The sequence below is a fragment of the Strigops habroptila genome, chromosome 4, assembly GCF_004027225.2.
Source record: "Strigops habroptila isolate Jane chromosome 4, bStrHab1.2.pri, whole genome shotgun sequence".
NCBI lineage: Eukaryota > Metazoa > Chordata > Aves > Psittaciformes > Psittacidae > Strigops > Strigops habroptila.
In genome coordinates this window covers 71,338,731-71,482,909 of record NC_046358.1, presented here as the reverse complement: position 1 = coordinate 71,482,909, position 144,179 = coordinate 71,338,731, and the positions used below count along the sequence as shown (strand labels likewise).

Below are 144,179 nucleotides of genomic sequence, written 5' to 3'. Positions count from 1 at the left end.
GCCCTCTGTGCCAGTAATGAATGCCCTGTAAGGTCTAAGATTTCTCGCATTGCAGCCTTCTTTTTCTTTTTTTTACTGAATATAAACTTACAGGAATCATTTGGCATAACTGTCAAATTATAAGAACAGTATTTGTTGTAAATGCCAACCTGGCACCTTTGTAATTAATGTCCATAGAGAGGAAAACTATAGCAAACTTAAAGTGAACAACAGGTTGACGATATGCTCTATTATCACAGCACAGCCAGTCACTAGCTTTTTCTGTGCAGCAACAGTAATAAGAAAATTGAAGTACTGAACTGTAGTTTCAGTTTGTTTTAAAGAGAAAGCAACTGCTATGTAATACTTGTAAAGCTTTCATGGCTCACTTAATTTTACCTTGTATAGCTGGCCTTGTTGGGAACCAGGGAGAAACTTGGGGGAGGGTTCACACAATGTCTTTTAGGCGCCTCATTTACAGAGCTAATTGCCCCCTGGCAATTAGGTATATCTCTCTGAAAGCTTTTGATTTGCACCTAACTCAGCTGTTTAAAGTAGCTGGTGTGAACTGGTATGAGCAAATGGGAGTGTAAGGGGGACAGAAAACCTAAAATAATCTCTGAAGCATTTGTCAAAACTATTTCTGAACAGATTGTGTATGTAGAATACATGCCAGAAGAGTCAAGCAAAAAGGTTCACCGATTTTTAGTCTGGGGAGAACTAAGAAAGTAGTTAGTAGCCTTACTCCTTGTGAAGCATATACATCTCCCAAATTCATAACAATGTTAGCAATTATACATATCCTACTTTGGTATCATGAATCCATTGGATATACCAAATCCATCTCCAGATCTCTCTAGATTGCCTGAGCAGTGATGGTATATGGGTGAGTCAAAAAGTAACCAAACAAGGCTATTTCACTGAGTGTTCCAATATCTGTAAGCTTTAGTCAAGCCTGTGTGGTAACATTTTTGGTAGCATATTTTATGTTCACTTCTGTTTCCAGTGCTCTGTCTGTGAACCAGAAGTTGTTCAAATCCCAGAGAGGATACCTAAAATCTCAGCCTGAAAGTTCAATCTGACTCAAATTCTTGTCATAATTAGTTTCTGCTGTCGGAAGTGGATTTTGGGGAAAGCTTGCTCAGGCTGAAAATGTAACATATGTATCAGTTGCAGTTTGAAAGGCACAGGGCAGGCTTGCAAATACTCTATAAAGCTAGAAAGAATGGGGGCAGTAAACTGCAAACAATCTTATCTAGAAGATACTTTCAGTATCACAACTGAACAGCATAAGTAAGGTTACACATCACTCTCAACCTGTGAGCTAGCTGGGGCTCAAACAAGTTAAAAATTGTTGTGATGCAACCATACTTCTTAGATTCAATTAAAATAAACACTTACTGTTATTTAATAATATTATCTATAGAAAAGTTGATCTTTCCTGGAAATTGATTTCACTGGAGCTAAGATTTCACTCCAGGTGTTTGTTTGTTCTGATATGATAAACCTGCAATTGAATATGGTTAATATTTTTACTTTTCCCACAACGTGTGTAAATATTGTGACTAGAGCAGATTTACCAAGAGAAAAAATGGGCCCACAGTATTCTCTGTATCTCTTCGCATTCACACTGTGCCTTGCAGTGCCCTTCAGTTCAGCATCCATGGGAACAGTACAGTGCTGGGAACTCCTCCACACCCCTGGGACTTCATGCAGCAGCTGTCCTGTCTAATGCTACCTCAAGCATGCCTGTTAGACCAATACAGTGAAGCACCTTCATTTCAGTTTAAACTTTATGAAAGATGGAAGGGATTGATGAAAGTAGCTAAGATCTTCAGTCTAAGACAAAGGTAACTGAATTCAGAGGCTTCCTTTACAGTGGCAATGTATTCATCTGCCAGTACACTGGTAACTTTTCACTCTATCCTGACTTAACCTGGGAGCATTGTAACCAAATTAAAGGTTGACTTTATCGCTACATGGAAAGTACAGACTTTGAGATTTGATCCCACTTGTGCCTCTGTTCTCGAGCTTTCTCCCTATCCCGACACCACCACTGAATGTCCCAGTGTGCATCACAGTGAAGCCACCCTTTACCACTATCGCCTCTGAAAATTTGCTGATTATTTTTCCTGTCTTTTCTTGGTTGCTACTAAGTTCATTCTTCTCCTTTCTCATCATTAACATGCTCACCCATGTACCTATTATGTGTCTTGACTATTGAAACCACTGATCTCTTTCCTGCTTCTCAAAGTCTGCAGTAGAGCATCAGGAGCCCAGTTAGTGGTACAATAAAAAAGGGCCAAATAGTTGTTTCTTTTTTAACAGAGCCAGGATGTCCACTTATACTATGAAAAGCAACTAAAACAGAGCATAGAAATTCCAAGAGATTTGACAGCCTCTAAATAAAGGCCTAAACTACTTATCCTACTTCCTTATCCAGCTGGGTGCATCTTTCCAGGTCTTTTGTTTGTGTGGCCTCCACATCTTATTTTAGTACAGTAGTTACAGTTTCTTCACTATCTGCATTTCAGCAGCCTGAGAGAGGGGGGAGCTTGATTTATAGCAACTTCAGATTCCTCTCTTTTCCCAATGTGTTGGACTTAGACTGATGGTCAAGACTTTCATCTTTCTGCCCTTGTTACCAAGCTCAGTAAGTCCAGGGTGGCAAATAGCTCACGTTACATAGATGAAGGCAGCCTTATGCCCAGTACTATTCGGTCAGGTAAAGAGAAAAAATGTCCTGCCATCTACTTTAGGGCTTTATTCCATCTCCACCTGCATTCATGCCATGGCACTATTGGAATCTGAAATGGAAAGAGAACTGCGACTGGTTGGACATGTTGATGGTTCGAAAATACAAGTTGCATTGTAATGCAGCCAGTGTGTTAAGTGATAGAACACATGGAAGAACACAGTAAATTCTTTAGTGCTTGACGTCCTTCAGTTGAGATTGGATGTCTAACTAAAACCTCTACTAAGTTTAATTGCACGTAACTGGCTTTGATAATGTTCACTGACACAGCAGTTATAACTATGCACTTTGCAGGAATAACTCTGCATTGCAGAAAATTCCTGATAAAACTTCTGAGGCAGAAGTCAAACAGGAAGTCAAGCTAGATGAAGGTACTGGTAAAATAGAAGTAAAGAGGCTTTGTGGAACTAACATCCACTGATGATCGCTAGATCTGATCCACAAGTTGCATTAAGCTAACAACACTGTATGTACATCCTGAGCATGTGCAATACTGTGAGTGCAGAAATGTCCAGGTCAGAGTGTCCTCTCAGGATTCCCAGCACCATTCTGGATCTGCCCATGGAATATCTCACTGTAAACCTGAACTACAGGCTGTAGAATTCAGAATCATGTGTAAACAAGGCACTGTTAAGATTAAACTAAATAACTCTTTCCTGTAACAAAAACAGAACTAAAAAGGAATTAATTATGCTGGGAAGAAAGAGGCATTTAATGAGTATTTCTATGGAAGAAGCAATAAGTTTTTGGCAATAGATAAGTAAGTGTGTAAGAAGCCTCTGATTAAAAACACACTAATCGTGTAAAGAAAGTTCCCCTTTTTTACCACTCAGCTCTTTACTTCCATAGCCATGTCTAGGGGAATTATGCACACCTACAAGCACAACACAGTGGCCGGTAGATCTTATGTAGTAAAAAATGTGTAAATCTTCACAGTTGCTTTCTTTCAGTTAGCAGTAGAGAACAAAAAAGCCCCAAACTCTGTTAGTGAAGATGAACCTTTGTGCTCACGAGCAGAAGCAGGTCATAATGTAATGATTCACAGAAGGAGACAGAACTCTGAAAGAGTGATGGCTATATTTACCATTCTTCTACATGGCTGGGAGCTACAAAAAGTAGAACTGAGATTAAAATGACAACAGAAAGGTGATCCTACTTTGTCTTGCTAATAGTATCAAGAGGAGTAGAATGAAGGATGCCGAGGAAATGTGGCTTGTGGCACGGCTGGTTATTTTTTTTATTCTGTTTGACTGCTATTGCATCCTCACGATATCTGCTCTTCTCCTAGCTGAAGATTCTAGGGTAATTGCTTTGCTATGCAAAAGCATCATCTCTGTCATTCTTGTCTTCAAAAACCACATCCAAAGCATGTCACTGAGGTCCAGACAGAGGGGAAATGTTTCTGGCATGTGGCTGACTCACCCATCTGTCAGTCAGGAGTTTATAGCCTGACTCTGGCCTTTGCTGCTTTGCCATGCTTGAACAGTGGTTACATGCTGGGATACGTGGGAGAATTTGGGCTTTTCTTTATGCTCCCTGCTGGCCTGTAGTTCTGTTATTCCATGGTGACACAAAGAGCAAATTGGACCCACGTACAGCAAAATTGCTATGTTGGGAAACAGCTATGGAGGAAAAAGTCAGATACACTGACAGGATCTGAGTACTGTGCAGCAAGCAGTATGACAACAGGCAAGTGAGTGGCGATGAAAGGTCCTGAACAGCACTTCTTGGCAATTGGGAGAAACATCCTGGGAACCTACTGCACATGCAGTTGTTAGCTTACATTTTGCACAGCAAACAATGCAGAGTCTGAATTAAGTTCCTGTTACACAGCCTTTTTCTCAAAGCTGGAATTAATGAATAAATGCATTGCTTCACATGCTGTTAGCACCATGAATGGAGGGGTGGAAGGAGATCCAGGGACTGAATGACAGCCCAGCACAATGGAAAAGCTGACACTGGATCTGAAGGAGAAGGTTCAGGAGGTGGATACACTGTTCAATAGAGGATTAAGTACAAGCTGGGTGAAAAGTATTGATAGCTAGATACGGTCAGTGTGTTGCCCTAGGGGACACTTTTTTCTTGACTGTTGAAAATAGCATCAGTGCTGACTGCAGCTGAAGCATCACTTCTTGTAAATGACTTCAATCATAACAGAATTAGTGTGACCACAGCTTCACAGTGGGTAAGGTTATGTGTGTCATTCAGGAGGCTCCTCCTGAGCATTCAGTAACTCTTCATGCTTAAATTAACCAGGTTCTCTAAACATCTACAGTTCTATTAATCAGCTCTATTCATTAGCAAGTGTTTTACAGCTGCAGCAGGGTATATAAATTAACCTACTCTGAAAGTGACTGTGTGTTTCAGCCTTCAAGAAGAGAGGAAGCCTCAGTCGTGCTGCCTGTGGTCACAGGAGTGTTGCACTAGAACAGGGCTGGCTGGTGTCCCAGCAGGACCCTGCCGCACAGTTCCCACCCTGCTGTTCTCTGTGGGACAGAGACCCCCAGGGTCCTGTGGGTGACACAGCCATGCTGCAAATGGTATCATTTTAAAGCTGTCCCTTCCTGCTAACTACAAATACTGCAGTCTCTTCAGAAAAGAGACTTAGCTCTGCTCCTGAGCATGGCTCAAATACTTCTGTAGTCCTTTACCAGATTGACTATTTACTTCACTTTCCAGCCACAGCCAGGAGTGAAAAGGTCAGAGGAAAGAGCTGAGAAGGGGGGGAGGGACGGGAAAAACCACTCTTTGCATACTGTTTAGCAGGGAGGATTAAAATCACTGCACTGTTATGTGTTTCCATTGCTTTAGGTGCAGAATCCCACAAATTCCCTATTTGACCTTGCTGGTACTTTATTAAATAGAGGATGAGAGATTTGGCAGCTAGAATTACTGCAGAAATCTTCAGGAGACTTCTACTATGCCCCTTACATGTGACAAAGTCCTTAAGTCAGTGCATACAGGTAAGCAAACATTTTAGAGAGTCCTCCATTAGCTCGTACAGAGAGCAAGTCAGAGTGACACTGTGAACACACATACTGGGGATAGGATTTCTTAACTGCTTTGGACCAAGCTACATACACATGCTAGAGAGAGGATCTGCCTGGCCACTGCATTACTGTATGCTGGCGAGAGAGAGAGAAGGCAAGAAGGAAAGGAAGGAAGGGGAAGAATATGGCAGGTGAAAAGATACATAGCTTAAAATACAAGACTGTTCTGTCTCCTCCTTCCTTAAGAGACCCTTTATACAATTGTGATGTTCTTGTCCTTATTTACAGTTTTGATTATATATTTTTCTGAGGTAGGCCACGTTTACATTTCATATGAAAGACAAAATGAAGGCATTTAGGAGGGAGAATGTGGATTATTTCTGCTAAACTTAACTTATTCTAAAGCAACAAAAGGGAAAAAGAAAGTAGGTTTGTTTCTGCCAGGAAGAAAATGAAATGGGCTCAATCCTTACACCTTTCATTTCCTGCCTCTCAGGTGGAAGCCCCTTACTGCATATTTAGGTCTAGTTTTGTTTATTTTCACCAGGGGTAGTGGAGAACCTTCTAAGCTACATTGTGCTAGTTCTGCTACTAATGTGGTCGTGTGGACACTCATTTACACAGCAAGGCAAGAGTCTTTAGTTTGGGGCCTGAAGGGTTGAAAGATACTACAGTGTGGGTTTGGGAAAAGAGGACAGGAAAAGGGATAACAATCTGCTGACAGCAAAGCAGTTCGGCAGCCTTCAACCTACAAAGACTGTTTTTTTTTCGCCAGTTTAACTTCTTAAAGCTATTCACATTCATGTAGTTTTGCTCTTTTGCTCCTCTCTCTTACCTGCTGCTTAACACAGCATTCACTACTTCCCCAGTTTATATCCTTGCAGCAGCTATGGGAAAATGCATCATTCAGCAACTAATTCCAGCTTTAGAATGAAGCAGAAATGTTGTCCGCTAATCTCAGCCAGGGACGGCTGACAAGGGAATGGAGCCTGCTAGGCAAGACTGATCCAAGAAACATTTTTAGGGAAGCGTCACAGTAAACAGTCAAATGATACTGTCTGTACATTCTTTCTTTTTCCCTTTCTCGCAGTGTGCAATGCACTGTGAGTGATCCTTCGTCATGTTTGAGGAGGTAGCCTATTTATTCCAAAGAAACATCAACAACGTAAGAGCTGATTCTGTAGAGTAAATGACATTAAACAAATTATTCAGGGAGGAGCACTATATAACACGCACTCGGTGTTTTGTAAAAGTAGATTTAGCTTTAAAAGGAATGTGAATTACAGCCAAGGGAGAGACCTTTTGTCTTCTAAACTCTAAAGATGACTTCATTTACTGCTTACAGTTACTGTAAGCACCGTAGATCTGTGCTGATAGAGTACATTTCTGTGAAAGACTCTGTGCCTTCTTTTAAGTGACTTGGTTCAGCTGGTTTTCCAACTCAGCTTTTCATGGATTTCAGGAAATGCTGGGGGTAGGGGAGAACCACTTTATCATAATATGGGTGACATTTTGCAACATTAGGCATCTCAGTCATTTACAGTTACAGCTCTATGGGGCACAGATTTTGCCTTTTGTGAGCAGGTAGAAACCCAGTGGTGCCTTCACTGATTTTCTACAAATGGTGGTACAAAACAGTCTGACACATTTTAACTTTGTTTGAATGCAGTTTAGCCACAAAGCTATAGGCTTATGCTTTCTTGATATTGTCACGGAGTTAAGTCACAGATTCTTTCAAAAGATCAAGTCTGTGCTCTGTAGATCATCGGCAATTTGGGGCATCTTTCTGAAGTCTAAAGTTGTCTGCACCTTTGCCATTTTGTGAATGCCAATTTAAAAAGAGAATTAAGCTACTTTCCCCGAGTGCATCATAGTGACACAGTGTTCACAGACCTTTCAGGTATGTGAATGACATTTCTGGACAGTTTTATTTTTCCCTGCTGACATTCAGGTGGTTTGTTATGTCAGACAGCAGCCTCTTCTTGCTTACAGCCTTGTAGCTTTTAATAGAAATAAGGCAAGAAGAGTTGGTGCAATTAGCTCAGCTAAGGGGTCAATTCTCTTTCAAATATGATGCACAGCTCTAGTCTCAACACACTGTTCCTGCTCTCATGGATTTAGAAGAAGAGAGCTAGATTCCTGGGCAGATTCATACTGAGAACATTTTCTACTCACTTGCATCTTTCTGTTTTAGGCTTTTTGGGCAGATATCCTCTCTCTGTTTGGACTAGCACTAAACCAGGCTAGTTTGGTAGGGCAAAAAGCAGGACCACATGGAGATGTGTCTGCAGCTACACACTCAATCAGCAGTTCAAGTTTGTCAGCAGGATAGGTACCCAGAACCTTTAAAACTAAAACCAGAGATGCTATTTTTTTTTAAAATTTTCACAATAAATTTTATTATGTTAATATCAATAAAAATATTATATAATAATAAAATATTCTGCTTGGCAGAAAAATTATGCCAGGGTTTTAAAGCCCCAGGTTTGTGCAAACAGTTTTTGTAAACATAAGAAGTCAAGTGTTCAAGTTCCATCCCAAAATACAGTAAATTGCTACAAAAATAAGTTTGCTCACTGTCAAACATGGTTAAAAACCCAGGGAGCTGGATTTCTTCACACATCCCTATACAGTTAATGCTGTACTTATATCTGAAATGGGAAGGATTTCAGGTAGTCCTTTAAAACAGGATTGAGGGGGATCTGGTTTAAGTTCTCTCTTCCAAAAGTCCTCACAATGCTTTTCCGGCAGAGTTCCTGCAGGGGCTGCACGCGGACTTTGCGCAGGGGGGTAACTAGTACCTTCCTCGGGGAGCTTAGGTAATGTTCCAGCAGCTTAAAAAGACAGTCAAAAGTCTCTTTGCTGCCATCCAGGCTGAAATGCCCAGTCTGAAAGTTTATCCGGATGCTGGTGGGCCCAGTCGCAGTCTTAACACTGATGGCAAAGAAGCAATTCTTCTGTGTGCTGTCCCTAATGAGGAAGGTGCCCTCAGGCTCAGATTTCAGCTTCTCATGGGCAGCATTGACAGTTAGAGGTCCCCAGTAGAAGCCACAGGCATCCAGCAGGCTGCTGGCTCGAGTGATGCTACTGAAGTCCGCTTGCGACCGAAAGGTTCGGAAGTGTGTGTTGCTCTGTGCCTGCACAGTGCTGGGCCGGCCTGGGCCCTGGTAGCCTCGAGCCTGTGAACGATCCCGTGCCGGAGGGTCAAGTAGACACCTTGGGTCTGCTGCAACTGCATTATCTGCTGACACCTTGCTGTGCGCTACCATCCTACAGCCTAGACCAGTGGATGCGGTCTTCCATAGCGTCAGTGGCTACGGCAGGGCAGCTTTCCAGCAGCCAGTCTGAAATACCAAAAGAGACACAGCATGAGATCCCCAGAGTAAAGTGGCTGCAATCTCTGAATGACCAAGTCTTCCATTCATGTGCCTCCCACTCATTATAAAATAATGAAATATTCATTTGCCAATTCACACTGGGCAAACAACTGCTCGATTTCTGACAGGATTAGCAGAGATGGCAAAGTCCAAAGCTCCAAAAATATTTAGCAAGAATCATTAACAGCTACAGGAGACAACACAGTTTCCTTGCTATGAGCCCATGAAAGCATATTGGGACCTAGAACAAGTCAAACAACATCAGTGAGCAGTTATCTTGTGTACACTCTATCAGGTTCAAGTTTTTAAGAGAACAAAGCAAGAAGGTTTTACAACTGAGTTACCAATTTCTCAGCACCTCTCTCTTTCCCTTTCCCAAGCCCAACTCGATGTCACAACTCAGACAACGTTGTTTGGTGCATTGTGTGAAAAAGAGAAAGCAGGTGAGGGAAATGTAAATTCTGCAGCTGGGGCTGGCTCTAGATAATTGGGGAACAGGGTAAGGTGAATAGGTGCCATTGTGCGGCTGGAGTGTAACTTGGAAGGGCAGCCTGTAACACTGCCAGTTTACACAGTAATCCTAAAACTACTTTTCTCTCTCCTGTTAACCTGAGGCTCAGCCATAAAAGGCAATTTCCCATTCCCTCAACTTTCCCTTGGGACGGCAATGCTACAACCTCACTAGCTTACACAAATCAACCTCTATGAACCCTTAAAGCATTACTCTTCAGTCTCTCTCTCTTTTTTGTATTACATGCACTTTAAGTGGCCCAATCTAAATTGCTTCCTATTGATATATCTTTCAGCATGAGGGACTAAATTCATCCCTCGTGTTACTTCAAAGGAATTAGCAGTGCTGCACCAGGAATGAGTTTGGCCTGAAATGTCTACCTCTGACAGTGTGGTTCAATACATCTCCGCTGGCTGCCTTGACCTTACTGGCAAGCATAGATTTTAGGATTTATCCCTACAGTCAGATATAGATCTGCAGCAGCAGCTTGTTGAGAAACCTTGAAGTATTCTCAGAAATGAATCCCTCAGCCATCTTACGTTTCAGGGTAACATGCTAATGAGGATTTCAAAGAAAGCACACAGCTGGATTCCTGTCTGTGCTAATTTAACAGCTTGATGTTTGGTTTCATTTAGGTCATTTTACCTCCTGAAACAGCAAAGAGGGTTGTAAAATCCTTGTGCTGGCAAATAACTTAGCAGGCTGAAAGTAGCACTGGGCTTTCTTTACACAGCCGAAGGAAACTGATGTCAGTTTTTCCAATTACTGGGCCAGGATTATTAGTCACTATTTAAAGTTAACAAAAATTAAATTTCAGGATACGCTGGTGAGAAATAACCACAAAACCCGCGATCTCGAACTTGCGGGGTTTCCTAGCTGGAGCCGTCGGTAGCCAAGAGGGAGTTTGCGGTGCCTTTCCTAAGGGCACAGAGCAAACTCCGGGCACGTCAGTCTTCAGAGTCTGACAGCCAGCGCCGGTGCGCGGTACTGGGGTGCTTTTCTCCTCCAGGGCAGAACCCGGCACGGTGGCAGCGCGCTCGCTCGCTCCGGGCCGGGGCTGCGCGGGGCCCTGCCGGGGAGGGTGCGGGTCCTTGGAGCAAAACGGTGCCGTGCAAAGCTCGCTGCGTGCTCGCTTTAGTGTTGTTCTCGCTGTTTTATACCGGGCACGACAGCTCCGTCTTGAACGAGAACATTGAGCCAAAAAGGGGGGGGGGAGGGGGGGAATAGAACAACAACAACAACAAAAAGAAAAAAAAGGCACCCCCCCTCCAAAGCCACCAGGCACCGGCATAGCGGGCTGGGCTCCCTGGCCGTGCCTCCGGAGTCCCACCTCTGTAACCGCGGCGCAGGAGCGCTGGGTTCGCGAGAACCCCGCGGGGACGAGCCCTCCCTCCCTTACCTTCGCCCGGCGGCTACTCCTGGCCCCGGCGGCCGGCTGAGCATCCTCGGCGCGGGGGCAGTGCCTGGCGCCGCATGAGCCGAGGCTCCCGCGGGCGGGCGGCACCTCCAGCACTCTGGGCCCGCTCATCGCCGCCGCTTTCTATTTAACGCGGCGGCGCTTTTCTGCGCGGCGGCTCCTCCCCTGCCTTCTCCGAAAACACGTGTCCGCCGCTTCACTTTCACTTTCCGAATGAGTCACCGCTGAACCGAGCCGAGCCGAGCCGAGCTCAGCTCAGCTCAGCTCAGCTCAGCTCAGCACTGTCCGCGGCGCCCAGCACCCGCGGAGCGCGCCCGGGGCTGCGGAACGCCGGCAGTGAGGCTGCTGCGCCCCGGCCCGGTCCGCTCCGCCCCGCCCTGCCCCTCGTGTCCCCGTCCCCGGGTGACTCCGTGTCTTCTGTCCGACTAAATCCGTGGTTGCTCTTTCTTTTCTTTTCCCCGGACAGCGCCAGCAAAGCGCTGGTGCGCAAGGCGCCCGTGGATAGCGGCAGGCAGCGGGTGCAGGGTCAGGCTGGTTCGGCTTCCTGGGAAGCCCAAGCACTGGAGTGCTCCGAGGCCAAAGGGAGGCGAGGGGACCCTAGAGGTAGGTGATGGACAAGGCTCTGACCTGGCAGCTAGCTCAAAACGCGCGGGAAAAAAACGGCAAGAAAAGCGAGCAAGTAACCAACGTGGGAAGTGTTAACGTGAAGATAGCTGCTGTCCTCAAAGCTAACAGGTCAGCATGGACAGAACAGGTGAGAGAACCTAATATGTAACTGAAATGTCTGAGAAGGGGAGTAAATTTAGACAAATAATAATTTTAAAGCGAGAAAAACATTCAGAGAAATCTGTGGTACTTCCACAGAGAGGACTGTGGAGACACTACCCTGGGATTTGATTTCTCAAAACAGAATTTCCCTGGGGTTTTCTACAGAGTAATCAGATTTAAAAGTAACTGTTCAAATCCCCAGCTGTATTTATAACCTTGTCAGAAGCCAGTGAAGGAGGCTTGGGATGCTGTTGTGCTCGCCCAGAGGGAGATTTGAAACATTAAGTACCAAACTAGTGTCTTATGTGCTCCCTTAAGTGGGTGGTTCCTAAAGTAGTAACGAACATCTGTCTAAAACACCAAGAAGTCTTTCTTCCGATTATTCCTTATCTCTTTGGAAGCCAACTGGCCTAATCTATGCCTTGCACAATAATTCGTCTGCGCAGGCATGTGCAGAAATACAGAAACTGTGAAGAATTCCACTGGCTCTTGAATCTGGAATCAGCACACTTATGTATTGCTTCCAGACATGTGTGGTCAGGGGCATGCAGTATGACATGTGGGCTCTGCAGCCAGAATGCTTCCTTATATTAGGAGCAGGGAGAGGATGTTTTTCCCTTTGCAGTCAACACGATGTTTGTGATAAGCAAATGTTTCTGTCAAATTCTGAAGGGGACAAGGGCTGGGAAACACTTGTGAGTAGTCCTTTGAGATGAAGTTGAGGGAACGTATTTCCTCCTTTGAGACTGAATATTCTTTTCAAAATCCAGTGTGGTCATAGACTGACAACCTGATGGCAATACAGCACCTTAGTGATGTGCAGCCAGTGGACAACAGGTCAACTTGGAAATTTCTGATAATGCTTTCTACCAAAATTTACTGCTTATGTTCTGTCATGTGAGAGTATAGTTGTCATGAATTTGGAGGAACAGAGCTTGTCATTGATTTTAAGACCTGGCACAGAAATTCACTTTGTGCTCAGAATCATCTTTCAAACAATTTCTGAGCAACTGAGCTTAAGCCAAGGTTTGGCATAAGCAGCTGCGGGAGGGAAGCTCACCTGCTTTTCTGTGTGAAACAAAAGCATGGAGGAATGGTGGAACTGAAACTTGCTTTAGAATTTGAACCTGCAACAGTGGAGAAATGTTTTACCAGTATTTGCTTTGGTGTAGTGCGCTCCATGCAGCAAGGAGATTCAGTGGCTGTTTTTTATAAGGCACTGTTCATGTTCAGGCAAGTAGTACAACCAGGCCTTGCCCTTAACAGCTTAGACTCTACTTAGTCAAGACAAAGTCCCCTTCCTTGCCACCCCTCCAAAGAAAAGAGATATAAAGTGCTTAACTGTGTCACAATAAGGTAAATCAGAGCCAAAAGTGCAGCTCAAACTCCTCACCTAGACGCCAAGGGCCCAGCTGAGCTACCTTCTGCTACTGCTGGCTCCTGCCATCACTGTGGCTTTAAGTAGTGGAGCAGCGTGACTGTAATGCATCACAGTGGTAGGAATGTTTCTCAGATGAGATGGAGGTTGGCTGCAGCTTGCTGTAGGCGTGCCAGGAGAGCTGTTCCACTCTCACATAATTTTTAATTTTGTAAGCTCACAGGGGAAACAAAGACCCTTCAGGTGCACGTGCAGCCTGTCAGCCATGTACCGAGCAGCGCAGCTGACAAAGAGCCTGTCCAAAAGTCTTCTTCATTGAGCAGGAATGTGGTAATAACACTTAGTTGCAAGGCATCAGAGCTTGGCAGGGCTCAGATGGGTAGGTGAGCTCCCAGCATTGCAGTGAGCCTGCCAGCTCAGGCACCAGCAGCCAAGTGCTGCTGCCTGCAGAGCTTGATACCGTCTCTATATGAGTCACTGGGAGAGTGGTCCAGGGTGGCTATAAGGTGCTTAAAAAGGCTTGCCCAGAAGAAGTGGTCATCAGACATGATATGTGAAGGACACTTGTACAGTAAAGTACAAGTAAAGATTTTGTGATAGTTAGAGCTGGGGTTTTAGACTTGAGGGTCCCACAAGTTGAGCTTTCTTGGGATATCTTCAATTTTACCCACTGATGTTTCCTTTTGCAACCCCCCATTCCCATCCTTCTCTTTCCTTTCTTACCTCCTCTCCCTCTACTTAAAATCCCCTTAGCCTGCACCTTGGAAAGAGCTCCATGCCCCCGGGGTTGGATGACACGAGGTGACCCTACCCATTAGAGGGCAAAGCATAAAGCTGGAGCTGATGTGGAGCTGCTGGGTGGAGCACCCATTGAAGGGGGGCTCTAGGAACGACTGGAGGTGAAAGCTCTGCTGCCCATTCAGGTGATTCTGTCACTCAGCTTAATGAGCACTTACTTATTGCAAGGTGAGTTAGAGTCTGTTTGGTAAGTAAAGCCTTCCTGTGAAATGCCTTTTTTTCTCCTCTTTGCAAAGTACCATTTCCCGCGGAAAAACAAATTGTGTTGCCTTTCTTCCCTGCTGGTGGTCTCAGAAAAGAAAGGCAAGGTCTAGGGAGAAAGAAAACAGTTGGTAGACATTATACGATACCCCCTTCTCCCTTGTAAATGCTTTTGATCTGAAGGGTTGTATCAGTAAGTCTCCAAAGCCTAGGATAAAGAACAAACTCAGCTTTTGTTAAAAATAACCTTATTTTGTAAACATTGGCTTGGAAAATGATGGAAAATTCAGAGGAATCACTAGGCATTTGTGCAGCAGGAGCACAGCTTACTGGATAGAAAGAGGGCAAAGGCTAGAGGGAATCTGTTTAGAAAGCACTGGGAATATGGATGCCAAGAAAGGTCTGCCAGAAGGCGGCGAAGGAAAAAACATGGTTCTGAAGATAGGAGAGTGCTGTATCTGTTGGGGATACAGGAGGCATTTGCCTGTTGGTTAGTTTGTTTTTCAAAAACCACACTCTTGGCGCTACTAGCAGCAGTGTAATGCAGGCAGAGCTTCCCTTCTGCTCCAAGCCTCTCCTCACCCAGTGAAACCACCAAGAGGGAGGAGGTTGTGATACCATGTATGGTATTCCCCAGTATAAATTCCCTTATGGGGCATTCCACACCCTGCTGAATTCATCCTGCTTGCAGGGACAATCATCTGGAAACAAATAAATCAAAAAACTTGAAAGGTTTGACAGTCAGCAGGCACTCCCCGTTTAGCTTTTGCCTAATTTTTGAGAACAGAAGCAGACTGATTCTGTTATGAACCTTGATTAATTGGCAGGGCAATGTGCCTGTGGAATAGAACACTGTTTAGAATTTGGTATAGTAAGTGGGTGATCAGTGTGGGAATTAATAGCGAATTGCTATTTTCTTGCGAGAACAGTTCAGTAAATAAGGTCACGTATTTTACTACTAGTGCTTTGAGTTAGAGCCTCTCTTGTGCTGATACTGTAAATGGTAGCTCTTACGTGAAAGCGCTCATTATCTAAAATGACCAAATCAGCAACACCATCTACAGAAAAGGGGAACTGAAGCACTGAGAGATTCAGTGATTTGCTTAAGTCAGAGAGCGATATAGTCTGCAGAAGGGCTAGGAATGTAACATAATTCAGGTCTTCAGAGCCCCATACTAGAAACTTAACCACAACACCATCCTTCCTGTTTTAGTGGGTTTTGTTTTCTTCTCCAGAATCTGAATTTTCATATAAACAAAACCCCTGAAATCGGAATTATTTGATTTTGCAAGTAAATGAGATACCACACTGCTTCTGAGTCTGCTTTCAGATGCACTGAAACCAGCAGCACTGAGAGGTATGAACCTCCATCACCCACTTTAACTAGGTATTAAGGTCAAAGTCTGACGTATTTAAATAGGACACGCCCCAAAGATGTAACTATCGTGACTTGACATTTCCTTATACATCTCCTTGTATGTACTATCCACACTATCATTTTATAAGTTAAGAGATAATAAAAGTAGACCTGATGAACACAGCTCATCCTCTTATTCTTTTAGTCATTTACTTCCAGGTAAAATGGCTATAAAATGACCCACTTTACATTGATACTAATTACCACTGGAGAACAATGCATGTACGGCACAGTTGTCACAGCACACACAAGTCATGATGCCAAGAACAAAATCCATTGTGAGACATCACCAATTTTTCATCAAGCCTTGATAAACGTTATGCCTATACCTAGACAAGGGCTAGTCAGTCAGTACAGAATTAGTAATTTCTGTCTGAACTGGAATTTGTGCTGTTCTGCAGATAATGTGCGAGTCAGATCCCATCCAGCAAGGATGGATGATAGAAATTAATTATTTTGTCTTCTAAAAAGGATGTCTGTGAGTATTAGTAGTGAGAAAGTGCATGTCTACTAGCTAGGATGAAAAGCTGTGGGTTTTGGAAGTGAATTAAGCTTATCTGTGTACTAAAACTGTGTAAAAGTTGAGTCTCTCCCTCCCCTGAAATGCCTTTCATCAATCCACATTGTCTGAAATGTATCTCTCTAAGAGATACAAACTCTTATACTTTGAATAAGTAATAAAATAACTGTCTGAGACTATGAGGTAAGTTTCTTTCTAAACTGGCTATTCTGGAATTGTTTATTTTAAATTATGTTACTTCCTTCTTCTGTGACTGTTAATTCTGGTTTCCTTGAGCCTGGACTAAATGGACCCTGCCTGATGTTCAGTGGAAGTTCTTTTGTTGATATTACTTAAGTCAAATTAAGATTCATATTAGTCTCATTAATTCAAATGCTGAACAGTTAAGCATACAAAAATGTGGTTTTGGTTTTCTACATTTCAGTAGTTTAGACATCCTTCTTGGTAATTATTTGAGTGAAAAGAAACAAAAAAGGAAGCCTCAAATTGTTGGTAAAAGCATTGTGAAAGAGCAGCCTGCTTTCATACGAATGAGAAATCTGTGTTGCTTGGGTAGGTGGATGAGTATGTGTGTGTGCATACTCCACAACTGATGGATGAACTTTGGATCCCTAAAAATAGTGTTGGTGTGAATTACAGAGGTAGCTGGCTGCCGTTCATACAGGGGAACTGCTGCTGTAAATACTGAACTGGATATTTTAAAACAGAACTATATGAAGGTAGTTTGGCTTCCAGATACGCTTACTAGACTACAGAGGTTTCAGTGCTGGCTGGATGAACATAGACCTTGAATTTCAGAACCAGCTGCTAATTTTACTTCAGTTTGGCTACCGCAATACCATAGTGATCCTTTCCAAACTAAGCCAGGACAGATCTCTGGTCCCTTTCCATTGCCTTCCTCACTGCCCCACAGCTGTTTCCCTTGGTGTTGAAGCCACATTCTCTGTTTCTCCAGTTCCCTGTTCTCATGTCTCCAAGCCCATGAAGGAGAGTGGTAACACGGCATAGGAAAATCAGCCAAGGCAGTGAACCACTGTAGGTTTTGGAGTTGTGCTTACTGCTTGTACATGCAGCTAAAGTCCTGAGGCAGTTATATATCCATGTAATATGGGAAGCAGATGCTGGCTATAAAGAGAGAACAGGAGATTTTGTAAGCTTTGGGGAGCAAAACATAAATTCATAATCCCAAAAGACCTCCAGTGCATCTTTATTACTATTTTAATGGTATCTTTACCCTCTGCTCTTATGGTTTCCCATTCTTACAGGCATTTTTTACCACTTCTCTTTGTTTTCAATGCCTGTTTAGATTGTGTCCTGCATGGTTTACATGACTACAAATATGCATTTACTGCTGCAGGTGTTGATACCCGTTCTGGTGCTCCCACAGTTCCATCTATTCAAACCACATGCAAATGCTGAACTTCTGCTGAAGTAATTCAAAGATTGTGAAACCAGTTTCTGATGCATTTCATTCATGGGCATAATCGGCACATGAAGAGATTATTATGGTTGGGGTGAGATGGAGCAAATTACTCAAATATTCCCTTGCCTTTGGGGTTTCAGTCCACAGAAATGGATTAAAATTAGTTCTTAATATGGTCAAACGGACCCAAATCTCAGTTCTGTTTCCTTGAATGTAGAAAGACTCTATGGTCCAAGTTAAAGCTTCTCATCCAGATAGACAATAGTATTTCTTTCGCACTGAAACACTGTCAGATGACTTGGTTGGATTTTTAATACTTGAACTTATGGAGCCTGGACCTGAGTAAAATACTATTAGTACTCAGCCACATCTTTTGTGGGCACTCCGACTGCATGATATGCTGACCTCCATATTCCTACTGTGATTGTAATCTGTCTTAATTGACAGATCTTTCTTACAGCTGCTGTCAAATCTCAAAATCATAAACCACTCAAACTCTTATGATGATGGAATATATTAGGGTCTTGCAATATCTAATAACTCCTATAACCAACAAATAGAAACTAGTGAATGTGCATATCTTGTTCCACTGTACGGATAGATTCTGTACAGATTTCATTATTCTCTTATGACCTTGGCTAGTTATGTAAAATTCGTCTGCAAAGATCTAGGCAAGAAATGGCTAACATGAAAGTTAATTTCTCCGTTTTCTAAGTATTGAGAAATTAGCCAGACTTCTGTTCCTCCCCTGTCCCTGGAGGGAAGATAGGTCCTGATAGGTGGCCCAACAGTCTACTTCTGAATGCAAATATTAATTCCCCTTTTGCCAAGAAAAGGAAAGCAAAAAAAACCCCAACCAACCCACCATAATTGCTTTTGTGGAAAAAGAATTGGATTTTTTCCTTCAGACATTCTTCCTCTCCAGATTTATTGCCAACCTCAGCCAATTTTACATGTGAACACAACAAGCTGTGCTCAGAATAGATTAGCTTCACCATATACCAGCTCCAGCAGAATTTCTAGGAATCAGGAGAATAAACTCGCAATTTCTGACACAAGATAGAAATCCTTTAGATGTAGAATTTTTGGCATTTGTTGTTAAAGTGGTAAATTACAAACATCATCCAATGATATTAATGAAGCATTCTCTAATTTTAGAAAGATCTATATTAGTTAGATAAAGACCTCACCACACACGCTTTGGCTTAATTAAGAAGAAATATTACATTGTGTAAAATTAGTGCACCTTAGCATGCAGGCCTTGATATCCCTTATCAGTAAATTAGGTAATTGAGAATATGAAAGTGGGAAGAGTGCCCAGCCTGAAGGATTTCCTCCTGGAGTTCTGGAGACATCTGACTGAATTGCTCTTGTTGGGAGGTTTGATGCCTGTGGCGACTCACTTTTTAAGGGTAGCTTTGTCTGCTGACACTGTGAGAAGTCCTGTTATGAGTTGTCTTAAATTGAAAAGAAGTGCCATGCTGTATTTCAATTGCAGATCTATTTCAGTTCATAATAATGTCAAAGTACTGTCAAAGTGTCTGATAATGAGTCTAGTGGAAGCATTAGACTTAGTCACATACACTAATTGAATTGAGCCTGCCAAGGTGACCTTCAAAACCCTCTTGAATTCAACATGCAATGACCTCAAACCGCAAGTCATTCTAATGCAATTCTCACAAAAAAACCCCTTTTGGTAAGGTGGCTGGAGCTGCTTGTATATGCACACAATTTAAATTTGTAAATCTCTTTAGTTCTTTGCTGTCTCATTTGGCTCTGTCTTATTCATGATTTGGAGCATGGCTTGAGTAACTCAGGTTCTGCAGCAGCACCAGAACTGTCCATGACTGTCTGGGTTTACTTCTAAACAGAAAGATGTGTATAGTCCTGATATTACAGCCCATCCAACATAAATCAATGCAGCCTTGAGGTGATTGCTATTTTAGTATGTATCTAAACTGAAGTTCCATAATCTGATTTCTCTAATCACCAGTTTAAAAATTCAGATTAGTTGGGTGATAACTTGTCAAGAAAAAGTAGCTATAATGCTTCAAATGTGAAGTGTTGAGGCTTTTTCCCTCAAGAACTTTTACAGGCATACAGATGGAATTAAGCACCTACTACGGTACTACCAAGAAATACCGATAAACTGCTGACTCTGAATTTAAATACTGTGCTTTCATGATTTCCAATATAAATAGGTTTACATCCTCTCTCCCTGAGTCTATAGGGATGAGTTAAAATACTAACAGGGAGTATGGATTTCCAGTTAGTCCCTTTCTAATGCTCCTATGGTGCTGTGACTTCACACATGGCAAAGTGCAGCACTTACAGGCAAAGTCCTGCACATCCTGAAAGGTTTGTCTGGCTTCAGAGGTCTGCCAGAGACTCATAATTTATGGGTACATTAAAAATGCTCCATGCTTCTCAAGTCCATGCTTACAGTATATGCTTTGGAAAGGAGGAAATCTTTTGTGAGTTTAGATTTTTTTTGCTAAAAGTTTGGCAAAAGCTTTGTCAGAGCCCTTTAGAAGTTTTCCAGTTATAGTAGTATATAAACACAGTAACAATAGTAGTATGTCTCTGATCTTAGGAGATTTCTCAGGAATTTTGTTCTTTGTTGAGCAAAGTGAACATTTTGTTCTGTAGTATGTGCTGGTTCTTTAATGTGATGCATGTGATACAAGAAATATGGGGGGGGGGGTGCTTTTTACAAGGGCATGTAGTAATAGGACCAGGGGGGATGGTTTTAAACTGACAGAGAGTAAATTTAGGTTGGATATAAGTTCTTTCCTGTGAGGTTGGTGAGGTGCTGACACAGGTTGCCCAGAGAAGCTGTGGCTGCCCCATCTCTGGCAGTGCTCAAGGCCAGCTTGGACAGGGCTTGGAGTAACCTGGTCTAGCGGAAGGTGTCCCAGCCCATGGCAGGGGTTTGGAACTGGGTGAACTTTAAGGTCCCTTCCAACCCAAACCATTCTATGATTCTATGACATGCCGTGGCTATGGAAGGATGAAAATGGGGCTTCATGTTAGACTTGACTTCTGCATCCAAAATGCTGCTAGTGGCAGTTGGGCAAAGATCTCCAAGAGGATGTTTTATCAAAATGGAAAAGCAGACTTACACCCAGCATAGAGCAGTGAGGTTCAGACTTCAGCTTTGCTGCTAAAACCAGCTTATTTTTGAAGAAATTAAAACCAAAGACATTTGAAGCTTACTTCTAGACACGTTTGTGTAACACATTTTGAATTAGTTGAAAGGATACTCTTTTAAGTCCCTGCATCTTCCTCCCTTCATTCTGGCTTTTTATTCCTGTTATATTTTATTCCTACTTTCCTAGTATCCCATTTTTCCCAGCACAGTCATTGATCACTGGGCCACAGATAGGGCAGGCTGTGCACTGTGCCCATGGAGCAATGCCGAGGATCCCTGCACTGGAGCATTCCAGGTAAAACAGCTTGACTGCTTCAAGCACTGGAGAAACCCCCATGTCCTCACTTCTTGCTTGCTCATGGGCCATAGTAAAAATAGCTCACCACTGAGAAGTCTGCAGTGTGGTATTCCAGCAGTAAGGTTTGTAGTGTTCTACACTCTTCTTCCTATGTTTCTGTATGAAACTAAAGGAAAAGCTTAATCCAACACACACACGCAAGAGAAAACATTTACTCTCAGTGGCTACATTTACCATCAAAGTTGGTAGTGTTTCCTGAAATTGGTTTCTGATCCCCCTGAAAGACTGTGGGTTTTTCTTTTCTTTTTTTTTCTTTTCTTTAAAAAGGTTAATTTCAGGGAAACTGAACAACATACATGGAAACTAAAATATCAACTGTTCAAATTAAATGTGGTATCAAAAGTTGAATGCATGTGATCTGCCTCCAGTTCCCTGAATTCCAGTGAATTCCCGGTTTCCACTAGCGGGTGGCAAGCAGATCTGAGTGGGGTTATTTTCTGTTCATTTTGTGCCAACATGTGGTTGTGGTGGTGGTAGAAGGGGTGTGATTTGGGGGGCAGAAGGAAACACTAGACTTGAGACTGGGGAGGTAAACCCATTGTTTTTTATGGTGCTGTGCTCATCGAGTTGTTTCAGATCACATATGAATCCTTTCCATGTGACAGACTCACTGCATGAAATACCAAGAATGGTACAGCCTGCAAAGCTGTGGTAAACAGATCATCTCTTGTGATTCATTCAGCATCCTTTCTATGCTCTGCATCTAATGATCTCTCAAACGTGTACTTGAAAGGCAGGACTAAAGCTGAATCTGGTTTAAAAACTGATCCACAAGCAGAGTTTTGTGCAGCAAAAAAACCAAAAAGTGATCCTGACTGTTCAAAGCTGCCAACATGGATTGCCAAAGCAGTTGCTGCTGGATGGAACCGGATGTATTTACTGGCTATTTAGAAACAGCTTTAAGAGACTTCCCTCTATTTCATTCACACCTTACCTTTGAGACACCGAGAATGTCACTGGCAACTTCCCAGAAGTCCTGTGGCTGATTCTAATTTGCATAAACTTTTCTGTATACTGGTATACTCAGAGATAAATGGGTCCAACTGAAGTGTCTTCTTGTCTTTATGTCTCTTCCCTTGTCTCCTCCCAGCCTCCTTTTCCAGGGCTGGGGAAATATGATGGCACGCTTGTGCAGGAAGAAACAGGTTGAGAGGGTCTGTGTTGTGGCATTGTACTTGGCTGGGTTTACTATGCCCAGGAGCACTCCATGAATGGAACAAGTCTCATCACTGGGGATGCAGCAGCCATTCCCCTCTGCCAGTGGGATTTTGGTGAAGTCATGGGGCTGTGCAGAGACCCCATCACTGTTCCAGAGAATCATTACCCCATTTCCTCTTCTGTTCTCCTAAGTAGCAGTTTGCACTTCAGTATAGCCCATACCACAGCCTTCTTCCCGCCTTGCACACTGCCACGCATGCTGCACTGGTGTTATGTGGTTTACAAAGCCCAGAACTGGAAAATTGAGCAATATCAGATTAACATTTGCACATGCAACCTGAAATCTGCCCACTTCCACATTTGTGCAGTGGGTGACACAGGAGTGCTGGTGCATGGTCTTAACTCTTGCACAAAACTAGGGCAGAATTTGCAGGAAAAGACAAGAAAGGTCCTGTCTGAATTTTAAGGGCTGGAATTTGCAATTACAATTTTTAACATAGTTTTCTGTAGATAATTCTGTATTTTACAAAGGAGGAAGGTATAAAAAGAAACCTTGTTATCATTACAGAATGGGGGGTTTTATACAAACTTATTGTTGTTTTAATTAAGTTAATTGCCAGAAAGATAATGTGCTGTATGTGGGAGAGCAGGACTCTGCAGGACACCACATCCAGGTGCTGAATGTAGAGCTCACTGAGTTGAGGCAGGATAGGCTGACAGAACTGTGGTTCTCCACACCTTTTCTGCATCTTTGAGCTCCTGCCTTACTTAAGACTAATGACGAGACACCAGAATTGCCCAAATTTTGATGATAAGTGGTTTTGTGCTACCGTAGGTGTATATATGTATATATATTTTGTTTGTAAGGTGTACAGTGACAGCATGCTAGTTTCTAAACAGATACAGTTCAGCAACGTAAAGCATGCATGCAGGTCCAGGTATGACACAAATCAGAGTGGAGGGAGAAAAGGTACGTTTGTACTGGAGGTAGAAGGGTAGATGGAGCAGTATTTCTTCCACATAAAGAGAATATATAGACACCTTGTGAAAAACCATTGCTAAACATATGTGGCCTTTTGGAAAGTATCTTTGTGCAAACGCATCCACAACATCTAGAGTGATAAAAATCATCTACTGAGCTGAGTTGAGTGGCATAGTTGAAATGGAGCTGTAAATAAAGACGTAGGTGGTTTCCTGCTAAAACTCCCCTGCACGTCCAAGAACCCTCTGTGACTCAGTCATTGCAGCCACTGGGAACTCAGCTCAGACACCCTTTGCTACTTGGGTATTTTTATGTCTATTTTTGCACCATATCAAGAGAGCTCCATTCATCTCTGGGGGAACCAAATTGACCATATGACCCATTAATTTTTGTTGTCTTAAGGTAATGATCTTACTGTAGACCAACAAGATTGGATTTCTTGTTAAGCTGTCTGATTATCACTGACCCATGCCTGCTAAACAGTCTGCTTGGATCTTTCTTAGACCTTCATGTGAAAGTTTTTGTGACTTACATTAACATACTTTAACTGGGCTCTTACCTGCATCTCTCGATGGCCTAAAAATTGACTTGTCCTTGTTTTCGTTTCATGTGCAAGAAGACTCAGGAGTGACTGGGGCGTTTATTTTACAGAGTATGTGTGTGAATATGCAATTATATATTTGCTTATAATACATTTTCTAGGGTACTACTGTTCCTTCAAAGAATTAGCATCCTTGCAAAGATGAACTGAGCTTGAAGAAGCTATGGTTTTGTTAAAATAACAGCAATAGCAATCATAGAATCAATCACAGAATGGTTTGGGTTGGAAGGGACCTTAAAGCTCATCCAGTTGCAACCCTCTGCCATGGGCAGGAACACCTTCTACTAGATAAACCAGGTTGCTCCAAGCCCTGTCCAACCTGGCCTTGAACACTGCCAGGGATGGGGCAGCCACAGCTTCCCTGGGCAACCTGTGCCAGCGCCTCAGCACCCTCATATAAAGAAATTTTAGTATGTTTAGTAGCTTTTAGGTCAGCAGCATCTGGAGTCTCACTTGCCCTAGAGTATTTTATGTTTAAAGCTATCAGATGTCATATTACTCCTCTGGGCTCCTAGTTTTGGTACCTTATTATTGTTATTAAGATAATGCTTTCCCTACTCCATTTTGAACCTGCCTTTCCACGTGAAAAGTTCTGTGCCCACACAGCCTTGAACTTGGCATTGTTAGTTAATAAAGCAGATTTGGGAGATTTGCAGTTTCTCATGAGCTGAGTTAGAATGGGCTGTTGTGGTTTTCCCTCCCTCTTTATCCTATGTGGTATTTATTCTGTTGCTCCTTTCTTTCCTCTTTCCTCATCTAGTGTATCTCATCTCCTCCAATTCACAGTCCTTTTGCTAATTTTTTTCAACTGATTGTGCTCCCTCTGTGCTAGTCCTCGCTAACTCCTTATTGGCTTGTTCCATTACACTGCTGGAGTTTGTCTCCCTCTGACCTTTCTCTGTGTGAAGAAATCCCAATGTCCCAGGTTTAAAATTTACTCCACTCTTTGCTTTTTTTCTGCTTTCCAGCCTGATATTTTCTAATCGCTTCCTGTAATTTCTGTTGAATACCTCTTTTAGTTTCAAGATGCTCTGTCTTTTGCTTTCTTTCTCTCTCTGATATTAAGTATCGTTTGTACAGATTTTATTCTGAGAATTAAAGTCTATCTTCTCCTCCAGAGTTTTCAGTTTAGCATCTGAAAGTTATCTGTGGTTCCTTGTTAGTGAACTTCCTTTCTGGGAAGTTCAGCCTCCTTGTATTTTGACTCAGGTCATAACACCAAAGTAGATGCGCCTTTTTTTTCTTGCAAATTCCCATAACTGCCCACCTTTCTTCTCTTTTCTCTTCCTCAATCCTCTCCAGTACTACACAGGGCAGTGCTGTGTGGTGCATCAGCTTTATGAAAGCTGACACCCAGTTGCTTTCCTTTATACCAGTCCTCTTTTGCTTCTCTTACAGCTGTGAATGCTGGAGGATTTGCTAGGTTTTGAAATCCTCCATTTGAAAAGCAGGAGGCAGAGTTTTCACAGGTGCACCCGAGGAGGGGATACCCAAGGAGCTGGTGCCAGGAAGGAGTTCAGTTTATTGCAGAAGCCAAAGGAACCCAGTGGCTGGCACTGGGGGACCTGGCGCTGGGGGGTGAGCTAAAAGGCAGGGACAGTGCAGGGGATGCCTGAGTGTTATGAGACAGCAGCTCTGGTGTGATTCCAGGCAGGCAGAAAGGAAAGGTCTAGACAGGATATGTAACCCAGGGTTGTTGGGTCATGGAGGGGATGCTCTGGTGTGGAAGGCTGGATATTTTTATTTTGTGAACAGAAAGGTAGAGAAGGGCGACGTTTTGAAATGGGTTTGGAGAAGTGGGGTAAAGGACGTGGAGGACTCTGGGCCCCACGAGTGGGTGAACTGAGAGCAATGGGTGGAAGTGTTGGAGATGTGCTATGGATGAGGGGAATCAAAGGTAGGAGGTGCCTGGGGATCACTATCTAGCAGAGCTGGTGCTCTGGTATCCTGGTTTGGGGGCTGAGGACACACAGTGACCTGCCACATCCCTCTCCTCCCAATGGACTGCTGTAACCCTCCCAGCCCATCTTTTCTGTCAGAAATACGGTGGTATATAGTACGTCAGTACGGTTCCAGAGAGAAGGTTTAATAGACAATGTGGTATCCAAACTAAATGATAGTTTTATTACACCAGATGACCAGAATTCTCCTCCTTCTCCTCACCCACATACTCTTTTCAGAAGCATATTAGTACTTAAGGAAAATGCCTGGGCTACGTGGAAGGCGACTCCTGTACCCCACAGACAGGGAGCGGCTGCTGAGATCCCACCTTGTGAGAAGAGCTCACCAGAATGACAAGCGAGGCGGGTGAAGAGGCAGGGTCCAGGCTGCTGCAGGGCTGCACCTACCAGCATCCCTGCGAGGGGTCACTGCTGCATGTGTAACAGGACAACCCTGCTCAGGTCAGCCAGGGAAAGTGTTACATCCTTATTGGTCATGGTGAGTCATTTGCACCTTCTGCTTCATCTGGCATGAACTTCATTTTAAGTTACTCTAGTGCATTATTATTTTCAATATCTCTTTCACCAGAAGCTGGAGCCACAGAGGTGAAAATACTTACATTTACCAGAAACGGTCATTAAAATTGGCAGCTAGTTAGTTCTCACTAGAAATAAAAAATCAGATTTTGAACAGGACTGAAAAGTGCCATTCAAGAACTCACACTAGTAAAACACTATTTATCAAAACTAAAAAATCGAATATAATTCCCAGGTATTCAAATGCACCTGCCTGCATTTTTCTTCTATGTGAAGGAAACAGTAAGGAAAGCAAGGAAACAGTATCTGGGGGACAAATCCAACTAACCATGTAAAACAGGAATTTACCAGAAGACTAGCCAGCCTGTTTTAATTTCACGAGAAATTTGTGTCATTATTTGTCTTAACATAACACAGTGTGCAACTTAAAGCTGAGCATTAGCTTTAAATGTGCTTCTGTATACCACGACCTTGGATTACATCCATGGTTTTGGTCTCACCCATATTGTGAGGTTGCCAGTGGCTCTTGCGGCCATCCAGATTGAATAATTAAATTTAATAATTAGATAACTGCTGTAAACTCCTGGATGAGACATGTCCTGCCTTCAAATACACAGCTTTGGGGTGGCTTGGAAAACTTTCCACCAGGAGTTTACCTCAATGTCTTCCCTGTTTTTTCTTGTACATGTATTGAAGTAGTTTACGGGGACAGGTTTAATAGGAACTTGGACTCAGCTATTCAAAGGAATTAGGAGCAAAAAATTCTTTACTTGCACACTGTGCTTGTCAGGTATAACTGCAAGGGCTTTCTGCCAAAATAGAAAAGCCACACTGAGAAGTAAGGGAAACAAAGATAGCCAGAACAACACTCAATTTGAATTGTGTCTATTTATATTTTCATCTCTTGTTTGGAGGAAATTCTGTTTTTATCTATAATACTATGCAAGTTCTTATAAAAATCAGTTTAATTTTAATATTATTCAATATCCAAAGAAATCACTTGTGTTTGTGTTTAGAAAACTTACTGCCAAGCCCCCTCTGCTGGACGGCAAAATCATGGTTTCATCCCTGCATGCTGAAGACTTCTAGTAAAAGCATTCCAGCATATTACTGCTTAATTACAGGCTCAGAGTTCACAACATCATTACTATCTTTTTGTTATTATTTATCGTTATCTGTCATGAATTGATCTTTAGAAAAGAGTCAGCATGATCGCTGCAAATGTGTTCCCACCCTTCCATTTGAATGAGTATTCAGTCAATCTATTGAAAATTCATCCTGTCATCCGATTATTTTATCATCCAAGTTATTTTCAGTAGTGTCTATTCTAGCTTGAGCAATAAATTAGGATGTGGATTTAATCCCTGCTGTGAAACAGACTGTTTGATGACCTAATTAGTTAGGCTAAAAGCCAAAAGTATGCCACAACATTGAGCATTGCCCTACAGAATTTTGATGTTTCTAAGATAAGGTGTTGGGCCCATTTATGGTTCTCCGTGGTATGCACTGAGAGCTGAGTTTCTCTGAAAGGAGATCCAAAGCAGCCAGTATGCCATGTAAGGAGCCAGTAAGGAACTGTTGCCTACAGACGTGTGTCTGAAGCTTTTCCCCATCATGAGCTGTTAAAAAATTGGTCTTTGAAGAATGGCAGTCCTTTAAAAATGGAGCAAGCCAAGAGCGTTGCTGGGGCAGCTGATAGTGCTTAGAAGACCTCTTCAGTATGTGGACAAGTGAGCTTTGTGTCCCTGCTCAGCAAGAGGGCAGGCAAACTTTGGTTCCTCGTGTTCTGGAAGGTGTCTTGACTACCAAGTAGAGGTCTTTCCTTGTTGAAAGGGAAAGAGGAGTATTTGTTAGCCAAGAGGGACTTGGAGCTTAACAGCTAGAGCACTCACCTGTGAGTGGGAAACACTGGATTCTGGTGCCTCCTCTGAGTGCAGTTACGTATTGTACATTAAGCAATTATTAGATAAAGTACATAAGTGGTATGTGAAGCTGAGCCAGAATTCTGTGGTTTACCTCTCAAATCAACGCCCCAATCTGCAGGCTTAAAGGCAAGTCCTGTTCTTTCTGTAGGTGAATGGCTCTTGAATGCCTCTCTGTGAACTGAAGCAAGTTCATGGGAAGACCAGAGAATGTTTCCCTCTATAGGCTTGTGGTGAGGTCATCATTTCAAAATGAGCTTGACAAGCATGTCTTTGAGTCCCTCTATGCCAGGAGGGAAACTGAGCCTGAATTTCCCTCATTTAAACCTGAAATGCTCACATTCCCACAAATGCTCTCACTGCTAAACTGTTGGATAAAACTGATGAGCTTGAAAAGGTGATAGTACCCCTTTAAAGAAAATGTCTCTAATGAATTCTCTGAAGGGCTGAGAACTGTTTCAAAGCCCTGTTATTTCATTAAGTTTGAAAGAATAGTGACAGTTTTCCCATAAAACTCAAACTGTTGCAAAACTGAGAAAAGGAAAAACATACTGAATTGATGTTTTCTGTTAAAAAAATGCTTTTTAATGTAACTGTATTTCAGATGAAAATATGAACTAATTAAAGTTTCCTAGAGTATACTGTAATAGAGCATGTATCCTGATGAGGTTAAATGAGTATTCCCCATGTTTGGAATTGATGCCCAACCTCTTCACTCACAAGGCAGAGAGCAGTCTCAGTTTTTGTGCATGTAATGTTTTGTGACTACGCAACATTTCCTGTCTGCTTTGCAGAAATGCATCTGCATTGCCTTCCAGGTTTAAGTCATCTGTTGCTTTAGAATTGCAGCACAATAAAGAGTTCCCTTTCCTTCTGAATGAGAAGGTTTTAATGCAGGGTCTGCGCACACTGAAGGAAGAAGAGAGAAAGAAAAAGGGAGCAGTAAGTACTTAAGTCCCAAGCAGTGGGTAATCAGAGACAGCTCTGCAACCAGGGGAGTGCTCCTTCCTCCTGAGGCATTTGGCCAAATTACATAAATCTCAGAATTTTCTAGATCTGCAATCTAGATGTCTCATCCCACCTTCACAGGAACCTTGTGCTTCTATGATCAGACCTAACCTGCTTCCACAGAGGCCAAACAGTGGCCAACCAAGCTGTAGCACTTGGTAAAAGCTGGGGAAAGGAGGCAGAAGCTCCTTTCTCCCTGGGTGGGATGGAAGACCAGGAGTGACCCAGGAATATGACTTGCCACTTTCCAGAAGCCTTTTCGTGCAAAGCCTGTTCATTTCTTACCTTCTGAAATGCACAGTCGGCCCAGTTATGCAGAGCTGCAACACAAAGATACAGTTTCAGAGCTATTAAGTTGAGGTGCTGTATATTCAGGCATTTACAGATAATATGTGAATGAAAACCAGTGAAATGAAAGCCATAATGGAAACTTGTTCTTCAGTATGTGCCTGCATGAGAAATGGCTACCACGAAAGATAAAAGCATTGCTCCTAAATGTTCTGTCTGTAACTTTACTGATGAAACAACAAAGCAACAGTACACTTTCCTACTCACGTACCAGGAATTTAATGAGGCTTAATGCAAGATTACAGACCATAAACTGCAGTTTGAGATAATTGCAAAACTGCAAACTGCTTTGAACTCAAGAACAGAAACTTAAACTTTCCCCTCAGTTTAGGAGTGAGAACTTCATGGCACTGCTGCTTTTATGACAAGTACTCTTTACAGATGTTATCAGTTTGCACCATTCCACTGCTGTGTGACAAAGATTCCAGAAGTACTGGTGGAGGGAGCTCTATTGTTTTACAGCTGGGAAATGCAGCCTTTAGAATAAATGCATCTATTTTACAGATCAGAGGATGAGTGAAAAAGATTCTCTGAGTACTTTCAGTTATGTTTCCTTTGGCTGGGATTTCTGCTCTCCCCAGCCGATCATATGTGCAGCCAGTATCCAGGGTAGTACAATGACGTTTATAAGAAACAGAAGGGAAAGTAGCCACAAGCAAAAGGCACATTCACTGAATACTGCCAGCTTTGAGTAAAATGTGGCACTATTTAAATGAACAGTCCTGTAACTGTGTATTTTAGAGACTTTCTTAATAAGGACTGTTCCTCCCAGCCTTAATTTTGCAGGTCATTTACGACCATCACTCAGGCTCATGCAAAAGGTTTGAAGTCTGTAGCATGTCTCAGAAGGCACCGTGTACCATCAGAACAGGGCCTAGGTCAGAAGAATCAACAGAGTGATACCGAGCAGTGCTGGTTTTATAGGTACTATATACTGTAATTTAACGGAGCCTGCCACAGTATTTCATGAACTCTATCCACGTTATATATGCTGCAGCTAAACCATATACCTGAATGCTTAATTTTACCAGGCATGGCAGAGCAGTGGAACTGGGGAGTGACTGGGGCCAGCCCAGCTGCATTTGAAAAACATCTGCCATAAGCTATTAATTCTTTCATCAGTATGGTTAACTACCGTTAACCAACATGGATAGAGGAAAAAAAAGGGGCTGGAAGAATATTTTTGCCATCACCAAGATATTCACCCAACTATTTGATTTAGTAGAAATGGGTATAAAATGGGTTGCATCAGATGCCAGTGTGAACACAATAGTGAGTGTGCTTCAGCCTCCTTAGTGCCACTGGTGATTGTTGGAGGCTCTTGTGGTCTAAAGTGGGCTGAAACACTGCTGAGTTCTCAGCAAAGAAAGAGCCAGAGGTACCAGAATGCAAATAAATCGGTGGTCTGTGTCAGACAATAGGTTCAACTATTCAATTCTCCCTCTGCCTTAAAATCTATGAAAACAATGAAAATACCTATCCCACATTTGTTAGGATTACTTGTTAGTAATCACAGTATTATCTTTGAGAGTTTAGATTAAGTATTCAGACTAGAGATCTGTAGATAAGAAAAAGAAACTGCTTTATGCCTTTCACTTTCACCCTGCAGTTTCTCATAAATGAAGCTGTAACCAGCAACTAAGCTGGAGTATTCTGATGAACTTTGCGTTGCAAATTGAGGTTGCATGCCACCACTTTCCATTCTGAAGTGTCTATTGCCAAAAATGCGTATCTGTTCAAATTGTAGCAGAGCTACATGTCTTCAAATGCTCCTGTACAAAATCTGAACTTATTTGATTAGAAGTGCTTGATGTTTGGAATGTCAGAACTCCAAAAGTGTAAGCAAACGTTGCACACGTCATGCCAGCTCTGCACAGCCACTTCATGCTCTGTGACATTTGCATGAATCTTAGACACTATCTACACTGAACTGATGTCTCCTAGTCAGCTCTTAAAGTATTGACAGTTTCTATTTTGGATAAATGGGCTCTGTTGGCTTTTGCAATAGAGTGCACTACAGCAAGTCTGGTTTTGTGGGTTTGTCAGGTTTTGAAAATAAGGCATACTGGTTTTGCATTTATCAGTTGTTGCTGCTTTTCATGATAAGCAGAAAGCTTGCTAAAGCTTCTGGCTTCAATATTTTTGAATCCCCAAAGAGTTGCTTTTTGGTTGTATTTGAAGCCCAGGTTTTGTTGTTTGGTTTGGAGGGCTGCCCTATATAGAGCTACATTTAGAAACAGCCATTGTGTTCTACAACTACGTTTTAGCCATCTGCAAAAAGTCAAATATATTTTTTTAATATCATTCATTAATAATTATTTAACTTTATTCAGATAAATAAACATTTGTATAGTTGCCTCACTGCAGTCTTCATCACAACCACTAGGTTCAGTAGAAAAGTAATGTACGTAAGTGACTGTAGTATTTTCCCTTGAAGTGGGTCCTTTTCGCGATTTCTTTGTATGTTCCTCTGGTTCATTCTGTTTTCCTGTTTTAGTTTGTAACACGAGGTCTAAAATCTCACTGGAATGAGCTGATGCAAATGTTTTAGCACCAGTAGATTTACTCATCTTAGCAGAAACTGAGCACCATGAGGTACTCGTGGATCAGTTGTCAGTGATGGTTATTCAACACTTCAAATGCCAGCAATAAAAGTCTGACCTTCATTCCAGCAAATTCATATTTGACCCTGCATGGGGTCAAATGGGCTTAGTGGAAAGAGATGGGTCTTAATTAGAGAGTTTCAGTATAGTGTTTAATATAAGATTCTATGCAGACCACAAACTAGAACCTGTGATTAAAATCACTTAAATCAAGAGGTGGAGGCAGTTTGTGACATTTTAATGTCAAATTATATTTTAAAATGTGACATTTCTGTATGAGTTGTAGAGGTCTTTCTAAGCTGAACTTATGAGATGTCTCCCAGTTGACTCATGCAATCTTGTGTCTTGATTTTTTAACAAATTAAAGGAGCCTAAGAATGTGAAAATGTATTTCAGCAATTATACATTGAAAGTCCTGATTTAGGAAGAATTTTGTGAATTCTACTTGCCATTTTATACCTTCTCTTAGACTTCTTAAGAGATGAACAGGCCTTGTATAGCCCATACACTAATGTGACTTTCATCCAAAATTGATGTAATTGTACATGCCAACATTTGTTCGTTCATACCAGTAGTTGGGGGAGCGAGTTGCTATTTGTAGGTGGTATGGCAATAAATGCCATGTCTGAGGTTGAAACTACTTCCAGTTTTGAACCTTGCTCTACCAAATGCATGCCATAATGTAAGAGATTGAAAACCAAGCTTATTTAGGTCCCAGTCCATCTAAGTACGTAATAGCATGTAAGTGCTATTATTGAGCAGCTTTAAACAAAAGTTTCACTGTTGTTGATTTCCTTTTTATATGTTTTTCACGTTTTCAGTCATTCAGCTGTTTGTTCTGAGTTCATGCTCCACTTCCCTGCTGCAGAGCAGCACGAGGCCCGTGTTTCTTCACCTATGATTTTAGCTCATGCTTTCTGAAGTATCAATGCCGGTGCCTTCCTGCTCAGCACTTAGCAGCATTCTTCCCATTCAAGGCCATTTCTGCTTTTCATCCCAGTATTACTGCCAGCACCAGGTGAGTCTGGAGACCAGTTGTTCAGCATTCCAGAAAATAAATGCAGCAATTTTACATGGAGATTCTCTGACCTCTGAGCAAAATTTGGTTAAGGACAATCACCACATCTGTGTCTCTGGTGATGCTCCATGGGATTACAAGTAAAAAACATCAGTTAAAGCATGGGGAATAGTGAGGAGTATTCACTTTTCACATGAGTTTTCAGTTGCTAGAAAACAGCTGACTGATCTGCTTGGCTGTATGCCCTGCAGCTGCCACCGAACTGCTATCAAATGTCTGTCTTCTGCAGACTCTACAAAATACTCCCTCACACAGCAAGGTGTGTGCCGAATGTGAGATTGATATAAAATTCCTGAGTCCTTGTATTAAAGCTCCGAACTCCTTTCAATCCTGTTCTAACATTTTATTAATTTTAAATTACCTTGATTGGTAGTGGTGTAGCTGTGATGGTTTTGGTTTAAACAAGATAAGGCATGTTGGGAAGGATGGTCTCTTTGATCAGACCTGAAAATGATCTTGCCTGCTTGAAAATTTGACTATTAGTAAAAGCCTCTCCCTACTAAGCAGCAGAAATTCATTTCATAAATCTTTGAACAGGCCTTGAATATTGCAGAACCCTGCCAGTGCATGCTCTGGAACAGCTGGAACGTCTCAGCCTTACTGGCCTCTATTTATATTTCTAATGTTTGATTTTAAGCTTTCAAAAATAAAATGCCACTCTTCTGGTTACTTTTCTTTAGGAAAATAATTCTGCTGTCACTCCACTGGATAAACTGGATGCTGACAATGCTGATCAGAGTATGTTTATGCAAAGCCAGCAGCTGTCAAGGGAGGATACTGTGATCTGCATTCCCTACACTGGTTGTAGGGTCTCTCCAGTCCTGTTAAGTTTCTCCTAAACATCCAGTTCTTTTATGAAGTGAAATGAAGTCAGGAAGGCTGAACGACTAAAGTCTCCCAGCTACTGGCTTCACTTCAGCCAGGACAAAGATATACTGCTTTGGATGCCATTCATATTTCCTGTTTAAAAAGAGTTCTTTTTTTATTGGACAGGAGTTTGAATAAGCTCATCTGGAAGCCAGCTGTACATCCTATTTCCAGAGCAGCAAGCCATACCGGTAAAGACTATGATTATCCTTTTTGTTTTTTTCTTTCACCATGTGATAGTCCTATTCCATAGAATGCTGATTTATTTTGTTACATACCAGCATAGTTATAGCATGGAAAGAAATAAACAGGTGACACACACTTCTGCAGGATGTGCCTAGAGCTCTCTAAGCATTTCCTCTAAGTATTCTTTGTAAATGAGATGAGTCAGCTAAGCTGGAGAGCACTGCTCTTTCCATAGCCTGTGGGCTATTGTCAGTAGGGATGTGTGTGGTGAGTGACAGGAACTGGTTAAGCTTGCGTGATGGTGAGAGCAATGAAATGATTTCTCATGTTAGGGCGGCTATACAAGCTGAGGTTTCTACCCTCTCTGAGGAAGTGCCTGAGCCAGATGCTGGTTTTCCTCTGCCACTGGGTGCAGCTGGCAGCTCCTGGCAGCTGCAGGAAGATTCTGATTGTAATCCTCTACTGACTCCACTGAGCATATGCTATCATGTAAAGTATAGCATCTGTATTAGGTTCTCAAGAAAGAAGAGCAGGAGAGGGTGCCTTGTGAATGCTTTACTTCATAACATTTGACACAAAAGTTAGTTCATCTAACCTTAGAGTGAATCCCATGCAGTTTTGGCAGGATAACACTACAGGACAGGCCAGACTCTTCTTGTTGTTGGTAGTCATATCATGATGGCTGTCACTCACATTTACCTGCCTTGTCCAAGTCACTTCTAAAACTTCCCTGCTAACTAAAGCTTTGGCAGGTTGCACCTAGAGTTTTCCTGTTTCAGCAGTCAACTTGCCTGGCTCCAGGTCTTTTGAAATTGCTGCTCAAACACAATTTAGCATCCATATGCCAGACTGATCAGTCCCAAAGCATAAACTACAAGCAGCTGAAGTTCAGGTTACGGATGCAAATATGACCAACTTCTGATCCATTAATTCCAGCCCATTGATGCATTAATTTCAAACCATTAATTAAATTCAGTGATGATAAGATAGACTAAGCAAAAAGATAGATGAAGGATGAGGATGGTTTTCCAGACTTCATCCAGCATGTCAACATAGAATCATAGAATAGAATAGTTTGGGTTGGAAAGGACCTTAAGATCATCTAGTTCCAACCCCCCTGCCATGGGCAGGGACACCTCGCACTAAACCATGTCACCCAAGGGTCTGTCCAACCTGGCCTTGAACACCACCAGGGATGGAGCACTCACAACTTCCTTGGGCAATCTGTTCCAGTGCCTCACCACCCTCACAGTAAAGAACTTCTTCCTTATATCTAATCTAAACTTCCCCTGTTTAAGTTTGAACCCATTACCCCTTGTCCTATCACTACAGCCCCTGATGAAGAGTCCCTCTCCAGCATCCTTGTAGGCCCCCTTCAGATACTGGAAGGCTGCTAAAAAAAACCAAAATAAATAAAACCATGTCCACACTGCATCTATTATGCAGTACAAAACACCAGGAAACAAGTGAATTGTATATTCCTGTGATTGTTTCATGTAGTTCTGTGTTCAGTATAAGAAAATAAGCATAAACTAGGATGGGTCACCTAGAGGTGAAACTTTAGAGTTCTTGTCCGTGCTAAAAATAGTCCTTGAGTGAAGTTTCATATGAATACCAGGGAAAGGAAGACAGTTTGTCTCAGATCCCTCTTCTTACTTATGGAGTTTTTACAAAGTATTGTTTTCTTGTTTCTGTCATGCTTAGCTCCTTAGCTGATTCCTCTTACTGAAGGAGGATATAAAAGACACAATCATATCACTTTGCAGTTTACTCTGTGACTTTGGGCAGCCAATGTCTGCAGGAAACGCTAACACAGAGCAGCAGGTTGCAGCAGGTGAAGAGCTGCTATTGGCCTGTCCCTATCACACTTGAATCCCTCAGCTTCTGGGCTGCCACAAACAAATTTTTCTATAGGATGTGTTTTATGGGTATCTATGGGCCATTCTGACATTGCCATTATGATCCATGTATTTATCAGCTCCACACTTCATGACTTTTCTTCCATTCATCTGTGGAGCTTCCAGATAGCCTTGTTTCTAAAGTAAGTATTTAGAAAATACTAAAAGTAATTTTTTTAAAATAAATATAAAATAAAAATGAAACATAAATCAATATAAATATTGATTACTTAGATTCCAAATATTTAAAAAAAAAAAAAAATTAAACCAAAACTTTTTTTGAAATCCAGTTAGTGACTTCTCAGTACTAGGAAAGAGAAACTGAAGAAGGGGGCCTACAAGGATGCTGGAGAACCTTTTTGTACACACTAACCAATGGGACTGGGAGGGAGATCTTTTTTAAAACTCTTCTGGGTAGGATGAAAGATTGTAAAATATCAGAATTTCTGGCCAAGAGAGAGAAGGATTTTTCTGATAGTGTATCAGCCTTTTACCAAAACTAGAGAGGAGAGCAGGGAATTGCTTCCCTTTTAAGTAGTCCTGTCAGTGAGAGGGTGAAAAGGTCTGAGTTGGAAAGAAAATTTCAAGTTGCTGATTCTTTGGAAATCTCAGTTCATGGGTCAAATTTCTAAGTTCTCTTGACACCATATCAACAAAACAGTGCCAGAGTAATTGAGGAAGACCTGGCTCCTGCTACACCCTGGAATATCTTATCTGTGTGTAGTCTGACCTTTTTTACTTGTACTGTGGCAGCATCTCATGTGCATGCCAGCGTGAGGAATAATGTCCTTGAAGACTGCTTTGAAGAAAGGCGCGTATTGTAGCAGCTGGCAGAAGAAGATTCCCTCTTTTTAATCTACGCAAACCAAAACTCTGTCTCACCCAGCATGCTCTCAGAAAATGTGCTCACGTTCAATCCAGTGTGATTTACAGCCTGCCAGCCACCAATTCATTGCCTTTTCCAACTGAATGCTGAGCTTCCTCTGCTACTCTTAAATCAGGATGATCGCTGTGGGATTCAGCAGTCTGTTGAGGCATCAGACATTTTCCCTGCAGCCGCAGACCGTGTCTCCATGCTGAGCCAAGCCAGTTCTTTGATAAGACTTTTGCGAATAATTCAGTATAACTTTACATTTTACTGAAAGATAAGGATTTTCTGGTTTAGGAAAACAAATCCATTTCTTGGTGCAGATCGCCAGTGCTTTTGCTCTTCTTCTTATAATAGTTTCTTCAAGGAAAATCTTTTAAAAGGGACCTTTTGGCCTCTGCTGGAGATTACACCCTTGTAGGGGTCCTGCCTTCATCTGTAGATTTAATGGCTTAATAATCATTAAACCCTCCTATTATACAGTAACAAATAGGAATACAATTCTTTTATCAATATTTGGCACAATTAATTTTTTTTTTATGTGAAACTAAATATTGATGCTGTCAAGTGACTACAGCTTAGCGGCATAAATTACAAATACTCCGGTGAGCCTTGCTCAAATTTGCATTCATATACAGGAACCATCTAATGTCTTTCTATTCCTGTAAGCCATATGATTTGATTGCCAGATTACATGATTCTGTATTGTGCTTAGATGTTTTTACTGTTATTACCAATACTATCTTTTATTCTTACTGTAAATGGTAACAAAAAGTTAACTGCTTCCTTACACTATAAAAGGAATGAAGTCCCATTTACAGAATGTCTCTAAACAGAAAATATCTCTGGAAAAAAAATATACTGAATAAATAATTCATAACATTATGGGTAAGTAGAAAAAAGGCCTTTTGACGTATTTTGCTACTCAAAACAGAACTGGAGATTTAAAATAAAGTAACTGGCTATTTTAATGGAGAACAAAATCTGCTTCAAGGAAGAACCATTGCAGGGGAGTCAGCTCTCTCCGCATTTTTACCCATTTTGCGCTTTTGTAGGTAACAAGTTGTGAAATTGAGGAATCTGTCCCCTTGATTTTCCTGATTCATTTCTCTTTCTTTGTTCCACCCCCCTGTTTTTCCATTAGCTTATTTCTTGGCTTATTTTCTAAACGAATTGTCAACCCACCCACTCAAAGGAAACTGTAACATTTCAAGGATTTCAGACTACAGCAAAGTCCATCTGTAATATAAACAGAGAGCAAATAAATTCTTAAAGGCCTTGGAATTAAAGTCTCCCAGCTTAAAGCTGCCTGTACTTTCAGCACATTATGCCTCAGATTTCCACATAAGTATACAATAAAAAGATATGCTGAAAGCATCCCTGAGAAAATCAGCATATGCATTTTCTTTTTTTTTTTTTTTGTCCTCACGAAACTGGAGGATCTTCATGAACTAAACGGTAAACCTGAAGTGATCGTTTCTTGCTAGGTAGTGAAGAAATGCTGCATAAACCACCTGGGAGGGCTCGGACAGCCTGTGCGGAGGTGGAGGCCAGTAACCCTGTGTAACGCGGGGGCAGGGGGCAGGACGCGGGTGCAGGGCGGCCTCACTCAGGTGGTGTTGGGACACAGCGGAAAGTGTTTTCTGCCCAAACCAAACTGCTGGGTCAGGTGTTCACTGGTTTTCGCACGTAGAGGAGTCGATCCTGAACTGATCTGAGGTGAAATGACTCGGGTGAGGCTCTTGCCAAATCCCCCGGTGGAAGGGGCTGTTGGCTGCGGGCGAGCCATGGAGGAGCCGTGGGCTTGTCGGGACCAGGCAGACCCCCTGCGGGCGGCCTCCCTTGACTGCAGTTTGGACCGAACGCAGCGCACCTGCGCCAAGTACTTTATTTCCCATACAAGCCTTTTATTTGTTTCTAACGCAGAGGCGCTGGCTGCACGAGGCGGCGTTTCCAGTGCTAGAGGAGGGGTGCTCGTGCTCCCTCTGCCCTCACCGGCAACTGGTTTACCGCAGCCGGGCGGCGGGCAGCAGCGGGCCAGGAGCACCATCGCGATCACGGCGCCGCTCCTCGAAACGCCACCCTTTATGTGGCGGTGAAACGCGGGGTGCAGCTCAGCCACCACGCACAGGTAAGCGGGACGCTACTCCCGATCTTTATTTCGAAGTACCGGGGGCCGGTCTCCCCCTCGCCGCCGGCGGCCAGGCGCCGCTATGGCTCCCCTCAGGTGCCGGCGCAGGGCCCGCCAAGCCCGCGTCCGCTGTTACGGCGCCGACGCCATCTGCCGCTGGGGCGGGGCGTGCACCGCTTCCCGCCTTTCCCGTCTCCTCCGTTAGCGGCTGCGGGCACGGCGTCCCCTGGGCAGCGGCTTCCCGGCGGCACAGCATGGCCGGGGGCGCTCCGGGGCCGCCGGTGAAGGTGCTGGCCGCCCAGCTGCGGGGCGCGGTGCGGGGCGCCGGTGGGACGTGGCAGTTGGTCCGGGCGGAGGCGGGCCGGGCCCCGCTGTGCCTGCGGGCCGTGTGGATGCAGGGCACCGTGCTGGAGGTGGAGCGCGGCGGCCCCCGCGGCGGCTCGGCCCGGCTGCAGGATGGCAGCGGCCCCTTCACCGTGCTGGGGGTGGAGGAGGTGCCCAAGGGGCGGCCCTGCCTCAGCCCAGGTACCGGGGGGCGGGCGCGGTACACAGCCCCTGCGGGGCCTCTTTCCCTTGTACTGTGGGCCGTCACTTGCCGCTGCTCCGGGCTCGTGTGGACGGGGGTGCAGCTGCTCGCCTTGTCCGAGAGCAGGAGGCTTGCAGGCAGCGGGTGTGTGTCGAGTACGTGCCTGGGGCGCGCAGAGCTAGCGCAGCTGCACAGGCATACTTTCACATACACCAGCCTTCCTACAAGAGGCATTCTGAAAAAGCTGTGCTGCTATGGCAGTCACAGAAGGAGCACCATGTGCTGCTGCAGGGGAGTGTGTTTGTGGCTGTCAGTACAAAGACTTACACGGCCTTCCCCTACGAGTTCCTGTAAGGATAGGGCCTGTTTTCAGTTCTTCACAGTTACAGCCAATGTTTGATCAAACTGGGATGTTGCAGAGAGGAGCTGTGAGTTTAGGAGCAAGGATAGGATTTGTTTATTCACTTTTTTCCCCTTTGCCAGTACTGCTAATTCAACTGGACAAGTGCTGTACTGCAGCGTTGCAGGAATTGTGGTACAAAATAGTCATGTTGCTTAATTTTCAGTCTTCTGAATTGTCCTCCCTCCACTTGCGTGGCAGAAGGAGGAATCGTGTGCTGGTTTTGACTCCTAGTGGATGTGAAAATCTAGCAAAATACTGTAAAATGGCTGTACGGATCATGAAGCCTTTTTCGGAAATGCAGCTTTAAGCAATTTTAGTTTCTTGAGTTTTCTTGCAAGTATTGGCAGCTTTAATTCAAACTGTTTAACTACTTGGTTTAAAATATTTTGCTTTCTGAATTAAAATACAGAGGCTCATTAGATTTCACACTTTCTTGTTTTTTTAGGGAAGTATGTAATGGTGATGGGTATAGTGCGGTCCTGCAGTCCTGAGCCTGTTCTTCGAGCAATAAAGATGACAGATCTTTCTGAAAACCCCGTGCACAAGGATATGTGGAGCCTTGAAGTGGAGGATTTGCACAGAGTCATCCCCTAGATATTTTTCTTCTGCCTAAAATAACTGGAAATGTATTTTTTTTGTTCTCTTTTTCCTCTCTGCTGGAGAACATTGAGACATTCTGTGTATTTGCAGTTTCAGATAAAGACCAGTTACTCTCTTGGAGTAAACCGAGGTGAGAAGTCAAGCTCAGAATTAAGTGGAGGAATCAGTGAATATCTGATAATAATCACAGTGTACATCTCTTTCACAGTCTCTTTTTATACCAGCAGTTTTGAGAAACACTTGATGTACTGAGTAACATGTCTGTGCTATTAAAATTACTGCATTTCTACATATATTAGTTGCTGTTTCTAGGCCCATGTCTAGATAGTCGTTCCTGTAGCGGTGTATTCTTGGCAGCAAGGGCTGAACAAAGCTCATGTTACCAGGTGAATTCAATACATGGAATGAAGGTAAAATGCCTTTCAGTCCATCTAGGTTGGGTTTGGAAAGAACATCTTCACCTGTGTTTTCTCTTTCAGTAATAACCATGTCAGCAAATTCTACTTGTAAGACAGATGTCTCTTTCTAACTGTAAAAGCAGAGTCTTGTACTTAAATGCCTTTCTGGTTTCTGTGTTTCTGAAAGTGGTACAGTGATATCCCTGTGTTCCAGGAAAGTGAGATTAGCTGAAAAGGTGTGATGCAGGATTCCTTGGAGTAGGTTCTCTGGCTTCAAGATGCAAATACTCTTACTACCTCATGAAACAAGCTTGCTGAGCCTAAGTGTATTTTTCTCTTTACACGTTTCCTTTTTTGTTCCAAGCTATGCTATTTTTAGTTGTTTACATCATTCTTAAATATACTTTAATCTTTTTTTCCTCCTCCTGTGGAAAAAAAAAAACCCACCACCAAGCAAACCCCATAGAAACGATGAAATTGGATAAAGAAAAACCTTTAAAAATCAGAGCTATTGCTACTCTTTATTTTCCCTCTTGTCTGAAGACAATTTGAGTCCTAAAGAAAGCATTGCATTATCTATCTGGTATGGCTTCGTAGTTTGGGACTGTATTGTCCAGCAGTAGTTACGTTACTCAGGAACGCGTATAGGAAAGGAAGATGTGCTCTGATTGTACTCTGAACAATTGAAGATGAGAATCCAATGGTGGTAACTAAATTTTAAAATTGGGGGATTATGTTTTCAAAGTGCATGGAAATGAAATACTGTGTTCTCAGTAGATCTTTAAATGAGACCTTTACAGATGAAGGACTGGCTTTCAGAGTGCAATTCCAGCCTCAAGTTCAGTATTTCAAACCAGGCCACATCACAAGCACTTGCATAATGGACATCCTGTGCTCTGAGACCCTGCTGACAAAATGCCAAAACATACAAACATACAGAATTTTGGCAGTCTGGGTTTATTTATTGTTTTTAATGCTGGGGAAAAAAACCCCAAACAAACCACTTGTGGAATGCTGTATCCTTTCAGGAATGATCCATGTGGTCAGCATATTGGCTGGCAACTTTTTACCTAGCAATAGATACTTTTCCGTCTGAATGCTGCTTTTGTCAGGAACCTGAAGCACATTCCATGTAAATTCACCTTGCCATGCTTTCTAACTAGGCAGTGAAACCATGAAAATAAAGAGCTAAAAGGTCTGCTGCGTCCTTGCTGGTGTCAGTAAGTTTGTGGCAAAATTAAATATGGCTTGTAGCCCTCTTGGTGGGTGCACAGTGTAGTGGTTGTCAGGAGTAAAACTACTGTTAATCCATCTGGCAGCAATGCATATTCACTGAATGCATCTGCAAAGTTGTATTTCTGTAGGAGTGGGTTGTATGTATGTAGGGCTAGACTGGATTTGTAAAGGATTTCTTTGCATCTTTCACCATTCTGCCATTCAGAGGCTTATGAGTCAAAGCATCTGGGTTTCTTTGCTTGGTAAGAGTCAGTACCAAGCACAATAAGATCTAGATCCCTTCACTGCTTGATTTATGGTGTTTCAGCATCTTGTCTGGATCTGAACTGTGCACTTGACCTCACTAAACACACGAACTCTCTCTACTCACCCTGGTAAGGTTTGCATGTTTCATCAGCATAAAGCTATACGTTTGCTTGGCAGTTGATGGGAAGGAGAACTGTTGTTGAACTGACGTAGTTCTTCAGAAAGGCCTGCAATTACATTAGTGAAACAGTAACTTTTAAGGGTTTTAAAGCCAAGACTGGATGCTTTTGTGACAGTTCACAGTAAAAAGTGCTTTCCTAGGAATTCAAAAGGTGTTCTTTGGAAAGTTGAATGTTGACCTTCTAAACAAAAGGCTTCTAGTGATTGCTTTGATTTGGAGTTTAGCTGTGTTTTGCCTCATGAGTGGCTGATTCTGCTTATGGCTGTTGGTGGCTTCAGTACCATCCAGGGCTGAAGCACCTCATCTCTGGGTTTGCAGTTTGGCACTGTAGTACTCTACTGAGCAGTGTGAATTCTCCCTTTTCTACATCAACTGCAGCAGGGGAGTGTGTTTGTGACTGTCAGTATGAAGACTTACACTGTCTTCCCCTATGAGTCTCAGTAAGGGTAGGGCCTGGTTTCAGATTTCCATAGTTACAGCCTGTTAGTCCTGGTCTGTATAAACAGTGCTTTGCTAGACTTCTGTTACTGGTATGATGCACTATTTATGGTTGATGTAGTAGGTGTGTGTCAGGGACCACGTTTAGAACCCCAGGGCAGGAGGGGATGTGGTTTCCATTGCCTGAAGTATTGGCTCCACCACTGCTCAGTATGCACCAACCTGCACCCCATGCTGACAAGGCTCCTGCTGCCCTTCATGGGCATCAGGTGTGGGTTGGAGGGCTGGTGTGAGAGCTTGCCTTGCTAGGGTCCATACACAAACCATGTGATAGATGTCTCTGAGCTGTTCCCAGGTCATGCAACACTATGGCTGTAGCTCAAAATGTTCACTGGTGGGTAAGTGGCTTCTCTATATGCACCTTGTAGGGGACTCCTTATCTGCACCCACCCCAGTGTTGCAGTCGACAGCTAATACGCTGTTACTTTCCTGTATTGCTGTATCCCTGACTGCACTTAGCTAAAAAGTAAAGCAGGTCTTCCAGATCTTTTGCTTTACACATTGTATTTTGTTCTTGCAGCTGTCATCTCAGTATTTTTTCAAAGGTGTTTGGTGTGCTCAGCATGCATTAAGTGACTGGGGAGAAGATGATGTGGTTTTTAATTAAGTGGTGTAAATACTTTTCAACTCTCAGAAATATTGCATACAATTTTGGCTTCATTATAAAACATCTCTCTAAGTAAGCAGTTATAAAATTCTTACTCAGGAGGACCTCATTTCTACCATGTTTTATACAGCAATGTATAAAATATATATTTTATATATAATGTAAATGTATTTATACTATATATAAAAGTATATATTCTCATGTGTGGGAATCCTACCACTTGCAGGAATTTTTCCTGACTAGTGTGAGAATCATGTTTTACTTGCATTTGTGTAGAACTACAGTGTCAGTGTTGAGGAAGCGACTGCAGCTGAAAGCAGCACACACAGGGTACCTGAGGGCAGCTGCCATTTTGCGAACTACTGGAGGTGTTTAAACCCAGCCGGTTCCAGCTCTGTAGAGCAGTACAACTTACTCTGAATAATCAGTAAAAAACAAACTCCAGCATAAAAATAAGCAAGTCAAAAGTTTATTATTTCAATGGTTGCATATTATGTAAAGACATCTGAAGGATTCTGAAGCATTACAATTTACAAGGGAATAATTGTGTTCCTGGTACTGTGTGGAGAAAATGTAATGCATTTTTTTTAATCAACAGACCTACACTATAAAAAGTAACAGGTGAGACACTTTCACACATTGATCTTGTAACACCTTAAGACTACTCTGTGGACAGGATAGGTATTGGTCACCCCTTCCCAACACGTAAACTGGTTTCTGAGAAGGGGGTTGGTTCTAAAGATACAAAGGGAGACTGTGAAACTGATGAACAGATACCAGGAAGGCTGGTTCTCATTTAACAATGTACACAGTAATAAGGGAAAAATCAACCAGCATAGAAATGAGAAAATGATTAAAGACTTTCAGTTATTTAACCATCTTACTTCTTGCTTAGCCTTCTCGGGTGCTGGGGCACTTCCCTGGAAAAAGAGCACTTCCTCCAGAACTTATTGGGCAGCTGAGTTACAGTTCTGAAGAAAAAGGAAGTCAGCATCTCTGCCCAGCTCAAAGCTGACATGCTGCCCTCACAGAGGAGCCCCCTTGTACCAGTCTGTGCTGGCAGAGACCTTTTGTCATCTTTACACGTACTCCTGCTGTGGCTTAAGGCTTGTCAAGAGGCACCTTTGCCACTGAATGGGAGATTTTTTTATTTTTTTTTTCCCCCAAGTAACCGATACTCTTATGTCCAATTTCTTCTTGTCACTGTACTGAAATCATTCCTCTTACCCCAGGTGTTTCTGGGTGAAAAGCTTTCCTTTTAGACTATATATGCTTCATTATACTCATAGTCCTAACACAAATTCATTCCCACTTTTACTGTTCTCCCTACTATTGCTTCTAGCTTGTCTACCTTAATCAGCTGTTTTATTTTGGATGCCAAAAGGGTTCTTCCATCTTCAGGGCTGGTATCTGCCATTCAGAACTGGCTCAAGCTGAAATGAAGAGGAGATGAAATCCAGTTAAGGAGTTAGCGAGTACTTGAAGGATGGGAAGAAATAAGTAACATGTAATACAACCTGTTACTATGCTGAGTTACAAAAAATCTATGAAGGGAAAAATAGCATCAAATATATCTGACATTATAAAGAAGCTGTGGTGAAAAGTATCCTAGCAGTTTACATACTGGTTTATCTATGCTAAACTGAAATAAAGATAATAAAGATGTATGGTTCTTCATGTTTGATGATAAATTCACCCTTAGGAAGAAAAGAGCAGCATTATTGCTAAGGTTTATGGGCTTTGGCTAGTTCAGCTAAGCAGATCCTTGACAAGAAGGGGTTTCAAGAAAGCAGTGGTAGCTGTTTGTGACCAAAACGTTCTCTTCTGCTCTCCTGACCTTGGATAGCCGTCAGCTACAATGTGTGACCGGCCTGGCCATTGCAAACGCCTTCACAATATCAGGCCTAATGCTCCGCCCCTGCAGTCTGGGCTGTGGCACTCCTCTTTTCTGTGTTTACATATTTGAAGACTTAAATCATGTCCTTCCTCAGCCCTTCATTTTTTAACCCCACAGAGAGACCTCTGGACTTCTATCAACTATGTCACAACTAAATCATGGTGTCCAAAACTGGACATATACAACAAGCTGAATAGAGAAGTATTTCTTCAGTATGTTTATTCATGTGTACATGCCCAGTGTATGCTGCTTGTTTAATAGCATGTTCTTCTTGTTACCTGAGCTTGTGATCACTGCAGTTTCAATCCCTTTCCTCAGAAACGGGGATGTAAACCAGCAGCACCAGCAGGCTTCAAGTCTTTTGGCTACTGAACCATTCTAAACGTCTGGTTCCCACTGAATATTCAGGCTCAGATTTAACAGAATTTGTCTCTGTATTTCAATTTCTATGTTGAAGAGTTTATATAAACAATTGGAGCTAAAGACACTTACTGCCCATAAGATACCACCCAGAAATTTCATGGCCGCCTACTGCTTACACACTGGCTGACCCGAATACATAAGGCAGATAAGGACATGTGGAGTTACTGCTGCATAGGGAAGTCTATGCCTGTGAGGCACTAATGTACATATTGACTGTTCTTATTCTAGGTTTTTATTTTATGGCTAACACAATCATCTACAAATATGTGATAGTTATTGCTTCCCTTAGTGGGTGACAATTCAGCAAATACTTGTAAATATATATATATATTTTTTTAAGCATATCACAGATGTTTGTAGTCAAGTAACTCTTTTGAGGTAGTAGTGAATTTACAAAGGCAAATGAGTAACATTTTGTTGCATATATTAAAAACCCCACCCTGTTTCTCATTACTAAGCCATAGCAAGGGATGGAGCATGGAAGTTAGTGCTTCATTTCAAGCAAAAGCATAACTGGCTCTTCTGCATGATTCAGTTATTTACTTAGAGTAAACATTTCCATGGCAGTCCTGCAAAAATATGATTACATCTGAAGTTATTACTTGGGCAGGTGTATCAGTAATTAGTATGACAGTAATTTGTACGTGTGTTTCCTTTCATGTGCTCATTCAGTGAAAAGATACAAGCATGTAGCAAATTTCAGAGAAGGCTCTGTCCTTTTTTTGGTCTAAACTAAGGAGTAACAGAATGCAGATGAATAAAAAAAGTAAGTTTTGACCATCTCTCTTAAGACAGCAAGATGTGAATAGTCTGTATTGCTCAAGGGGTACAAGTTATCATAGTTTAGTTATCATTATTTATATAGCAATTTGTAGTCAGTAAATAGCAGAATTCAACGAAGGTAGGGTATGCAGAATAGCCAATGGAGAGAGTACTTAAAAAAACGTATAGGCAAGATGTAGAGTGCAGATTAGTGACTATATGTAATACATAAAACACCCAAACAGCCATCCTGAAGCCATAAGGTGTCTCACACAGGTTACTGTGGTTCTCTAGCACAGATGGGTTTGTCCCTTGGGGACTGACACTGCACAGCAGCCAAGCTGGACTGAAGTACAGTAACATGTACTGGAAATGGCAACTGTCCAGCTGCAGTGTGCAGCAGCTGTGGTAGCTCTGACGAAAATGAGGGGAATAAATTTTACTACTAACAAGTATGTTGGGGCTGGGGACTTACATAGGTCTTTTCTTTACACAAGAAGAATAATTTTCTTAAAATGCTGTACTTCCCAAGTAATACAGGTACATTCAGCAGCACACGTTTCCTTTAGAGTAACTTTCCTAGTCTGGTTTCTGCAGCAATATAAGGATCCGTAACTACTTGCAGAGTAACAACAGAAGTGGGCAAGCTTAGTAATGCCAAAAATTTCAAGCCAATACTAGTGCCCTTTCAGCTTGCTTTGCATTTTCAAACAGACTCCTGGAAGATGTTATCCGGGTGACAGCTGCATTAAATACAAGTACTGATAATCTTGAAATCCTAGGTTAAGTTTAGAGATAGATCAATTTCATTGAAAAGTACAAGACCAGGTCACTGAGTATGTTCAGGGTGTCTATATAATATGTATTATTGTTAATGGGGGTCCGAGTGCATTATTCAGACAAAAGATTGAAACAAAACCAGTATCTGAGCAGTGGAACACCTGGGGACAGTCACACTGTACTCGGCCAGTGTCCTGCCTCCTGCATGGAGTGAGGGGGCAATAAGCAAGGCAGTAGGAGCAGGAATTGATGGGCTGTGGTGCACTTCCGAGAGAGCAGCGGGAAGGGGGAGGTAGACAAGAAGCAAGAGGAATAATTCCAGGAACAGGTTCATTTTTGCTCGCACTCACAGTCAGATTCACCGGTGTGTTTTTTTTCTCATGTGCTCTTGAATAATGAACATGTAAGTATTGGAGCAATGCACCCAGCATGTTCTGTATGAAAGGAAATGAAACTTACTTACCACTGAGGTGGAATTTCTACAGGGACAAAGTTTTGGTTGCACAAGTGAACAAAAGCTGCTGCTAAACTGCAGGCAGCCTTCACCTCATGTGATCCACAGGAGTCGTATGTGCACATGCTGTAAAATGGTGCAGGGTCCACCTTTAACACAAAGGGGTTGTAAGAGGAAGTGCTGTGCAGGGGACACACGCGTCTCTTCTGGAGATGGCACTTTGGCCACACACCTCCAGGGAAACTGAAAGGGAGGTCTGATTTGTGTCACCCCTCCCGCCACTCCTGTAGGGACTATCTCAAACCTTTAGTCTCTTCCCAATATCGAGGGGTTGATCTGTACTGCCAATTCCAGACCCGTATGCTACAGAGCACTGCAAAGCCATGCCACTACCTCGTGGATGTCAAGGACCTTAGTTTATATTTATGGTGACATAACACTTTTTTTTTTCTGTCTGAATTGTTGTTCTGATTATTTCTGAAAGTTATCTGCAACTAAATTTCTATATCCTTGCAACAATTATGTATACTCCTTGGAAGCGTGGCATCTGGGTGTTCAGGTAGTCTTTGGTGGCCGGAGTTATACTTACAACTCTGAAGCAGTTCCTAAGAAGTGAACGTGGTTCCTCAAAAAACACTTCACAGTGTTTTTGCGTAGTTGGACATGGCTCCGCTTTCTTCTGTACGAGCCTGCATGTGTTCACCTGGAGAAAAAGAATCACTCAAGTCAAGGTGTTTGTTTGTTTGTTTTTTTAAACATCAGTGTGGTGTGAATTCTTCACATTTCCAGTGGGAGATGGTTTGGAGGAAGACAGGGGCAGCTCAGTTCTCTGATTAACATTTATTGTTCATCAACATTGAGAAGTGCCTTGCACTCTTGATAAACAAAACTGTATGTCTCAAATATTACAGACTATGGACATTGGTTCATTTTCTGTTGTTTTTGTTATTCACTGAAGGATTTTGGTGTGTGGCTGCTGACACAGTAAGTATTTAGCCAGTTGTCTTTTATTATGTATGACAGATCAGAGCTGTGCTTTTACTAGACTTTTTGTTGAGGGAAAAAGTTTTCAGATGCTTGCTGGGTTATTCACAGGTAATAACAAGAAGGCAGCTTAAAACCCACCCCCAAACCCAAATGAGACTCCTCTACAATTACAAGCATTTTTGGACGATAAAAATGTGAATGCATTTTTGTTGTACGTGGTTCAGGTAAGGCCCCTCAGCACACCACTCAACAGCTGATGATACCAAATACTAACAGAACTAGTCATGAGCAGCATTTGCTTACATTCCTTAGGTTTTGTTTTGACTGAACACTGGGTTTAGTACTCTGTATGGATCAGCAACTTACTGTTTGTTTTTAATCAGTAATTTCCTGGCAAATCTTTAAGATTTTAGAAGTTTTTTAAGCAGGTGTGAACTGAAGTAATTACTAAGAAAAATTAATTCTCAGTTTAATCTCTCAGATAACTCTCATCCTGCAGGAGTTGGACACTTGCAGTCTCCTTATTAACCTCACTTTGTACAGCAGCTGCTCTGGTAGCACTGGTGTTACGTGCAAGGTCAGTGGGTGACGAAGGCATGTAACAAAGCCCCTGGGAGCGACCTGACAGTCTGTGCTCAGAGCGGGGTGTTAGGTGGCTCCAGCAGTGCGGGGTGACTGACTGCTGCTATTCCAGGTTTTGATGCCTAGTGAGATACAACCTGATTGTGTTTCACTTTCTGTATCATGTATAGTTGTGCTAAAGCTACTGGTCAGGACGGGTTTTTGCAAGCTCCATTTTACCAGCACAGCTATATGTACTGCCCATTTGAAGCGGGTATTTCCACAATGGCGTCTTGTCCTCCTGCTTCAGAAAAGTTCCTGAGACTTTGCAGGAACTCCTGACTTGGCACGTTTGTATTTCTGGCCATTGCTTTGATGCTGTATGACAACAGTACAGTATTGGCAAGTCAGTCTGTTTATTATTTTCTTCTGAATAGGATATGACTACAAACAGCCCAGAGGTCAGCCAGAGAGATCTACAAATCTTTCTGGGCAGTACACAGAAATGTCCCAATCAATAGTGTGAGCACAGCCATTACACCACTTAGAGAAGGACATATGTGACTTCCCAGCTTGTTTATGACAGTGTCTCATGTGTTGCTTTTAATTGATTATTGGGTTTAGTTCAGTGTCTCTGGTAGTTCTGCATTAGATGGTTGCATTTTCATGAATATATTAAAGTTAATATTCGTAGCAATTAAGAAAATTATGCCAAGTCAGTCATATCATGATCCCACCCCATTATTAACAAACTCCTGAGCAGTATCTCTCCAACAGCAAGGAAAAGTACAAACACTCGAAGCAAAGCTCTTCTTTACAGTAAAGTCCTAACAGAAAGCTGAAAATAGTAGTTTCTGTGCCCAAAGCCTAGACATCTGGTGAGAGAAGGTATAGGGAAGTGTCACAGAATCTTAGTAGTAATAAGATGCTAGTTTTTGGGTTTTGTTGTTTTTTGGGTTTTTTTTTGTAATAGATTCTAAAAATGAGGCTTGAAGCGATTTAAGGATCCTGTCAAGGTGGCTTGAGAGCATGTGAAGGCTACTTTGTTAGGTCAGTGGTATTCACGAATTGCCATGTACACCTGCACATCCGTGTCTTCTAGTAGCAGAAGCAGCCTCTTTAAGTTTTTAGTACTTAGGCCAAAAGTGCTCAATGCCCATCTACAGGGAATCCTTGCACTGTTTTAGCAACTATGTGCAATTGTTTCCCTAGTTAAACACACGAAAACAAATTACAGTATGCTGCTGTTTTCACTATCTAGCCAAATCTAGTTCATCTAAGCCAAACCAGTATGTGGGACATTGGCATTTGTGTTCCAGCACTGCTGGTAACCTGCACTGGGAGCAGCCCTTCCCTTATTACCTGCCAGCTCTGTGTGAACTCCTGCACACTGTCAGTGATGGAACCATTAGGAAGGATCCACTCATTTCCAGCTTCATTGTCATTGGTACCAAAAAGCCCAGCTGAGATGCCTGGAATGAAATTGGAGTCAATCAGTAGTTGTCACAAGTAGACATAGGAACAATTTAGAAGCTGTCCCAGGGCTCTGATTATTCTGCAGTGGAGCTCAGCTGTAATGTGGAAGAGGCATCCATTATGGATTTTCCTTCAACTGCGCTGCCATCTCATTCATTTGTTAGCTCTTCTCTTGCTTCTTGTTACCAGATCAAGGCATCATATCTATTCTCTGTTAATCTCAGGGGTCCGAGTTCTAGAGTAGTGTGAGGCAATGGGATAGGAATGTATTCCCAGCATACCAAAAACCCTGGAAGCTTTTAGACCTCTCTCTTCCATGCTCTTGCAGGTTTGATTTTCAAACAGGGCTTGGGGCTGGGCTGGCTGCATTCCGTCTTCCCCCTAGTTCTGCCTGCTTTAGTGCACCAAAACAACAGAAACCTCGGTAAGCACTTGCTATTCTTAGTGGCATGATACATACTATGCTTTACTTGGCAATAACTGGGAATGCTTAGGACCATTTCCAGGGTGTGTATACACAAAGAGGGGGAAAAGCAAATGAAAGACAACCCACGTGCTGGTGCTACAGGTGGTGGTGTTTAGAGAGAGATAAAAAATGACTAACAGCTGGCAAAGCTGTGGGATTGATACTCACCATGGTGCCAGCCAGCCAAAGTGACAGTGCAGAGATCATACTGGAAGTCACAAGAGACAGAAACTCCTTTCTGATTAGACACTTCTATTTTGTTGTTTTCTCTCCTTGAATTAATGGTATTCTTTTCAAGGGATTGATCCAGTGCTTGGCAGTTCTCATCCATAAAGGAGAAGTTGTACATCTTGGATATCTGTTTTAACATGAAAATACAATTTCCAGTTCATCACAGGGCAGGGTCAGTGCCTGGCAAGCTCAGCCTGGGTTTGCAGGTGGGGTGGGGTCAGCTTTGCTCAGCCCAGAGCTGGGGAATGAGAATGGGGTTGAGTTAAAAGTTTTCAAGAGCAGGTAAGCACAACTCCTGCCAGGTACACTGAGGCCAGGGGCCCAGTCTGCTCTCCAGCCCTTTGTAACTGTCATGGAAGTAAGAGGAAAGCTGAAGAGTTCATCGAGCCTCTCATTTAAGTACCCAGAAAGCAAAGAGACAACCCTGGAGTTAAAACTGGTTTTGTTTGGGGGAGTTATTTCCTGATAAAAAAGTGATTCCTTTCTAGCACTTACATCTGAGAGCTGTTCTGATCTGTGTCTTGAACGTTAATATTTTGAAGACTTTTTTTTTTTTTGGTTGGTTGGTTTAAGATAATCTCTGGTCTAGAATGTCTGACTTCCCCCTCCTACCTTCAGTCTTGGAGAGATGCTGATCGCGGTCTGGTTCATCTCCACATACAGGGATCTTGAGTTACCAGTTTCTTCATTTAGTATTACAGTGAAAGTATTGTGAACAAAATCCTTGGCTAGAAGTACACTGCACTTTGATGCCAAATCATAAATTTTGCCATCAAAAGTCATAAGATGCTTAGTCCCCATTAACATAGCATGATCTAGAGAACAACATTTCAGAAGCAGCATCAGTGAGATTTCCACAAAACAGTAAGTGCTGTGCTACTACCTGCATACTCCAACACAAACAGCTTCTGGCTGGCTGCCTCTTCAGATAATTTCTCAAGCTATTATTACATTTTCGTTACTTACAAGTTGCTCTGCAACAAAAATTTCTCCCGAAAGCAACCAATCTAATAACTTCTTTTTCATTATGGATCCACCCAAGTGTCCTAAAACTTTGAGAAACTTGAATTAGGATTCAAAGCTCATCTTGATCTACAGTCATGCTACTTGATAGCTGTATTTGTGAGTCTGTCCCCATTCCCCTCCCCCATACATTATACATTCCTATGCAGAAAACAGCAAGAATATTTTAACTGTCTCAAAACAAGTACCCTGCCAAACCAGAGCATCAAACAGAGTCGCAGTCCAGGAAACCCTACTGATATATCACTTAGACGATGTGGTCACTAGGACCTATTTTCAGTGCTCTCCATTGAGTCTGCCTGCTGGGAGGAAGCCATTAGAAGTGGCACTTTCTGGAAAAGCCATTATCTGTAAGGGGCAGCTGGGACTGTTAATGCAGTCTTTCAGCATCAAGCAATGCTTTCTCAGGTAGTGCTGTCTCTGAAGTTTTGGTAGGGCTGAGCTTTTTCATCCCAGAGTCAACAGAAGTGATGTCAAGTCTGGACAAAGCAAGACCCAGGGCCAGCAGATATGACAGGCACTGAACCATAGTGTCAACTGACAAGAGCATATTGATAAGGCAGATAAATACCACCTGCTGACTGCTGGTCTCGAGGAAGAACTGTAAAGAGTTGCAAAATTAGCATGAATATTAAGTAAAGGAGTGTTTACCACATGATGGCCTTAGGCAGAGTTGCTGTTATAAATACAATTACTGTTTTACAAGAAAGTCTATACATCAAGTTTATAGGAAAATTAATAATTAGCGGCCATTGCTATGTAAAGTGCTATTCCAAAAATGTTTTGTAGAATTTGGAACTAAATGGAAATAGATCCAGTTACAAACCAAAGCAGCACTTTGAAAGGGCTTACATTCAAAGGGACTCTCCAGCATCCTCCGTTTGAATCTATAATACTCTGCAACTATGTTGATATTGTAGAGGTCTTGGAGAGGCCTCATTAGCTTTTCTTCAATGAGATAATGAGTGATATTTCCCAGATCCAGGGATCCTGCTTTAGGAAGTACTGGCAGTTTTACTGCCACCGAACAGTTCCTGCAGAATACAAACAAAAGAGCGTATGCTCTTATCTGCTAAGCTGATGAAATGCAGTTGCTTTATTATTAGAAATGTGGAAGTGAAATATTCATAAGAACTGCAGTCTGGTTAGAATGGCAAAACCAAAGATACACTGTGCCAGATAAGGCAGTTATCATAGCTACTGCCATTCTGTTTACTACTGAGTCACTTCTGAAGTGCAGCCTGTCCTGGTAGCCAACAAAAACAAACATTATGGTGTGATGCCATGTGCCCAAAGAAGGAGTCGGGTAGTCCCCAGCCCTCAGCATACATGCTGCTATGAAGACCACCTGTGCACACAGCCATTTACAATGGTACCCAGCAGCAGGGATCCTGAAAAACCACCACTTACCTGGCTGAGAAACTATACAGGTTGAGTAAGGGCTTCCGGACCTTGCTCACAGCTCTAGAAAACACGGCCTCTGCCCACCTGAGCATCTGCTGTGTAGTCTATTGGAGAGCCAGAAAGGGAGATTACAAAACCGGCTTCAGGACAGGGTCAGTATTGGATAATGAATTTTAAATCAGTAATCAGTGAAATAGCACTTTAGTCTCTCTTGCATTTGTCACCTGCCTAGCATCTTGTCATTTAGAGGTCCAAAGGACAGACACTAGTCACTACTGCAGCAAATAATGGGCAGAAATATATCCGTCCTAAAGTAACATTATTTAAAGTGTACCAATACTTCACCGAGTTAATGTGCTTCAGTAGCTTGTAAAAGGTTGGTATCTTTGTTAATATAAATTGGTGTCATGATACGTCCTTTATGCTCTTCAACTAGATGAGCCCAAACTTTTTGAACATTACTTGTTGGAATCACAATCCCTCCCCTCTATGGCAGAACAACAAAAGCTACATGCATGAAAGATTACTACTACTGTGATTTCAACCAAAACTAGTACAACACCCTCTCCTCTAGCTGGAAAAGTACTGCTTTCAAAGCAGGACAAGTATTTCAGGAACAAGCACATGCCTGTTATGTAGCAAGATAACCACACTATTTCTATAAACAAAAACATATAACTATTTTTTTATATAATTCAAAGCTGAGACTTAAATTTGTAGGCATTGTCTTTCAAACCATGGAGAAGTGACTTGTACCAACCATATCCAAGCCCGCTTTCACAGCCTTTAGTGCCACCTGGATTGGTTCCATTAGCCACACATCTTTTACTATCTTGGGTAAAAAAGCCTGGATTTTCTTCATGTACTCTTCTGTCTTCTCTTGCCAAACTTCATCCAGTGGTTTCAAGGTTACATCATAGTAGGCATCCCTCAAAGTTGCTAGTGGGTCTGTAGCAAAGGCATTACATGAAGCATTACTTAGTGAGTATGTTACAAAGTGGCTGTTTGTTTCAGAGTGTGTTTGTTTCCCCAGAGCTTCCAGCCTGGTGAAGGAGGGACACAGAAGAAAGGCATAGGCAGCTTGGGTTTCATGGCAGGTATTTTTCACAGCTGTGTGCGTGGACACAGCATTTAGGCATTTAGCTGTAACCCTGATCCACTCATATGCCTTATCAATACACTGCTGCTTTCCAAAATAAATGTAATGAATGCTTTGCAATATGCCACCATCAGAACCACACAGGTCAACCTGCATCTGCTGAAGGAAAAACTGAACAGTTTGGTCACAACTGATTCCACATATGGTGTATCAACTAAACCTCACTTTGGAGCAGAAAGAATCTAGAGGTAAGTGGCCCAGAGTGAGGTTTTAATCTCTGAGAACTGAGGGTTCTCTGCCCATTACAGCTGACCGTATTTCTCAATGGTGAGAAGTGTCGGGCTATAGACCAGTCCAACAGTGAAATTAGTGGCTGCTGGAAGACTTGGAAAAAACAGATGACGTGAAATCAGGTTAGTACAAGCATCCAAAACTCAAGGATGGATATGAGCAGCCCTTTGGGAGGAAATGCTTGCCAGGGAACTGTTAGCAGAAAGGCTTCAAATTAGGAACCAGGGCTCTGTTCTGATTTGACTGAACCCAGACTTCTGTGTCCAAGAGAATGATTTTTCAATTATTTCATTACAACAGAGCTCACAGTAAGCTTACAGCTTATTGCATCAAGGCTCTCACTCTGTAAACTAAAAGCCAAGGTTGGCACTTTTTGTTATATCAAAATAGAAACATTTGTGCTGCTCAGCAACTTTTATACTCAAGTTTGTTTGCCCTGCACTTTGTCCTTATTCTCCTTGCTTTGCATGGTTTTGCTTACTTTGCAATTCATTCTGAATTTGCTGGACAATGTCTTGAATTTTATCCAGGTAAAGTGGGAGTTTGCTTCTCAGTATCTGCCCAATTCCACTTTGCTTCCACACCTGGGCGACAGCTCTACCCACACTGTGGAGGAATCCTGCTACCTTTTGCAAGGCTATGGAGGGCCAGCCAGCTGCTTCCGTCAGAAAATCAACTTGCTGCACCTAAAAAAGAAATATCACGTTACATAATGATCACAAGCAAAGTTTTGACTCCATTCCAAGGCAATTCTGAACCCCATGGTGGTGGCACAGAGATACAGGATCTTTACCAGAAACACACTTTCAGTCTATGTGTGAATTGCACAGGAGTAACCATTTAAATGTTTGAGCAAAACAAAATGACTGCAAGGAGTGTCATTTTTAATAATACTGCATGGACATTTCATGGTGCTTTCCCAGATGATGTACAGATACTTACTGATCTCCTGAATCTCCACATATATCCCTCAAACTTCTTTATCTTGTTCATCAGTTTGGCTTTCAGAAGGCTCCCAATTTCATTAAGTTTGTACTGTGAAAATATGAGTAAAAACCTTGGATTTATGGTTTAGAATTGCTTGTTCTGGGTCCAAATCACTCAAAAGTTTGCACTAGTTTAAATGTCAGCAAAGATCCACCGTGGCCTCCCACTTCTCAGGGGAAACAACTTCTGGTTACAATGGGTTAGAAATGGGAACAGAAGAGTGTAAGGATGAAAAGCCAAAAAGCCTCCTCCGAGTAGAGAGTATGTGAAACCCTATTAGGAGTAAAAGCACATTCAGGAATTCTAATCTTACTTTTGTAACCAACATGCTGAGCAGCCCTGGCACATTACTACTGCTCTTGCTTTACTTACTTACCCTCTGCAGAGGATAGATACACCCTTTAGGAGCGGGTCCCATATTTGCTATGCTTTCTAGGTATGGCTGATCTTTTTAATTCTCACCATGGTACATTTACACACCAAAGTGAAAAATAATGTTATTATGAGTTTGAAAATCACATAATTCCCCTATCTGCCTGGTTACTCACCGAAACTCACACCTGAAGCCTACCTGGATGATGCTCCATTAAAGTGACAAGATGAAACAATATTCTGGACAAACCACACTGCAGTTAACTGCTGTTGAAGGGTCTCACCTCAGCCTTAAGAACTGGATCCCCACAACCATGAGCCAGAAAACTCAAGCTTCCGTTAACAGCTGCTAGAGTCATTTGTCCCATGTTTTCTTGCCTTTCACCGTTAATGTTGAGATAGGTATTAACAGTAGCCATCTGTTGCCCATCAGTACAAGCACTGACTTCCATTCCTTCTTCTAAATCCCCTTAGAGAATGAAAAGAGAGAGCTTAATTTACAGGAACAACACTGACAGATACCGTTTCAAAGGCCGCTTTGTAATTAATTAGGTGATCAGTCAGTGTCTGAGTGTGTTATGTGTTTATGGGGAAAAAAAAACCCGAGATGAACAGGACAAATTGTCAGCATTGGATTTTTCTCTTCCGTGTGGCTTGTGAATGATTTACAAACACAGATTTGCTATGGCACATAAAGCACTGGATTAATATAATCTAAATAAATATAAATAATTCTCTCAGCCACAGTAATTTACAGGCTTTTTTCTGCTTCAGTCTTCCACTGTTCCTTGTTGCTGATGTTCCAGAATTGCTCAGACCATAAATGAAAGTGTGTCAGTCACTCATCCACCCATCTCACACAGAAGTTCTTTCTGCCCAAGTACTGATAAGCATAAACAGAAGTGGTTGGCAAAGCACACATAGAATCTGGGTTGGAAGAGTTGACTTGAATGATTTCTACCAAATTTTTACTTCAGTGATTCACACAGTAATGGTGTTAATCTCAAATGCATCACAGCACTTACAAGTGAGGCCATAAACCTGAGAGAAATTCTACTGCAGAAGTGGGGAATGGCAAATCCATAACTGAAACTAGGACTGGGATTGTCAGCAACATGAGTTCAAGACAACTGTCATACCACCAGATTGACTGGTTTGCATATAGATCCAATGTAGCTGAGAGGTGGGTAAGTCACAACAGAAAGCATTTGCAGTAGGTCTAACACTCCATCTAACTTTAATCATCTAAACTTAGGCACAGTCTGAGCCAACAGCCCTGTTTTCTCTCTATTGTCAGTCAAAACTGACTGCTGCTGAGAGAATCTGGCTGCAGAGGGTGACTGCACACACCCTACTGCATGCCTCTGGAGGTGCCTTCCTCTGTCCCTTCATTGAAACTGGAATGCAATGATTATCTTAAACGATACACAACTGTAAGATGGCTAAATCAAGATGAAATGAATCCTATATTTGCTCACCATCAATTATAATCCTTCCCTGGCTAACAGTCATACAAATGTTACCTAAACCGACACTTGTATAACTAGCCTGAAGCTTCAGCTTTTCAATATCTGAAAGACCATAGATTGAATTGCCATGAAACTGAGCTAGCTTGGTGCTAGAGAGACACAGCCTTTCTTCCTGCTTCTTCACACTACTGAGAGCTGTGAATCACAGAGTATCTCAAGTTGAAACAGACCCATAAGGATCAAGTCCAACTACCTGCCTAAAACTAAATCATATGACTAAAAGCATCACCCATGAAGGTACGTACCTTTCGAATACCCCACGTAGCACTGGAAACATTGCTTTCCTTTAGAAGCAGCTATTTTTACTTTCTCTCTCTGATCAACAATCCCCTCCACCAGGACTTGGCTCTGCACAGATGAGGAAGCAGCAGTTCCTGTCAGGCCTAGCGAGATATCTTCAAAGGCTCTTAACTGTAGCCATAAAGGAAAAAAATGTATTCAAAGCCACCACACAGAATTAATGATTCAGAGATGATGCTCAAATATCAATGCTGCCCACAGAACGGTAAGTGATGAGGGAAATATTTCCCAATAGGAAACAGGAGTTATACTCTCAAGAGAGGCACAAGCATTAGGATGATAGGCTCAAGAGCTGAATGACTGGATTCCACAAGACTTGTGGACAAAATTTTAACGGTAGCAATGAAAGAAACACTATAACAGTCAATTCCCTAATGTGGGCCATTTAATCCAAAACAAAGAATAGAGAAAGCCCAAGCAGAGCAGCTTATACTTCTTCCATCTCCTTTCTAAACAAAGAGGGAAAAATAACTTATTATTTGTCTTAGCCTCTTACTGATTAAATTGGCATCGTTTTGTTATGGGATGGCCTATTGTCTCAGTTAATTATGACTAACTACCCATATTCCTTCTAATGAAGAGTTTGGATGGGGCTGACCACATTACTCTTCTGCCTCACTCTGCTGCCACCATCAGCTTCTCCACCTTACTCATTTCACAGAAAATTAAAGGCAAATGCAAAATAGAGGGGAGACAAAAAGGAAGAGATTGCCTAAGGAGGAGCATATATTAGTTGTTCTGTGCCTTTCTTAAGGCCAGTTCCTTCTTCTGGCAAATGATGCTTTGTGCCTCACCAAATGAGCCAGTCATGCTATAAAACTCACAGCCTCTTAAAACTTTTATATGCCTTATGTACTCCAGTTGATAACACTTACTGTGTTTGTCACTGAGCTCTGCAGATAATTAATGCTGGTGCTTTCCCTTCTCTCTTGATCATACTGCATGCACATTGCATAACTGATCCTTTGAAAATAGAACTAAATAAACGAGGAGTATTTTATGTTGCCTGTACTTGCCTGCTGTTTTACAGTCGCTGGGTGCACTTGATCAGTTTGGAACCTAGATGGCAGCAGGCCTTTAAAAAACAAATCCCAAACCCCAGTGGCACTACAATAAAATAAAAACTCACTTCAATTTCCAAAGAATAGTTCTTCACATCAGCTGTACTCCGATTTTTTAAGGATATTCCAATCAGCCCCTCATCTCTCCCATGATCAGCAAGGTGGAATCTGCTCTCTGATTGCAAAATGATGTCATCTTTGTTGAGCTGGTGTTTTCCAGAGAAAACAATTACCTAAGTACGAACAAAAAAGGTGTTAAAGCTTAATTATTCCAAAGAAATGGGCTCTGCATAGAGTAGTAAGAAGCTGTACAATGTCAGCATTCTCACAAAATTAAACAGTGAAGTGATGAACAAGACTTGTCCTTTCAGAAACCAGCACATCTTCCTCCACACAGCACTGACTTATTACTTCATTACCCCTTCAGTTTCTGCAGTGTAACAAAACATGGTCAGTGATTACGGCCTAGGACAAGATGAACAGCTATAACTATCTTTTATTAAAACAAGGTTATTGGGTTTTTTTGTCTTATGCTTCTCAGCTGCTCTAGCTGGCATTTTGCTGCATGCCTTTGAAGAGAAGGATCCGTAAGAGCACAGAGGCTTTTGCTGTGAAATGCATACACATTTTTGGCATTATAAACAGGCTCTAACAGAGTTTTGCAAAAAGCTTTTACTGGCATCAAAATTTGTCTGCTGATTCCCATTGCTAACAGAGTGTGACCTGCTCTGACAGTGAATGAGGAAACAACTGAGATGCATTTCAGCATCTGGGAACTGAAGAGACCACATTCATTACAAGGTCCAAGTTTTGTGTTTGTTTCGAGTATCTCGCAACTCTGAGGTCCAGTGTGCACCTAAGGAAGATCATGGGTGCGTCTTTGGTTTATGTGTGCAATGTAAAAATAAATGACAACTACAAGGTTACACTAAGGTTCAAAAATCCATCACTGCCAGCAGAGCAGCCATAAAAAACAGTTAACTTTTACCTACAGGGGAAGGAAAGCACTTTTACTCTGCTCTAGTTTCCTTTTTGATCACCTATGAGCCATTTTTGATATTCTTCAGAAACACCAAATTAAAAGACCTTTGAGAGAGGAAGGAGAAGGAAAGAACATGGAGGAACTGGGAATATTTACAATTATAACAGGACCTATAGAATATACTACAGTGGCAATCACAACCTTTCTGCCTCAGCCCATCAAAAGACACTATTTATGGTTTGTTAAGTTACAGAAGTATAGCAATTTTCATGTAAAGTTACAGCTGAGGAAAAAGGGAGTCTCCAAATGAGTAATTACATTTAAAGTGAGGTACGTTCAGTAAGTTTATGTGAGACTTACATGTGGAAGGTCACAGAACTCAAAGCTCATATCATGGTCCAGGCTAGACAAGTAGTTTGTTTCTATTTTACCCAGAATCTTCTGTTTGGTGCATGAGGTCAAGAAAATATTTTCCAGAACAGCTTCTAACTGAAACTTATCAGGATACAAGAATTGATTTCTCTGTAATGAACCAAGAAAACAAAGTTAAAACATGACAACAGAATCTTAAAACACTCCGCTGTGCCTACTCATCCCAGCTCTCAACCTCATCCTGTCCCTGTACAGCTTTTTTTTATTCTAGTAGCTTCAGGGTTTTAACATAACATTTCCAAAAAGTCCCATTTCCACTTGACAATGTTTTGGCCAACCATCACAGTTACTCGTTCCCATCCTACAGAAGTAACTCAACAGTTCTGCAAATTTAGGGCCTCTAAATTTTAGGCCTCTAGTTAGTAAGAAGAACTCTTTTTTTCTTATTTATGCTACATTTAGCTTTCTTCCTATGCAGAAATATATGTGAAAGGTAAAATGAAACAATGCTATGCCACAGAAAGTGGTACCCCACGGAAGTTTTCCAAAACCCACTCAAAATCACATATAAAAACTAAATAAATTCCCATCTATTACAAACAGCTTCCCTAAAAATGGTGAGTTAACAGATACAACTGCCTTCTCGTACCTCAAAAGTGAAGTTGTGTTTGAATTTTTTGTCATCCCAGCTCAGATCTAGATATTCATTAAACAATGCTGATTTTTGCTCTAGAGACCCACACGCATGCAGGTGTTCCATATGTAATACTCTCTGAAGCTGGAAGAGGGGAAAAAATTAAGACATATATATTAGTAATATTCAAAAAAATGTGTTCAGTATATCCTACGTGAGTGTGTTTTCTGGGCAAAAATACACCACTGCGAGAACTCCTGAGTGGTCTACATCCATAAAAGGCTTCTTCAGTCTTTACCAAGAAACGCAAGGGGATGATCATTCTGTCCTGAGGGAAAGCTGCATCCCAAACATACCTGGTGACATGAAACAGAATTCTTCAGAGGTTTTGTTTTTCTTTCTCTTTTTCCTTCTGTCATTTGCCAGGAAAAGAAAAGGCTGACTTCAAGTAAAAGGTTTTTCATATGATAACAAGTGCAAAGAAACAGATTCTGTGGGATTCAAACCCAGAAATTTAGCTACACCCATCCCTTCTTAGACTCAAAGTCTCCTACCTGACCTGAAGAGAGTATCATACAGCCATCCCAGGCAGTACTGTCCATCTTTGATTTATCCTCCAGGGTCAGTCGGATGTCAGCAGGCTGCCCACCATTCCCTGTGAGCTGCAGCTGAAACCAGAAGAGAAGGACTGTCCAGAGAAGCAAGACTAGAGCTAGCGGAAGAGCCTGCAGGGTGATCTACCAGAGTGATCTTTACCCAGTGGAGAAGAAAAGAAACAATTAAAACTGCAACAGAACAATGTTAAACTTCCACTGAATTCCGCATGGCCTGGAAGCTCAGGGCCTCAGACAAACACACAGGAAAACTGTTTTTACAACTGAGGAAGCAGCAGTCTTTTTGTTATCTTCTCTGGAAGCTGCTGGGTCTACCATGCATAGCAATTAATGACACCAGCAGAATAATGACACTTCAAGAGAATTTATTCCTCTGAATACGATGCTTGAGACCTACTGACTGCTTAGTGAAAACAACCTGAGAGCACTCTGTGGCACCACTATGAGTACCAAAGATGAAAGAACACTGCACAGTTTGCAAAACATTATTGAGCAGAAAGTCTTCAGCCTCAGCAACAGGAGTGTCCTGGCCCACACAGTGCATTTTCAGACAGAAAATATTCTGTAGTCTTTGATTTTGTAGGAAGATTTTTTGAGTTGTTGTTCTTTTTCCCCACAAATGCTTTGCAAGTGCACCTCACAACTGTGTTTTAAAGTCTTTCTAGTCACACACAGCCCTTTCTCATGATCTCACCTGCTGGTTGTACTTTCTGCCTCTTCTTTCTGACAGGGAATGGACCTCCAGCTGCTTCAGAGTGTAATTGAATGGGTGGGCAATACTGGCTCTGTAGTTCGTACGGTCTCTTCCAAACTTCAGAGAAGATGACACTGATATCTGATCCAGATCAACAGATATAAAAGAAACTTGTGAAATAAAACACCTCTCACATACTGTCCTCAAGCACACACCCAGTAAGATTTCCCTGCACCTTTTCCTCAGATGAATTATGTGTGTAATCAAGTCCTTTTTGAAGTAGTGAGGTACATTAATGTTTAAATGAGGACATTTTGCTACTTGAATTTCCTACATAGCACAGCTGAAAGTAAAATTATTCTCTGTATTTTACTAAAATCGTGAATCATGCCTAAGTTTGATAAGGCTTAAATTTCGTCTCATCTTTAGGCCCCGTAGGCTCCACTGCCACAGAGTGATACACACAGCTTGCGAAGCTGAAGCATAAGAAAAAACATCTGCAGAATCAGGAACTAAATTCTGTAATGTTGCTGAGGCAAAATATTTTTGTGGCAATTTAAATAGTGGTGGCATTTAAATAGTTGTGGTAATATCAGCAGCAATACAAAAATACATTCTATACAAGTTCTGAAGTAAATATTGGAATTTTAGCACTTTTAAAAGAAATTAAGAAATTCTAATTCTTTTTGCAGCCAAATGTATGTTTCTGTAGAGTAACATCTTTTACACATTGTCTTTTATCTTTCATTCAGAAAATAACGTAACGCTCAGGCAAGATGCTGCCATTTCAGATGCACATATAAAGATAGCATAGTTAGTTGCAAGTCAGTGAGCTTCCCCATCTAACCACATTTGGAAATCAACTTAACCAAAATTCTTCTAGTTCTCTTTTTTTCTGCTATATATATTTTTTAGAAAATAATACTGACTTTAAGAAAATAAAAAACTGTGCCAAAATTGTCACTGTCACTAATAAAGAGGAGAATGAAAGAATGAAATACAAAAAAGCTTAAACTGAATCAGTAGTTCTTAAAATGCCAAGCACAAGTATGTGCTTTCACACTTCTGTGTGGGTAAACATAGCATACATCCATGCCACAGGCAGCTGCTCCACCCTTTTCAACCTCACGCTAATGCTCACACTTACTCACTTGTCTTAGGTTTAATTTGTTTCTCCCTAGGCTGCTTTAAACATGACATTTGTGTTATTCTTCCCATCTACTCTCAAAAGGTATCCTAGAGCCTTTGACAGTGTTTGGAATGGCCTTTATCCAGTGCTTTGAACCACGTGCATGTCATTGCCTTTGGTTATGCAGTAAGCTGTAGAGTTACTGCAAACAAAAACATAGCATGGCCTGAAAATGCTTCCAACAAGAGTATCGGCTGCTCATCTTTTGTAGTCATAGCCTTTTATATACCCAAGAAGGATAGTCTGCCTCCTACTGGAATATCCTGGCCTGCTTAATCCTATTTTACAAAAAGAAAAAAAAAAAAGAAACATCTGATACTGTTGTAATTCCCCTGCCATTTATTTGCTCTGGCCTGTTGTACCTGGTCCTTCTCATTCCAGATGACAGTAAGATCATCCTGGTGACTACGTGCCGAATGTTTCAGATATAAGTTGACCCTGGCATGCCATGGGAAAGGGATGGAGAGAGGATGGAAAAGTTCCACTACAAGGGAAAAAAGAAGTGAGTTTTCCTCACTACAAATCAGGACCGTTCATTTTCTGATAAAGGCATAGGACATATCCTCTCACAGGTAGCAGGATAACAGTTGGTTCCCACAGAAAACATAGTCTTTGCTCACACACACCCCCCCCCCCCATCCCCAACAGCCCCAATGTAGTGTGCTGATTTCTGCTGAATATGAAGAAACTAAACGGAAAACAGGAGTCTTCTATTTAGCAAAACAGTAATTACCTGCAATAATCCAATGATCAACACCTACAATTTCCAGCAAGAACAGCCAGGAAAGTAATACTTATGAAGCTGAGATGACCTTACACAGTAGGAGAAACGGCTTACAACTCTCAAACACTGAGTACAGTTATTTTCTCTATTTTCAGATAACACAGCCTCAACATAAGGGTTTAGCCAGCGTGACCAGTGTTGCCTGCAGTACCCAGTGCAGTAGAGCAACAGAATTCACTACAGTTTCTGAAAAAAGCCTCAGAAATAGGTGACAAATAACAACAAAAAATAAAATTATATTCAGAAGGGACAAAAACATACAAAGGAAAAAGAAAACAGAAAGCCAAACAGAAGTTCCTTGGCTAGAATAAAAGTAGCTGAAATACTTTAACTCTCTTCCCTGTTTACAAATGGTATCTAGTCCAAAACTAGTTCCTAGGTTTCCTTTGCTTTTCATTAAATACTTAAAATATTCAAAATATAAAAATTTAAATATAAAAATAAAGCAAGATATGTCATTTCATCCCAAACACTTCTGAAATCTGTTGTAAAATAATAACAGACATTTTAATTTGTTGATGACTTTTGACTCTGCCCAGACTTTTCCCTGGCACTGCTGAAGTTTATTTAAGCTTTACATTTCATATCCACAAAGCAGAAATAGTGTTCTGAAGTGGAAGTTTCTAACAGCCGGCCTTACAATGAAGTTAAAGTAAATAAGATCTTAAAAGGGCTGGATTGAAACCATTTAAATAAGCATTTTGAAATGAGATTCATATGGTATAGTTTATTTTATAGTCTGCTATCAACACTGGCAAAAGACTTTAGAAACCTACCCTGAACATCATGACCTCCAGGCAACTTTGGGAAGAGTCCAGTGTAAGTGCCTGTTACCTTTATCTCCTTGCCATCCCACAGAGCAATGTGCCTCAGCATACGTGTTCTGTTGCCTTTTTTATAATCTATCACAACCACAAGCTGCCTTGGAAGAATTTTTAACTAAAAATAAAAGAAGGGAAACATATTAAATCCCAAATTCTCTGAAAAGTTAAAAACTTAAGTGTGTAACTCTGATACTGTAAAGTCCTGTGGAATCTAGCTTTAGAAACATGTTTATAAAAGGTCTAGTACAATGATACCCTAAAGCCCACTACTTTTGTACAAGCAGCTATTAATTTCTACTTAATTTCAACTCTACAGTAAATCATGTTCTCACATAATGGAGCATACATAAACAATAGAGTATCCCCTTTACAATAGTCCTGGCTTGTTACATATTTTCATCTTCTATCTCTCTTTTATCTCAATGAATAATTCTTACAACATCAAGAGGCCCATTGTTACAGAATGAATCCAGCTGATAGCATAAACAATAATATCTATGTAGGAAAAGAAACATGTGGTACCTGCATAATAAAAATTGGCAATTGGTCAGTTTGTAATGTTATTTTTCTTATTTGCTGTATATCCTATATATGTGCTCTTGTCTACAGAAGGAAACAAATATAAAATCAAACAACAGTTTATACCATTGGACACTCAACTAACCTACAGTTGAATGTTTGCTCGTGCTACTGCAGAAATCAAGGGCAAAACACCTCACAGCAGCTGGAGCTGTATTTTATCTTCACTGTCTGGCAGCCAGCATCCTGAAACACCATACTCTAAAAACAGGCCAGTCACAGCTTGCCTTTTGCCTTCTGAGTTGATGGTACCAACCTGGGACATTGTCTGTATTACTTCAATGACGTTATTGTAGCTGGTTCCAGTGAGAGTTAGCTTAGCTGTAACATTGAAATCCCTTTTTTCCATCCTGAGGTACATTTTGCCTTTTGCTTCACTCATATCATAATTTACCTTCTCAAGTTCCCATAAAATATTAGGAGGGAAAAAAAGAAAAAGAGAAAGATAAAATAAATATTGTGCTCACAGTCTTCACACAGTATGTAACATTATGGTCCACAGAACCTGAGAGAGATCTGATTTTCTTTTACATTCCCATTATAGAAGACACAGCTGCAAAATAGCATAAATTGAATAAGACACATAAGAAATTATTTTTTATGTGAGCAGGAGTAACTGTGCCCTATTTGACTGACAAATAACCCCATTCATCTTCCTCGCTTATCTTGCTGTTGTGCATTTCTGCACTGCAAATAGCCAATATCTAGCACTGCTTTCTGTCCACTCTCTTTTCTTAGAAGCCAGAATAATTAAAAGCATTCCTGGGAAGAGTCTACCAGACATCATAATGAATGCAGATGCATGGAAGCAGAGTCAAATGGAATAAGTCCTTTCCAGTAGGCTGGGACTGTTAGCATCTTTGAAAACATGGGACTGTTAGCATCTTTGAAAACATGAACAACCTCAACAACAAAAAGGTCAGAGATACTAGTATCAGAAATAATGCAGCTTGAGTCCTAAAATATTAGACAAGTCTAATTTGAAGTGATGTATGTGACAGATAACCTGCAGACAGTTACCTTAGAAGACAGTTCTGCTGCACTGGGGAAGTACTGTAGAAAGCAGGGATGAGTCTGGAGTGCTTTTATAGTCAACTCTTCACTAAAGGGAAGAAATATACTTTTGTTGAACAGTATTTCAGAAAGTCCACTCTCACTGACAGCACAAGTTCATCTGAGTAATCTGAGTCTGCCACAGCTTTAGAGTTACAAATTGCACCACTTCCCACTGAATGCTTATCCAGCTCACGTTTTTTGATGCATTCATACAAAGGTAAAGGAGACCAAACAGTAGCACCACTGTTTCACTCTGATCCCAGTGAAAAAGCTACATATGCACCCTAAGGACAGAATGTGACTCCCTGGGTCAGAAATTACTTTGGCTAGTAACTTACTAACCAAATTATGCATCAGCTATTTAAAATATATCAGCTTTTTAAAAAATAGATAGGTATTTTGGAATCTGACTTTGCAGGTATTGTCATGGTTTCCAGACATAGAATTTACAATTATTAGAGTTTGACAGAACTTAAAAGACTTTTCAGTGCAAAGGTCTTTTGCTGGAAACTTAAGAAATATTTGAAATACCCCAAGGCTGAAAATACTACACCCTCTTGAATACCCTCAAAAGCCTACAGTTTTGTATATATACTATACCAAATATTTCTGTTTAGACGCTGAGTAGCAGTCACTTTCAAAGTAAAGAATTATTCTATTCATTCTTCATTTCTTTAAAGAACTTTGAAAATTTTCTAAGATAGATAGATAGAAAAGAAACAGAGAAATTAGTATAGCAATTTTGCTATAGCTATAGAAAACTGAGTGAGTCATCATAATTTTGCAAGGTTCAACTGTGCCAAAACGATTTACTAAGATTTAAACAGTAATGTCACATTAAGGTCTATTTTTAAGTAGTTGTCTGGCTCAGACCTAAAGCTTTCTGGATTATTTCACTGCCCGTTAATTTCAATGCTGCGAGGACATGCAAAAAGACAAAGCATACCCCTGCGAGGAGGGGAATCTCTCTGCAGCCCTTCATAAACTTCTTGAGGAACACAGACTGTATGGCGTGACTGTTCACTTTATCAAAGATTTGTTATCCATTTCACCAGTGCTTTGGTGACTAAACCAGTAACTTTTTTCATGGGATCACAGTAGCCTCATGACATTTTTACAGTGCTCAGAATGACACTTTTACCCTTGCTGGTCTTTTTTCCTGCTGATGGTAAAAGAGAAGTTTGTGTTTTGTTCATAGGTCAGCCTCAGAGCTCCTTCGATTTCATTTTCAGACAGGACTTCTTGAACTGTCATCTGTTGGAGGAAGGAGGGGAACCAACAAATCACGCACCATAGCTTCTACCCAGCATTTCACCTAAACTGAGCACAATCTCTCGACTGACTTAAAACCATCATCTTCACTGAACTTTTATCATCCAGACAGGCCTTTTAGATGCTTTCTAGACCCAACCCAAAAGCATCAAGAGATGCCTGCCTTTTTTCCTGTGTTTTTCCATAGCTGTTCATTTGCATTACTAACAAATACTAGCCTTACTTTCAAGGTACCTTTATCTGGTTTAAGTCTAGACCCACTGGTTCTTGTTTATGTCTCCTCTACCCTTCTTTTTTATATACTGTAAAGAAACTGCCTTTCCTAGTTTTTGGTTTTTTTTTTTGGATTAAACAGATGGAGCTCTACAAATCTTTTACTCTAGGATATTTTCTTCCTCCCACAGCTGCTAACTCATCTACAGCTTTATGCTGAAACTGCTGAAGAATCCCTCTGGGGAAGATGAGTACTTTCTCCCACACTTAAATTTCAACATATCTTGTGTTTGCTGAAGTCTGTGGGAACAGTCATTTCTGAAGTCCCATAATTACACTCATACCTTATACATGAATGAGGCACCTAAAGAATTACTATCTCTGTTTTCTTTTTTTCACCTAAACATTTAGAGAATAAAAGACATTTTGCTCAATAGTAAGGGGGAAGAAGCAGGGGATATATCTAATACCTTTTAATAAAATGTTGGCATTCCCTTGAAACACTGACACTTAATATGCAGGTTTCACATTGATCTATTTTCAGAAAAGTCTATTTTAATCTTGTATCCTAGCTATACATCCTCTTACTTGAAGAGAAAGTGATGGATTACTTGGACATGCTGTTCTGTGTACCACTCTTCAAAAGGGAAGGAGACATTTGCACTAATACTGCTTTCTCCCAAGGGATGAAAGGGTACAGCCTTTGTTGATCCCACCAAGTAGTTTGGAATACAAATCTATTTCTGTTTATTCAACACTGAAACATTTGGGGTATCTATGCTACAAATGGTTTAATCAAGTCAAGGAATTCTCTAGTTATGGAGGTGGTGTGGATTAAGCCCAGTCAGGACAGAAGGAGAGGTGTTTTCTACCAAAAGTCCTTCCTACTTTAGTAAGCCATATCAGCTAGGAAGTGACTGTAGATGAGTGCCTTCCTGAAATGATTAATCCTGAAACTGGGGATTTCAGGTACCTGTTGAGTTTCCTTGGAAACAGACCATTAACTGTGTACTGAAGTTAAACAAGGATTCATATAAACTGGGCCAAGTCGCCTCTGATCTGCAATTGTATGAACCTGGAATAATTTTACTGAGGTCACTGGAAGTGCTCTGGATTCATGCTAGTATAACAGCCCTAACCAAACACAAGAAAAAAATCTGTGGTTTATTACCTTAAGAAAGAAGGGAAGTCCCAGATGATGGAGAAGTGATATTGAATGCTTCACCTCTACCACAAATTCAAATATACCGTAAAGCTGAAAGTCTGTGTCGACATCCATAGTCACACATATATCTTTGTCATCATATTGGATTTCACAGATAGTCTTGGCTTTGTTTTCTAAAAAGCAAGAAAAAACCAGTGCCATTTGAAGGGCTCATTCTCAAGAAGTTTCAGTGCCACCTGCATAAAATCAATCCAGCTAGCTTTTGGGTTAAGATATTCATCATTGAAAAGTCATCCTTTCAGGATGAAAAGAGCTTTGGCCTGTAATTGGAGGAGTGCAGAGTTCTCTGGTTGTCCCTGCACACACAAAGTCTAGAGTTAACAAAGTCTGTGTACTCACATACAAGTGTTAAGTGACAAGTCAGTTCCCAACTGTAGTGTGTTTTTGCACCTAGAGCTGAGTAGCTTATAGAGCCAACTATAGCAGTTGGCAGTTAGTAGTGGCTTGTAGAGAGGAGCTCTGAGCTGTTTTGACCTCTACTGACTTCTTCAGTTCCAGCCACAGCAGACCAACACTGCCCAAGCAACACAACTTGAAGATCTTTCCCCCACCTTCCTACCAGCTTTTCATATTTGAAGATGAAAATACAGACTGCTAAGAGATAAAAATGAGAGATATGAAACCCTAAAACTCTTTACAGAGAAGATAAAATCACAGATGTATATGCAATCATATAGTGACCACTCTGGTGGGTGTCCTGAAAGCCACTTGTTGTCCTGTTGCTTTTATCAGAATGGGTGAAAGGAGATTGTGACACTAACATTAGTATTGATTCAATCTCTGCTAACCTCAATAATTCCTGCTCTTTGGTGCCCTCACAGTTGTTAAGGTTTTTTTTGACATGAATATACTTCCATGTGGGCATTGAAGATACTTGACCACAGTGTGAATCAGCAGTTTAGGGATATGCAGATAGGATTTATGCCAGGGCAAGTTTTGAGAATAAACTGGCTTATTCAGGATGGGTCTGTTTCCCCTCCAGTTCAAACAACAAAACTGATTTAGAATTATTTTCAAAGCCCTCTTGAAACTACACTGGAATTCACACTTTTTGTGCTCTGTAACAAGGGGGTTTTGTGTGTGATATTGGAATTTTATTTTATGCAGCTAAGTTTTTTGGGATCACCTGTTTCATCAGGTGTTATACCACATGAGATCTTTTCTGGAAATAAAAAACCCAAACAGATGTAATGCAACTAATAACAGATGCAGCTAAAGAATGACAGTTTTACTTAAATACAAGAAAAAGCCGTTTTTAGGCACTACCAGCAAATCTTAGTCAGTTTGTAGCCATTGAAGGAATAGGTGAAACATCCTTAAAGAGCTATTACCTAACAAAGAACTTTGCAAGAAATGGCAGGTACCTACCTGATTTCTGTAATCTGAAAATCAAGTTGATTGCCTTAGGGTAGCCAGATGCCTGTAGTTCCTCGCTATTATGTACACTTTGGCATAAGATAGCCACTTGGTGACCAACATAATAGGAGTTTACTGTGTACGTGATTGACGTTTCTCCAGCTGCAATGTGCACGTAACTTTCTTGAGTTGTGTTTCCCCCTTGAAAAACTACAACCACCTAAAAAATTACATGTTCTTGAAACATTTAAATACTATTTAATTTTAAAACAGAAGACAAATGGAAGTGAAATAAAGTTCTCTCTAGTCAAAAATCTATCCATTAACAAAAAATCTTAGCCTTTTATTAATGATCTATGACTTTCCAGTATGAACCCATTCAATTGAATGAATTACAAACCACACCAGCCTCAATGGTTTCTATCGAATTCTCATTAGGTTCTCTTCCATCCCACAAAAACACGACTCCCTTTCTGTAAAGGATCCGTGATCGATGCACACTGCCAATATCTACCAGATAGTAGGTACTCCAATATTTCCCTGAAAACAGCACTTGAAGTAGTACTTCTTTAAATATAAAATTCCCATTAAAGAACATAGAAGCAATATTCCAATTCCTGATGCAACATGCTGAAACTATTTTCCTATAGTTACAGTATCAATACACACTATGCTAACACTGATCAGAATGGAATAATCTGGTCCAGAAAGCAGCCAAAAAGAAGTTTTATATATCACTAGTTCACATTTTTAATAGTTCAGTTTTTAAATATCAGAAAATCTCAGCTGCCATCCTGTACCTTACAAAATGGTACCTCTCATTCAAGCCAGGGGTTGTTACATTATAATAAAGGACAATAACTTGTATTAAAAAATAAAAAAAAAGAAACTACCTGTAAAGATGATGGGACTCCTGCTTGTAGCAGCCACGGCCAAGTATGATGGAAATTCCCAGTTATGTTGGTACTTGTTTCAAACTCCTGGATTTGTCCCTCAAGAGCTGTTAGGTGAGCACCATAATGTGCTTTAATACTAAAGCTCTTGATCACATTCAGGTTTAGGATAGCCTGTGTGCAACAAAGGTAAATTGTGAAAAGGCAGCTTTGTAAAAGGTAAAGCTCCTGTCAGTCAGGGTTCTTTCTTTAGGCAGTTCAGGCAGTATCATAGAATCATAGAATCGTAAGGGTTGGAAAGGACCTTAAGATCATCTAGTTCCAACCCCCCTGCCATGGGCAGGGACACCTTGCCCTAAACCACGTGGTTCAAGGCTCTGTCCAACCTGGCCTTGAACACCGCCAGGGATGGAGCATCCACAACCTCCCTGGGCAACCCATTCCAGTGCTTCACCACCCTCACAGTAAAGAACTTCTTCCTTATATCTAATCTAAACTTCCCCTGTTTAAGTTTGAACCCATTACCCCTTGTCCTACCACTACAGTCCCTAAGGAAGAGTCCCTCCCCAGCATCCTTGTAGACCCCCTTCAGATACTGGAAGGCTGCTATGAGGTCTCCATGCAGCCTTCTCTTCTTCAGGCTGAACAGCCCCAACTTTCTCAGCCTGTCTTCATACGGGAGGTGCTCCAGCCCTCTTATCATCCTCGTGGCCCTCCTCTGGACTCGCTCCAACAGCTCCATGTCCTTTTTATGTTGAGGACACCAGATCTGTACACAATACTCCAAGTGAGGTCTCACGAGAGCAGAGGAGAGGGGCAGGATCACCTCCTTCGACCTGCTGGTCACGCTTCTTTTGATGCAGCCCAGGATACGGTTGGCTTTCTGGGCTGCAAGCGCACACTGCCGGCTCATGTTAAGCTTCTCGTCAACCAACACCCCCAAGTCCTTTTCTGCAGGGCTGCTCTGAATCTCTTCTCCGCCCAACCTGTAGCAGTGCCTGGGATTGCCCCGACCCAGGTGTAGGACCTTACACTTGGCTTGGTTAAACTTCATAAGGTTGGCATCGGCCCACCTCACAAGCGTGTCAAGGTCCCTCTGGATGGCATCCCTTCCCTCCAGCGTATCAACTGAACCACACAGCTTGGTGTCGTCGGCAAACTTGCTGAGGGCGCACTCCATCCCACTGTCCATGTCGCCGACAAAGATGTTGAACAGGACCGGTCCCAACACCGATCCCTGAGGGACACCACTCGTTACAGGTTTCCAACTGGACATCGATCCATTTACCACAACTCTTTGCATGCGGCCATCGAGCCAGTTTTTTATCCACCGAGTGGTCCATCTATCAAATTGATGTCTCTCCAATTTAGAGACAAGGATGTCATGTGGGACAGTGTCGAACGCTTTGCACAAGTCCAGGTAGATGACGTCAACTGCTCTGCTCCTGTCCATCAGTTCCATAGCCCCATCATAGAAGGCCACCAAATTGGTCAGGCAGGATTTCCCCTTAGTGAAGCCATGTTGGCTGTCACCAACCACCTCGTTTTTCATGTGCCTTAGCATGCTTTCCAGGAGAAACTGTTCCAAGATTTTGCCAGGCACAGAGGTGAGACTGACTGGTCTGTAGTTCCCCGGGTCTTCCACCTTCCCCTTCTTGAAAATGGGGGTTATATTGCCCTTCTTCCAGTCATCAGGAACTTCACCTGACTGCCAGGATTTTTCGAATATGATGGACAGTGGTTTAGCAACTTCATTCGCCAGCTCCTTCAGGACCCGTGGATGGATTTCATCAGGTCCCATGGACTTGTGCACGTTCAGGTTCTTAAGATGGTCTCGAACCTGATCCTCTCCTACAGTGGGCCTAAGGTCTTCATTCTCACAGTCTCTTGGAAAGCATTTGCTTTCCAAGACTTGGGTGGTGTGGTCAGAGCATTTGCCAGTGAAGACTGAGGCAAAGAAGTCATTAAGAACCTCAGCCTTCTCCAAATCCATGGTAGCCAGTTCTCCTGATAGCTTCTGGAGAGGGCCTACATTGTCCCTAGTCTGTCTTTTATTTGCTACGTATCTATAGAATCCTTTCCTGTTATCTTTTACATCCCCTGCCAAACTTAATTCTAGCTGGGCCTTAGCTTTCCTAACCTAACCTTCATCTCAAAGATGTGTCAAAACCCCTCATCTCATGATTGTATAAAAGCATAGTTACAGATGTCCTTTTTATTTTTAAATTCATCATTTTAACACAGATTCTCCAGAATGGCCATGCCTTAACCCTATTCAAGGAGTTATGTAATAAATAAAGAGTAAGTGTTGTGCTGTAGGCTTGTGTATATCTCAGATAAAAAAAGTATGCCAGGCAATCAGAGTCTGTGAGGAAACTACAGTTTGGAATGTAAACCATGAAATCATCTCAGTACTCACCTCTGTCTAGTCTACACAAGGTACACTGCAGACAGACTAGGCATATGAGCTAAAATGCATTGCCCTCCTGATGCACTGCATGCTGTAAGCTTAGCTGTGGTTTGGGCATTAGGAACCAACCTCCTATTTCTATGAAAAGTTCTGGTCCAGCCAGCTCTTCTCCCAACCCCTCGAGAACAAAGTGAGCATCTGGACTCCCCTTGAGAAAAAAGGGAGCTAATGGTCTCCCTTGTGCCCTGAATTTTAGGGGAGAAAAAAAAGAGACAGCAGGAAGTACAAAGTCACATCTACGCCCTCTGGTCTTTGCCATCTGACTTCTACAGCTACAGCTTCCATCATGGCACGATTCCAGGTTGGATTCATGTCTCCCCTGTCACTGTTCAATAACTTACCTGCAACTCAATCCTGTCTTTTATTTGCAAAGTCTTCAGTGCTTCTATGTTATGAGTAAGTTCGTAGTTAAGAGACACAACATCCAGCTTCTGGACAAAGCTCAGTTCTTCTGTAATCTGTTCAGTTCAAATAAAATAAAAGACAGAAGTTAACTCTGATACTGAGACTTCTCTGATTAATTGTAATGATTGTACTAACTACACATTAGAGTAAAATTATGAATTCTATGAAAAATTCATGGTGCAGAATTGTTTAATTTTTTTTATAAGTCACAACTTTGTACTGTAATAGGGAATATGCTGCACCAAGTGAAGATACTTGGCAAGAAAGGTTTGATACAGTTAGCAAATGGGACCATGGATCATTGCTCATGTCAAATTTGTTGCTAGAAGCAACGGGGACCTGGGGACCTCCAAGATCAGTTGTCCCAGAGACAGGGCTTCAATTCCTTTATTTTGTATAGAAATGAGACCGTACTGCACAGGAGTTGTTGACAGATACTGCTTTCATTCATTTAAGGCTTTTACAACCAAACCAGCCCCTGCAGAGTATTCCTGTAAAGGCCCTAGCTATTTCAAATGGAGAAACAAATCAATTTGTTTCTCAAATCAAAACAACCAAATAAATTAGTTCATTTCAACCTTTATTTCACATCTTAATCATATGGAGGAGACACTTACTTGCTTGCTGTCCACACAGAATTGAATAAGTCTTTTATAGAAGTCGCTGTTTTTTTCTGATACCACATCAACTAACATCCTCATAGGAATGCCAATGTCAGCAGCTCCTTGAATGTTATGGGTTAGCACTGCATCCAGCTCTTGTCTTTCCTGTTAATATTTCTCAGCATAAACAGCAAAGCTTGTGTAGAACCCAAAAGCTTGCTGCAATACACAGCTCAAACCAGAAATTTAGCAAATCTGTCTGTTCTACATTTAATACTAATTAAAACCAATTGCATTGAACTTAGGGAAGTTACACTGGGAAAGAGGAAAATATCAAGCCTAACAGGATTAAAAAACCCACATATTTCAGCTAAGAGGGAAAAAGATGTAAATGTTTCTCTCTGGTGGCAAAGAACTCCCACTAGCAATTACAAGTTATGCAAAGAAAGCAAATGATCACAAGGAAGAAGATATTTCTCTCTGTGTGTACTCTGCTCTCCTGCACCAATTACAAGAGAAGCCAAGCTTGTAATTGTCAACAGGAAAGCAAGTTGTGCTGTTGTTTTACTGAAGAAACAAACAGCAGTATCTCAATCAATTGCTGCCTATTATTTTGCATAATCACAGTGATTGCTCTATAAATCACCACCTTTTATTCTTCTTGTGCTTTGCTGTATGCTTTCATGATGAATGAAGACTGTTATCCTGAAGTACCTGTAATATATCTGGAGCAAGATCAGCATTCGTGGGTTTGCATGTCTTAACATATTTGCCACATAATATAAGGAACGTCAAATAGCATAATTTAAAAAAGTACACACAAAGAGCATAACAAGGAAATTATTGAGGGAAACGCCACAGCACTTCCCTCAATAGGATCCTATTATCCTATACATCTGTTTTACTGCACATTACAGGTGCCAGATTTTCAAAGATTTTATTTTTATTCTCACATTTATTACTAAAGCTTGATTATTTGTTCCAATAAAATAGTTTGTAGAGTATGTTACTCAGTACTGTGTACATGCAGTCCAACAGCCTGCAGGATACTTACACCAGTGACTTTAAGTATAAGGAGTCCTTGTAATTTACTTTCATCGACAGTGATCCAAGTCTGTGAATCTAGGTGCATTTTATCCATCAAAACATAGCCTGAACCATCAATTGTTACTGGTGCTCCAAGATCCTGTACAAGCAAAATAAAATCAAAACTTCATCACTTTTACACTTACCCACAATACACTATACACCTGAGACTTCTTAGTCCTAACAAGTAGCTCTAATAGCACCTAGCTGTAAATCAAGTGTATCAGGCAGCATATCCATAAGATGTTTCAGAAATCTTGACAGCTTTTTGTTACATTTTATACATTTTGTTTTTCTATTTTGAATACGTCTGACATTTCTGATGATTGAAGTGACTTGCATGTTGAATTCACAGATCTTTCTGTGTAACAGCTCTCAAACTTTCTGTACACTTCTGTCCTTTACATTCCTGCCCATATAGCACTGACTGGTGAGATCTGTGAGAGGCCAAGTGCCATGATATCAGGATTTCCAATAGCAACACAAATTTTCAGTAGGAAAAGTCAGTGCACAATCCAGCTAAATTCAGAACTGCTACCTCAAGAAATCCTGCTGTAGAATTCCTCCCCCTCCAGCCACCTACAACAGTCTGGCCTGGAAAAACAAACTACTCGGCAAGAATTGAGGGAAAAAGTGCCATTTTTCACAGCATCATAAGGCAAAAGGAGCTCAGTGTGTCATGCTACCTAGCTGAAACAGGTCATGGCATACTGACTTTCTTTACTTGGGAATCACTGAAGGGGTCAGCAAGGGACCCCATCAGAGATGGGGACCTCCCAGGTCAGTTGTCCCAGAGACAGGGCTTCGATTCCTTTGTTTTGTATAGAAATGAGACTGTACCGCAAATGATGGCACATTTGTGTGATACAGGGTGATATTCATCCACAGAACTCCAGTTTTCAATGTATTTTTCTACTGGCTAAATCTTTCTGACAAAGACACTACTCTTTTTCTTATCCTGCTAGCTGCTGTTCACTCAGCATCTATAGTGACATTCCCACCAAACCCAAAGTTAAATCTCATTAATGAAACAGAAGGTGCGATTTGGTCGTGCTCAGTCAGACATTGTCATTGGTGAGCTTCGGCTCAAGGACAATTATATGGCCAGCATCTGCAAGAATTACCACAGAGAAATAGGTCATCAGGGCAGTCCAAAACAGCTTGTTCAAAATGTTTTGAACATTGTCATTGTTGTTTTTCAACTAAACTCCCCAGAATATTTCTCAACTGAGGTCTCACAGGAAATCTGTTTAATGGTGGCATTTTCATTCTGTGTCCTCTGCAATGTTCTTCATACATTGCATACGAGTTTGTTAGCAATTTCACTTTTCTGTAAAGCTAAGTGAAAATTTTCTGATGTGAAATTCTCTATTTACATACATATTTTAAACTATTTCAGAGTTTGATTGCCATACTGCTGAGAAACTGTAATTGCTGACAAAGCCAAAGACAACTTCGAATGCTCTTTATTTCTAAAGATTAAAACCCCGCAGATTTCTCAACCATGCTTTTAAAAAATTACATTGGAGTTAGTCCAAGCAAGTCCATTAACTGTAGGTAGATTCACAGAAATTTGCCTTATGTCATAGAAAACTATAGTGAATGACTTGCTCCAAAAGTAATATATAACATTGAAAGAAGAGAATGTTTTTCTTGTTTCTCTGCTACCACTGAAATCATGAGACTATTTTCTTTTGACTTTAGTAGGTGCAAAGATCCTGGTTTACATGTACAAATTCAAGAGGAAAGCAAAGAAATTCCTTCCAATACCTGAATTGTTTGGCATTTGTTTTCTATAACCATTTTCCACTGAAGCTTCTTTTCAGGGTCAAAGTCCCCATTCATTTGAAGCTCACAATCACCCGATTTCATTCCTATTCCCATATGATATTTTAACTGGTTTTGTGCAGTGATGGACAGCATGTTTTCCCTTGGAATTTCCTTCAGTTGAGGGAGGTCATGCCTGAACTGAATTTCCAGTGTAACCTTTGGCTTGCAGTCTGCTCTCACTTCAAGATGGGCAGTCTTGCCTTCTGTTTCAAGGACACAGAGAAGTTCCGCTTGGCACTTGTCTTTCTGAATAGATCCTGTGAGCCACGACTGAGTTGGAATACGGAGATCCTGTAAGGATTTTAAAAAATATATATCCTTTGGATTAGACATCATACACTTTAAGACAAGTCAGCATTGAGTCTTTTTCCTCCTCCCTCTAGCACATGGAAAAGGACATTTTATGTTACAAGACCACAGACAAAACCTACAATCTCTGCACTGCCATCTTCCTCCCAATGGTAAGGTGGCAATTTTGCCTGAACAAGGTCTGAGGGAAGATTTCAGGACTGCCCTGAAGAATTTACAGCTTCTGTAGCTATATGAAGTTTTATATTTACAAAAATACAAAATGCCTGTTTCTTTAGAATGGCAAAGTTTGCTGAACATCCTCTGCTTCATTCAGACTAGACCGATCTCAATTTTCAAACAACTAACCCACAAAAAATAACAGGCTGAACAAACATTCTTGCATCTGGTGTTATAAGGATTTTTTTTTTTTAACACTAAAACTTCAAGCTTGTTTTGTGCAACATCCCAATGAAACGTTTCCTTTCATTCTTTCAGAGTATTTGTAAAAAACCTGAAAATTCTACTATTTTTAATACTTTAAGTGGTTTTCATTCCCTCTTCACTATGGTTGACACACACTTTCCTGTAATTTTTGGTTTTATATTGCTACTTGGTAATTGAAGAAGTTAATACCAAGGAGTTAAAAGCAGAACATAAATGCCTATGAACATCTGGAAATAACACCTGAATTTGCATACTAACTCTTCCTAATGTCTTCAGTGAGGCTAAATGGAAAAGAACCCACTGAAATTTCACAGCTTCTCTGATAAAAAAGACAGACCAGAAAATGCATTTTTGGATGAATAGTTCAAACTAAAACTGCTGTTCAACCTTAGATGGCAGTCTTGGTCTGCGAAGGTAACAAGCAGCAAAAGCCAAACTTGTCTCAGTCTGCAGAGAACACCTATGAACAGGATACATTCAACACTTTCTTTGCCTAATGTTGTAAGACAGGCATGTCTTTAGAGTGGCTTTTGAGCACTCAAACATTGTAATTTTAGCTAAAACCCTATATGGCCTGCATTTGATCCAAAATCTCTCTTTAAAAGCCTCCAAGATCTACCTGCAGAAGCTGACATTCTGTTTCCATTTCCAGTGTCCATTCAGTTTTATTCTGAATAGAGAGATCTCCTCTAGCCTTAAGTTTGCACTTGCCAGCCTGCAGCAACAAAATGCCCTCTGTGGCGGAGTCTGTGGGTGCAGATAATAAGACAGAGTTTTCAGAAGGCAACCCAAGCTGACTCAGCCAGTGAACTGAATGCCTGAGCACCCCTTGCAGTGTATATTCGCGTCTGCAGGAAGTGTCTATCTGCACATGAACTGTTCTGCCATCACACTGGAGGTTCGTTAACAAGCCAACATTGCAGATGTTTTGATGAAATGAGCCCCCAAAGGCTACAGCATGAGGCAATCCCATTCTCTGCAACAGAAAAAATACTATTTAAAGCGTGCAAGGTAAAGCAAATGTCTTCTTAATTTGTTTCTAATTAATGAGAAAGTATTTCTTCTTTCCAAACCATTATGCTTTTGGAAAGAACCATACAAGATTGCTTGTTTTAAAAAGAAATCAGAAATTTCTCTGTGAAACAAGAGAAAAAGAAATAAAAAAAAAATGGTATGGGAAAAAAAAAATCCTGCAACAATCCTTTCACAAGTACTGTAGAAGAAAAAGTTCATAACCTTAAAGAAAGCTTTCAAAATATCAAACTGAAAGGACATGCGTTGCATTAGATTCTAGGACAAAAGTTTATTTTAATTAAAAAGCTATTATTAAGCAACTATTTTATGGTAACAGCAGTAACCATTGTATATTTCCAAATTTTCATCTTCAAATACATTCCCTCTGCAAGTGCTCTGACTCATTGCTCTACCATAGCAACTTAAATGACCAAACCTTTCTTCTCCGTAAATAATTGTGTCAGGAGATAGTTCTCTGTGACTCATAATGATATGAAACACACAGACTATAATGCCATGCAGAAAACAATCCAGGCTTACCTCTAGACTGACACACTTGTTTCTAAAAGTAAGTACCCATTCTGTATCTGTTTCATTGCTTGCCAGGCTCACTTCTCCATCAGCTTTCAAACTGCAAGGCCCAAGGACAATATCAAACATGCCCTTATACTTGTCACTTCTCACAGCTGACACCTTCACTTGGTTTTCTCCAGCAATTCCCAGAGACTGAAGTGAAGGTAAAGAATGCTGGAAGTCAACATTTAAATGAGGCTGGATGTTAGTGGTGGCATGGAGTTGCAGGCAGGCAAACATGTCATGAAAAGAAATGTGTCCAAAGAAGATGAGAGTAAAGTTGCTGGTAAACACTGACCCATTCAGTGAAACTCTTGCTGGAGTCTGGAAAATTACAGGAAAAACTGTTGTCAAGTTTATTTTCCTGTCAGGCCATATACTGTTTTTACATGCTCATGTTACTGAAAGAGAACTATTTGCCTACTACCCTGACACCATTTTGGTTTCATCCTACGTATTTATAAATGTCTAAACAAATGGAGAGATGGCCTAAAATCTTTTTGAGTTTCACAACAAAATTAACAGAAAAGAAACCCCAATTCTACAACTCCATTAAAGCAGTTACTAATACCAGAAAAAACAACTGCTATTGCTCTTACTATTATCGCTCTTTCCTTTTTTTTCTTTACTATGAGTAAATAGGGCTCTAGCACTGTGGGAATATGTTCTATTCCCCTCAGACCTCAGCAGGAGTGACAAGTGTTACGCATACTGTACCCATGTTACCTCAGGGAAGAACTGAAATGCATTTGCCTTTTTTGCCATTAGAACATACATAGGAATCAGAATCTCTGCGATTACTGTCTTTTTAGAGACAAATGTAACCTTTTGTACTGTCACTCACAGGAGATGTTTTTAACACATTCTTAAGAATATGTCAGATTATAAGGTGTATTTTTTGTGAACAGTTCAAGAGCCATAGGGACTTTCACAAACAAATGGTTAGCTAGAAAGAGCAGAAAACAGAGTAAGTAGAAGGAAACTCTGACATTCTCAGCTTGTGCCTTCTATGCTCCCTTGTCCAGTTTATATCAGGTTGGCTGCTCAATAACAGGACAAGATCATTCACACCGAGTTCAGTTCTACCTGCAGAAGACACAGTCTGGAGACTTCAGCTAGAAGCATTAATGTGATTCTTGCCTTTTGCCTGGTGCATACCTTTTATCTCCTGAAACTAGTTTTCTGCTAGTTGCTAGGTGCAAACTCTTGCAATGAGCTCTGAAGCAGCACAACTCGATTGTTTGCTGTAGGACACAGGAATACCACCTTTAAAATTGCACTTGTTGTGCCCATAAATATCCCTTCCCTCCACTTTGTACTCCTCACAGCTGTGCACTAAAGATGTAAATCTGTACCACTTGAAGGCAAGTTTGCTGACAACTCTGATTCAGAATAAACAATCCACTGCCTGATGGTGAAACTGAGTGCAACTTTCCCTGCTGATCAGAAGTATTCTGATCTGTTTGTGAATATTAAGAAAGTGAAAATATCTGACAGTGCATGTAAAACTTTCAGCTAACTCAAGTCCACTTCTACATCTGACACCTTTCAGTACTTAGGTTCCATTAGTGGTAGTTAAGACAGTATGCTGTTGACAGCAGAGTTTATAAATGAAGCCAGTACCTCAAAATGATGAAGTGTAAGTGCTCCATTGCAAAGGCCAGAAAGTTGCTCGTTAGCAGATTCTCCACTGCAAGCAATCTGTTGGCATTATCAACAAAGCACATTCAGAACACGAAAAAAAGCAGAGGGAAGTAAGATAGAAACTAGCAAGCTAATAGACTTCTTTCAAGATAAAAAGCTTGAAGATACTAAAACATAGCTTTAAGATTAAATTTTTCAGTTTTGAAAAGATAAATGGTTTAGTGGATTTGAAGCTAAATCACACCGCTAATCTTGCATTATCATGCCAAAATATTATCAGCATAGAAAAGGGCAGAAGACTATCTTCAAACAGTAGGAAACAGTTACTTGCTAAATAGAACTATTTTTGAAACTCTGGCTTTTGATTCTGACAAAAGATAGTTGTATTTCTTATGTTTGGCCCAGAAAATACCACCATCACAAGTAGACATTCCATGTTTCAAATGCCATCAGCTGTGTACCCTGCCGCATAAAGGGAAGTCCTTGTGCATAATTGTTGGCCGCAAGAGAACTACTGCCATTATTATTCACTCTACCCTCAATACCCACCCACAGACATGTCATTCACCTGCAAACCCTGCTTTAGCAGTATGGTGAAGCTGGGGCTGCATGTTACTATGCCTGGGCAATACCTACTCCAGCTTCATGACATGAATGTTTCGTCACCTGCCTCATCTGGAAAACCTGCTCTTCATTGCTAAGCAAACAGTTTTTAGGCTTTCTGCACTGGTCTTGTTTAACAAAAATCTCTCTCCCTCTGACCTGCTAGCTTGTTCTCAAGCAGTAAATCTGAAGAGTTGAGAATGTACAGCAGAAAACTCCATTAAATACACTACATAGCAAGATTTCTGCTAACCTCTAGTACACGTGGAACAATGTAAATCAGTCCTTCCACATCGTGGTGAAGTGAAAGAGAAATTTCCATAGCACTGCCAGTGGCTTTCTTCTCTATTTCAACTTTGAGCTGTTCCATCTCCACTGTGGCTGTTATCCCTGCAGCAATCTTTTTGGTGAAATTCTATGCACAAGAGAAACAAAATAATAGAAAGAAATAAACAACATCCCAACAATAACTGGCAAAGGCAGAGTATATTTCACCATGCTTAAACACCACAGCCTGTGTCAGGGCAGTAGCATTAGTAAAATAAAAGTGCAAAGTGGCTTCATTTCAAATAGAGATTTTCCTGTTATGCTAGACCTTCCAAGTGCTGTGCACCAATAATGCCTTCTGGCTCCAAAACATACCGAGAGCATTTAGTACCCTGGAGGATTTGAGTCCTAAGGCGTACATGATTAAACAGTGAAACTACTAGTAAGCGGGGCAAATGTAAGTGTACAGAATTCTTCCTCCAAACACCTGTGTTTCCCTGTACCACAGTGGCTGAACCCACCGCAAATGCTAGTATGTTAGTGACTTGAGCCTTCCAGCATATGGTAGAACAAGTGAAATGTTTGAACCCTTCTTTTATGGAACGATATTTTGAGATACAAAATAGCTGTATGTTATTCACAGATCTATAGCAGAAATGCTGATAGAGAGAAGAGTGGCCAAGCAACACTGTACCAGGAAACATGATCTGTGATGCTTCTGTAAGTAGAGATTTCCAAATGGAAAGCAATGCTATACAGTCTTCTGCTCTTTAGCAGACATCCAAAGGATGCCATCAGAACTAGTTAAATCCAGTACGGGATGCAATGCAGCACCTAGGCTCACTGACACCTAACGGCTACATTTATTAGGTCTGCCAGTCTGCTTCCCATTTACAGGGGGAAAATCAAATCGGACAAGACTCCTGATCGTATGCAGCAAAGCACTTCACTTAAATGAGAAACGAATGCAGCATCTCATTTAGTCTAGATTCAGCTCCAAGACTTCAGATGACAGGTACACAGCATGACAAGTAGCCAGGAAACACCTTTCTTTCGCACAGTAATTTAGGACACCTCAAAAAAGCAGATGCTTTTGGAATAACGTGCACAGGAATAACCTACATTATTAGAAATAGTTCTGTCAGGAATTAAATAATCACAGGCAGAACTCACCTCATAATAGCCAGCAGCTTCCACAATAAAAGGGATCCCATGTTCCTTTATCTTTGAGATGTTGTGCTTTAAACTTACAGATAACTGGGATTTAGGAGGCTCTGTGGACAGTCTGTGACCTCCAAGCACAGTGGTAATCCTTTCACTGCCACTCTGAAGGACTATAGTAATGGTGTGATTTCTTGTGTCATGATCACGCATGGCAGTAACAATGCCATCCAAGGGCAATCCTATTGACAGGGAAGGAAGCAAAATCAAAACAATATTTCTGGGTTGCCCCTGTAAAATACAGAGCAGATGCATTACAGATTAAAAAAAACCTTCTATAGTTTTTCATAAGGAAAGACAGACCTTTTTTTAAACTGTGATCATCCAGTTAGCTGCACTTACTGCTATTTATAGTAAGAGTGGACATTACCCACCATATGAAAATCATATTAAACAGGGACTGTTATATTAAAATGTGGCACGGAGACTTTGGAAGTCAAGGATTTTTCTTTTCTTAATAAAGAATATCTATCAATGGGTATTGTGCCCAACTCCAGTATTCAGCTGTTAGAAAGTTTCAAAACAGATTTCTTCAGTCCAAAAGGACAAAGGCAATTTACCCATTCAAAATTCTTGATAACTTCAGGTCATGAAAACCCTCAGTTTTGCTTAGGAAACAACACTTGGCATATTTTAGTCTTCAATGTTTCAATTCTGGCTCAAATTAAAACAGTCATAAAATATGCTTAGAGGAACTGATCAGCATGCAAGAATAAATATGTACGAGAGAGAAATAATTTACTCTGAAGTAGTTCAAAGAGTTTGTAAATAGCTTTGTATCCATTTTGTTGTATTTTGTCAACAATATTAAAAAGAATGTTGCTAAAACTGGATTACATTTTTTTCTTATGTGAGCAAATGCAACCCATCTATTTCCACTGGTCTCCACTCACTTAGATGAATTCATCTGGTTACACCACATCATCAAGTCAGTTTTCTTCCTACCTGCATTTTTCAAAAAGCTGATATTATGTGTGAAAGTCCCACTGAAGCTGCTGTGCCCATGACCCATGATATTGGAAAAATCTACAGAAAGGGCTTTCTCATCCACCTGGAAGCTAGCCAGCCCCCTTTTCATCTCTTTGCTCAGCTCCAGGTGTCCTTTCAGTTTTGCCTCCACAGGGATTGCCTGACTGCCATTGTGAAACATAGCAAAAGTGATATTGTGTACGGTGGTATTCCCAAACACGTTTCTGTTCCTGAGATGGAGCCCATATAGTGTTTTGTTGACCATCACATTGATGTTACCTGTAACAGGCAGAAATGGTTACTGTGGAGAGAGTCCTTCGGGACAGAAATAACCAGATTTTTATAAGCAACATGTAAACTAGCCATTAATTTAATAGCAGTAGGAAATAAAAGAATTTCCACTTGTTATAATAGATCATTTAGCCTAATCTAGAGAGCAAACCAGTTTATTGTTGAGAGAGAGTTTCTCTACTACTATAAGTGTCTGTGTTTAAAACAAATTACGTATTATTAATTTTGGCAGCTGCTTCTTTTTCTTCACCAAGCTGCTTGTGCCTTTAGGCCACAGACTACACTGCACTGCCTTCTGAAGGAAAATTTACAGTGCGACTATGATCAATATACTTGTGTAACTCCAGGTTAACCAATCCCTCTGGAGCTCGGCAGTGACCTACTCCACCTATGGAGCCATTCAGAAGAGTAAGGGCCTGAAGTCAGCTTCCTCCACCCCCCCAATTACAGAAGACCTGCATAGGGAAGATGCCACCCACCACTTCCTTCAATCAGTGAAAAAATAAAAATTATAGATCTATGTTAGTTCACTGAAAAGTAGTTTTAACACACTAACAGTTCATTTTGCATGCCAATTATTCTCTTCTCTATTACACACAGAATCATAGAATGGTTTGGGTTGGAAGGGACCTTAAAGCTCACCCAGTTCCAAACCCCTGCCACAGGCAGGGACACCTTCCACTAGACCAGAATGCTCCAAGCCCCTGTGTCCAACCTGGCCTTGAACACTGCCAGGGATGGGGCAGCCACAGCTTCTCTGGGCAACCTGTGCCAGCACCTCACCACCCCCACAGGGAACAACTTCTTCTTTATATCCAACCTAAATTTACCCTCTGTCAGTTTAAAGCCATTCCCCTTGTCTTGTCCCTACAGGCCCTTGTCCAAAGCCCCTCTCCAGCTTTCTTGTAGCCTTGTTAGGCACTGGCAGCTGCTCTAAGGTCTCCCCGGAGCCTTCTCTTCTCCAGGCTGAAGAAGCTCAGCTCTCTCAGCCTGTCTCCAGAGCAAAGGTGCTCCAGCCCTTGCAGCATCTCCATGGCCTCCCCTGGACTCACTCCAACAAGTTCATGTTCTTCTTATGTTGGGGGCCCCGGAGTTGAATGCAGTATGCAGTTCAGTAAGGAAATACATTAGAGTTAAGAAGCTTCCTCAGACAGCTGCAGACTTAGCGGCAAAAGATAAAGTAAAAAAGTACCATCATGAATGTTGTTTTTGCACTTCAGTAATCCATTCAGTGAAAGATGATGAGGTATGGCCTTTAATCCAGCAAATGTGTGTTGGACTTTTCCATATAAGGACAAAACAAAACCAACTTTCTGCTCCCTGGCTCCCATCAAATCCACGTGAAGCCTATTTTCATTAAGCTTCATCTCAGAAGATATCAAAAGTCTAAAAAGAGAGAGATAAAAATAGTAACATCTTATTATTATGGTTAATTCATTATTGTCAAGACAACCTCTGTCTCACTCAAAGCAGGATCAATGAAAGCAGGGTGCTCAGGAGCACGTGTGGCCAAGTTTTGAGTATCTCCAAGTATGGAGATTCCACAGACTTTCTGGGCACTTGTTCTGGTGTTGGGAATCATTGAATCACATGCCTTGCAATGAGTACATGTTATTCATCAGATGTTTAGAAAACTATTCAGTAAAGCCTCACAGGTTGGCAGATTGATTTATCTTCAAATTTCTTGGAACTGTTGATCTAAAACCAATATTACATTACCAACGGTTCATTCAAGTTATCTCCACACAAAGCCCTAGGAAAGCAACTAGAACACATGAACACAACTTATTACACCAACTTATGAAACAAAGAGCAGAAATATTTCCGTAACAGGGATAACACATGAAATGGGATTTCCTCAGTGGCTTCTGCTACAGCTATATGAAAGTAGCTACTTCTAAATACATATTACAGAAAACTCTAGCTCCTCTATTGAACAAGATTCTGGTATCTCTACCTTGAAGGAAATACTTTGCCCATGAGCCGGCATTGTATTGATTCTGGATTTGTCAGGATTGCCTGATGGAGGAAAGCCCTCAATTCAACAACTCTGGTTTTTTTCCTGTTTTCATTGTTCATATCAATCTCCAGCATCAGCATGTCCCTTCCATCGGAATGCAGGTAAAAAGAGCTATTGAAACTGCTCTCACCATAACTCTTTAGGGCTGCCTGGGCCTACACAGAGAAAAAGAACAGGACCTTAAGAATCTCAAATCAGAATACAGAATACTGAAACATCAGTTTGAGGAATAAGACTGCAGACAACAAGTTGGGCTTGGGAAAAATCAAGGAAAAGCAGAGGGAAAAAGGTACTTTTATTTTTCGTCTTTGTTTCTCACCATTGAACATCATTATTATTTGGCAATAAATTAAATTAATTTTTCCAAGTTCAGTCTGTTTTGTCTGTGAAGGTAATGGGTAAGTGATCTCCCTGTCTTTACCTCAGCACACCACACAGGATAAAGTTAATCCTAGAGAAAGCACCTTCTGAATTGATAACAAAAGCTACAGATGGCAGCTGATTCTGCACATAAGCCTGACACCGTGCTAGAGCTTTCAAAAAGAAATTATAAACTACGCTGAATTTTAAGTACATTTTAACTCAACTTTCAGAGTTTTCTGAATTTCAGCCAAAACACAGGCCACCTACTCCAGCTGGATGTAGCCATCTAGCTAGAACAAACTCTAACCATAAAACTGTTTCCCTAATGATTCACACTTCACTTGAATTCCTTATGAGTTGACCAACTCTGTAGTATACAGATATATTTGTGTTCCCATGCTTGAAAGTAGTTGCAGAGCAATTTATAGCACAAAGTTAAACAGCTCCCAGATTGACATGCATTTCTAATGCATGCAACTCTCCAGAGATTCAATATTGGTCTGAGTGCATGAACTGCAAAAGCCACAACTTCAAGCAACAAGACTGTAATAATCAGGGAACTGACCTGTGAAGACATGTTCTTGTTGATGATGGCTTTTACACTCACACTGTAGTCAAAGTGTTCCAGTTTAGTCTGCCTGGAAAACAGCTCTCCACTTAGGTCCATTGCTTGTGGAAACTCAAGCTATTTGACAAAGCAAACTGTAAACATAATCATTGCATTCCCATCTTGTGATTTGATTTTTGAACTTTAGCATTAAGTGAAGGATGCATATAAGCAAATGAGTGAACAGAATTTTACCAATTTTACCCAAAGACACTGAACAATAAACCAACCATGGTAAAAAAGTATGAAAATGAAAGGTCAGTGTCTTTCTTGTAAGACAGATTGATATAAAATATGATGTGATCTGCTGAAATACCTAGGGTTTTTGTGAGGGCCAGGACTTTATTGAACTAGGAAAGTTAAAAGCATAAAACAATTACAATTCTAAAGACAACGCAGTAAGACAACCACCAATAAAATGCCATAAATGAAATGCACCAATACCTGGAATGAATGTGTCACATCCATGTGTAAAAGATGTCTAAAATCTGCCTCACTGGATTTGTCCTCATATCTCCCCAAAAAGCTGAGAACATCTTCCTGATTGACCTTCAAGGCAGTCTCAAGCTCATGCTTCAACTACATGTTAAGAATGTAAATAAGCAAATTACATTGAATATTAACCCTATATATTATGAAAGATGAGAGAAGTCACCCCTACATATTATGAAAAATGAAAGTGTTGCAAGCTATTGTATTGTGGATTGTCAGAATGAAAAATGAGCAAAGCAGGAAAAAAATAACTGTGTTTGGTAAGAAAGATGAATAGATACACCTAGATAAGGATGAAAACCCTGAATCCATTCCTTCCCCATACTTGATAATATTAATGCATAATAGTATTTAAAAAGAATACATTAAGTATTCTTATAATACATTACCACACAATGTATGATTATATATTATGATACGAAACATTGTATTAGGGAGGCACCAACCACATTACTGCCCTTTGGGCCTTTTGCGTGCAGCATTTACATGGTGAGAAGCTAAAGAGAAGCAAGATAGGAATGAAAAGACAATACACTGTAAATGAATAGGTAATGAATCTCTCCTACTAACTGAATTTAATGGGAAATTTACTCACATTTTGGTGACTTCGAGTTAAAATGCATATTTCAACTTCTTTGGGCAACAACTTGTAGTTATATGGATGAATTAAGCCAGCACAAATCTAAAAAAAGTTTGAGAGGAAATGCAAGGAACATAAGATATATACAGTAAATCACTCATTTGCTGGCTTTTTTATATGCCAGATTAAAGGAAATCCTTGTATAACTCACATAGGGGTTTTCAGGTTGGTAACCAAGTGTAAGAGTTTGAACTGTTTCCTCCACCCCATTTATCAGGACTTTTGTTTCCATTAAATAGTGCTTTTGCTTTTTGTCAACAGTAAACATCTCCTGCAGAAAGAAGCTCTGCAAAATGGGCACTTTGAAAGGATGCCTGGAACAAAACAAGGATTAAGCAGTATAAAAGATTTTGACAGACAACTACAGAAAGAAATCATATAGAGTTCAACTTGAACTGCTAAATTTTCAGCTGCAGATACCATCAGGGTGTCAGGTACAGAAGCAAAACACATAGGACTAGAACCTCTAAGAAAATACTAGCGCATAATTGCAACTTCATACAAGCCACACACATTTATCAGAATTTCTGAACAGAGTTTCCATCCCGGATTCCGGAAAGGCTTGGAAGGGCATGGAAGAGAGTAATGCTCTAAAATTCTGACATGCATTAACAGTATACACACTTTATATACCTGCATGGCCAAGACAATTTCCAACAGGGACAGTGTCCAAAAGCTTATGGCAGCTTTGAAAATCTCACTATCAACCACATTTTATACTCTCTGTGGAAACAGTATCTGCATGCCAAGAATCCTATGCAACAGATGTTCAGCCACTACATGGTTCTTGGAGTAGTTTCATGGTTTATGGACTTCATTAAATATTTCTGCACATTTAACTTAGCTGGGTTTCTTGGAAAAATGCGTAACTTTTATAAGCAGGCACTGGACTGCCTTTATACATGTCAGGCTGCCTGGTACAGCTCTTTGTTCTTCATTTAGGTATTTTTTCCACTACTGAAAAGACATCTCGTTATTTTTTAACTATCTCCAAGATGTACAGTGGCTCCTGAGGGAGCCTGTGCACTCTTGTTGACCCTACTATGCCTTAAGAAAGCTGAGATGTCCCCAGAGAGGATTCCAGATGTCTCAAGTCTGAGCATACATTTTTACCAAGGCGTTCAAGCTGTGTTTTGATAATGGGTAATGAAGAGAGAACTTTCAGAGCCAGCCAATATCTAGAAGCAGTGCATTCATTCTCATCAGGAAATTGAAATGTTCCAAAATATAAACAAGAGCATTTGTTATGTTTTAAGAGGGAAACCTTTGTCTTTAGAATGACTATCTTATTCCTAAGAACTAGAAAAAAGGCATCTGGATGGCACACAGGATCAGATCTGAGTTTTGGAACTTCTCATCACTTCGAAGTTTGGACACACCTTAAATCCTGCTGTTTTCATGAAAGGAGGCTAGATGCCTAATAGAGTTGCCAACAAACACGTTGCCACAGCATACATGGCCTGTTGCCTTTGACAACTTTATTCACTATCATTTCAGTGAAGAGGGCAAAAAATAATGGATGCAAATAACTAGCCCATGAAGTCCACGTGCTCAAGCAAGTTTTGAGAGCCAGATAGGAGGAAGCACAGGCTCTGTATACATGGCACTTCCACTTTGTAAAGCCCAGAACATTTCCCAAGGGCATCACAATGCACATAAAATTTAGGCCAAAACAATCTTCAGAGATAATAACAATTCAACTACTGAACCTGAAATAGAGGGTTCCACGTTTTTGATAGAGCATCTTCTCCTTCTTCAGTTCTTCTATCTGGCCTTCAAACTGTAGCATGACAGGCAGCCTTTTATAATCTCTCCATACGGTCTTTACAGAAAAGTTTGTCTTCTTAGGCTACACTCAGATCACGAGACCGGAAGAGGAAAGGATAATTGCATCAGATTTACTTCTTTCATACTCAGGAACATCAACATACAAACCACATTGTTCAACAGGCTGCAGCAAGGCTGTCAGTTCACAGATCAACCCCTTTCTACTTCAGTTTAAATCCTGATCTCCATTTATATAGGATTAAATTATGTAGAAAACTGACTTCAGCAGAAGACAAATGCCCAATAATGTATCACTTGAGTGTAACCTATTTGCAATATGAGCAAGCTTTAGCTCTGGTATCAGTACATTTACATACAAAAAGTAATTAGATTTTCAAAGCATGGAACCCTATGACTTGAAAAACACTTTTTGTTTTAAGATGTCCTGCAAGGAACTGACCAAACTGATCAAACTATCTCTTTGGAGGACAAATTGCTGATTATTCTTCCTGTGCTGCAGCCAGCCAGGCTGGCATCAAGAAAAGCAAAAATGATTTTAAGATTGGAAAGGATGTAAAGGCTAAAACAGCATATAAACCAAAGGTGGCACTACGTTCACTAGCAGGCAAGGTATTTTGATTCTTCAAGACAATAGAATTTTCCACACCTGCCATACATCTGCATCAACATTAAGTAATCACATCTACACATCACTTTTTCTAGCAATGTGGTCTCTCGTTGTCCTCTCCTCCCTGGCTTTCTGTTGGCCTCCCAAGTAGGTGAGTACTCAAAAATACACCACACAAGTTTCTGTTTGTTTTCTTTTTGAACATAGTTTTACACAGCAGATTGTCAAAACAGACAGAAACAGAAACAACACTAGAAGTGTTTAAGTTTCAACACCAGCAATAACATCTCCAGAAAGGTGGCAGACCTGAAAAACACAGAGCTGAGCCAAAGAAATTGCATTTGTACTTCTTTCTTACCACTGGCAGATTCTGATAGCTGGCTGTGAAGTTAAATTCCTGTTTTGTACTCTTTATCTTAAAGCAGAGAAACTTGGCTCGTTCATTATTCTCCAAATGAATCTCATTCTTCACAAGCTGATTCCACAGGGATATCATTTCACTATAGCTATGCAGAACATTCCTCCCAAGATGATTAAATGTAGATGCCTGAAAAACAAAGGCAAACACGTTATTCTGGCTGAGTTAGGACAGACAGCAGCACAGCACAGAGGTGAAATGAATGCATTTTCTTGGAGACGATGATTACAAGAACTATTAGAAATAGTGTGCAGCTCTTGAGTTACCAAAATATTCTGAACTGCCACAAAGATCTCGAAGTTTATTTTATCCCCTCTAAGCAAGGGAGAGGAAAATCTAAATAGTTTAAAAGAAAACGGTTGATAAACATTTTTTCTCAATCAAGAATGTTTCTCACAATCCTCCATACTGTGCCTGAACCAGCAGTGATCTAAAGAGGAAAAGCTGCAGTTCAGAATAAAGGAACACCTTAAACATAAAGCTAAGTTAAAGATTTAGACAACTGCAGTGGATTCTAAAAGAAAGACAAAATTTCTAAGCTCTTATGTCATTTATAGAGAGGCAGATAAGAAGTTAAGTTTCTTCAAGACAAATCTACACTTTGCATAGTGACAGGTTTATCATACTGCTTAATGCACAGCAACTGTGATGAAATCAGTTTTACACCTCTGTTGCATAGAACAGTCTAAAATAAATTAGGAGAAAACTTAGAATCACAGACTGGTTTAGGCTGAAAGGGACCTTAAAGCTCATCCAGTTCCAACCCCCTGCCACAGGCCGGGACACTTTCCACTAGAGCAGGTTGCTCCAAGCCCCGTCCAACCTGGCCTTGAACACTGCCAGGGATGGGGCAGCCACAGCTTCTCTGGGCAACCTGTGCCAGCACCTCAGCACCCTCACAGGGAAGAGCTTCTGCCTAAGAGCTCATCTCAATCTCCCCTCTGACAGTGTAAAGTCATACCTCCTGGTCCTGTCACTACATGCCCTTACCCAAAGCTCCTCTTCAGCTTTCTTGTTGGCCCCTTTAGGCACTGGAAGCTGCTCTGAGGTCTCCCTGGAGCTTTCTCTTCTCCAGGCTGAACAAGCCCAGCTCTCAACCTATCTCCAGAGCAAAGCTGCTCCAGCCCCTGCAGCATCTCCATGGCCTCCTCTGGACTCACTGCAACAGCTCCATGTCCCTCTCGTGTTGTTGCCCCAGAGCTGGACACAGGACTGCATGGGGAGGGTCTCCCAAGAGTGTAGTAGAGGGGGAGAATCCCCTCCCTTGTCCTGCTGCTCACACTCTGGGGATGCAGTTTCTGGGCTCAAACTCACACGGCTGGGTCATGGGAGAGCTTCTTGTCAACCAACACCTCCAAGTCCTTCTCCTCAGGGTTTTTTTCAAAGCTAATAAAAAGACACTGGCTGTGCTGATTCATCTGTCCCAGAGCAAGCTGCTCGTCATTCAAGCACAGAGAATGGGTGAACATAAACATTTCAAAATCCTTTCGCATAAGCTGGCACATAATGCATGAGTTTCTCAAACAAGCTGCTTCACGCAGCATGCTGAACAAGTGTTAGTTCAGCACGATAACAGTTCTGTCTGGCATCTGTCACAAAGCTCTATCATCAAAGCCATATACTATAGGAAGCATCATGTTCTTTACCTGTAGGTAGGTGGCACCTGGCGTGTAAATGTGAACTTTCCCTTCCTTTTCATTGCCTTGATCTTTATATAATAGTTCCACTACGAGATTCTTAATAGAGAGAGATTTTCCAGTTGTCAGCTCCATAGTCAACAAATAAGCAGAATGCTGAGGCTGATGTAGTTTGTGAGCTGCATACAGATATAGCCATGGGGTGTCTATATTTAATCCACCTGGAAGGAACACATATTAAAGCTGGCAGAAAAGTGAGATTTCAAGCTACCTGCTCTCTAACTCTGCAACAAAGCTGCCAAGATGCTGGGGTTTCAGAATGAAGCTAAAATACTACTCTCAACCTATTCTCTTCCTGGATGGTATATAATGAAATGTATGTCCTTTACTAGCATAACATGCCTCATAGTGTAACACATAGGGAGGTTTGTTAATAAACGGAAATTAATGAAATCCAGTCTCTAACTGGCACCAGGAACGGGTTCTACTGCATAATCTGCAACAAAACGTGAAATATTTACCTGAACTGTAAGTTTGTAACCATTATTTGCATAATTACAATCACCTTAATCAAAGCTGTTCTGACATGGGCCAACACTGAAATTCAACCCTGCAATACACGCATTTTGAACAAGATTTGTAGGTTATTTTGGAAACTAGTTTATAGACAGTTCAGAATGTTTCTATCTGACAAGCTGGTGAAATTTCACCAGCAGACTATCGAAATAGTGCTGGTTATTTATCAAATTACACCATTCACTCATTGTGATACACTTCAGTGACAGACACTCACAAAGTATTCTCCAAGTTTTTAAAACTTCAGAATTAATCTAACCTCAGTTTGTTTCACCTTGATCAAAGTTTTTGCACATATGGTGTATATTAGATTTGAAGAAAATAAATCTCAACAGCAAATCTACACACTGAGGCAGTCATTACCCTGATTTATACAGCTTAATCCACTGAAGCATAAATCATAGTGGCATCCAATCTATCTATCTTAAGAACTAAATGTCAGAAAAATGATTTTTGGCACACCATTGGTAAAAACCCCTATTTGAGAAAGGCCTCTAAAAATGTAAAATATGCCTTATTATTATAAAGGCCTACCCCCTGCTGTACATTATGAAGCAAAAGGCCTATGATAAATGTGATTTTTTAAAAATATCCATAAATACACACAATTTATAGCTTAAAATGCACCGTTAGAATTCTGCTCAGTGTCTCATTTTCTAATGTTCTTAAAACAAACTTTATCACTTTCTACTTGATTTTTGTTTTGTTTTGCTTCTTTTTTTCTTAATATTTGAAATAGTGTCTCCTTTTTTTTTCCTTCATTATCTCAACTAGTAAAGACAGTGAAACATGCTTTTATGCTGTGTATTTTCACACCAAAGTGTTTAAATTGGCCCACTGAACAATTTCATGCTGCATTAAGTTCAGTAAGATGTTTCTGTATGCATAATTTTTAGTGCTTTCCTGTATCTTTGGCCATAAGCTTTTTAATTGCCATGTGAAGAAATGTCAAATGAAATTCAATAAGAAATAATTTTTTGGTCATTTGGCTTCATGTGATGCAGTGTTTTTCAGATGATAGAGTCAATGTTTGTTGCATGTTTCAAGAGTAAAGAATTTTCTTCGTCAGGTATCTCAGTCAAAAGCTAACAGGACATTACTAGTCTACATTAGGAGTACAGCTATCAGACAAAGTTATCCCACTCTGCACAGCACAGGAGAGGTTATGAATGCAGCACTGGATCTGGGTTGGGAGCACCCAGATCAAGGTGGATGGTGAGAAACCAGAAAGGCTACAGCAGAAGGCTGCTATGATGGGAAAGGGCCTACACAAGACCTGTGACAAGAAAAGAAAGAGCAGGCTTGTTTAGTCTGCCAAAAGACCAGGGGAATCTATAGCTGCCTACAGCTACCTTAAAAGTAAATGGCAAAGATGAGGAACACAAACTCTCTGAAAGAGGCAGCAATACAATGGACAATGGCTACAAATTGCACTTTGAGAGGCTAAGAAATTGCTGAAAGAGGCTAGCCAGTTAGGCTGTGGAAAGTTGGAGGTTCCAAAACCTCTGCTAGGCAAAGCTACAGCAGATGTGATCTACTGTTAGGAACAGTCCTGATGGAATAAGAGGCTGGTCTCGAGAGCCTCCAGGGTCTGCCTCTTCCAACCAGTATTTCTATGACTGTTACACCCACACAAAACTACCTAACAAAATCCCAGCAGCAACTTTCAATGCCTGCTTTTCTTATCACTGACTTGAAATGGTTTGTGATACTTCACCTTCCCACTTCTTCAGGCCATTTCTGGATGCGTCTTTCCACTGCAGCCCAGCCATGAATGGCACGCGGTCATTGTACTGCACCTCAAAGTTGGTGCTGCTCTGCAAATAAACCTGAGAGGTGTACGAGTGCTGCAGCTGGGTTCTATAATTCACCTGTTTTTCCAGGACTTGCATGGTAAACTGGAAAACAGGTTAAGCAAATTTAAATAAAAACAGGATTCTATCTTCAGGGCTGTCTAAGCTAACACACACATACAGAGTAACAGAAAGCTCATTAGCAGCATCTCTGCTCTGCACATTTGCCATTCACTTGACAGCTTTTCATGCATACTGGGCAATTATAGATTGGGGTTTCTTTAATATGCATTCGTTACATCTATTGGGGATTCAAAAAGGAAAATTCCCACTAATTTTTAGATCATTTACTTTGCTGAAAAAAAAAAAATCTAGGTCAGTCTATGCTGGAATCGCGGATAAATTTTATGCTTACAAGTACTCCACAGAGAAAGAGAATAATAACAACCCACCTCAGAAAACTATTACCTAATCTAGGAAAGTAACAGAGGAGACCTGCAACTTCTAATATCACAGAAATTTACAGGAATAGTTTCTGGAATATCTGTAAGAACTTTTTACAACTAAAACAAAAGATAAGAGGGTATGCCAATATAAATACTTATTTTCTTTTTGTAGCCCATAGAATGTGCTTTCAAAAGAAGGCATAAACTCTCTTTGAGGTTTTTAGTTATACCTTACTACATGGGAAAATGTTTTACTGATCCAGAAATCAATTTATTAAAAAACCTAAAAAACCAACAAAACCCAGGTCCATACCAACTTCCACCTAAATGCTGTAATATTCTGAGTTATTATAAACTGCACTTTTCTTCCACATTGGGTAAGAAAAGCAACCTTAATAATCTCTGGAAAACCTGCAAAAACCTCAGGCCACACTATACCCAAACACTTATAGTACTTGAAAAATTCATCTACCTGCTTTCTCTTGTTCATTTTAAACATCAGTGAGCTATACAAGCTTGGGTTAAGTCTGTACCTAACTCAAACTTAGTAGATTTGGATATCTGACTTATATTATTAGTATAAAACACAGGAAAAAAAAAATTAAAAAAGAAGTCTTAATAAACAAATTCATCCCAAATTTTCTTTTACTTTGTCTGTTAAACATTTGAAGTGAAGGTCTTACTCTTCAACACATGATTACCTCCATGAAATAGCTGACTAGAGATGAACTGGAACTGTTCTTAAACGCTTGGCTCATCAGCAGTTTCTTCTTGTTGTTTATTTCATCCCAGTGTTTTCCATAGCTAATTTCCATCTGGGAGGAAAGCCAAGATGCACTTGCTTCATGTTTCAGGTGAACCTAATGAACAGAAAACCACCTTTTTCCTGTAAACCAGGCTCTTTTATTCACTGCAGTTAACTGCATGTAGAAATACTCCCAAGTAGCAAGCAAGACTAAAGCAGAAAGGGTTGCAAGCTTCCCAAAGAAAAATCATATTTCACCAGAAGAAAGAAATTCAGTGTACAAAGCCCCAAATTTTTATTCTATGGGCTTCCAGCCAAATTGCTTTTCTCAAAAGCTAAGGTAACTGGACTCAGGTACTGGATGGACCGGCCCACATAGATTCACTGGGCAGCTGCAAAGCCTGGCAAGATCCTGCTCACAGGAAATCCTAACACTTCTTGGCTTCAGTCCAACTCGGACCAAAACCAGATCTGAAAGGATACAAAATTTCCCTTTAATTGAGAAGCTTATTCTTCAGCCAGCTCTCTGTTCTGCAGCAAATACCCAGTATTAATGGTGATTTGCCTTTAAATTAACCTTTGTCTTTTTGGCGTCTGTAAAGGATGAAACTTTAAACATACCTGCTTTTGTGCATGAAAGGGTCACACACATTGAAATTTCTAAGAAAGCACACAAATCTGGACCAGAAAATTAATACAGAACATGGTAAAATGTCTTACTTTCCAGACATAAAACTTCTGAAGAATAAGCAAACTGACTTTTAGTTACAAGGGTAGAAACAGATAAATCATAAACTTCTAACAAATTTTTTCACAACAAACATTCTGCATTAATTGCAAATTACTACATTAAGAATAACATCACTGGAGAGTTCCATCACAGCTGTAATGGACTGCACGAATTAGCAGCAAGTTACTGGACTGGTTATCTTTGTCTACACAGAAAGCAAAGAGAAACACAATGAACAGAAAAAGACTGATCCAAAAAAGACATCTTGGGCATTGCTCTGTTTAAGCCCCTCAGTATGTGAGTTACACAAGGATACTCAGTACACAAGTACATAAGTGCTTTGATCAATATCTCTACCTTGTGATTATAGGTTGGAGTCTGCACACAGTGAAATTCATGTCCAATATCAAGTTTGTACATGCCATGTGCACCTGTCTCCACTTTCATCTTTTGCCGCATACTGCATTCATGATGAAGATTCTTTGCCTCTCCTGTTCAAGTTAAATCACAAAGTTACCTATTCAGACAAATCAGAAGTAAACTTTCAAAATGTTAATAGCACAAATCTAGTGCTGGCTTCCAGGTTTCTATTTTTTCAAAAACATTAAAGTGAGATTTGTCAATTTTTACAGATATCTTCTCATTGATTTATCCTATGAATCCAAAGGAAAGCACATATTTAATTAATCTGCATTTAAGAACAGTGAGTTTGTATTTGCTAAGTGATTTACACCCATGAAAATGAAAACACTATTAGAGTAAAAAGTATAAGACAAGTAGATATTTAATTCATGTAAAAGATCTGGCAGTCTAAAGGTACTGACCAAAGTTTGTGCGGTTTGGTACCAATAATGGCATAACTGCACTACCATGAAGTTCAGCTCAAGAATTATCTCCACTATCTGCTCAAGATCTAGACACATTTTACTACAGTGTTGTTGTCAAAACACTGTTTCTAACACCTGAAATTATTAATACCTGAACTTAACCAATGAGTAGGATTACTTCTACAAGGGATCGCCTGCAGACCACTTCAGGCAGAACAGTTGCCAAACTGGGTTTGTATATGTATGGCTTAGGCTCTAAGTATGCAAATTCATACTTACCTAGCTATAGATAGACATCATCCAATACTGTTGTAAGTGTTCAGGTATGTTTCTGTCTGTGTATAAAAAACCCTGATCAGCATGGCATTTTTAGTGAAATTATGGGCTCATACTGGTGTAGGTTTAAGAAAACTTTTACTACTTCTATTGCTACAGTCTTTCTGAATGTGCAACATACTTTACACATACAATCACCCTACAATGTTTATCATGACTAGCTACTACAAGTATTCACTACCTTGATATAAGCTTACTGATGTTCACCTGCTTTATCCAATAAAATTAATGCACAGTTCATACACTGCAGCCTGGAGGGCACAGCCAACTCTTTCCTACTAAGAGTCCCCCACTTTTATGTGTACGTATGCAAACATTCATTTTGTATTAACACTTGAGAACACAAATTAATTAGGAGCAATTCCCACTAAAAAAGCCAAGTATTGGACATGCTTGTGAAAAGCACATTAGAAAAACAAACTCTCTTTTTTATATGCAGAATCAAAGAGTAAAGTTTATCCAAGTGAAAAGAGAATCTCACCCTAGGTCTCAAATCACAGTTTAAAAATCAAGTGAAATCTTTCATGTTAAGAGTGCCCCAATCATACAGGCAAATAACTTGCAGAAAAATGAGACAAACAAAATGCTTTTACTTTCCCTCTTTTTCACTGTACCTAGGAGTCCGTATTTTATCCTCAAACCATGAGACCATAAGCCTTCAGTTTGCTGGAGAAGACCGATGACACTAAGTCCAACAACACCTGGAAGGTAAGTCTCCCCTTCCAACGAGTATTGTCTCAGCTTATCATCAACCTTCTTCTCCAGAAACACTACAAAAAGAATAGAAGTGATTACACAGTGGCAGAACACATAGTTACTTTAACCAGAAAAGAAATGCTGCAGTGTGAAAAAGTGAATGCATTCAGTCTCACCCTGTCTAACCCATGATGTACTCCTTGTGTAGTAAACAAAAAGACAGAGCTGGATGTCGAGTGTCTTCCTCTGACTACATATACAGCCTGTAAGCCATATTTCTCAGCTACTGCTTAAAGTTCAGTGAAATGAATCCAGTCAAAGCTGCTTCTAAAAGGAAATAAATTCTAACAAACAGAGTGATCTTTTAATTAATTAAGACCTAACATATGAACATGTATTTCCTTCTACATAAGTCAGAGCAAGGTTGTGGCTTTGCAACAGAATTGGTGCATTCTAGTTCTCAGGGGATAAGAGTTTAAAATCACACCAGAACTGTTTTTTAGATACAGTCACTGGCAATCCATGTGAAAGCTAAAGATGAAGATTTCACCTCAAGATGATCTCCCATAAACCAAACTGGCATTCTGCATTCCTTAAAAGCCAGTTTTACTTGGAAACATTGCATAATCCTATGACATTTCAATGTCTTTACCACATGGAGACTAGAGTAAGAAATACTATGAAAAAAATGAGAGCCTTACATTAAATTATTGGTTTATTCCACTGTATTAATTTACCTTTAAAAAAATGATGTCATACAAATAGTAAAGCCCTCTTTCTGATACTTACATTTTCCTCTTAGTGTATTTGTGAGAAAAAAAAAAATTCAAGATTTTTAGAACAAGTTTAAGAGACATTTAGCTACATATATGTCTCTGCATGGTTCTGTACTAACAAAAGTGAAACCCAGAAAATATTCTAAGAGCTGTTATTGTTTTGGCATTTATTGTTAGGTGGGATTCCTTACATCTTACTTCCTCCACTCTCTTCCACAGTAATTTAAACCAGACTTAAATCCCAAGGTGTTTTATAATTCTTCTTATTCTGAAATACATATTATTACAAATTTATCAAAGATAGTAATTTTAAAAAGCAGTCTTACTGATTTGAAAGGAACTTTAGAAATACATGTCCAAAACCAGGCAAACCTAATTTATAAGGGCTCCAGAACTTACATTTATATGACAAATACTTATTGTCCTCTAACCTGAAAGAAATGCAGCATCCTTCAATAAATTATTCAGGGATACTGAAAAAGCTATCTTCTTGCCAAGTTGTTTAGTGATGTTTCCTGACAGAATGATAGGACTGCTTTGCTTCATCAGCTTTAGCTCCAGTTGGGTCACGTATCTCTGCTCTCCACCCAGCATCTGCAAATCTGTCATTCCCTAGAATAAACAAACAAATAAAAAAACAAAACCAAAACCCAAGCCACTCAACAGCACAAATTGATTAAGATTTGAGAAAACAATAGTTTCCATGTGGGCATTCCAGAAATGAGAAGAGGAAGAAAAGAGAATTTTTTCTATACATCCAACAAACCCCACTTCTATCTCCCAAATCATAAAACTTGTTGTAGGTAAATAATGGGAATGAAGGATGGATTTGTTTTTCCAGTTACACAAAAATCACAGTTGGTGTGAGATGCTACTTCGTTCAACTCCTGCTGGCTTCAGTAGTGACCGAAGTCATCAAGAATGTTACAATACTGGGCCAAAAAATAATATGGTATTACTGAAAATATTGGCAGTCTCACAGAGGTAACTAGATGTAGGTTGGACTAGATGCAAACAATCTGCAATGCTAATTAGTGTTTGGGTTCATGAGAAACATCCAAAAAGTCTTTGTTGAAATATTACTCTAGGGAAAAAAAAAAATATAATCTGCTAAATAATGTGCTCACTGTAGGAAAATGCAGAGTGTTTGAAACTGACTGGCTTAGGAGGCCCTCATAAGACATTGCATCCTGCTATGGGTATCAAGTGCATAAAGAAAAAATTGTTCAAGTCCTGGAATAGAAACAAAAATGTCAGTAAAGTTTCAGTGATAAACTCCCACCTGCATTTTTATTTGCTTTTTCATTTCAAACACTGGCATTCTCTTGCTTACTCCCCAGTGCTTTAAAAAGAAAATAAAATTCTGTGATATAAACAATAGTATCTTAGAGATTCTTACAACTATAGAGTCCACACAAGTGAAGAAATGAGCCTGGGCTTACTCAGAGTGTCTATGCATGGCCAGAATATGGCTCTGAAAAACTGTGTGACTCCATATGCACATAATGAACCCAATATGATCTCCTCTACTGACATAACACTGGAAGCAACCCAAGAGCTTTGAGTACATCTGAATGTGAAAAAATTGCTTTAGATTACTTGTAGAAGCCATGCCTTAAAAGCTTTTGAAACACAATTTAGCACTGAGTCTATCTCAAAAATATGTAATAAAGAGAACTGGTAATTTCTCTTTGGACTGCTGACAGAACTATTTTTCAGTATGTGTTTTTCATTGCTTTTCTTTTCTGTGCTTTTATCTAACTATTCATTCTAGTACGAGAGCTCATAACCTGGAAACATACCTTAATGTAATATACATCTTGATCATCTACTATCAGCTCCAGGTGTCCAACTTGTGAACTTTTAGAAAACTCAATTCTCCCTTGGAGAAAAATAGAAGTGTTTACTTTCTCTGGACATGCGCTGTTCAGTGATGCTTCATAAAACTGCACCCAAGATGATAATTGCTATGGTTGTGAACAGTATGTTTACAGAGTGAAAACACAAACATCAGAGCAAAGGAAAAAGTTAGGAACAGTTTGCAAAAATGTCCTCAGAGTACACATTTTGTTTTGAAAGAATATTTTGAGAACGCCAATTGAAAAGAGGTGATGAAGCTGTCTCCAACAAACCATCTGAGCCCTGGAACTGATTTATACACTTCCTTTAGGCCTGTGCTAAACTGTCACGAGCTTGGAACACTGCACACAAAGCTTTGCAACATATAGGTAAATCTTCCATGCAATCCATTTGAAAATAACCAAGATTAAAAAAAAAAAAAATCTGGAGAGACAAATTCTAACTGTGTGATATGGTAGAATACATCAAAACAAAGCAGCACCTGACCAGCACGTCAAAGAAGTTGAAAGATGTAATTATGTTGTCTATGCCATTACCATATGTTTATCAGTTTACATTTCATCAATGTGTTTGCTATTGTTTTCTATGTTACACTGTGACTGAAATGGTTTTTAGTATAATGCACAAAATATCATGGTCAGTACTTAATTGATTTGGCAGCAAGTAATTTCATATCATAAGTACAAGTATACAGTAAACTAAAATTCAGCAATAGTAAGGCCAGTTCAGCTTATGTAAAAAATTACAGAACAATCCACTGTGCTCCTTAGCCTTAACTTCATCTATACTAGTATCAGCTTTCCTCTTTAACCTGAGCTTGTGAACCAGGTACTGAACCTCTGACTGTCCAGAATAGTCTGCACATCTTGGTTAAGGATGCAAATACCACTGGGAACGGGTGTTACCTAAAGCAGTAAACTGACTGGCTATTACACAGTAATGTAGTTTTAGCATCAGATTATTAACTGAAACATATTGGCATTTCTCTGCTAATTCTAATGAAGTTCTAACTGACATTATCTGATGATCTGGTTCTTAGTTGAAAAACCTACCATCAATCTCGATTTTTTTCTTAGGTTGCATAAATTGGATTCTGAATTTCCTCTGTGGGACACTAAAATTTAGGTCAATGCCAACATCCCTTTTCAAGTCTGACTTTGGAGTCCCAATGAAGATGTGAAGGACAGCTACATTTGGGATCCATGAATTCTCCTGGAAGAAAGAAAGGATAACCACATTTGCAATTGCCACAGCATTCACAAAACACTATATCACACCGAGTTACATCATATGATCACAGCCACCTTCACTGCTACAATTTTTCACCTATCTGCTTTTCACAATTTTCACCAAGAAATAATTTGTTTTTTCCAGGCTGTATTTTCCATTCCCTGTCCAGTGCTTGTCTTGGAATATGTTATCTGAACACCTTGCATTTCACAGCGTACTGACCTTCTCTTGAAACTGTGCTGAATCCAGCTAAATGGAAAATCAGACCACATTTCCAGTTACAAATTCAAGCTCTATCACTCAGGCCTAAGTGACTACAATTTGGCAGGGTTGCCTTAAGCCCTTACACTCTGGTGTCAGCAATGGGATATGGTGCACAATGCCATGACCCTACAGTGGGTGTGTTAGCTGATGGTTTGGGGCTTGTCCTGCCTACAGACTTCAGATTCTCTGGCAGTGAAAAACACCTGTTCCCTTTTCTGCTTTTATTAGAGATAGTCAGGAAAACAAAATCACAAAGGAAAACTTACTCTGCTTATTGCTGTTATCTCGCTGTCTTACAGATATTGAGCCGTGTTTGAATACAGCCAAAGCCCAAATTATGTCCCAGTAAAAAGACTTAGCTCAAGCTCAGCAGCATACTTGGGCTGTGACAGAAGGTGAGACTCCAGTCACTGCCCATGTTAAACACCTATACTATCATTTTAGAAAAAGCCATAAATTCTTACGGTGCCCTGCAGAAGCTGAAAGCCAATCCTTCCCCAGGCTTGCCCAAACAAACATTAAAAAAAACCTGACAGCCTTCTGGAGTGGATTCACTGGAGCTTAACTTCTGCTTTTAAATAATGTGTTCAACGTAAATGAACAATTTGGGGTTTGAGGAGTTTTTGTCACAAAGAGAAACAAGTCATTGAAGTGAGGCAAGGTTGTTTAGTCCTGGGCACCAAGTCAGAAATCCTGGTCTCTAATTACAGCTCTATCACTCTCATCTAAAAAAAATGACTGAATATTCACATGTGCTTTTTTGTATATGGAAATATACACCCATCTATGTATTCACATGTGTGAATTAATACATATGTTCCCACTATCATGGGAACAGAAATAATAATAATGTAGACCCTGAAAGCCAGTTAAGTTGAATATGTGGTACTGAGATATATCATTCTTTCATCAACATAATAAACTAAACCAAAGTAAAGCATGTCATAATGGTACCTGAGCAATATAGTTATATGCAGCTTCCACAATGTACTGCTGCAGGCCCCTGTCTTGCTTAGTTAATGTGACAGCCACTCTCAAAGGTCCAGTAAGAGGGAAAACCAAACCACTGGCTGGGGCAGGATATGACATTTCAGAACACAGCTGCCAGCCAATAATCTCAGACACTGGTGGAAGACAACAGTTGATCATTCAGTTAGAACAACAAAGAAAACATGCAAACGAACTTTGCACTGAAGACCTTAGAACTAGGATGTAAACAAGAACTTTTACTAAATAAAATGATCTGTTCTGAATATTTCAGAATGATCAAGCTTTCTAAAACAAACACAGTATCTAGACTCACCTTCCTTCCTAGTGCAAGATCTGGTTTCTGTGTGGTCTTGGAAAACATCTATATCTTCCATCTCATCCACCATTGTGAAGTATAGTTTAGAGCTACAACCAAGAATTTCAGTCAGTCACTTAAAAACAATTATGCTAAAGTTACAGCAATATTTAAACAAAATTCTCAGCTATATGCCACCTTCTCCCAGATGGGAAAAATGGGAAAGATAAAGTTCTGCTAAGATCAGTCTACATTTCTACTAATTAGCACTGATTTTTGCCCACAGTTTTCCATGTTTAATCTGTCACTATCTTGAGATTCTTCACAGTCAATATTAGATTTCCCTGTTCTGTGCAGTTTGGCATGGTCATCTTACTGCAACTCCACTCGCCTCCTGGCTTCTACACTTCATTCCCTTCTCCCCACATCCACCCCATCCCATCTTAGGCTATGTATGGACATTAGTTTTGTTCTAGTCTTGAAGTTCTTCCAGAACTTCACTAAACTGCTTTACAAGAATCATGGTCTCTATACTAGATGGGAGAAAGGAAGTTAATGCAATATCTCATAGACTCTACAGTCAGTCTTTTGTTCAAATAATACACAATACAGGTTTGTAATTATTTTGACTTTCACTTTGGTCTGTCATCCATCCTGGCTGACAGAAATAGAATTACATTAGTAATTTCCCAGACTCCTAAGGGAATGGATGGTTAAAATGTGAAGTCCAGAGCCTTTTAGCTCTTTTCTGAGCTGCATATCCTATAGAACCACAATGTCCAAAATGAAGGAACGACAATCCACATACTGTAAATACTTCATTCATCTGTTGTCATGTCTAAAAGGCATATAGATGACATATTGTTTACAGCATGTGCCTTCTACCTGGACTTCTATTAAATCTAAGAGGTCAAAGAAAACAGAAAGCCAGCAGAAGAAAAAATAAGCTAAAAAGCCTCACTAGCATTAACACGATTAATCTGCTTAACATCTGACAGTTGTTGAGGTGGTATTTTACTATGTAACCTTTACCTAATATTAAAGAACCTAACTAAAAATTAACCAGAAGGGTATGAGCATACCTGGTTAGTACTGTACTCCAAATAACTCCAGTGTCTTGCTAAATACCATTCCGTACCCATTTTCACTAAATATCATCAGCTTTTCCTCCACAACTTTAATACAGTAAACTAGATTCTTTGGACACTAAAGTTCCAGAAACAGCACTGACATTCAGGAGGAAAAAACAGGGGAGTATGAAAACTTCATTTACATCTTTTATCATCAGGCTCTGATTTGAAAATATGTTTTTATGGTAAAACAATGAAAAATGCACAGAATAATTTCCCGTTCCTTTTCTTCTGAATGGCAGATTTGGACTATAAGTCAGACTGAAACAGTTTGTTTTCTGACAAAATATATTTCCACTCTATTACTGAGCCTGCCAGTTAAATTTTGATTCAAGGGAGTTATACGGTTACTATTTTAGGAAGATGTCTTTGCTTAATCTTACCTGAAATTAATTATCTCCATAGATTCTTCAGGAGTGTTCAAGAAAACTTTGAGCTCTTGCCCTTTTTTTACCTGAATTCCCCCATCAATGCTAGAAGATGTCCTCATTCCTATTACCCAGCTTAGGCCAGCTTGTCCTAGAGTCCCCACAGTTCCCATTTGGGCAGAAAGCTGGACAAACGCACTGTTAAAAGATTCACACACATATTCTTCTATGAAAAGCAGTTTCTTTTTAAAGCACTTAATTTAAAACTGTAGGCTGCTCATCCTCCTCAATAAATACAAAGCATCTGATGCTGTAACACAGTATATTCTAACATTAAAATCATGACTATTTTGTTTCAGGAAATAACTGAAAAAATTGTGGGTACACAGACATACTTTCTAACACGACTTATAGTTTTACTGTATCTATCTCCTAAGGGATTTGAATCTAGACTTCAGCATGAAATACCAGGAAAGGGAAGGTAATGCAGATTGAGTGTAAGTTTCTCTCTGTCTATATCATGGTGTAAGTTTATTTCTGTCTACACAGAAAGTGAAGTTTAGCAAATGTATTCAGTAAAAAGCCAAAATAGCCAGGTCAGGGTTAAACCATCCATTGTTTTGTAGATCCATAACCTGTAACTACATGCCTAATCCTGAGAAAAATCCAAAATGCCATCCCTGTAACAGGTAAAACATTCAAAACATCATCTGCATGCAAGCATTTAGGAATTTGATTTACAAATAAGGAGGAATGGTCAGCTCAAAACAGTACTGGAAAAGCACAGCAATAGAGTTCAAAATCAAACAGGCAGGATAAAAAACCAGTGCTGTACTTACAGTACAGCAGCAATTCAACAACATAAGGCTGATGACTACTCGAGTTCTTCAGGAATCTCCTAATCAATCACAATGGACATTCACACAAAACTTTCACATCAGGAATTGCTACTTGACAGACATCAGGAGTATGTGAAAGTGGCACATCTGAAGCAGTTATTACCTTGGCTTGATATATCCATTTAGAAAGAAATTTGACCGTTGTTTGAAATCTGCATTCCCTTTGATTTTTATGTTGACTGCTGCTGAGGCATTGACTGCCAGCTGAACAGGAAAGCCTGAAATTGCTGGGAACTGCAATTCCTCAGTGGCCAAACTCAGCCTTTTATTAAACTGGACCTCTTGCCCCTATAATGAAAAAACCCAAACAAACAAACGCCAGAATTTTACTTTGCTTAGTAAAGTCAGCATTCAAGCGTTTTTCCAGATAAAACTCTCCACTGCATTTGCTTGCTGTTAAAGTGTTTTTTTAACTGAGCTGATTTGGGAAATAAGGTAGAAAGCAGCCCAAAGCCTGCATCTGGTCAGGGCATGAGTTAGACACTAGTCCTAATCCAGTTAAAGAAAAAATTATTTGAATGAGAATGATTTGAATGAGAAAAGTAAGAGGTAAGAACCATCAGACAACAGAACAAGCTCTTGCCTAATGTATTGTATAAACATTATTTAAACAACAATGTTTAAGACAAATATATGCTGGTGTCTTTTAGAGTTCAATTTAGGGAAACAATAACTAATATTTTGTATATCTATCATCTTTTACATATCTGTCACAAAGTAGTTTCTCAAGGCATTTACTTCCAATAGAAAAAAAGCTTCCTTTTACCTTCAGAAGTTTGACAGCCAACTCAGCCAGATTTAAAGAATAATGTTTCGTTTGTTTCCTTAAATCTTCACAATTCAAGAAGCTAAGTTCATTTCCAAAGATTTTCATGCTTAGTTCACATTTCAGTGCCTCCTTTCCCACCCTTGTCTCAGTGAACTGACATGAGATGAAGAAATAAATCAGGAAGAGAATTATGTTTATATTAATTTCCTTTCAAAGTCATAATAAACAATTCCTCAGTGCAGGTTATGTTCTTAGTAAACAGTCAGCAGGCTCCCTTTTATAAATATTTCAAGACCACTTAAGACCCTGGATTAGTACCTGTTCTTCCCAGCTAAACTTCAGCTCCATACCACACAAGCTGACTTTCACCTGTGAACACAGGTAATGTCTAGCCCTAAGGTGAATGAGCAAAAGAAGTGCTGCAATACATACCCAAAACGAGATGAAGCTTTGAAAAATACAATCTCAAATAATACAGCATTATAGGTGCCATGATTGCTAAATAAACTGCTAAGAAGTAAAATAGTTTACACTTTCTCTTTTTATGAATCAATACAACAGCAACACAACATGAACATGAGCTCACACTGTAGTAAGAAACTCTAAGATGAGTCCCAAGAAGAGGGATGGTTTAAGACAAACTAAATAAATCATGGTCCCTGAGTTTTCCAGGTAACGTATCAACAACTGAAGCCACAGAAGTCAACAGACAAAAGGACATCAGTATAAAGAGAATGAGACCTCAAAATAACAGGAGGAAACCCAAAGCACAGGCAACATACTCCCCTGAGCAAGAGTCATTGTTTTGAGACAATAAATCTCAAAAACTGAAGATCTGGCTCTTTGTTGATTTCTAGGGGTTAAGTTCTCTGCAAGAAGTTACATATGCTTTATGCATCAGAGTCAGTACCACAGAACAGCTGTCCAATGCTAGGTGGGGACCTAAGTTTAACTGGGGAAAATCATTAATTTTTCCAAGATCTACAGAGTCAGTTACCTTTTTGACTAACTCACTCATTTTACTGTACTTTCTACTAGGACAATTCTGGTTAACTTTCCTCAACTTTGGCTTGCCAGACTTGATCACATGATGACCAGTGGAGCCGTACTGCTTCAAAGTCAGCTTCCTCTGCTTGACTTTTCCTGTTGTTTTCACTGGATTTTCTGACTTGTGGTTTCTTCCATTAGTGTTTGCAAAAAAGTAGTCACTGAAAGTAGCAGATTTCTGCCCAAAAGTCTTCTGCACGAGAGCTTCAGCATTCTCTAATCGTACACCAACCTAGGGGAAAGTATATGGCAGTGAAAAGCCTGACAGTGACATGCATAAGCCACATCCAGTTCTACAGGCAAAAATTAACAAAATGCATCCAGACGCAACCTTTAGGTTTTTGTACAAAGGAAGATTTGCCATACAAGTTTGAGCTACTGCTATTTTAGCATGTTACAAACAGTATTTTGGTTGGAAAACAGTAATACACCCTTTTAATGCTCCTGAAATAAGATTCTGTTTGGAAGTTTGATTAAAATAGTATTATTAACACATATAAATCCAGGGTATATGATGCCGAAAGAATATTTTGTTCCTTTGTTAGTGTACCCCAACTAATCCATCTTCCACTGTAAGTGGTAAAATAGAAACTGTAATACTGTTAAAAGAACTGTTTTCCCACTGTAAATGGAAAATTTTTCTTTTTACTTTAATACACCAAGCATCCCTTGAGGAGGGAGATTAAAACCAAACCAAACCAAACCAAAAATCCATATACTTGCCTCCAGCAGATTTATAGCCTGCCCCATAAGGTGAACAGTCAAATTTGTCATGACTGATCGCGGTAGAAAAGATGCAGGAGAAAAGACCACTGTTGCTTCCATATTTGCACCTGCACCAGCTGCAACAGAAAATATCAGATGTCTGTAATTTGGACATTAGCTATTGTCATATACTTTGCAAGTCTCATCATTCTTCAGCAAACTGCAACTCTGCTCATTAAGAAGATGGTGAATAAAACATTAAGTCAACAGGTGAAATGGTTTAACTTTTTAGTATAATAAAAACTTTAATGGACATTACTGAAAGGCTATTGTCTGACAAACACTGAAAGAGCATTTACAATATGTGTATTACACAACTGCACTGGAAGAGATGGACAGAAAATCAAAATGTTACTCTGAAAAACATTATCTAGCATTTTTGCTAAAAACAAATGAGGAACAAATAGTAAGACTGGAAGGAATTAGTCTGTATCGTTTTGTATACCAAAGAAAGCACATAAATCAGAGAAAAAATACATCCCAATCCCCTGTTGCTGCAAAGGAAGCTCACTAAGGAAGGAATCAAAGTTGATATTCACAAAAATAAACTAAGAAGTTCATTGGTTCTTACTCTCCTCTCTCACAAAAGGCAAAGTTGCATGGTATCTGATTACATTGGATACACTCCAATTAAGTTCAAACCAGAATCAGCCTACACTGGGTACTATTAAGCCATAAGAAAGAAAATTCTCTGGTACAAGATGTAAAGGACCAGAAAAGCCATGTGGGGTTTTAACAATCCATATACTACAAAGCATAAAGATCTAAATCTCCACATACCTGAGTGGAACGTGGCATCAGAATATGAAGAGTATTTCCATGTCTCCTGGTCAAAATCTCTGCTCAGGATTTCATCAGGAATAGAATCTCGAAGGTGCTCCTTCAATGGGTCACCTGTCTCCAGGAGCTGAGAGAGATGACTCCAAACAAAGGAGCCCACTTAAATCAAACAAAGAAAAGCATTTGAAATTAGAGAAAAACTAAAACAGTTTTAAGAACTGATACAGGGAATCTTTTCATTTATTTATAGCAAAATTAATCCTAAACCATTCCCCTGGCCACAACAGAATTCATTCATTTTCAGCACCATTCAAATCAGTCTGATGCACCTCTCTTTACCATGGTCAACTTATTGAAATACTGTCTCATTCTTTCCAATATGGCATGTGAGAGGCCATTCACTGCCCAGTTTCATTTATGCTTCTCAGTTAACCTAAGCACGCAAGAAGGTAAGGTTAACCTACTGATTTACTGTATGCAAAGGATCTTCTATACTAAACTTAAAGGAATGTTGCAAAAAAGAGATACAACTCTAATACAGACATGAAGAATCAAGCTGTGCAGCTCAAATAATATTGGTCTGTTTCTGTTCCTTCTTCAAAAAACAGATGCAACAGAATTATTCAGAAGATGATTTTAAACTTTAACTTTGGCAGAATCACTCATTTTGTTCTTGAAAAAATCACTGAGCCAGCATACTGAAACATAAAAAAAAATAGTGTTTAAGTCTGGGACTGACAGTAAGCATATGAAAATCTTAAAATGCTAAAAATACTCATCTTAAAAACTATAAGCAGGAATAAGTAAAGCCCTTTAAAGGCAAGCATTAAGCAACTTTAAATACAGGGAGGCCTACTAACCAGACAACCTGCACAAACACTGGCAACAACACTGGTGAACTTGTAAGAGAAAACTGGCAAGTTTCTTTACATACGGCAAACAAACCACTCTGATACAAAGAATCCTTCTATGCTGTGCAATGTACAACATTTAAAAAAAACCTCCTATAGTTAAACAGTTGTGATTCAGAATTAATATTTCTGCATGACCCTATACTGATTCATGGTTTGGCCATATATGTGCTGCATTGTGGGGGGGCAAACAGATTCCATGCGTTCTGGAGTCTGGTTCTTAAACAGAAGTGCCTTTTTCTCCTGCAGATAAAATAGATATTAGGCTCTAGTGCTAGTGCAATGTACAACCCTGAACACTGACAGAACTGCATTTTTCACAGTACAACTTCTTTTTTTCATATTGTTTTTTCTGAATGTGGCAACTAAAAACTAGTATGTGCTCTATGCCTTCAAAGCACTTGTTAATCAAACGCCTATTATGTGAATTATTTAGGTGTTACATCAACCAAAGTCAAAGGAAGGAAATGAATGAAATTCAGGAGTACTGCATTAAATTGTTTAAAACATAAAATCTTTTGGATGGACTTGCAGAGCTCCTTCATAAATCAGACAATTTGTTTTTTCTGCATGGAGCCATGGGCAGGAGGTCACTGACGGTACACCTTGACAGTATTTTAGAAGCTGATGCAATTTCTGTCTGTCTGAATTCTTAACAGAGGTGAACAAGTCCACTCCAAACCACAAGACACATCATCACGTGAACAAAATGCTGGGCCTGAACTCAATCGCTGCAAGATACACCTGCCTGGATATAACATCCTGATAAAATGGATACACTGCTTCAAGTTCAGAGCTGGCTATGATCCAGACGTAGAGTGCAGACAGAGCCTGCTTTCATCTGCCTGCAACCAACCTTATATATACTCCTTTCATGTTTGCTCCTTCTTGACAGATTTAAAAGCAAAGGATTAGTCTAGAGGTATTCTTTGTTGAATGTGGCGAAACCATTCAGAAAAAAAATCCCTTCTTCACCCAAATTATGGGATCAGCTTAAAATTCTGTGTGCTGTGGTAATGAAGAGCTGATAGGATTCTGTATTTTTATAGAACTTACAGTTTCATTTTGTACTAGCCCAACCAAACAGCTTCTCCTTCAGGTAAGCTACCCAATAAAATATATTTTTATACATAGTATAGAAAATTTTCTACTCAGCTTCAGTTCCTAATTCAGTCTCTCATGTCAGTAATCTGGCTCAGGTAAAACAATAATTGATCATGGAACCACAGAAGCAAGAAGCATAAATCAGAAGAAGGTATCAATAATTAAGACATTATACTTACGCTAACCTTTTCCCCAAATGACTGCTAGACTGCTGGCCAGCTATCATACATTTGGATACATGATTAACACTCCTCAAAGTCCTTTTCACAACATTCCTAACACAACACATCCTAGTACCCAAGTTTTGCATTTTTCCCTGTGTTATAAATGGTTTCTTGATGCCATTTGTTTGCCATTAGATCCACAGTTCTCCAACTGTGATCCTTAGAGGACTTTCAATTGACCTGAAGAACCAATTCTAGCTCAGTGATGAAGCACCTCCCACTAAGCCCTGATGCTAACAGCAGGAAGCCTGAAAGTTCCTAGATATCTTAAATCATCTAAATGAAAATCAACAGGCCTTCCTTTGCAGTCTCCAGATCTGCTCAGCTTGTGTCTCATGCTGTCTTCAAAATACTGTGCTCAATATTAAAATGACATCAAAACTGATGTAAAGTAACTGCAAAAGGGGACAGTACCAAAGAAAGACCATGGCAGTCAGTCATTATAACTAGTATTTGTATTATATCAAGTAAACAAATAGTAAATGTGGAATTTAGAAGCACTAAGAAGGTAATTAAGAAATAGTTTATACCTGCAGCTTGCAATATTTTTTTCTGCTACTTGCTTATTTCTCAACTTAACCAAATGTAATCTGCAGTTACTCGTTTGTATTTCCAATGCACTAAACATCAAAGACATTCCGTAGATCTATTTGTCAAGAGTTTTCAGCTAGTTCAATGTTGCCACTAGAGGGAACTAATTCTATGAAGACTCACTCCTTACTGACTATTGCTAAAATAACAGAATCAAGATTCCAAAACAAACTGTGGCAACCATACAAACAATCTTTTACAAACAATCTGCAATGTACTAACACTAAATAAAAATTTATATAGATTGGTACCATTACACCTGTAAAGTAAATGCTACATTAAAGTATCCTTTAGGAATGCACCTTCAGTAGCTGTTTGGCTAACCTTGACTGGATGTTTCTTTCAGCAAAGTCTTTTGTACTTGTTTAAATAACTCCTCATGTGGACATTTCATTGCTATATAATACGCAGCAATCCTTATTTCCACATCTTCACTGGTTTCTTGATACAGCTGAACTAATACAGCATTCTAAGAGAGAAAACAAAAAAAAAAAAACCAAACCCCAAAACAAAACACACAAACAAAAAATTATGATTTACTCCCCTAAAACACCCCATGTATGCACATTCAATTACAGGTGGGTTTTCTTTCTGCAAGACATAGCTATTGCTTTATACCTGAAAAAGTCATTTGAAGTAACATACATACAAATGTATGTACATATTCCCTATACTACTTTACCTACAAATCTACAGAACAAAGTGTTCCTTATTTGCTTGCATGTTTTGTAAGTATTCCAGAAAGTCAAAACTCTGGGGCAGTGCCAGGAAACCATCAGTCACCTGCTGGCAATAAATCACTTACCCTGCCAGAACAGGGAATGCGCCTGAAGGCCTGGACAGCAGCTAAACGAATGTGGATTGGATTGGTTTTCAGGGAAGCACACAAACTCAGAGTAGGAGCTAGTGAAGCTGCTGCCAGGCCTGCATTTCCAATGGCTTTTAACACCAGCTGCATCTGTAAATACAAAGCAAGGTAGAATAAAAAGTTCTTTAAATGCTGTCAGCTGTATGTGAAATTTTATTGCATTAACATTGTCTGCGCAAATTCTCTGTTTAAAAATGATCACTGATCATTTGGGGGGGTTACTGCAGCCCCTATTGTACCAGCTATTCTCTGGCTGCAGTGTGAGGACAAGACTTATATGAGTACGGACAGCTGTTTTAAAGCCATGTAACACTTGTAAGCAAAATGTGGTTTAGACCTGGAAGAAATAAAAGCATTTAAAAAAAGCTTCACTGCAATGGAAAATCAGAAGTCATGGATTTGATGTACAGTAAAAGTTTTTCAAGTACTTTAATATTTAGTCTCTTTTGATCACAGACATTTTGAACTTTTAGTTACTCACTATGGAGTTCTGGACACAATAACCAGTTTTAAAAAATAATTTGTCAATAGATGCCATAGTTACCAGTTTTCTTTGCTAAATGCAAAGGAAACTTGTGCAACCTCAGAACCCAGAAAGCATGTTACTGCTGGCAATCAATGAATTTTTAATGACAAGCTCTGCATTAACATTTAGAACCTAGAGACTTCCAATGTAATACGGTGCCTGATTTCCCTTGTACTGACAGTCCCCTAGAAACAACTACACTGAAGGCAGTACAATTAAAATGTCCAAGAACCTTCCCATTCACAGTTGGTTTGAGACATCAGGTGGGAAGTCTCTCCTCTTCTGCTCTGCATATGCAGTAAAGTTGTCACAGCTATCAGGTATACTGTCACTGGTATCTGTTTTCTAAGCATGATAGTAAGAACTGGTTCTTTAAGTAGATCATCAGACAGAAGATATAAAGATATTTCTTCAGCAGCAAATGTCAATTAAAGTCTCCCAGTATCATGACTAACTTACACCAGTAACACTGACTCAGCAGAACTTACTGGCCAGCAATAACATCCAACACTAACTGTACATGAATTTGAGACAATAAAGGAATAGCTGATCAACAGTATGAAGTTTCATTCACCAGAATACCCAAGACTTTTCCTTACTTAAATACAGAACACCACACATGCTGCTAGGTTATACTTGTTAGATTACAAAATTTTATCTGCCCATCCTACCAAAGAATATTCATTTACAAAGCTCGTATTCATGGCTTTCTGGAAATCCACTGAATGTCATTTTCATCAAACAAGTTCTAGGTCATAAAGGGAACAGGAAAGTAAAGCACTGTATCATATGCTTCTGACTGATACCTCGCTGAGTCGTTCTGTATCTTGCACGGTACAATTTCGTCCCAAAAATTTCCCAAGAGCTCTCATCACACTCTGCACAGCAGGTACACCATCACAGGAGCTGTAAGCTGAACAAAACCTATGTAAAAGAGCCGTTACTCCTAAGAAGCAGCTCTGGCTTGCTCCAGGTGACTTCAGCAATGTCTGGAAACAAGCACAAAAAGAACAGGGTGTTTCAGCAAAGTCATTGTCACAATTACTGTAACACACCACAGAAAACAAACATACCAAAATATTTACATACTAAACCTCAATCTCAACAATGCGTATTTTCAAACAGCCCTCAAAGGATTTAAACAAACGTGAAGGACAACCCTGCAGACATACAATGTGAAATTCTTCTACCTTCCTGTGTAAACACATGCGCTATTTTAGTGTCAACGTGATACAGACCTCAGTTCTTTCAACAAGAAATCATGCCCTGCACGCTCAGGATAGAGCATGAAAACAAATCTAAACCATTTTCCAGGACCCTCAACATAGTAAAACCCTCAGCAGCACAGAGCTGCTCTAAGTCCTATCTGAATACTTAGTAAAAAGCACTGACAGCTGAATAAGTTACAGGCAGTTTACCCATTTTTAGAATGAAAATTAGTTTTTCTGTCCAATAAATCTGCAACTTCCACATTTCTGTATCCTCTGAAGCAAGCCTGTCACTGCTGAAAATCCCACCACTTCAAACAGTGTTTGCAAAGCTGTGGAAAGCCTGCTAACACTGAGAGCTGTTCTTTGTAATCCTGGTCAGAACCTGTATGATTGGGAACAGGAGTTGTGATATACTCTGCAAGATTCTTCATGGCCATTCATTAGAACACAAGCCAAGCAGGCACAACATTTGACTTAATTAAAAAATATTCTTAATGGCTTAAGCTACAAGACTATCTCTTATTTTACCACCCAGAACATAGCAAGTCCAACTTCAGCCTCTAAGAGTATGACAGATCACCCTGTACAAACCCAGCAGAACCATAGATTTTTAAAAGAAAATAAACTGCAAAATGGAGCCAGTATTAACTCTGCATACAATTAACTTAGTTAAGGAAAAAATGTCAAAAGCTGCAATACCACCAGATATACAAAGGACTGAAATGTCTCCAGGTGCTAAATACAAAGCTTGCAAAATACCAAATTGGAGAATAAAGCTCTATCCAAAGCAGGGAGAAGATGCAGCAGTATCATTCTCCTCAGATTGACCTGACCTTGAACCTCACAACTAATTAGCCCAAACCAGTCTCTGGAATCCACAGGGTAGGGTTTTTTTCTTAAGTCTCCAGGCTACAAATGGAAATCAAACTCCAGTCACCAAACATGACTGCACCCTCTTTTGGAATCAAGATTAAAATAGACAGGAGTTTCACCATCAAAATTACCTAGACAGAGTTCTGGAGAAATCTGTGAAAAAGACTATTAATGTAAAATACAAAAATTACGAGCCAGCTAGACCAATGATAAATTAAAAAAACAAAAAACAATATCCACTCACAGCAAGAGATTTAATCATGCCTGAGGTGGGTTTAGGAATGAATGACAAAGACCAGAAGAAATACTCCTTTTTGTCTTCCTCGACTTCTCCAGAAGCTATGATTTCTTTCATTAGGATAACACATGCTTCTGTAGCACAAGATGGGAGAGCATCTATTAATGGCTGCCTGTAACACAAGAAAAAAGTACAGCAATGACCAGAATACTCTGGAATCAAATAACAGACACACTGAGATTGGGCTTCTTTCAAGGTAAATAAAAGTCCACCAGTTTAGCAAATGCCAGATTCCACAGAAATCAGTATTATCCTTTGGTTTAGTGACCGTAAGTAAATATGCCTCAGCCAAGATGTGATGAAGTGTATTGGTGTTTCAAGAACTGCAGGTAGCCAGGCTTTCAAGAAAATATTCAGTTGCCTTCTCTGAAAATGAAGCCACAACGTATCCCAAGTTTGACATCTAAAGACTGAGGTACCTTAAATCACTGATTTTTTATTTAGGCGTTTTTTAGTTTCATTTCACCAATAACAAATTCAAATACTAAAACTGAATTGAGTAGCTTTTACTTCCTCTGCTTTTCCAGACCTTATCTAAGTGGAAAGGTTACACCAGCATGACAGACAATACACATTTCAGCTCTTAAGAGTCCCTCTGTAAACATTCTGTACCTACCCCCTATACTGCTGAATGAACACTTTTGCATAAACTAGGAAGCAGTTAAAACTAAACTGGATAAAAGCACTTGCATCAAAGTAGGAGAGTAGTCTGCATGGGATTCTTTTTAGCTCCTAAAGTTAATAACCTTGTCCTGAGTAAATTAGCCTAAAGTTAATATATAAAGAGGCAGGGTAGTTGGATTACTTTCTAATATTGAAAAATGTTAGCATGACTAATTGTCAACAGGTGAGAATCAACAAAAGCCAACAAAATTTGCCCCTTTTGCATTAAGATACAGTTTCAGACATAAAACCTGGCATTAGATTAACTTCAAACAGGCTGATGACGTTTTGTAGTGAAACCAAGTAAGAAATTGCTTCTTTGTTTACACTTTTCAGACTATTGATTTCAGAGGGAGAAATAAACTGTATTGATTTTAATAATACTGGATTAGTATTTCTGACAGTCTCAAACTGCTGGATCAGAATGACTCCTGACTGCAGAGGAGTGGGGACCTTGATCTTTAAAGCCGCAGCTCAATGATTGGTGTAAACCATCCTGAGATCAGGCTGCTACTGAAAGTTGTGGCGGTACCACATCTATATTCTCAGCCTAACATTTCTCTCCTCTAATGTACTAATGGCACTGAAGGTACAGACCCAGGTAAGCTTTTTCACAACAAATGGAGTAGCAGCATTGTTTTCATCTAACCCGTGACTCAAGTTTCCTTTACACATTGTTTCTGAAACAGGAAGTGTATCTGTAGGAATAGGCATGGGACAAGAAAGTCTATTTTGTACACAACATTCATTCAGTAAGGAGAGAATATCATCCTTCTGTCACATAAACAAGATCTGCAATACATATTCTTCCTTTACAGTGCTCCAAATTCAAAGCCAACATTTGGGCAAGGATTTAAAATATTAATCCATCTTAAATATTTACAAAAAAAATCTTTCCTATTTTTTTTAATACAGTTACTGACAGGGCCTTACCAGTTGTCTCTGCATTTAAATGAAGATCTTTGCCATAGTGCTTTTAAGGCCTCAAGAGAAAGATGTCGAAGCTCAAACACAAGAGTCATGAAAAGGTCTGCAGTCTGTAAGAGAGCACAACAACAAATGTAATATTACCGGATCTTTTCTCCTTTTTTCAGATTATTTTCATTCGCACATACACTATTCATCACATTCCTCTTTTGGCCTCAGTAGCTTTCTGGAAAATGGTACTTTAAAGGCTAAATAGTAGATGTGATCCTCTGAGACCTGACCCAAAGTTCAGGAAGGGAGATAGGTCTCATTACTTGAAAAATTAGCAGAATGTTAAAAAACGTAGCTTGTATATTCATTTTTACATAACTTTATGGTGTACAAGTTTTAATTATGGTCTATGCCATACAGATTCACTTCAATTCTCTATTCACTTCAGATGTGAAAGGATTAGGCATAGGACTACTGCTCTGCTTCCAAATAAAACATTTTTTGTTGTGTAAAAATCATGCAAATACAGTATAATTCCACTAAGTCACATTTCCAAAGATCTGGAGAGAGACTAAGTTTGACTTCCTGACCTTCCAGGAGCTGCTTCCAAAAGCAATGAAAAACTGGAACAACCCAGTGCCAGCATTTGATTTTAATTCAAGACAGCCAAGATATTTTCATAAAGAAGCTGTCTTTCCGTACGAAGATGGAGTAATTTCTTACCATGTTGTTTGACAGGCTGAGGGAATAACTTGTCAGATCCAATACAAACATAGTTTATGTTTTTGGTCTTTTAGACTTCTTTTCTTTCTTCATCAAATTGAAATTTATTCTCGTACATGAAGCCCTACCTAGGTATTAATTCCAGTAACATTTATAATTCCATAGCTAAAATTTAGTTAGATCCACATATATTCCATCCCATCATTACTTTTAAGGTCTATTTTAAAAAGAAATTACCAAACCCTGACCACTACGGAGTTAGTGAAACACATTAAATTTCATGGTCTATAAAATATTCGAAGAACTGTATTTAATGAAGTTCTTCAAAAGTATTTGTAAAACACAGGCCTTATGTGCATTTTTACACATGCAAATACCTCCTGGGCAGCATGATTAGGTGAGCTGGGGGGCATCACATATGCTGTCACAAGGAGCTGCATGTGAGCTGCGGCTGAGCTCAGGTGGCTCATCAGCACGAGGCTGCAGCACAGTTCAAGATAAAACTGCCAGACTGATCTATTTCCAGGTGATATAATTTTAGACTGTAAACTGACTTCATTCTGCTTTACTCCTGTTGACCAGACAAGCTCCCATCTAATAACTCAGTGCAAAATTTCGTAGAGAAACAGCTGGTTTTACTTCCTAATAATAAAACTTCTGAATGAACTGTCGCTGTCTAGTTAGAAGGGCTGTTGCACTGAAATCGAGCTGTCAGATAAACAATAACCTCAGATTGTAAATTCCTCCATTTGTAGTATCGTAATAACAAATTATATGCAAATTTGGTTCCCATTCCAACCCCTAAATGAAACATAAGGAAGCCTGGCTTTTATTCTACACAGAAGCTTGTTTTTCCTTCTATCTGAAGACTTACAGTAGCTCTATTTAAAAACAAATAAACAAACAAAACCTCTGGAAGCATAAACATGGCATAGTTTAGACTGGGGAAGATAAAACAGTGAAATGCTTCCCAACAAAAGTGTTTCTATTTATGATACATATAAACACTTACCCTTTGAAAGTTTGACACCTTATTTGCTGCCAAGTATAACCCAATGTAATCGTAAGAGAGGTTGCTTTGAAAATGTGTTCAATGGACATCTTTGGTTTTGCCTACTGATTTATATTCTCAATGAAAGTGTGAGGTCTTCTCTCCTGTAAAGTTATTATATGTCTTTGGAATTACATAGCCATCTCTTCTGTATAGAACTTCTGGGTTTCAGCTGTCTGATTTCTTTTTTCAATTATACATAAAATAAAGAACAAGTGACTTCCTTGAATTGAAGACCAAGTGTGAAATCAGATGGAGGTGACACACTCTTCTCTCTGAAGTCTACTGGTTGAACAGCTATGGTTTTTCTCTCTCTGCCATCGCATAACTTCCCTTCTTTCTGATCCTCATCAGTTCTTTCCTATTATTTGGTGTCTTACTTTGCCAGTCAACCTTATTTCACCCACAGTTTCAGGAAGGATGTAATTGTGCCTGGCTATTAATCAGGTTGAAGTGACCTAACAGGCCATTCCCAACATTATCTTCTAAGGCTTTCCAATTCAAAGCAGACAAAGACTTCTGTTCCTGGTAAGGTTATTATTATATAGAAAAAGAAGAGTTGAATTTCAAAAAGCAAAATCATCATTTTTGAACAATATCTTAATTCATCTTGATAATCAGAACATCTTTCTCACCTGGGAAATATTCTGTTATATACTTCCTACACCACAAGTTAGAAACACAGAAATCCTAAGACCCGACTAGGTAGTACCTATCAATTAGAATGCCTTGTGAGAAAACCAAGTGGTGAGACCATGCCCTAAAGGTAAAGTCTTTTGGGTCCAACTGGGGCACAGGAGTTGGGCAGAGTGAATCCGACACACTCTTGCCCACACTGCTTAAGGCATACACAGCCACATTCACGAGAGCTACCAATCCAGCATCAAAATCCAGAGAACAAATGTAAATGCAGGCCCCAAGAGAAGCTGTGTGACAGGCTTCCTTCAAGCTTCTCCCCATCCCTTTGACCATTCTTTGTCAGTATGCAGCTTGTTCACTTAATGGTCCATTAGCTAATCTACATTCACATTGAAATTCAATCTTGTCTCATAATAGCATTAAAAAATTAAACAACAACTTTGCTTCCTTGGAAATGACACAGTCTCCACCTCCATTTTCTCATCCCTTCACTGTTTTTCCTGGAGTTGGGGATTTTCCCTTCCATTTATTCTTGGTTTTGTGTCCTGAAAGAAATGCATAATCCCACCTCATTCAGAGGCAAACAATAAAAGGACAAACAAGCTATACATGCATAACAGCGGAGCCGTCTCCCAGGCAACGCTGTGGGCATTCCCACAACTTCTTTCCTGGCCCAAAGGACATTTTATCAGTTGGAATGAGGGATACTAAAGATCCCCTTTGAAATGTCTCATCACACAGAAGGAACACCCTGAAACAGTGAAAATGACTGACAACCAATTGAACTCTGCACTGGGACCCACATATGATGAATAATTCACCTCTGGTTTAGGCAGCGGCACAGACAGCAGCCGCTTGTGCTAATCTTAGTAATTTACACAACAAATTTCCCACACATGAAGCCAGTGGGCCTCTCTGGCAACAGAAGTGACATCCCACTGTTACTGGGAAAAATTATCTACAATTCTTTCAAAGAAGTGTTCAAAAGAAAGTAGGATTTGGAGAAAGTTTCCCAGGTCCACTACAGTAATTTATTTTTTTCAACATTTTCCAAGCAGTATGTACCCCTCTAGTCCACTCCTAAATGCCAGTACATACTGCTGTTACAATGACAGCCACATAGAATTAAGCACTATCGCACCCAAAGAGGCTGCTTTTATTCTACATTAGCAAGAACCATTGTGTTTATGGCTCTGTTAGCTCTCTACAGCCCAAATCTCCCTAGCATGCACCTAAAGAAGATCGCAGATGTGCTTATAAATCTGAGAAATCTATCCCATATACCACCACCCAGTAAGGCCACCTGCTTTCTCCTCAGCCCTGTGCTGAGGTCTTTGTCAGGCTGTGCTATCAGGTCAGACTTATGATCACCATTTTATAGGTTGGGAGTCTAAGAGTTAATTTATCACAGCTCACTGAAGTTGCCCACTTCAGCTTTGGTAACTATGATCCTCTTCCACCATGTGCCTTTGCCTTAAGTCTCACGCCACATTACACAAACACTTACTTGTGCTTACTAATCACAGCTAAAGCTACAAGAAAGGTGAATATCCATAGTATTTTAATTTCTAAACAGGCACTACTGGCCTGTAGAGCTGTAACCCAGCAGTGTACTCTTCTTTAGTCCCATAAAGCCTGTACCCCATCTCCCTGTATCTGTGTCCCCCCTAGGGAAGAGACGAAGCAGAGCTTTTGATTTTTGCATGGGACTTAACCTAGGCAAAGGAAGGTGATGTGTGTCTGAAGCTTTTTGTTAACATCACTTGTACCTAAGTGCATTTACAGGAGAGATCACAGCCCTGTTGCACATGAAATAACCTTGCTCCAAAGTACAAGAAATCTAACAAGACAAGAACATCAGAGGACAGGGAACAGATCAGGAATGAGCTGACTAAACTCATCAGTGGCAAATTCATGGAGGCACCAAGGCCCAGTTCAGTGCCTTCCCCATTAGACCATACTTATTTTCTGGTAACATCCTGACCATAACTGACTTAAACACAAAGTGGGTTCTTCTATTTGCAAATTTACTTTTTTTTTTTGTTCTATATAGGAACTTCACTACTAGCAAGAACCACTCCATCTGAAGGATAATGGGATATGAAGCGCCTTCTCTTTTAGGTCATTGCCCTAAGTTCAACTCCGGTCAGCAACGATTAAGTACCACCATCTGTTGATCCTTCTGCACTGTATATAATAGGTGTTCTTGATAATCTCCAAATTTCACAGGAGACAGGGATGTTCATCGCAAAGGTAGTGATAAATTCTAACTGATCCAGCTGCTGTCAGTTATCAACATAAATTACAAGACCTGAATGAGCTAAGGAGACAGGCAGACCCTCATCTAGAATTATGGTCATCATAGTAAAAAGTTAAGCCACTGGTCAGTTCCACATGACCAGAATATTCCACCCTATCTTAGTAGCACTCACCCATGAAAATGGTTTAGATGAGATTACCTCTGGACGCAAGCAGCATCCCCAAAAAACACAGTGGTTATTTCCAGAACTCATCAGCAACACATGGAACCAACCAGCCCAGATCCAGAGGCAAGGGTTCCATGTGCAAAGGGGAGGGGATGAGGCAACAGCAGGACTGCAGAACTCAAATAAAAATGGAAACGACAGCACTACCAAGGGTAATATCCCACACTAAAGCTGTAGAAAAGGGTTTTTACAATTAAGCATCAAAACCACCAGTGATAAGCCACGAGACACTTTTTTTGTTTGATTTTCCACAGCAAAACAAAAATTAGGAACATTTTCTTTCAGGTTAATTTAGAATACAGTTCAAAATTGCTTTTGCCCAGTATTCCTGGGCCATATGACATTTTCACTCTTCGGTTTATTTTCATATAGGAAATTGACACGTCAAAGCATTTTATCTTTCTTCAATACCACATCAAAAAATGCCCCAAACAATGGAAGGCTTCAGTATTTAGAGCTTGCTGCCCTCCTAGTCACCTCTTACCTCTGTAGGAGAACCCTCAGACCACAAAGGGCCTGACAAGGAAATGGAGGTTGTGTGTAAAAGCTTACCTCAAAACTTGCACTATGTGCTAAGCAAAGCTTCCACACTAGTTCAGTCACTTCCCCTCCAGTGACCTCCCTCTCGGTTTCTTCTCTTTCATAGAGCATGTTGGTGACATACAGATCCTCAGAGTCCACTGGAAAGACATAATGAAAAATGGTGGTTCCTGGCTATTAAGGTTAACCCTAAATGCTAGGGTTAACCCTAGCATTAGGGTTAATGCTAGGAGAAAGTTTCTCTCTGAGCCTTTATTTCTACATGTAAGACTCTCTCTGGTCTCAGTAAAGCCAAGGGATGAATATGAATGCCTGCAGTCAGGATGAATTTAAGAACAGAAGAAAGGCCCAAGGACAAGTGTGACCTGAAAGAAAGAATCAGAAAAACAAGACAGAGATGCCTGAAAAAAGTCCCACTTTACATCAACATGCCTCTTCAAACAGACATGTTACTTCATATTCATCACCCTTACCAGTTTTATCTCATCTCTTGCTCCCTCCCACACTTCAGCCTCCCAGAAAATCAACAGGAGATCTAGGTGCCAAGGAAAATAAATGGCTCAGCTTAACCTCTTCCTGAGGAAGAATCTTGTCATCTTATGCAGACATAACTATAATGAAGAAGTGTCCTGGAAACTTGGATTTTCCTTCTAAGAAACCACTATTTAGAAGCAGACAAAAAAAAAACCACCACCACCACAAAACCCAACCCAACAGAACCAACCAAACCAACCCCACAAACCTCAAAATGTTTCTCAACATCCAGAGCTCAATTTTAACATTTTTCATCAGGGAAGCATCCACTGACTTCAGTAAAATCACTCTCCCATGATATTTCCAGGAAATAAATTTACTTTATTTTAGCAGAAACATCATATTACCTTTTCTGTACAGCGTATCTGTTTCCACTTGAAAGAGTTTCAGGGAAGACTGTGTCTCTGTCTTTGCCCCACTGCCCTTCTGAGAGAACAGTGTAAGCAGGTTGGACTCAGAACATTTGGCCTCTGCCAGGACTTCATCCTTAATGCTCTGAACACACTCCAGTTTGGAGGACAGGATCTTCTGCTCAGACTGTGAAGAACAGATACTTCAGACAAAGTCTTGATGACCTATGTCAGCCTGCCCGATTCTTTCTCTCCTAATTTCACAGAGGATTCCAGTTCTGTCATACAGTCTCTTGCCTAGAACTTTGACAGCACCCACTCTGTGGAGGTTAATACACTATTTTCAGTCTAATTTCTCCATCACTGAAATGTAACTGCTACTAACTTCCAGCATCAAATGGTCCCAGTTCAGTTCACAAAGCATTAGTCTTAAGCAGATCTTTTTAGTTGGCAGAGCTGAGAAAAGCAAAAGGCTGGTAAATTGTGACTAGCTAGTACAATGCAACAAACTAGTAATATTCACCCAATAAAAGCAACGCAAGATACAAACATTGACTGTATTTGCTGTGAACAGTGGAAAGCTGCAAGTCTGGCTTTTAGAAAAGCTTCTATCTTTTCCAAAGTTTTCTGCAAACAACAACTTTCTTTGCATAATGTATTTTTCCTATCTACATCTCTCTATTTCTCTTTCACGTTCCACTTTCAGTTTACCACTGTAAGTGTAACATACTGTAATGACAGAGTTTAATCCAGGCACCTAACAACTTCTTGCATTTCTACTATGACATTCATCAACTACAATGCAAATTTGCATTAAAAACCAAATTCTATGAATAACAGGCATTAAAGGGACAATAATATTCCTCATTTCTTTGCTAAGAATTCACTTTGGGCACACACAAATATAATCTGAGCATAAATGACTATTCAATAAATGTTTTCATTTACATTTTGACTCTTCAGAGGAATTAAAAGACCCTGTGGAAGAATCAGTGTCATTCCCCAACACTTACATGAGGAAGAACCACGGACTGCACAGCAGTAAAGCCAGAATACCGATGAGAGCAGAGGTTTAAGTCTCTTGTCTTGACAAGAACAGAACCTTTCCACTGATACTTGGTTGGGCATATTCCCAGAACATCCACCTAGTAACAAATGTATAGTGTTGAATCACACACGCACACATACAAGCAGGAATTATGGCCTATTACAATTGATTTTAATAATTGCTTTGTTGTAATAACAATACAACAGAGATCTAAAGTCTCTCTTGCAGGACACTGGCTCTGCCACAAAAGCCATGGAAAGGCAAATCATTTTAAAGATCTTGGTCAGACTTTATAATAGTCAGGGTTTATTGATTTATTTAACTTTACTGTGTTATCTTGAATCAGATAATTTATAGACATGAGCTTTTTTCATTTAAGATTTTGTGGGTTTGCAGGGAAGCATTAATTCAGAAGAATTCTTCCCAGAAAAAAAGTAACTACATATGGGTGTCCCAAACCCGACTGTGTAACATTCATTTAAGCACTGACATGTAGCCATAGCATGAGAACGAGCGGGTGCACATCACACTGAAAGTTAATCTAGAGACTGCTCTTCATAACAGAAGTAGTGCAGGCATTGAGGTATCGCAGCTGCACTCATGTCAACACAGGGGCAGCAGTGGGGTACTCTGGAGTATTATTTCAGTGTAACACAGCAGAATTTGAGCATAAGTATGCAAAAAATGCGAAGAGCTCTAAGAAGCCTGATCTTAAAACCTCCTGAAATTAATGAAAAAAATCACGATGAATCATCATGAACAATGAATATTGTATCTTCTCCAGAAAACAGGTAAAGCCCTGATATTACTGCTCCTGAGAGAACTCTGCAATACACAGCTTTTCCTCAGGTAAAGAAGTAGTGGATTCCAACCCTCAACAAGAATGCAAATTACAGATCATTTCATAACATTCACTACAAAAAGCAATCAGAGGACCACCACTGGTTGCTGACCAGTCACTGAGTGGCAAAAACTTTTAGTTATTTGCAAAGGGAATATACTTAACGTGTCCAAAGGCTAACAACCACCCTAGAGCATGACCTCCACCAGTGGTCTTACCTCTTCAACAACTGTACTACCAGTGGATGCTTGTGACATCTGCAGGACACTGAGAATGCCTCGCTTTATGTTCAGAGCCCAGGTCTGTTCACTCCTCACAGGACAGAGCTTCATAACTTTCCCATCATGAAAAGAAAAACGAAGAGGATGCTGTTCTAGTATTTCCCTGCAATAAAACAGTTTTTAGTTTCTTGCTTCAAACAGTGGCTGCAAGTCAGTTCATGACATTAGACTCAGATTTTCTGAACAGAGCTGTTCCTCCACAATGGATCTGTCTTATTCTGTATCTCCATTCTTTATGACAAGCCTCTATTCTTCAGCAGTTCACCCTGACCCCAGGAGCCTTTAAAAATCCACACAAATAAAAAAAACACAAACAAAACCCCAACCCTATCGAGATAATCAGCGCATTTTGACATAACTGCAACACTTAAAGCCAACTCCTTACAAGTAATTATACTTAATGGCAACAATTCTTGCTTAATAGACAAGAGAAATTCCATTTTATGAATTAGCATTGGTAAGTATGTCTCAGTTGCAAAGTAACTGCATGTACTCTTTATCATTCCTCTTCAGCTGTGATACATACAAAAACAACTGCTTTCCAATCAACCCATATCTTCCTGCTCTGCTAGGTGTATGTACTTGAGCTCTATCCCGAAGTTATTTGCTGTAAATCCACTCCCTGATTGCTTTTGCTATTCCAGATAGAGTACAGTCTTTTCTACTTTTGCAAGAGATCATTTTAAACACTGATTTTAACTCCTAATATAACTTACTTTAATCATATATTTCCCTTCCAAATGGGGAAAAACAAGCCATCCAAAGGAAGAATTCTACAGTAGCCCAAAGGTCAGCTCCCATACAGCGAGAAACAGTTCATCTGCACACTAACTGTGGAACTAACTGTTCATCTAATCAACTGGTGCACAGAGATGATGTAAGAGAAAAACATGTAATGCATCAACACCTGGATAAAGTCTTTCCAGGAGAAGAGGCTGTGCACATGGGATAACAGTTTCTGAACTCCTAGGCAACTGTGGTTGCTTTTGCTACTATTTGTGGAAATTACATGCACGTTTAGAGGACAAGCTAGACCACTGTATATTCACAATAGGCTGAGGCAAATGCTAATCAGGTTCACTCGTCTGAATAATCATTTTCAACAACCAAGCTTCACTGGATGCTTTCTTTGCTACCTCTGATTGGCTTCTCTGCAAAGAACAAGACACAACTTCTCTTACCTCTGTGAAAATCCTGCAAAGAACTTCACAGAAGAAGATGTGCCTTTCCTCTGATTTGAACTCTAATACCACTACCCACACTGTGGAACACAAAGCTCTTCCTGATTAATGTAAAAAGCAATGCATTTATTCCAAACTTGCTCTTTTCGACCCTTTGAGTTGAGTCAATTACCTCAGTTCTCAGTGTCTTTAAATGCTGAGAATCCAAGTGACAGGACAAAGAGGAAGATTACAAGGGTTAGCTTTATCAGACAAGAGAATTCTCTTTTTCTGATGACACAAGAGGCATCAGCTCTCTGGGAAAATACCAGACCTCCACAGTTTGAAGAGATCTTTTTGTGTAGGCATCTTCACTAGAGTCTATACCTTTGCAAGTCAGAGGGAAACACGCTGACATATGTTGTGAATGAGCTACTAAACCCAGAAACATAAAAGGAAGAAAATTACATTAGGTGAAAAATGCAGTTTAAATATCCTGAAAGAAAAAAAACCAAACAAACAAATCCCACAATGTTTTGCATTATGAGAATCCTCCAAACCAAGAACTTCTGAAATGTACTTCAAAACCCAACAGTCTGTACAGGTAACAACTGCAACTCAGAACTGGAGAGCAATTAATACGTGCTGCTGGCCAGCTAGAGGCCTGATAATTTGTACCCAGAACATTTTTAATTGCTTACTCTCCAAATCTCTTTTACATAAAAAGGGACCAAAATTAGTTTAAAAACCCCCTTTCTGGACCAAATGCCTCTCATTTTGCTGATGGTGCCTGTACCTTGATCCTTGCTTTTACAAAAAAACCCCACCAAAAAAAAAAAAAAACCAACAACAAAAAAAAAAAAACAAAAAAACAAACAACAAAAAACAACCAAACCCAACTAAAACTAAACAGAGCTTGAAACAGTGTCAACAATGTCCAGTCAGCTGCTGCTAAGCCATATAGCTTCAAAAATCCAAGAAGTAGACCAGGTTAGACATTTTTCTACCTTAGACGGTCCATTTCCTTCAGAAGCTCCTCTCTGGGTGCAAGACTTTTCTTAATTTGTACATCTTGCACCTAGGAATGAAGATTGTAGAGCAACAATTACCATTGTCAATAGGAACTGGTGGGCTTTGTCACATTAGGATATCTACACAGAACATCACAGACTATGAAAAACCACTCAGTGTTGCAAGCAACACAACTGAAACAGCCACATCTCCAGGTTGCATATCCAAGGTGGTTTCCAGAAATTTCTTCTACAAAGAAGTTTCACTCACTATTAAATACATTTTGTATGGCACTATTATATCCTTTTCATTTTCAAGCCAGAAGCAATCGTCCGCTATGGGGTAAAGTAGATAAACATAAGTCCTTTCTACTCCAGTTGAGAAGCAAAATGACTAGCCACCTCAGTGGACTCTTGAGACTATACCTGCTGAAGTTCCTCAGTAGTCTGTAGCCATTTCACAGCTTGCTTTTACTGAATTCAGAGGAGAAAATGCATACTTAAGTTCATTATGGAATTTCCTAACGTACTTCCAATTTGGCTGTTTGTGTAAGGAAGCCCTGCTCTCAAATGGTAGATTAGAAATGGTGACTCTCTGTCCCATTTTAAGTACAGCACAGACTGTGACTATTAGCATTTTTTTCTTAATATCTTCTACTTTTTTTTTTATAAAGACAAGCATTCAACTACATACTGTCTTGCACATCTTAGGCCTCAAATTAAGATAACAAGGTAGAAGTTCAGGAATCCTGCCACTGATATTGCAAGGCAGAAGAAAGTGATTCAATCTGAAGACAGTACCCAAATTCTCATTTTTCAAATAAAGTCACAGGACCACAGACCAGTTAATTTTATCCATATGGCCATGTTAGGAGAGGGATAACTATCCTATTATTCATTGGCCTCATGTGTATGTGTGTATAGTACACACGTGTCAATCCCCCGCATTGAACCCATGCATTATCCCCTCTGTTAATCTGAAGTAGATGGGAGAAGTTTATTTTCCATGCTCCCCCTGCTAAACCACCATGGTTCTCAAACTGGCCTACCGCAGGGCTCACCCCAGGAAAGGCCTGTAATCTGAAACTGCTCTGTTGTTCTTGTCACTGAGAAGGATCTCCTGTCGAGATCAACGGAGTGTTACAAGACTGGATTTGACGCCAGGCTGGGAATGGCACCAATCCAGCACATCACACAAGTTTCCCAAATTCTCTTTAAAAAACGCCTGCTATTTTTAAATTACTGCCACAGATCTGAAAGTGATAAAAAATACACGAAGTTCCTTTCAAAGGGCCTAGCTTCATCTCCAGTTCTGCCTACATGTGACAAAACAGTGAAACTGCCATACCACTTAGGAAAGTAAAGAATGATTTATTTAATCTGCTCTTTAAAACTGGCAAATATTTGATTTGAAGCCATGTCACATTAAAGCAATTCTGCAACTCTAATTAGGAGATCCAGAATTGAACTGGCTTTTAATTACAAGAAAAACAAATGTCTGTAACGTAGCAGTAATTACAATGAAAGATACAGCTCCACGTCAGCTCATCCCAATCACTCAGACGATTATGACAATACTCACTTTCAAAACCAGCTGGCAATTCCCCAATACCTCAATGATCACTGTGCTCTCCAGAGAGATACCACTGCTTCTGTAATTATTTCCCTGCAGGAATGTGTTGGTGACTGCTGTATATCTGTAGCTGTATCTAGCCCTTCTGGGGAAGTATGATGTACTGTGTCCTAGGAAATAAACAAATGGAGTTTTAGTCTATGAGGCTTCCCCTGCTCCCCCACCCCCTTTTTTTTTTTTCTACTTTTAAATCTTTTGGACACTGAAATCAGCTAAACAAGGGGTTGAATATTCAGAACGTTCCCTTCCCACTTGGACTTACAACTGAAAGAATCAGGTTTCTGAAAGCACTACGAATGTTACAATTAGCTCCTGTATGGGATGAGAAAAGAATTTCTAAGGGCAGAAAAGCAATGCAATGCATTTACGGCATGATGCTCTTTTGACACCTTTCGATGAAAAAGATCTGCTGATGCATTCAGTGCTTTTCATGCCCATGCTCTGAGCTATATGTAGGCAGATGAACTAAACTATGAGGGTTTTGAAAAGCTTTGGTTCTTAAAGCCTGCCCAGAAAGATCTGGGCTGAGCAAGAGAAAGCATGAGAAGACAACGACTATTTGTATGCATATGAAGGCATCGGTAATGACCTGGCAAGTGTCCAGTAACCTAGTAAATACAGCGCCAGACACCCTCATATGTCTCTGTATTCCTCTAATAAAAGGATATTCTCTTTTAGACCAGGTGATAGAATTAGCCTTGAAAGGATAAGACCAGCCATAATACCTTCAATGCCATAAGTGCGAGATTTTAACACAGTGTCCCTAAAATATAAGACATTATGGTATGATCTTAAGTGAGACCACTGAAGTGCAGAAGATGGAAAATTTCAAAGAAAACAGTCTCCCTTCCCTCAGGTGCAGAGGACAACACCTAGGAAAAATGACCACTGTGGCTCCTAGAATACAGAGCTTTTTCTCTGCCTCACAGCAGCACTGCAACACTCAAGCATTTTCAATGACAAAGCCACACAGAGATGAAGTAATGTTGAATAAATGAAGAGTCTCTGAGCTGCACTGAGTATGTAGCTACAAGGCCAGGGCAAGATCTCCTTGGGAGCAGAACATCCATGTGCTCCTGTTGCTATTACACTGAAAACCACTTTGCACATTCAAGTACCTCCTGGCAATGCAAATGAGAAGCTCAAGTCACAAACTACACTTCAAGACATTCAACCAAACCTTTAGAGGTCAGTTCAATATCCTGTCTTCCCATTCGTTCCTCCTTTCCAGAATGTAAGTTTTGTGCCCACTTACTGAAGGAGAAGGCTTTCTTCATGCCTCTTTCAGTATGAAAGGAGCTAACACTGGGTACTAGTAACAAAGACACTCATACATGGCTGGGGTTTGTCCTGCGCTTGTTCAGTAGTTTGCACTTGCTTAGTAGCTCCAATGCCTATGAGTTTTCTGAACTCACAGAATGTGAACTTTGAGCAGGTCTGGGCCTGCCAAAGCTTAGTAGAACTTCTCCACTACTTCCATGAGTGCCAATCACTCAGACATAAGTATGTCTGACATCACTCAGACTCATTTTTCTGACTCATTCTTCTAAGAACACAACATTCCTCATGAAGAAAAGGAAGTTTTCAAATCCCTCCTTCCTTATCACATACAAGGCCTGAACATTGTCTTGTTTTACTCACCTGCACACTCCACAAAACAGGAAGCTCCATCACTTAAGCCCTCCAAGGATCCTGCAATGACAAGTAAGATAATAGAAAAACACTGCAAATTTGTGTGCAGCTCACGACAGACCTGCTGCTTTTCAATGACAATGAAATAACTGAAACCAAAGCATGGCCCTCAAAATCAAAAGTCCATGAGAGTTTTGCTACTGAGTACAGGGACAAGACTTTGCTCTCGCCCCTTTCCACACATCTACACCAGAAGAGCACATACCTAAAGGAATGACATGCCTTAGTGTATTTATTGAGGTAGGTATGGAAATGCAACAATACCACAGATTACCAAGCAAATATAAAAAAGGGGTTCTTCATCCAAGAAAAAAAGGCCTGATCCTGCACTGAAAGCCATGCCCTGGCACTGAACTCTGCAAGTTACCTGAAGTCCTAGATACTGATAGCAACGTGCGCATGGCAAGATCAGTCAGATCCCAGGTGCTCATATGCACTGCAGTGACCTGTGAGGAACAGCCAGTACCAAATATGTGATCCTGCTGCACTTCAAGACACAGCACTTGTATGTATAATTGTAAAATAAATGCTACTTTATTAAAAATCATAGAGTGCATGATTTAATTAGTGCTAGAACCATTCAGTCCTAAACTTGCCATTATTAATAAATCTTTCTTAAAAAGAACTCCCACAAGAAATCCAACAATAATACAACTGCCCCCAACCTCTATGCTGGTCTATATGTTAATGAACCTCCCTGTTAAGCAGTAACTAACATCCCTGTGTTGCTCAGCTTCATCTTCCACTGGAGGCAGAAGCTGAAAGAGCCTCTTTGTTCTGGTCCATGCTTCTGCATGTTTTATATATGCTTTATGCCTGAAGAAAATGCTCTTGTCAAACTGTAACATTTAAAAATCCACATTTGTATTATTTATTGGAACCATATTTTCCCTTCTCCTTTTTTTTTTTAATCTCAAAATTAGTGGCAGGAGAAAAGAAGGGAATTCACTGGTTTTGGAACTAAAATAAGGAAGTGTTTGTTTCTTCAGCACCCACTCAAGCTTATATACACTTTTATTCCCAAATTAAAATTTAAGTTTCTGGAGAGCAGAATTACATTTTTCTTGAAAATGCCTTACCCCCAGATTTATGTTTTCCTCCCAACTAATGCTCCTTTTTACTTTGCAGAATTAATTCTCTGTACAGAAATTCAGATTTTACCTTTATAACGTATACACAAAAATAACATGGTATTTTCAAGCAAATTTGCTGTAGCACTACAGTTATCTGCAAAAGTATCAAACTTTCTAGCATAAAGAGACCAGGTCATGTAACATATGAGAATTACAACTTGACTATTAATTTTTATAAATATACCTATCTATAGATAGAACATATGCATTAACTTTAAAATTCCAAACACACTGCATGTGGGGAGAAAGAAATACACTACTCTCCTTGGGGAGAAAAAATCATCCCTAAGTATCTTATGGATCAGGAAAGGAAAGAGCTATGTAGCTCACCCTTTTATTTCAAACAGTGGGAAAAGGCAGTGTTAAATTAATGGTTTTTAACAAAGAAATGAGTACAACTTATTCAAGAACCTTCAAACAAATATGGTAAGACAAACCTAGAAAATTCATCTCTATTCTGTAGCATCAGATTTTCAAGAGGTTGAGCATGCAGCTGCAGGACCAGATTTAAGAGCTCTCTCAGTTCCTGTGTGGATACCTAAAAGCCATGCTCTGGATTTTTACGTGTATTTATCACAGTCAGACAGTGTGACAGGCTGAGCACTCTGGAAAATCAGGCACTTTGTTAACTTTGTTAAGGTGCCCAAATTTAGAGTTTCTGCTCTTCGCTTTGTTCTTTTAAAATTTTACATTTTCCTCCCTAATTTATTTTGGTTCTAGAAACAGCATGCACTTAGCTCTTTTCAGTTGACAAGAGGAACAAAGGACCGCATCATGGACATTTCATGATCTAGTCACACTTTTCAGAATCCTTCATCTGCCAAGTACCAAAGTGAGCACAGTTTTAGGACATGATAGTAACATGTTATTTTCAGGTGAGATACTGAACTGATTGGCACAATCTCACTGTTCCTGTTGCTTTCCTTAGTAATGCCGAAGGAAGAGGCACTATGTAACTGCACTCCTTTATAGGTAGGGTGCCCTCCCACCTATCCCGTACCACTCAGTGAGCTCAGTACAGTGAATTGCTACACCACACTGAAAAGCAAGACAAAGCTTCTACAAGGATTACTGCAAACCTACAAGTTGTAACATCACTTACAGCACCTCCAAAGTTTTGATAATAAGATCATTCCTTAACAGAAGTATTTTGCATTGAGAGAGATCAATCTTAGCAGAGGAAAGTTTCTTCTACTCACTGCCTGAAGCTCCTGCCACCACAGCACAGAGTAAAATGATGGCATGCAGCCCCATAGCCATCAAAATCACCTCCTCAGTCCAGAAGTTAAAAAAACCACATCAGTTCTCCTCTCAAAGGCACTTCTGAGCAAGGCAGTGAAAGAAAATTTCCTTCACAAAGCAGGAGCTTACTATTTCAACTCCCCTCTTCCAGCCAGAGGAGGGGCTCTGGCAGAGCAGCATGCAAAGGGGAGGGTGAGCGTGTGTAGTAGGAGGGAGAGATAGACACACACAAGCATTTGCCCAACCTCATGTTAGCCTTTTTGCAAAAAAAGAGAGAGAAGTTCACCTACTAGAAATTCCACTGAACTGCAAGGAAAAGGAGTTAAGCATACAGCATCACAGTATAGCAAATGCTCAGAATGATCCCACACAGTAAGTTTAAAATAAATCAATACATTTTAAAAATCACCCTAGCAACTGTCCCCTTATGATTAATCAATCAAAAAGGACACAGGATGAAGGCAAAAGCTTTGGGGTTTAAGGCAAGGTGTTTCCATTGGGAGCAAGCAAGTTCACTGAACTTGTGATAAAGACGTTCCACTCCTGCTTGAGGGAGATTCACCACCTCCCTCCTGTCCTACTGACTCATTCTTCTAGAACCAGGTTCTCATCACGCACCTTCCCTGGTACCCTGTGGCTGTGTTTGCTCAAGACTCTCGCCACAGAGGCACTGTCAAAACTCTGTTACGCTTTCACACCAACACCTTCTGAAGGAAGCTGCTGTGGGCAGCTCCTGCTTCCATGTCTTAACCCACTGTAAGGCTCTCTGGTTTACCCTGAACTACTGCTTAGTTCAAACCAGATTCGCAAGTAGAAATCATATATACAATCCCAGTCACAGTCACTACTCTCCCCCACGAAGCTTGTGTTGTCACAGCATCATGCCTGAACTTACTTTCTCCATCAGATAACATTTGCTCAGTTCAAAATGCTTACAAATTTTACTTAAATTGTAAAAGCAACTTCTTGCATGTGCTCTGCACAGATCAATGGCCAAAGAAGATCAGAAAGAGCAAGTCAAGTCTAAACAGCTAATAAAACATCCCATGACAAAAGCTGGGCCACTCTATCAAAATTCCAGATCTCTCAAATGCAAAACCTGGGGACAGCTCAGGTCTGATACGGAATTAAAAAAACAAACATCTTGCATATTTCATACAGCAGCTCAGATTTCTTTTGATCAACCCAAAGTAGTAACTGAGAAAGCCCTCTTCTGTCCACAGGGATTTTTCAGAATATTCTAATTCTGAAACAGCTTCAAAAGACTACATTGTGGAAAACTTGCAACTTGCTGGGTTTAATATTTTTACTCAATCTTGTATTAACTCTAACTTTTCATCTTCAGATTACAGCTCATCTGGGTGTCGTACATGCTCTGTACGTTATCCTGCAGTCATTCAGCTCTTGAATCGCTACCACTGCCTGTTCTCCACAGTAGTCTGACTTCTAACTATTTATATAGTAACATTTTTTAATATATTTCACACAACTATTGCAAAATCACTTAAAAGCATAAAACTTCTACTGGCCAGTGGGAATATCAAAATCGGAATTAGAGGGACTTTCTGCCTTATCATAACTCTCTTGCATAACCCAAGAGCAACAAGCTACAAGCAGTGTTTGTGTGCTGAGCGTTTGTAGGCCTACCCTCTTACTAATAAATCTGACACTTTACAGTTTGTTTTCCACTTAGTTTATGTTAGCCTCATGTATGGCACCAATGTCTGGAGTCAGCAGAGTACATGAATAGGTCCTTAACTTCAAGCATAAGCACCCCCCAAAAAATAAGTATGTGCTCAAATCTAAACACTTTCTTGGAACAAGACTGGTTTTAGTAATTTCTTCCCCTACCCACACACCAGAAACTCTTTCAGAAACCTTTTGGTCTCTAAAATACCCACTTCCCTTAGAGAGCTGTGGGCAGGCTTCTCAGAAAAAAAAAAAAATTCTCTTTCAGTTACATTTTTAATTTTCACCCAGAATAATTCTTGCAGGTTACAGGCAACTCTTTTTCCACAAGGAAGGAGCTTTAGGAAAGAGATGGCCAGGAAAGGTTGTATGAACTATGCCAAGAGACAGTCTGTATCCAAAGTCCTTGAAACAAAGCCGAGTCTAACCAGATGGAACAAAAATGTCAGACCTGTTCGCAAGACTGCAGCACACCAGATTCTGGGACACCTCAGAGCTGCTGCACATGTGGAGACCAACAGCACTGCATGTATGTCTTACCATGTGGCAAAACAGCATGTTTCTAGAAGGTTACACAAAGGCATCATGCTAAGAAAACTGGTCTCTTCTGATCAGCTTTTTGATAAGGTGCCGTAGTGCTTAGTGAGAGACATTTTACAGCTTCAAGACAAATACTTAGCTACAGATATCAGCATTTCACTCACAATTTCTAGACTAACAACATCTTCATGCAAAAATAGCTGATGTGTCATTGAAGAAGGGTTCTCTTTAAAGATTAAGAAACTTTCTCAAAAAATTCAAAGAGGGAGCTACAGTTTTCATTTGTAACACTGGACATTAATGCAGTTATACATACTTAATTTTAAGCACAAGCACTCTTGTTAAATGTAAAGGGTCAAATAAATGCAGTATAAACACAACACATGCTCGAGCAGATTTAAGAGAAATTCAAATATCTGTAAGAACAGAACAGCAACTATTCAGAAGTTTCCATCAGAAGTCACTAGTGATCCTGGTGTCTGAGAACTGGATAAATCCAGCTTCAGACATCAGCACGACCAGAGCATAGCTGAGTCTCTCCCTTTCTGATACCAAACTGAGGATAAACAGCCAGTAATAACACTGTGAGCCACGGACTGAATATTGACATAGAAGATTCATGCAAAATAAGAGATATGGAAAATTTCTATATAAAAACATTAATTTCAGAATGGGTTACATATCAACTTATGAAGAGACTCACAGGTCAGGCTCACATTCAAACTCGGATTCAGGCTGCAATCCTGAGGTATGCTATAGATGGGAAGGGCTGCTGGAACAGAGAAGCTAGACGATTTGGGCTTTGGCTTGGAGAAAGAAACAGAATTCAATGTTACCTTGGTCAATGCATCTGATTTTCTGTTTTGCTCAAATTATCTTGCTCTGCTTTTTCATTTACAGTTGTAAATCACACTTTCCGAAATAATCAAATTTGCATTTTAATTTCACGTTTTAGCTTTGCAGCTTACCACTTCTTAGGAAAGAAGCTATATTAACAAAAAGAAAGAAAAGCATTTTATTGTAAGCGTATGAACACACTCACAATTTGAGCTTGCTTGAATCTCATACACCAAAGAACAAAGAAATTCACAAACAAAACTCCAGGTCTTTTTTGTTGAAAATATTTCAAATAGCTTTTTTCACTATATCACACATTTTAGACCCTTTGTATTGAAACTTCTAAGTTACAAATGAAATGCCTGATTTGTGGTTGACTCTTAAATAGATGCTAAAGACAAATCTTTTAGATAAAACACTGCATAACATTAGTGTCCTGTGTACTTGACTAAGTTCACTCATTTGAGTGGGCTGCTAAGACAAAGAACCTCTGCAAGAGAAATATCTACCATGGCACTGTCCTCGATCTTAAAATCATGAAGAACATGAGGCACATGTGCTGCAAACACATTAGTTTAATGACTCATGGGAGACCAGCACTGGTAATAAGTCCGAGGAAAGCATCCATCCATTTTAATAGATATTGTACTTAAGTTTGCAAAGCAAACTTAATCAAAACTTAATCAAAAATACCATCTAGCACACAACACAGTGAGGACATCCATGGACACCTGTATTACCCAGGAAATCTGAACTTTAACTGGCAGTCTGCTCTGTAAAGGCCCCACAAGTTCTTTTAGATGAAGAGACTGCATTGAGAGCAGCCCTGAGGAGCACTCGGGGGCTGGTGGTCGATAAGAAGCTCCCCATGACCCGGCAGTGTGCGCTTGCAGTCCAGAAACCAGTGTGCTGGGCTGCATCCCCAGCAGTGTGAACAGCAGGTTGAGGAAGGGGATTCTCCCCCTCTACTGCAGCTCTGGCGCAATAACACAAGAGGACATGAAGCAGCTGGAGCAAGTCCAGAGGAGGCCACGGAGATGCTGCAAGGGCTGGAGCAGCTCTGCTCTGAAGACAGGCTGAGAGAGCTGGGCTTGTTCAGCCTGGAGAAGGCTCTGGGGAGACCTTAGAGCAGCTTACAGGGTCTAAAAGAGGCTGAGGAGAAATCTGGAGAGGGACAATTTACAAGGACATGTAGTGATAGACAAGGGGGAATGGCTTTAAACTGACAGAAGGGACACCGAGATGAGATCCTGGAAAAAAGTTGTTCCCTGTGAGGGTGGTGAGGCCCTGGCACACAGAAGCTGTAGCTGCCCCATCCCTGGCACTGTTCAAGGCCAGGCTGGATGGGGCTTGGAGTAACCTGCTCTAGCAGAAGGTGTTCCTGCCCATGGCAGGGGTTGGAACCAGATGAGCTTTAAGGTCCCTTCCAACCCAAACCAGTCTATGATTCTATGAATATTGTTATAAAACTCACATCTAACCACAACAGCCAAAAGCAGGAGGAAAAGGCCCATAGCATGGCTCCATTCTTGCCCCTCTACGCACAAGCCCTGGCATGGCGCAGGGGTTGAGACCCACCTGCTCCCACCTACCTGTCCTTACAACCATCTCATGTCTTCACAGATATTCCAAGCCCTGGACCCTGCAGCGAGGCCAAGAGAAGCCCACCACATGCTGCTGCCGCCGCCAGGGCAGCCACAGGAGACAGGGAGGCCCGGGCCGCAGGAACCCTCACAGCTGGAACGCTTCCCAGGGCAGAGCTTCGGGAACAGTGCTCCCAATACGTTATTTCCTTGGTGGTGGGGGAATAAAAAAAGCACCCCCAAACCGAGCAGCAGTTTGAGACACGTGCGTGTTCAGGCCGTCTACTACGAGGACCTAAGGTGATGGAGGGTCCCACCGCCTTCCCCAGTGCTGTGGTACAACCTCCCCCACAGACCGACCCGGACCGCACCCCTCACCCGGCGCCGGCCGCTGCCCCCCGGTAGCAGAGGGGAAGCCGAGAAACCCGCGGAACGGCGGGGACAAGGAAGAGCCGTATCACGGAGATGAGGAGGAGGAGGGAGGGCGGAGAGCCGGGACGAGGGACCGGGACCGGCCTGAGGCGGCAGCGGCCGCGGCGGCCCCGAGCGCCCCCTGGCGCCAAATAGGACGAACCTCTGGCTGAGGGACTGTGAGGACACGGCCTGCTGCGCGCCCGGGGCCTGCGCCGAGACACGTGGTTATCACCGCAGCGCCATGCTGTGAGGAGAGCGAGCAGCTCGGGCAGCGTGAGCCTACCCGCCTTCGTACAGCTCGCAGCCCAGGCAGCGTGAGCCTACCCGCCTTCGTACAGCTCGCAGCCCAGGCACGGGCTTTGCCTTCCTCCCTCCGGAACTAGCCAAGGTAGTGGGGCCCGGAGAATGGGCTTCAGAGACCTTGTGGAGCAAGAAGAGGAAACGACTTAAGGTCTTCCTCCCCACCAACGCTTTTGTGAAAGCCCAACTTTCAAATTCGACTGCAACATGGGTTTAAAGCAGTGTCTGTCACACACCCCTTTAATTCAGTAAGCCTCTAGGGTTCAGTGAAGCTGCCTTCTCCCCCCTTCTTTGTAACAAATGCCTGAGATGGTACATGAAAATAAAACAGCCAACCACAAATGCGCTTTCAAAAAGTCTGCTACTCACTCGGTTTATTCTAGATTTGGGAACAACTATTTTTAGCATCTCCAAACCACACAGGCACCTGGGCAAACAGATGCTAGATTTTCAGATACTCAAAACCCCAAAGGTAAAAATATTAATAACAAAAATCAGATAAGTAGTAATAAGAAGCACTTCCTTTGAAGTCAGGAAGTTTCACCACACACCTTTTGGGGTCCTGGTTTGAAAACATAGTAAGACACTTGAATTTATTTCTATACTGGAATGAGATCCACGAGGGTGTTCCCCTCCCAAAAATACAGTACAAGTCATCCTAAACATAATGAATTTGTATCATGTTGCAGGATCTTTACAAATAAAAAAGGGACAAAAAGGTCAATTTGCTCTAAGATACAATTCACATCAACCATAAACACTTCACACCTTTGTCACTGTACTCCCACTTTAGTTTTTATTCCCAGGATGACAGTGTATACCCCATTATTCACCTTTTGCTGCTCAGTTATGAAGAATAATTAACTGGGTTTGAGTACACAAATCACAACTTATTTCCTCAAAAGAAGAACCTGTGGTTAGACTGCCAGCAGTGCTTTCACAACCACCATAATAAGTAGCAGAATTTTTAGACCACCCAGTTCTTGCTTAATAGCTCCCTTGTGTAAGGCTGTCAGCTGCTTCTTAGTTCTTTTAACAGCTTGTATTTTGGATCCTCTTTGCATGACAACACACATTTTCTTTCCTTCTGGCTCAGGCCTCACCAGAATGAACTAAGCTTGAACCATGTGCAAGTTATGTCAATTAAAAATAGAAGTCTAATGGAAATAACACTGTTAAAGTGTAACAGAAAGCAATGCCATCGTGGAAAGTGAATGAAGGTGGGGTAGGGGAAGGCTCCACCCAAGTTTGTCATGTGAGGCCGGAGGATTTCAGATGGCCCATGTTCCTTCCTTATTTGTAGACATAACATGAGCACATTAAGCCAGCATGCCACTTCATTTTCTATCAATCAACAGGGGAAAAACTATTTGTTCACCACAACTTGCTTATTAACAAAGTGTTGCTTAATAAAAATATCAATGCATTAGAACAAAGTTGTTCAAGGTAATCAATCCTGCCTTTCTGTATTTTCTGCACCTCAAGGAAAAAAGTGCTTCAGACATTCAAAAAAGTAGGGCATATCTCCCATGATTAATAGGGATTCTTTCAGACTGAATATAATGATATTTCAGATTATTTTCTCCCTACCAGTTACTGGTATGTAGAAGTTTATCCATGTCTATGTGTGTGTGTTTAATTGTATTGTAAGCAAAAAAGTTTTACCCAAAGAAGTTTTAACGGGGGGGGGGGGGGGGGGGGGGGGAAAGGGCCCAGATTGCAGGAAAACAGCTTTTTCGGTGTGGCTCTGTGTGTAAACAGTTGGTCTGCAGGCCAAAGACCACCAGTTATCAGAGACCTGGCCCCAGTGAGACTGAAAAATTTCACCCTGTAATCACATTTCTTGACTTAAAATTAACATTTCAGCCATTTTTGTGTTTGGAAACATTCCTAACGTTACAATTTTCTGATTACAAGCACTAGATATGAAAGACAAAGGTTTTCAATATAGTCAGGTTTAAAAACCAAAGAGTAACTTCAACTTAAACACAAAGCACTTTCACACAA

General features: G+C 40.4%; 3 protein-coding genes across 5 annotated transcripts; 1 reads left to right on the top strand and 2 right to left on the bottom strand.

Moving 5' to 3' along the window:
- Nucleotides 1–8,244: 8,244 nt before the first annotated feature.
- SOCS1 (suppressor of cytokine signaling 1) lies at nt 8,245–11,166 on the bottom strand. 2 transcript variants are annotated; one of them, XM_030483207.1, is made up of 2 exons: nt 11,012–11,166; nt 8,245–9,068 (listed from the first exon to the last, which is right to left on the bottom strand). In XM_030483207.1, exon 2 carries the CDS (start codon nt 8,991–8,993, stop codon nt 8,370–8,372), a length of 624 nt encoding a protein of 207 aa, XP_030339067.1. In that variant the 5' UTR covers nt 8,994–9,068; nt 11,012–11,166; the 3' UTR covers nt 8,245–8,369. The 2 variants fall into 2 exon arrangements, with proteins under 2 accessions (XP_030339067.1, XP_030339068.1); XM_030483208.1 differs by lacking the exon at nt 11,012–11,166 and adding an exon at nt 10,258–10,818.
- A 27,504-nt stretch (nt 11,167–38,670) lies between these two features.
- Nucleotides 38,671–42,295, top strand: RMI2 (RecQ mediated genome instability 2). 2 transcript variants are annotated; one of them, XM_030483210.1, is made up of 3 exons: nt 38,671–38,772; nt 38,966–39,170; nt 40,545–42,295. In XM_030483210.1, exons 1-3 carry the CDS (start codon nt 38,764–38,766, stop codon nt 40,691–40,693), a joined length of 363 nt encoding a protein of 120 aa, XP_030339070.1. In that variant the 5' UTR covers nt 38,671–38,763; the 3' UTR covers nt 40,694–42,295. The 2 variants fall into 2 exon arrangements, with proteins under 2 accessions (XP_030339070.1, XP_030339069.1); XM_030483209.1 differs by lacking the exons at nt 38,671–38,772; nt 38,966–39,170 and adding an exon at nt 39,236–39,695.
- Nucleotides 42,296–45,029: 2,734 nt separating this feature from the next.
- On the bottom strand, nt 45,030–136,841 carry LOC115606411. Its single transcript, XM_032919866.1, has 73 exons — nt 136,767–136,841; nt 134,384–134,434; nt 132,692–132,852; nt 131,107–131,177; nt 128,877–129,042; nt 127,783–127,914; nt 126,767–126,956; nt 125,898–126,055; nt 120,462–120,565; nt 118,812–118,977; nt 117,290–117,472; nt 115,895–116,047; nt 115,414–115,558; nt 112,260–112,418; nt 111,438–111,556; nt 110,665–110,946; nt 109,665–109,820; nt 109,002–109,186; nt 108,015–108,197; nt 106,520–106,611; nt 106,171–106,340; nt 104,775–104,934; nt 103,665–103,744; nt 102,294–102,474; nt 101,005–101,160; nt 99,585–99,718; nt 98,454–98,612; nt 97,231–97,411; nt 94,947–95,158; nt 93,241–93,429; nt 92,197–92,336; nt 90,639–90,801; nt 90,443–90,529; nt 89,800–89,934; nt 89,314–89,433; nt 88,323–88,540; nt 87,558–87,751; nt 86,051–86,353; nt 85,058–85,287; nt 83,871–84,032; nt 82,994–83,071; nt 81,176–81,694; nt 80,403–80,759; nt 78,989–79,339; nt 77,187–77,318; nt 76,148–76,297; nt 75,467–75,583; nt 72,656–72,829; nt 71,775–71,982; nt 70,353–70,519; nt 68,838–68,950; nt 67,661–67,742; nt 66,897–67,037; nt 66,014–66,176; nt 64,816–64,937; nt 63,265–63,405; nt 62,511–62,624; nt 61,972–62,100; nt 61,311–61,472; nt 60,037–60,201; nt 58,853–59,018; nt 57,363–57,547; nt 56,662–56,754; nt 56,201–56,405; nt 55,090–55,277; nt 54,336–54,433; nt 53,778–53,959; nt 52,515–52,717; nt 51,840–52,029; nt 51,092–51,201; nt 48,771–48,884; nt 48,191–48,330; nt 45,030–45,298 (listed from the first exon to the last, which is right to left on the bottom strand). Exons 1-73 carry the CDS (start codon nt 136,825–136,827, stop codon nt 45,283–45,285), a joined length of 11,766 nt encoding a protein of 3,921 aa, XP_032775757.1. The 5' UTR covers nt 136,828–136,841; the 3' UTR covers nt 45,030–45,282.
- Between the last annotated feature and the right edge of the window lie 7,338 nt (nt 136,842–144,179).

Excerpts from the sequence above, each read along its gene's own strand:
- SOCS1 (XM_030483207.1), bottom strand. The coding sequence starts at position 8,993 with ATGGTAGCGCACAGCAAGGTGTCAGCAGATAATGCAGTTGCAGCAGAC.
- RMI2 (XM_030483209.1), top strand. The coding sequence starts at position 39,425 with ATGGCCGGGGGCGCTCCGGGGCCGCCGGTGAAGGTGCTGGCCGCCCAG. Across the intron at positions 39,696-40,544 it reads GCGGCCCTGCCTCAGCCCAG|GGAAGTATGTAATGGTGATG; the intron begins GTACCGGGGGGC and ends TTGTTTTTTTAG.
- LOC115606411 (XM_032919866.1), bottom strand. The coding sequence starts at position 136,827 with ATGGCTATGGGGCTGCATGCCATCATTTTACTCTGTGCTGTGGTGGCA. Across the intron at positions 116,048-117,289 it reads ATACAGAACGACTCAGCGAG|ATGCAGCTGGTGTTAAAAGC; the intron begins GTATCAGTCAGA and ends TTGTATTTACAG. Across the intron at positions 90,530-90,638 it reads ACCAACCTGAAAACCCCTAT|ATTTGTGCTGGCTTAATTCA; the intron begins GTGAGTTATACA and ends AACTTTTTTTAG.